General features: G+C 40.5%; 1 protein-coding gene across 1 annotated transcript; it reads right to left on the bottom strand.

The window, feature by feature from the left end:
• Positions 1-3,239: 3,239 nt before the first annotated feature.
• LOC132233832 (uncharacterized) lies at positions 3,240-99,078 on the bottom strand. The gene is made up of 3 exons (XM_059695082.1): positions 98,585-99,078; positions 36,386-36,633; positions 3,240-3,469 (listed from the first exon to the last, which is right to left on the bottom strand). Exons 1-3 carry the CDS (start codon positions 98,728-98,730, stop codon positions 3,240-3,242), a joined length of 624 nt encoding a protein of 207 aa, XP_059551065.1. The 5' UTR covers positions 98,731-99,078.
• Positions 99,079-119,996: the final 20,918 nt, after the last annotated feature.

The following is a 119,996-nucleotide window of genomic DNA, read 5'->3' as shown; positions in this document are numbered from 1 at the left end:
GTCCAAGCCCATGCCCGAGAAAGATGACATATTTACTGATGCTTGCCTAGTCTCCCGAGCAAGCAGGAAGGCAAGATTAGGATAGTTAATGGTTCTCCTTAAACTGAACAAGAATGCCCTTGAAGGGTGACCAAGTGACAAATAGTGCAATAACTACGGAGGCTTTTACAGATTGTATGAGACATAGTCATACCCTAGTAGTGATTGTGTGTGTGTGCGTGTTTTAAATACATTTTAAATTTTATCATAGCGTTAGATTTACAGAAAAGTTGCAAAAATAGGACAGAAAATTTTCATATACTTCACATCCAGTTTCCCCTACTAACATCTTACATTATTATTATTATTGTTAATCCTCATTGAGGATATTTTTTCCATTGATTTTTAGAGAGAGTAGAAGGGAGGGGTAGAGAAAAAGACAGAGGAACATCAGTGTAAGAGAAACACACCAACTGGTTGCCTCCTGCATGTGCTCTTGACTGGAATCAAACCCATGACCCTTTAGTCCAAGGGCTGACACTCTAACCACTGAGAAAACCTGCTAGGGAAGCATCTTACATTATTATGGTACTAGTGGCCCAGTGCACGAAATTCATGCACTCGGGGGTGGGGGACCCCGCCTAGCCTGTGCTCTGTCACAGTGCGGGAGACCCGCGATCCACTGCCCCAAAGAGTTAGGCCTCTGCAAGCCTCACGTCCCTGGGCCCGGTGCCGGGGGTGGGGACACGAGTTTCACGTCCCCAGGGCTGGCGCTGGGGGGAGGGACTCGAGCCTCACACAAGTCCCTGACGCTGCAAATCCCTGCCCACCCGCGCCTGCTGCACACACAGCCTCCTGCTGATCAGTCGTTATGTGTGAGGGTGTCACAACCATTTGTATATTAGCTCTTTATTATATAGACTAGAGGCCTGGTGCACAAAAATTTGTGCACTCGGGGAGGAGGGGGGGTCCCTCAGCCCGGCCTGTGCCCTCTCGCAGTCTGGGACCCCTCGGGAGATAACGAGCTGCTGGCTTAGGCCTGCTCCCAGGTGGCAGAGGGCAGGCCCAATCCCTAGGTGCAGCCCCTGGTCGGGCTCAGAGCAGGGCTTATTGGGGAGTTGGGGCGCCTTCCCCTGTCATGCACAGAGCAGGGTGGATTAGGAGGTTGTGATGCCACCCTCAGTCACGCTCAGGGTAGGGCCGATTGGGGGGTTGGGGCACCGTCCCCTGTCACACTCAAGGCAGGGTCGATGGGGAGGTTGCAGCGCCACCCTCGGTCACGCACAGAGCTGGGCCAATCAGGGGGTTGGGGCACTGCCCCCTGTCACTCACAGAGCAGGGCCCATCAGGGGGGTTGGGGCTCTTGTACCCTGTCACGCACAGAGCAGGGCCCGTGGGGGGGGGGTGGGGGTTGGGGAGCTCCCCCCTATCAGGCACAGAGCAGGGCTGATCAGGGGGTTGGGGCGCCTTCCCCTGTCACGAACAGAGCAGGGCAGATAGGGAGGTTGTGGCCCCACCCCCTGTCACACACAGAGCCACAGGGCGATCAGGGGGTTTGGGCGCTGCCCCCTGTCACGCTTATCCCGGTGCCGGGAGGCCTCATGGCTCCGCTGATCCCAGTGCTGGGAGGCATATTACCCTTTTACTATATAGGATAGAGGCCTGGTGCACGGGTGGGTTCCGGCTGGTTTGCCCTGAAGGGTGTCCTGGATCAGGGTGGGGGTCCCCACTGGGGTGCCTGGCCAGCCTGGGTGAAGGGATGATGGCTGTTTGCAGCTGGTCACACACCCTTCAGGGTGGGAGTCCCCACTGGGGTGCCTGGCCAGTCTGGGTGAGGGGCTGAGGGCTGTTTTCAGGCTGGGGGTGACTGAAGTTCCCAACCGCTCCTTTTTTTCTTTTATTCTGGGCCAGCTTTAGGTTGAGGCTTGGCTCCAGCTCTTAGGCCTCCGCGGCTGAAAGTAGCTTTCTGGCTTTTGCTTACAATGTTGCGAATCTGCTGGCTGAAGTCTGGCGATATTTGTTACAGAGTTTCTTAAACTGCCCGCTCAGGGGCCTGCAGCCGCAGTCGGGGAACGTTGGAGTCCTCCGTCACTGAGGCAAGCAAGCCTCATGTTAGTTTCAAGCTGCCTGGCTGCCGGCCGCCATCTTGGCTGACAGTTAATTTGCATATCTCGCTGATTAGCCAATGAAAAGGGTAGCGGTCGTACGCCAATTACCATGTTTCTCTTTTATTAGTGTAGATAATTGTCACAATTAATGAACCAATATAGATACATTATTAACTAAAGTCCACAATTTAGTCAGCTTTCCTTAGTTTGTACCTAATGTTCCCTTCCTAGGCTCCTCTTAGCTGTGACAGTTTCTCTTTCTCAGACTTTTCTTGCTTTGCGTGTCCTTGACAGTTTCAAGGAATACTGGTTCTTTAATTGGGATTTGTCTAATGATTGTACTTTAATTATTGCTGGAATATGTAAAATTGCTAGTTCCTTCAGACATGTCACCAAAAATGTCTGAATTAGAAAATGCTTCTCAAACACAAAACATCTGAAAACCACTGTTTACGTCAAAACAGACTGTAAGTATACACAAGATAAGAGAAGTTGTCAAGATCTTCCACCATTCAAACTTCAGTGTCAAGAAGCAAGGTAGGTTGGATAGCAATCTCAATTTGTGAACTGTCCACATGTCTCCCTAAATAGTCCAGGCCATCAGCCACCCACCCTCATTCCTCAGAACTAACTGAAAAGGAAGACAATAGCTTTTCACCCAGAGGTCATCATGATAATGATTCACCCTAAGATAAAAAGGAAGGTTAAACCAATTAAATTCTAAGTTGTATCATAGTTTTTTTACAGAAAATATTTTAAAATTACAAGCAGAAACAATAATCAAACTTACTGTCCTCCTTGTTTTTCAAATGAGTAAATACCAAGTTAGGGAACAGAAAGGATTATATCCTATTAATTTGTAATTTCTGGTAACACAGACATATTCTAGTTGTAGAAAAGCTGTTATTGATATTCTAGTAATTAAATCTGTACAAGTTACCAACCAAAAACACGTTAGGAGTCCATTCTGCTCTTAGTAATGAGTAAAGTCACTGAAGTAAGTGTTTGGAGCACTTAACATTATAGGCAATGCTGGAGCCTAAACAATGCTCATTAGGTAAATAAGAGAGACAATACCCAATATGTCCCCTGGAGTTCAACATTAAAATATTTGCACTGGAACACACACAGGCCTAAAGGTGTGTCTGTAAACTAGAAAGCACTCACTGTGTTGGCCAGTTCTAGGTAGCTTCCTCCCACAGAGTCGCTGACATGTGGGGCCTGTGCGAGCAGTCTGTGCAGAGCGGCGGCCTGCTGGTGCACAGAGCTGCCGCCGCACTCGAGAAGCTTCTGCAGGGCCGGCTGACTCTGCAGGTCCGGGCTCTGGAGGTCCCTGGCACCCGAGTCGTATTCCCAGCTCTCCCTGGCTGCTGACAAGGCACCTAGGAGAGGCAGGGAAAATAAAAAAAATGCTGCCTTCATTAGCCTGTGGGTGGCCAGTAGGCAATGAGTTGGAACCTCCTAACACTTCCATGTGCCAGCAAGTCAGAACACATGTGGCGCCCAGCCTACATGCTAAGCACTTTCCCTTTCAAAGGAACACATGGGGAGCCCGGAGACAAAAGCGGTTGTAGGCAAAGCATTCAGAAATAGCTACCCAATGAGTATGTGCCGCCACAAACAGAAATGCTTAGCAAAAAAGCACCAGAGGCCAAGAAAAGGGAATCCGGGTCCGAGCCACATCTGTCTGTGATGGACACAGGGTTACTGTATGAGGAGGCTTCTGACCGTGACTCTCTTTTCTAGCTGAGAAAGAAAGAAGCAAGTGAAAAGATAGAGAGTTAAGATATGGCACCTTATCATACTTTTCTGGTGTCTATGTCCTCTGACCTGGAAGAAGCTACAGCGAGCTAGACTGTATCTGCCCGTTAGGGGTAGCCATGTAGCTGAGCTCTGAGCGGTAGGATGTGAATAGAAGTGGTAAACATCAGTTCAGGGCTGTCACACCCCCTCGTGTGTGGTCCTCCATGCCCTTGCCTTCAGGCCTTGTTCAGATGGGCCTGGCACCCTGGGACGCCATGTACTACAGATGGGGAAGCCACAGGATGGAAGATGTCAGGGCCCCTGAATTATCTGCTTCATTAGCCTGTGCATGGCCAGTAGGCAACCCACAGGCACCCTCTTTTGACTTTACATGATTAGGAAAGGGAGGCTTCTTTTGTGTTTGGTTCACCATGTATTTTTGGTTTGTTTGTGAGAGCAGCAAGTATTACCTTAAATATTACATCAGATTGCAAACTAATAAAATATGCTACTAATTATAATACAATGGGAAAGTACAATACAAAAGTCAACCCACTTATATACATATATGCATAACCCATGGACACAGACAATAATACAGTGAAGGTCTGGGGAGGGCCAGGAGCGGGATGGAGGGAGGTTAATGGAGGAAAAAAGGGGACATCTGTAATACTTTCAACAATAAAGATAACTTTTTTAAAAAAGTAGACCTAGAGGAGAGGCATCTAACCCAGCCCCCTGGATAGGGGTGGGGAATATTCAGGAAAGCTTACTGAAGGAGAAAGCCTGATGCTTCAGTCCTCACTTCTGCAAAAAAAAAGAAGGAAAAAAAATTAGGTTTTGGGTAAGGCCTGCTTCCCTGTGATGCTCACTAGTGAATAGCAGTTTCTGTGGGCACAGCCAGACAGTGGAGCTTGGAGCACTTGCCCCTCAGCCACAAGAGAGGCTGGGAAATTTGTTTTCTGGCTCCTGCTTTAGGTAGCAGGATTTGTAAGGAGACCTTTCCTGAACACAGGGTCTAAAGGCCTGAGCAGCCGGAAGACATGACAAAGGTGTACACACAATCACCGTGCTCAGTACTGGGGGTGTAGTAGTGATAGAGTAAACTGTAGTCCCAGCCTGTGGCATTTTCATTTTAGAGGGTTTTTAAAACATGCTATTTAAAATATATATTTTTATTTTTTATTAGAGGACCAGTGCACAAAATTCATGCACAAGGGAGGGGGGGATCTCTCAGCCCACCCTGCATCTTCTCGCAATCCGGGAAGCCTCGGGGGATGTCCGACGGCCAGTGTAGGCCCAATCCCTGTGGATTGGGCCTACACTGGCCGTTGGACATCCCTCTCGCAATCCGGGACCGCTGGCTCCTAACAGCTCGCCTGCCTGCCTGCTTGATCCCCCCTAACCAGTCTGCCTGCCTGCCTGATGGCCCCTAACCCCTCTGCCTACCTGCCTGATTGCCTCTAACCACTCATCTGCCTGCCTGATCACCCCTAACTGTTCGCCTGCCTGCCTGATCACCCCTAACTGTTCGCCTGCCTGCCTGATCACCCCTAACTGTTCGCCTGCCTGCCTGATCACCCCTAACGGCCTCTGCCTCAGCCCCGCCGCCATGGCTTCATCCGGGAGGTCGTCTGGAAGGACATCCAGAGTGATATCTGGAAGGTCATTTGGCCGTCCAGACTAATAAGCATGTTACGCTTTTACTGGTATTATTATAGACTAGGGGCCCAGTGCACGAAATTCGTGCACTGGGTGTGTGTGTGTGTGTGGGGGGAGTGTCCCTCAGCCCAGCCTGCCCCCTCTCACATACTGGGAGCCCTCAGGCGTTGACCCCCATCACCCTCCAATCGCAGGATCGGCCCCTTGCCCAGGCCTGACGCCTCTGACAGAGGAGTTGACCCTCATCACCCTCCGATCACAAATCACCGGATCGGCCCCTTGACCAGGCCTGAGGCCTCCGGCAGAGGTGTTAGGCCTGGGCAGGGGACCCCCAGCTCCCTGCGGTTTCAGGCTCCGCCCCTGCCCAGGCCTAACGCCTCTGGCCTAGGCGTCCGGCCCAGGCAGCGGGGACCCGCAGCTGCAGCGGCCCCGCGATCGTGGGCTTCGCTTTAGGCCCAGGCAAGGGACCCCTAGCTCCTGGGACTGCCAGCTTCGACCGTGCCCAGCTCCCATTGCTGGCTCCACCCCTACTTCCTTCTATCACTGGCCAGGGCGGAAAAGGCACCTGATTCTCCGATCATGGCTGGGGGGCAGGGCCGCCTTTGCTCTGCCCCCCAGCTCTTAGCTCCCCTCTGGGTTTCCGATCACTGTCAGTGGCAGGGGGCTTCTTCCTGCTTTCCCTTTCGCCTCCCTGCATTGTGCCTACATACGCAAATTAACTGCCATCTTGTTGGCAGTTAACTGCCAATCTTAGTTGGCTGTTAATTTGCATATAGCCCTGATTAGCCAATGAAAAGGGTAGCTCGTACGCCAATTACCATTTTTCTCTTTTATTAGTGTAGATTATTTTATTTTATTTTTATAATCTTTATTGTTGAAAATATTATACATGTACCCCTTTTCCTCCCATTAACACATTCTAGTCAAGCCCCTGCCCCAGGCCTTCACCACACTATTGTCTGTGTCCATGGATTATGCTGGAAAAGATCTTTAAACTTTATTTTTCAATTACAGTTTACATTCAATAATGTTTTGTAATAGTTTCAGGTGTATAACATAGTGGTTAAACAATCATATACTTTACAAAGTGTCCCTAATAAATGACTTTCAATGACAAAAGAAAGTGACTCATTGAAAGGATTCAATTTTGATTATGGAAAATGAGAACATATACAGATTACCCTACCATTTACCTGAGTATAATTCCATAGAGCAAACTGCAAATTATGTACAGTAGGTTCTGATGTGAATTTCCTACCCCTCCACCCCTTGTTGGGTATTGATGAAGTGAATCAACTTGCTTTGGAAAAGGGTCTGTCTGGGACCACTTCCAATGGTTTCCCTCTACCGTCCATGTTTGGCTGATCTTCATCAGTCTGACCCAACACGCTTCCTGTACAGCACTGTATCGTGGGGGTGACATGTTTTCATATCAAAGTGGACAGTTTCATCCTCTGTGTGCAAATGCTCAAAGTTTATTTTAATACTAAAGTCTGCCAACTGTATAGCAAGGGCAGGCTGGCTTCCCTTCTGCAAAATGCCAGTCCTTGCTCCCCAGTTCTTTTGAGTGATCTCTGTCATCTGCCTAGCAGCCTGATGCTCCCTGTCCTGGTCCCCACAACACGTGGCAAGAAGACTGATTGAGGTCAGAGTTGAAAAATGGATTGAATCACAGATGGCTTTATATCTCACATGTTAGACAAATAAGCACAGGGTTGGGGCCTTGCCTATTATGTTTCACCACAGTATCCTCAGTACCTTGCACATGGCCTGTGACACATCAGGCATTTAATATGCATTAACTGAATGGATTTCTGAATTATCCATGGTTGTACTGTAGGGTTTCACTTCTTAACTGGGAAAAAGCAACAGAGATTAATTTTTAAAGTCAAAATAAATTGTACACCTGAACTTTTTCCTTACGCAAACAGGGAGCCTCATTTTCAAATAATAAAATGCCACAGTTCTGGAATAGACGAGCCAAGGAGCTTCATTTGAATTTAATACGCTGTAGTAACAGACCTAAACACAGTTTCTGGCAGAATCATGTAATCAGGTTAGCCAAGTTCCATGTTAATCAGCAAGATCAAAAGGCCCTCACACTATTACCCTCACAATTTTGGCTGAAATGATGCTGAGGAACTCAGATCTTCTACTTTGGAGCCAAGTCAACCCTATTAGCATTCATATAAAGCGACCCCAAAGAGGGAAGTGCATTTTTAAAAATACAGTAGACTATTCCCATTATTCTCTTTTAACCTGTCTTCATATCAAAATTTTCTGAATAAAAACCAACATTCCTGAGGCAAAAATTTGTCATTTAATTGGGATGATCTCACTGAAAAACATGAAAAATGTAGGTCTGGTAATCATCTTCCTTTTGCTTTTTGAAGCATGATGGGACCTGATATTTCTAGGCTCCTATTCAACCTCTTGTCAATCTCTCTTCGCTCCCTTGCTAACCTCAAAAAAGGTTAGGGAAATGACCTAGGGAAATGGCTGTGCTTTCTTTTCCACAAAATGGACAGCGTTACAGTTCTATTGTCCCCATGCTCACTAGGCTCTTCGGTGTCTCTTCGAATAAAGACACGAATCCCACCGTGAGGGCCCCATCATCGTGACCTCATCTAATCACCTCCCCATAGCTCCATCTCCAAATACTATCACAGTGGGGGCTAGCACTTCAACATACACATTTAAGGGGAGACACACACATTCCATCCATAACAACTGAGCAGTTATTTTGCAAGCCACTAAGGAAACTGACTGCATGGCATCCTTTAAATACCATAGGCCAAAGCACTCCCTGGGCCCCGAGGTCTCTGCACACACAGAAGCAAAATGGAAGCCATCACTTCTGCCACTATCATCCCACAGCGTGCTCTAAAGTAAGCGGTAAGGTGTATTCTTTTTCTTTTTTCAATCAAAATATTTAGTGTTTAAAGGTGACAGAGCACAGATTCTACATGTTTTGCTTATCAGAAAAGCATAGGGAACACGTGGCATTTTGACATGTTCATAAAACACATCGCTGGGAAAATACTGCTTTCAGAGAGATGCTGAAATAGAACATCTGCCAAACACTGCTCTGCTGGGTACTTGGCAGCTACATGCTAGTTTTAATTCCATCTTCAAAGTGCCACCCAGGTTTGGCCTCAAGGCTTATAATTACTGTGCTTATTCACCAAAGGCACTTTGCCACCTTTCCAGGGGGCAAGCCACCTATGAAAATGAGGCAAGCCAAAGCATAGAGAACACCTATACTTCACCTTAAAAATTGTAACAACAATCATGATACCCAACATCTTTCCAAGGGCACCAGGGAGCCAGGCACTGTTCTAAGCATCCCACACATCTTACTTAGTCCTACCTATGGCCTAGGAATGACTAAATCATTTTTTCCATTTTTATAAGAGGACATTTTCTCTCTTTCAGCTTCATTTTGTCGATATTATTCATTTGCCCAGAATGGTGGTTAAGAGCTGGGGTTTTGTAGTCACTCAGATCGCTTGGGGTCAAATCAAGAGTTAGCATGACCAGCTATGTGTCCTCAAGCAAGTTATCTTAATCTGAACTTCAGTTTTCTCATCTTTAAAATGGGGACAATAGCCGAAACCGGTTTGGCTCAGTGGATAGAGCGTCGGCCTGCGGACTGAAGGGTCCCGGGTTCGATTCCGGTCAAGGGCGTGTGCCTGGGTTGCGGGCATATCCGCAGTGGGGGATATGCAGGAGGCAGCTGATTGATGTTTCTCTCTCATCGATGTTTCTGGCTCTCTATCTCTCTCCCTTCCTCTCTGTAAAAAATCAATAAAATATATTTTAAAAAAATGGGGACAATAACATCTACTTCATAGAGGTGTTGTGAGAATTACATAAGAGTAAAATACATATAACACATTAGACAATGTCTGGCATATGATAAACTCACCAACACATGTTAATAGTTATCAGTAGTAGTTATTTGGAGTCAATTTTGGACAACTTAGTAGGGAAAAATATATGAGGGAAATGTATACTCTCTCCCAACTTCTGAAAGTTACCTGGTGGTAAAAGGGCTAATTCTTAAAAAACAAACTTTTGGCACTTAACCAGTTACTCTAATTTCATCAATAGTTTGTAATTAATATTGGTGTTAATGTAAAGGAAATGAAAACAGCCAATTAGGTCAGGACCAAAGTTATGTCTCTCTGAGTATGGAATATTCCACTAGTAAGTCAGTCTTTTCTTATTGGGTTTGATAGACTTTGCTTCCCTATTCGACTTGGCCAACTCTTATCTCCAGAGGACAAGTGGCCCTCCCTAAACTTGTGGCCAGCACCGTGCGGACACTGCACAGCCCAGCAGCAGCGGCGGCGGCGGGGGCTCCAGAGCAGAGCAGGTATGAAATCTTCATCAGGCCTGTGCTCTGGCCACCCTAGCCACCCCTCTGTTTTCTATATATTGTTTTTTCTTTTCCATCCTTCATGTGAATGCTGGGGTGTCTCATCATATCACAGGCAGATGATAATGCAGAGAGCTTAGGGGATCCTGAGACTTGGATTAATAGTATCTTATAATATTGTCTCTATGTAGCGGTCATTAATCTTTCATTTATGTGGATTGTTTAGATAACATTGCCAGATTTATTACCCTCAGTGGCAAGAGAGAAAATACTACTTCCAAAACACCAGAAGCAGCTACTGTTCTGAATTTAGAACTACCACACCAATAAAAAATAGCATGGGAGAATTTGAACAAATTGGCTGCCAGGTGTCAGCTTTCCCTGTCATAGCACATTTACTATTTCTAGATAATACTGACATCAACAGAAGCAGCAGCAATTCATTTAGTTCACAACAGAATCAGCATATGAGTCTTTAGTCATTTATTAATTTCAAGGCTTGGTACAAAATTCAGGAGCCTAACTCCCATGAGGACCTCTAGCTTCTTCCAGCATAAATTACATGGCAACCCTAGACCAACTGTCTTAAAACCTGTGTCTGTGGTCACAAAGAAAATTGTGAGCCTGCCTATCCTTTCCCGGGGGGTGGGGGGACCCTAAAGCAAAAGCAATTCAAAGCATGCATCCTACTAAGGGGAGGTAAATAATATTACCTCCCAAGTGATACAAGTCATTTTGTTGGCCTTTGGTAGCTATTTCAGAAAGTGAGCCTATTAGTGACCTATTCTGAATATATGTCATGTGTGTCCTATCTAATGTGTGTCCTATCTAGGGACAATGTACTGAATTTAATGAAACACTGAGAAGAGAGTGGAAGATGTATTTTGAAATGCAACTCCCTTTGCCCCCTCCACCCCCAGACTGTTGCTATGTGACAAGAAAGATGAAAAGAAAATGCATTTTTCTTACTGACGTGTGCTTATCAACATCATCATCATTAGTGGATGTTGCTTAATAGCCCTTCATAACAAGTAAGTTCACCAATCCTTGATGTATTTAAGTACGGGCTTGAGAACGCCCACTGAGAGACAGTTTAGAGACCACCAAAAGGACGGCTGGAATAACTAGCCTTTAAAATTCTTCCCCAGCTCGGCATTCTATTGTTCTGTTCGCCAAATTTAATATAAAAGGCAAAGTGCCCTTTGGCAGTTAATAATACAGTTATAAAAGCACAGCTGAGGCAAGCATTTTTTACTCAAAAAAGTAATTAAAAACAATATTTGGCAGCTATTCTCTTGGCTTGTCTAGACTAGATGTATAAAGGAGATAAGCAAGTGGTTTGACTTGGGGCTAAAGAATTCAAAGGCCAGTTTAGGGAAAGTGTTATAAAGAGGAGGCAGTAGAACAAGGATGGGTTAATTGAGTTTAACCTGAACCTGAGAGTGGTTTGAAGTTACGGGGATAATGTCCATGGTCCATAAGAGTTTAAAATGGGGGAAGAGAGAGAGAGAGAGAGAGAGAGAGGGGGGGGGGGGGGAGATATTTCTCTTGGTTAGAAAGGCAGAGACTGAATTTTGAATCAATTTATCTTTCCTTACAAGGCATATTAATGGGCCATGTATTCAGCAAATCCTGGGTAGTCCCTAATTTTTGCGTTCCATAAAGCCAGACTGATGGGGATAACACTGGTCTGGGCCTGCGCTCTGTGATGAGAAGCACCATACACATCCTTTGGGTGGCATGCCCATAGGGCTCGTCACATTTTTTGGCTGAAAATGAGCCTAATTAAAATGGAAAATGCCAAGTAGGAAAAATACAAACAGGAATACCAAATGGTTCTGATCCCAGCTTTTCAGCAAAAAGTAGAACTATATTATCCTTTATTCCTAGAAAGTTAGTATGTTTCATTTAGTTTTTTAAATGTGGTGGATTATTTTAATTTCTTTTTTAAAAAAATATATATTTTATTGATTTTTTACAGAGAGGAAGGGAGAGAGATAGAGAGTTAGAAACATCGATGAGAGAGAAACATCGATCAGCTGCCTCCTGCACATCTCCTACTGGGGATATGCCCGCAACCCAGGTACATGCCCTTGACCGGAATCGAACCTGGGACCCTTCAGTCCGCAGGCTGACGCTCTATCCACTGAGCCAAACCGGTTTTGGCTATTTTAATTTCTTAATGTTAAATCAAGCTTGCATTCAAAAGACAAACCCAACATGCTCAAACTATGTGATATTTTATTTATTTACTCTTGATTTGGGTTTGCAAAATTGTTTAGGATTTCTGCATCTCTGTTCAAAAGCAAAGTTGGCTTCTAAATTTTCTTTCTTATATTGTCCTTTTCATGTGTTGGTATTAAGGTTATGTGTGAGTCTATATAAAACTGGAATTATTTATTCTTTGACTATTAGGTAGACTTGCAAGTGAAGCTGTCTGAGCCTGATTGTTCTTTGTAGAAAGATTTTAAAAATTACTCTTTTAATTCCATTCTTAGTTACAGAACTATTCAGACTTTATATTCCTAATGAATCAGTTTTATTTTTTTATTTTTTTTATTTTAAAATATATTTTGTTGATTTTTTACAGAGAGGAAGGGAGAGGGAGAGAGAGTTAGAAATATCAATGAGAGAGAAACACTAGCTGCCTCCTGCACACCCCCCACTGGTATGTGCCCTTGACCGGAATCGAACCTGGAACTCTTCAGTCCGCAGGCCGACGCTCTGTCCACTGAGCCAAACCGGTCAGGGCCAGTTTTATTTTTTAAATTTATTTTTAAATTATTATTATGTTTTAATCCTCATTTTTAAATATGCTCACCTGAGGGTATTTTCCCATTGATTTTTCAGAGAGAGTGGGAGAGGGAAAGACAGGGAGAAACATGAATGTGAGAGAAACACAATAATTGGTTGCCTCCTGCATGAGCCCCGACCAGGGCCTGGGCAGGGGAGGATCCTGCAACCAAGGTATGTGCCCTCGACCAGAATCAAACCTGGGACCCTTCAGTCCACAGGCCAACGCTCTATCCACTGAGCTTAACTGGTTAGGGCTGAATCAGTTTTAGTAAGTTCTATTTTTCTGAAAACTTCCTTATTTCTTCTAAATTTGAAAATATATTGATAGAAAACTGCTCATAATATTTTCTTTTTATTTATGTCTGCAGCATCTGTAGGGATGTCTCCTTTCACTCCTGATATTAGTTATAACAAACCTTGACTTGGCCACCTACCCTGCCAACAACTGTGCAGACTGGCTTGACTCATTTGCTACATGTGCAAACCAGAGGCCCCTGGCTGGATGCCTTTTTCCTGATACATGCCATACCTCCACAGCATATGTGTTCCCAATCTGCTTTTTTGATTTTATTTTTTTAGCTTAGATTTTCTTTCTCAACACAGTAAGCCCAGTGTGTACCCAAGCAACAAACACAGATATTGCCAATCAACAGCGTCTAGGTACTCTGCATTAATACAGGGCTGAGACAGTTTGTGGTCTTTTCTCCCAAACCTCAACCTGGAGAACCTTTCTGGACTTGATGTTTGATTGAGTTGCCTGCATGGCATAGAATTTTCCCACTCAGCAATCAACCCTTGCTTTCTGATAATCTTTATTCATTTTTCTTTAACAATTATTTGTGCCTTCTCTGTTTTTACTTTAGCATTCTTGCCAGGAAGTCATCAATTTCATATATCTTTTAATTTAATTTTTATTTTTATTTATTTTTTGTCTTTTAAAGTAATAGGTTTTATTACATCTGAAGTCATACATATTCATTACATAATTAGTAGGGATTTCATTCAGGGATTATATCCTCTGCTGAAAACAGTTTTCAAAAAACCCATTAAGAGTGTTTGAACACTTCACTATAGGTTTTATACAATGCCTTTTATATGTCCATTATATCAAGCACAGGAACAGGAAGCAAAAACCAATATATATATTTTATTATATCACAAAAGCATTATTAAAAAATAGGACTTTTTAAAAATGGTAAGGATTAAAGTCACCAGAAATAACAATTTTAAATTTGTATATACCAATAAAAAACATCAAAACATATAGAGTAAAATTGACACCTAAGAGAAGAAGAGAAATATACCAATCCACAATCATATGAAAGATATTAGCATATTTCTCATTAATTATTAGAACAAGCAGGCCAAAAAAACAAGATTTGAACAACCCAATTTATAAGCTTGATATAATGGACATATAAAACTATTTCACTAATTCTTCATTTCTAACTCATTTGTTGTTCATTTTAATTGTTTTTATTTCAATTATTAGAGGCCTGGTGCACAGATTAGTGCACCAGTGGGGTCCCTCAGCCTGGCCTGCACCCTCTCACAATCTGGGACCCCTCGGGGGATGTCGGACTGCCGGGATCGGGCCGAAACCAGCAGTCCGATATCCCCTGAGGGATGTAGTAGTGTGTGAAGGAGGCAGGGCAGCTGGAGCCCAGGCCAGGCACCACTCCCGCTCAACCTGGCCCCACTGCACCTGACGCAGCTGTTGCTCAGTAGTGCTGCTGCGGAGGTGGGAGAGTTCCAGCCGCGGCAGCTGCACTTGCCAGCCATGAGCCCAACACCTGGTGCCCGTTGGTAAGCTGAGCGGCACTCCTGCTGTGGGAGCGCACTGACCACCAGGCGGTAGCTCCTGCATTGAGTGTCTGGTACCTGGTGGTCAGTGGGAATCACAGCGACTGGTGGACCAGTCATTCAGTCACTTAGGCTTTTATATAGAGAGGTAACAGTTCTCATTCCTCATTCCTAGATATTGATTTGGTTGTTTTTCACATATACTTTTTAAAAATTTTTTTTTGTTTAGATTTTTTTTCTGAACACAGTAAACATAATTACTTTATATTCTGAGTCTGATAATTCCAATAAATAAAATCTTCATGGGCTTGCTTTTTATGTTAATTCTTGCTTATGGTATTTACTGTCCTTATATACTTAGTAATGACAGATACTGAGTCATCCATAATCCCTGGAAATTATGTGTTGATATTCTTTTTAGAACTGCTTTACTCATCTCCAAAACAACTTGCTTTAGAATACTCTGAGGGTAGTATATGGGGTAATATACTTCTGGTTCAACCATACACAGAGGGTAGAGTCCTCTAACAGTCTAGCTTTTGAATAAAGGGCATATCTTATTAGATTCCCACTTGCACAGTCCTTGGAATTTGTCTTCTGTTCTCAGAGCCCACACAGTCATATAATCCAAAGTTCAATTTTACCAGGGTTAGACAATAATCTTAAAGTAAAAGTGGTGTGCTGCTCCAGAATTTCTCATTCATTTAGATTTTACATTCACAAATCTTTACTATTTTGCTGGAAATTCAGTCTCTTAAAATACAACTTAAAAATATAGTTATTTCAATTTTTAAAATTATTTTCAGACAGAAGATATGTCTTGATATCTAATTATGTTACTTGATATGGAAATCAATATTTTCCTTTAAATTGTGACTGTGAATTATGATGATGTAAACTATATATTCACAAGTGGGAAATGACTGCTCTTCTTTTCTAGACCAATTTTTAGTTTTTCCTGGGATTAACAGTGTTTCTCTTTTTTATTTTCATTTGTTTAGCTTTCTATATATCATGAATCCAGCCTTAAATTCTTAGCCAACTATCTAATCTTCTCTCAATAATTTAAGGTGCATAAATATCCCATCAAATTTAGTATGAAAATCTTCTCCTGGGACTTTTTTGACCTGCTTAGTCTAGACTGGTTCCAATGACCATTATGCTACACTTCTAACTTGTTTCACTCTTTGTTTCATGGCTCCAAGTTTTTCTCTTTCTAGGTTAACTCCTTTTGTTTTTTGAAGATCTAGTAGATTTCTAAGAAATTAGGCATGGAACCTTAACCGGTTTGGCTCAGTGGATAGAGAGTCGGCTCATGGACTGAAGATCCTGGGTTCGATCCCAGTCAAGGGCACGTACCCCGATGTTTCTCTCTCTATCTCTTGCCCTCCCTTCCACTCTCTCTAAAAATCAATGGAAAAATATCCTCAGGTGAGGATTAACAAACAGATGAACAAACAAAGAAAACCTGAGTTTAAAAAAAGAAAAGAAAAAGAAATTAGGCACGGAAATAAATTTTCTGAGTCTTTGCATGCATGAAAATACTTATTTCTATCCTTACACTTCATTAATAATTTGGTAAGGAATTCTAGTTGGAAACAATTTTTCTTCAGAATTTTGAAGATATTGTTCATTTAAATATCTGTCATTGTTAGAAATCAAAAGCCACAAATCTTTCATATTTGTCCTGTTTCGTTTTTTCTCTCTGAAAGTTTGAAGAACTTTTTCTTTGTTCCTAGTGTTGTAAAATTTCACAATGATGTGTGTTTTAATGTGAGTCAACTTTTACATTTTAAACCAGGTGATACTTAGTAGGCCCTTTCTATCAAGAAACTCACTGTCCTTCAGTTGGAAGGGAAATATCTTTGACCATTTGTTGATAATGTCTTACTCTCCATTTTCTTTGTTTGCTCTTTCTAGAATGCCTATTATTTAAATGGGAAACTTCCTGTACCGGCCCTCTAATTTTCTTATCTCTTTTCTCCTATCGTATATTTCTTTGTTTCTTTGCTCCTTTCTGGAATAAAGTACTATCTTTATTTTCCATTCTTTCTGCTGAGTTTATCATCTATAATATATTTTTTCAGAGTTAAAAATATTCCTTCTTATACTGTTCTTTTTTTGTGGTACAATATTTTCTTTGCTATTTCAGAGTATGTTAATAAGACATTTTGGGGGGAGCATTCTCCCTGAAGAGTTTCTGTTCCCTTTAAGCTATTTTCCTATTTGTTTTCATCTCTATCTTTCATTTTAGAGGAATTCTTCAGATGTCTGGTGCTCCTTGGTTGTTTGTTTTTCTAGGCAATATGACCTATGCCAGCCCTAAGACCTCAATTCACTATTTTCAAAACTATGGTGGCTTATCAAGCCAGTTCAGGAAACACTGACCTATCTCATAGTAGATGAATGAGAACTTTATCAGACCAGGCATAAGCAGAATTGAAACAGACACCGTGTTTTTCTCCTTCCTCCTCCTCCTTCTCCTTTCCTTAGGTTTCTTCTACAACTTTAATTCTCCCTCATTCCACCTGTCCTTCAGGATTTCTCCTTGGCTCCTCCTTCATTGGAACTAGTTCAAGTAAAAATTCTGATCATTTTATTAACACACAGTATGAATGTCTGAAAAGGCTAACTATATTCCCTCATATTTGGTTTTTTTTAAAACGTAAGTAAAATCATATGGTATTTGTCTTTCTTTGTCTGGCTTATTTTCATGCTGTTAAAAAAATGGTAAGATTTCCTTCTTTTTTATGGCTGAATAGTATTCCATTATGTAAATGTACCACAGAATTTTTATCTACTGATGGGCACTTGGGCTGCTTCCAGATCTTGGCTATTATAAATAGCATGGCAATGAACATAGGGGTGCATATATTCTTTTGAATCAGTCTTTTGGGTTTATTTGGATATATTCCCAGATGTGGAATCACTGGGTCATAAGGTAGTTCCATATTTTCCTGATATATCTCCTCGGGTAAGGGAAACTAAAGAAAAAATAAACAAATGGGACATCAAACTTAAAATCTTTTGCAAAGGAAATAATTAACAAAATGAAAAGACAACTCACTGAATCTATCATCAAGAAGTTAATATCCAAAATTTACAAAGAACTCATACAATTCAACACCAAAACAAACAAACAATCCAATTTAAAAAACGGGCCAAGGACCCGAACAGACGTTTCTCCAAAGAGCACATACAGATGGCCAATAAACATATGAAAAGATGCTCAGTGTCACTAAATATCCAATAAATGCAAATTAATACCCTAATGAGATATCACCTCATACCTGTCAGAATGACTATCATCAATAAGTCAACAACAAGTGTTGGTGAGGCTTGGAGAAAAGAGAACCCTTGTGCACTGTTGGTGGGAATGCAGACTGGTGCAGCCACTGTGGAAAACATATAGTTTCCAGTTAAAAATTATTTTTTAAAAATTTAGTCACCAGCACTGAAAATTTGGAGTGGTCAAATTTAATAAAAGCAAAAACATTTTCTGGCATTGAAAACATACATACTTAAACACACACACACACACACACACACACACACACACACGCATGAACATGCAAGATATAGAAACATGTGGCCCCTATTCCTACGTGGCAACATTTGGCTGTAGTTGAGCATTAGCTGCCCCTTTGTAAATGGGCACATGCCTTCCAGTTTGATGGAGCCTCCTTCTGGCCAACTTCACTTATTTTTGTTGTCTACCTGCCCTCAGCAAGCATTAGCAAACCTGCTGAGGTGCAGTGCTGTGTCTGAGCACCTCCTCTTCCCCAGATGATGGACTGGGAGGAAACATCAGCTATCACCTTCCCTTTCAGAGGACACCTTGCCCATCTCAGGGGTGTGGCCTTGTAGACCCAAGTACATGTCCTACTATAGCTCCAATAGTCATACAAGAGGTGTACATTTACCATGGGGTGCTTTTGTTATAAGGAGGGTTTTTTTGGGGGGTTTTTTTTCCCAAGAGCCAATACAACTAGAGGCAAGTTTGGAGATGACTGACATCAAACTAAGTACTATGTTGACATATACATGACCAAGTGAAAATGTTAATGTTCACATCCCTGAGATTCTGGGTCTAGTTACTGTTATCCGAATGAGATCATTGTGGGGAAAACCCACAGAAGAATGATATAACCTAAGTAAAAAAAGAAAAAGGATAAGGTGTAAAGTGCTAGGAAAATATAAGCATTTTGAGTGCTATGGTCTTGGCATTAAAGCAACTGAAATAAGTGAGATTGAAAACAAACTTACTTCAGAAGTCCAGGGTGGCATGTTCACACCTAAATCTCTACATAGAAATTCCTGACAACAACAAAAAAACATCTTAGAGATTGGTATTCTAAGTTTTTGTTAATATAGAAAGAGAAAAAGAGGAAAAAACATAGCAGTGTGAATTAGTAAAACAAACAATTAGACCAGGACCCAGGAGAGTTCCAGTCTAGTCTCGGTTATGTCACCAACTACTTCTGTGAACTGAGAATTATTATTTAACTCTCCATTCTCTCATTTATACTATTTAGAGGGTGAAACCAGATAACATTTAACAGACTCTCTGCACTGTAATCTTGTAATTCAAGGCAAAAATTTTATCAAAGAACTCTAAATATTAAGTCAGATAAATCAATGAAAACACTATAAATACCAAGAGAGAAGTCTGACATGGTAATTTTAAAAATATTTATCTAAAATTGACAGATATGCATCCATAAAATGAGAACTAAATAAATACACAAGGTAATAGATTAAATTCTGCTTCAATTAGAAGCAAAAATGTTTTTCTTGTAGATAGCAAACTTAAATGAATCATCTGGAAACCATATGAAATCTTTCCAAACAACCATAAAAGTTTAACTGATTTAAACAGTCATTTACTAATGCCCTTTCATTTATGTTCCCCAATGAACTTGCAGTAGTCTTAGAAGAAATAACAAGAAAGCAAAATAAGCCTTTCTGAGCCCTTTGTGATTGTAATGGTGAGTGACAGATTCTCTAGAATGAACAATGGACAATGAAATAGTCTGGCCAAAGTAAACCTTTATCTCAGCCAAGTAATCATTTTTATTCTATGAAAAAAAATACCTAAAATCATGCCAAGTTGTAGCACTGCCACTGAAATTGGAATGGTTTCAACATCCAATAAAAACAGTGACACTTAATGAATCGCTTCAGTTAAATCATGTGGGAGAGAAAATAGATGAACAATTTTATTGTGTTATATGTGGTTCAAAAGATACAATCAACACAGGTAATCACTGGCACCCTTCATGCCAGGATCACCACCTGAGATAAGCACACCTGGATTCACAGGAACTAAAACAAAGTGATTAATGCTGCAGGAAAATAGGCTAAAATAATATATTCAAAAGGAGCAGCACCAAGTAGCTTGAAACACCAGTGAGAGACAAAATCAGAAAGTAAGATGAAACCAATTTGTACTATTTGTGACATCATTTTACAAGAATTCAGACCATCACAGACCAGTGTATTGACTTATATGAGATACTAATCTACATATGAAACCTAAAATATTTAATATCTCAAAAAGTACCTGAGAATCCAGTGATTTTATACATGCTTGCTTAGGAGTTTAAGAAAAAGAAATATACCCTATTTTTTTCTTCTTACATCATACTTCAGTTTTTCCTTCTGTCTGCAGTGAGTGCATGATGGAGAGCTGATAGCCAATGTATCACAAATAGAATTTGACGTCTGAAGGGCAGAATTTAAAGCTCAGACTAAGAAAAACCATTTTCATTCTGATCAATAAATAACATACATCTGACTCCTTATGCTCACTGTCTCAGATTATGTCAAAATTATTTTTTATCTTTGGCTTTGTTGGCTGTTCATGCTTACATTTTAGTATGTGGGTTTAATGATCTGAAAACCCACAACACCTCAAATAATCAATGAGTACAAAACTTAGAGGGGCTGGGGGGTATGGAAGTGATATACAATATCCTACCCCATTCCCTTGTTCAGAAGATCTCTTTGCCTCTTCATGGCAAATAACATGACTTCTCAGGTTAAATCTAAACAATTTTTTTCTCTCTGTTGCAGTGTTTCCTATTTCCCTTAGGTTAAGAAAAATTTTGTTTTAATAGATGCTGCTGATCTGTAAATTACTAAATATGTTAGGTATATTAAGGACATTATCATGTTATATACTTAATTATGCTCATAATTTGAAAGAAGATTTACCACATAAAAGCTGCCGTTAAGTAATCAAGATTTTTCCGTGTTAATACACATTCACTGCAGGATTGCTACCCTTTACATGCTGAGTTGGGACTTCTTTTTTAAATATCAAAGCCATTACAATAAGCCATTCTAGAAGATGTCTTTGCTGGTGATCTTAACAATGTTTGGGCAGCCTTAGAGCCTCTTTACTCCTTGAGTTAGTTCTGTAAGTTACTATCTGGGACCAGAGCCATTATCAACTCAGATGTCAAGAGTCCTAAACAGCCTAAGAAGAAAAACTAGAAAAAAAAAAAAAAAGAAGTTCCAAGGTTTACACGAGTAAAGGGATTCAGTGCTTCTCGGTCTTTTCCACCAAAATACCCCAAATACAGAAGAGAGTCAAAGAGTCTGGGGGACAGGCTGAACGACCTCCATGCCAGAGATTTTGAAGTCTCATGTTTTATCTTGAAAATTCATATGAATTTCCTACACATATATTAGCATATGCTTTAATACAACTTAACATTTTTACTGTTATACAACTTCTCCTCCAAATAATCAATTAAATTTGTGCTTGAGAAATGCATCATATTTCTTTTGGGGCTTTTAGTAAACCGCCCCCCCCCAATCCTCCAATCACTTCCATGTGCTCCCCCAATGTTCACATAACTCAGCATGAGGCCTGGGACATTTAATTACAGTTAATTTGACCATAGGTAAAATACTTCCTAAAGAACTCTTCTCTAATGTATCCCCACCTAGGCATGTCTCCTTGTTTCTTCAACCCGCCAATTCTTCCCAGTTCTCCAAGACCAGCTTGGGCTTTATTTTTTTCTAAGCATTTTCTCTGGTCTTCCTTTCTCATCTGCCAATATCTTGTATGCCTCACATATTTTTCCCTTGATAAGATACAACACTGTGCTGGTTTACTTTATATCTTCTTGTCTTTTTTCCAGCTTTGCTGAGATGCTGACATAAAACATATGTAAGTATAAGGTGTGCAAAGTGATGATTTAATATATGTACAAATTGCAAAACGGGTACATTTAAGACTGATTCTCTTAAAAACTTTCAAGTCTATAATACAGTAGAGCTCATTATAATCACCAAGTCACCATGCTGTATATCAGATCCCCAGAACTTATTCATCTTATAGCTGAAGTTTATATCTGTTGACCAACATCTCCACATTTTCCCCACCCTCCAGTTCCTGGCAACCTTCATTCTACTCCATTTCATGGAGTTCAGCTTCTTTAGATTCCACATACAGTATCTGTCTTTCTCCGACTGACTCATTTCACTTAGTAAAATGCCCACAAGGTCCATCCATGTTATTGCAAATGGCAAGATTTCCTTTTTTTCTCATGGCTAAATAAATTCCCATTGTTCAATCTATAAAACATCTTCTCTATCCATTCATCCATTGGTAGAAACTTTGGTTGTTTCCATGTTTTGACTATTGTGAATAATGCTGCAATGAACATGGGAATGTAGAAACCTCTTTGAGATAGTAATTTCTTTCAAATGTATACTCAGAAGTGGAATTCCTGGATCATATGGTAATTCTATTTTTAATTTTTGAGGAACCTCCATATTGTTTTCCATAGTAGTTGCACCAACTTACACTCCCACCAAGAGTGCACAAGGGTTTCCTTTTTTCCACATCCTTGCCAATACTTATCTCATCTTTTTGATATATGCATATTCTAAAAGGTGTGAGGTGATATTTCAGTGTGGTTTTTTAAAAAAAAATATATTTTATTGATTTTTTACAGAGAGGAAGGGAGAGAGATAGAGAGTCAGAAACATCGATGAGAGAGAAACATCGATCAGCTGCCTCCTGCACATCTCCCACTGGAGATATGCCCGCAACCCAGGTACATGCCCCTGACCGGAATCGAACCTGGGACCCTCCAGTCCGCAGGCCGACGCTCTATCCACTGAGCCAAACCGGCTTCGGCTCAGTGTGGTTTTGATTTGAATCTTCCTAATGATTAGTGATGTTGAACATCTTTTCATGTACCTGTTGATCATTTGTATATGTTCTTTGGAAAAGTGTCTACCCAGGTCATCTGTCCATTTTTAATTGAAGTGTTTGGGTTTTTTTGTGTTTTTTTTGCTATTGAGTTTATGAGTTTCTTTTGTATATTAACCCCTAATCAGATACATGTTTACAAATATTTTCTGCCATTCCATTGGCTGTCTTTTCATTTTGGTGACTATTTCTCTTGCTGTGCAGAAGAAGATTTTTAGTTTGATGTAGTCCACTTATTTATTTTTGCTTTTGTTGCTTGTGCTTTTGATTTCATATCCAAAAATTTGTTGCCAAGAGCAATGTCAAGGATCCTTTTCCTATTTTTTTTCTAGTAATTTTACATTTCGGGTCTTACATTTAAGTCTTTAATCAGTTTCAATTTAATTTTTGTGAATGGTGTAAGATAAGGATCTAATTGTTCTCTTTACATGTGAATATCCAGTTTTCCCAGCAGCATTTATCAAAGAGACTATTCTTTCTCCATTGAGTATTCTTTACTCCCTTGTCAGATATTAGTTGACTGTATATGTGTGGGTTTATTTCTGGGCTCTTGATTCTGTTCCACTGGTGTATATGTTTGTTTTTATGCCAATATCATACTCTTTTCATTACTATTGCTTTATAAAATAGGTTGAAATCAGGAAATGTGAGGTTCCAGATTTGTTCTTTCTCAGAATTTCTTTGGCTATTTGGAATCTTCTGTGGTTCCATCTGACTTTTAGGATTGGTTTTTATATTTTTGTGAAAAATGCCATTTGAATTTTTTAATAGGGATTGCATTGAAATCTGTAGATGGTTATGGGTCTTTTGTCTTGATTCATATTCATAGTAATTTCACGAACTTCTTAAGGGTAATTCCTCATGTGTAATCACCTATCTACTGCTACATAACAAGAGATCACAAAACTTAGTAACTTAAAACAGAAATTGTTTCTTGTGATTCTGGGTTCAATACTTTTGGCTGCGCTCTCCTGGGAAATTCTCTGCTGTATCTCATTTAGAATCACCAGTGTGACCTGCATACCCTGGTAGCACAAGCAGGGTTGGAGGGACTAAGATGTGCACACTCGTGTCTGAGGCCTAGACGCTGGCTGTTGGCGAGGCCTCTCTATGTGGTCTCTTGTCATTTGTTAGTCTAGCCCAGACTTTCTTTCATTGTTACAAGAATGTTCCAAGAGGTAAAGCAAAAAACTGTAAGGCATTTTGAAGCCTAGACTCCAAAACTTGCACAATTCTACTTTCACCAGATTCTTTTGGTCAAAATAAATCACAAGGCCTCCCTAGATTCAAGGGGAAAAAACTCCACCGCTTGATAGGAAGAGCTGGAAAAATTGTGGCCATAATTTTAAGTCAAGCACACTATGCCTACTCCTTTTTTTGTCAGGTTAGCAGCAAGTATCACAGTGAAGGCATCTACTGGATATTAGCTGAAAGAAAATCAATGTTCTGGCACTTTTACTACATCCAGCTTGAGACTATAAACTCAGGATAAGAATAAACTTGAAGGGAAAAATTAATTTTGATCAGATTAATGTATAACTCATTACTTGGACTCATTTTCTTTTAAAAAATTGCCCAGATCCAAATGCACATGTCTTATTTCAAAGGAAAAGCTGTACCTCAAAGAAAGAAGCCTATGCTTTGGAGGTTGACAATAAATCAACGAACAGTTACAATAGAGGCTAGGGCACCAAAACGTTTTTGTTGAGTGTTTCCTTCCCACGTCCTGCGTGGGTCAGGGTTCAGGAACTGGAAGCAGAGCCGCACACAAATGAAAATGAAAAAACAAGAGATAATTTGGGAATATTGGGGGGCCAGGCGGGCAAGTCCAACTCAAGGGGAAGGACTTCCACCCGTGCTCAGGCCTCACCAAGCTTTTATTGATCTGGGATGCACCCATAGCATAGCCCTTAGGCATGCGACCCCTGGCAACAGGCAGACTAGCCCATCAGCAAGGATTTACATAATAATAAATGGGGGAGCAGTTTCAGCTACCACTGTCTGGACAAACACAGGTGGCACCTAGCTCCGACCTCTGCTAGGGCTTCAAAGGCACCCAGCCTTGGGGGTGGGGGGGGGGTTCTCTGTCTATGCTTATCAGATAGTGAAGGCAATAAACAGTTTCCCACAAATTTTGCTCACTAATACATTCATTAATTGATCAAGTATTCTTCCAGTGCTTGCCATGTGTCAGGCTCTGTGCTATTTGTCCAGGATGTATAATCTAGTAGAGTGGACAGACATACTAATGGGTAATTGTAACACAGGATAGTTCATATTTACAATGATAGTTATGCTCGTAAAATTCATTTAAAAATTTATAATTTGGTTGTGTGAGAAGACACACAAGTCGCTTAGTTGCTAAATATACTATGTATACATATCAATTTTATGTAGCATTATTTTTTTTTATTTTTTTAATATATTTTATTGATTTTTTACAGAGAGGAAGGGGGAGAGATAGAAAGTTAGAAACATCGATGAGAGAGAAACATCGATCAGCTGCCTTCTGCACATCTCCTACTGGGGATGTGCCCGCAACCCAGGTACATGCCCTTGACCGGAATCAAACCTGGGACCTTTCAGTCCGCAGGCCGACGCTCTATCCACTGAGCCAAACCGGTTTCGGCTTATGTAGCATTATTAAAGCCTTTTGAGGATTTTAAGGTTATATATACAAAGAAAAGAAAGAAGGCAAGATTTATAGTATAGGACCAGGTGGTAGACATCTGGTTTTTTTTTGTCTGTTTAGCAACCATTTGCTCTTCGTGTAGGGACAGCCCCTTGATTCTCTGTCCCCTTTCTTCAACTCTCAGTCTAGATGATAGGGACAGAGACAACTGTACCCCAGTCTTACAGGTGAAATGTGTTATCCAGGCCTGGCCAATCACACCACTGCATTTTTCTGGCCGAAGGGACTTTTTAGGGATAGTTATATGACCCAAGAAGACATAGTGAGAATGATTTCCAGGACTTTTGTGGAACTACTGTGAAGAGAAAATCACTCTTTTCTTTTGCATTTACTCAACAGAATGGGTAAGAAACCTGCAGCTGCTGGAGGCCACACAAGGAGCCTGAGAATAGAGCCACTTCTGAAGGAAGGGCTGAGACATGGAGGGAAGAAGATTGGCATTCGAGCCTCTGGATCCATCTATGCTAGATTCAACTGCCTAGACTTCAAAATATTCACATTCATGTTCTCTCTCTTTCTCCTCCCTTTTGTCAAAGTATTAGTGTTGCCCCCTTTCACCAAAAAAACTGTAACAGTAGAGAAGGAACAAAACTCAGGAAATAGGTTTGAGGAGTATGTATCAATAAGACCAGTGTTGTTGAAACTAAGGGTCCCTGTGGGGAAATAATGGGGAACAAATAAGGTAGGATGAGGCCACTAGATGGTAAGGTATCTTGACATCCAACAGAGTTCAGAGGTGATATAGTGGAGTCTATTAAGTAGACAGAAGAGAATCAATTAATTTTACCATGAGTACATATTTACTATTTTAGAAGTCATAGCATCATCAACTGAAATCAGTCAGAAAAAAGTTAGAAGGAAACTGTAGTAATTTGGAGGATGAGGAGGAGGACCCAGATATGGACAATTGAAGTGCCAATCTGAGAAGCATAAACAGATAAATAACGGGGATAGAGACTGCTCAAGGACAGGAAAGAAAAAGGTTCATAAAAAGAGATACAGGGAGACTAAGTTAATCAAAGAACTGACCAAGTCTACACAAACTAAATCTAAAGAACAGTCAATCTATAGAAAGTTGCTTGATGATATTCTCAGTACGCAATTAAAAAACATAAAATAGTACCTATTACTTACAGATTTTAGAAACCTATTCTAAGTCCCAATTAAGGAGTAGAATAAATTAAGTAAACATATTCATATTATTCACACTATGACACAGGGCTTAGAGTATGTAAAACAACAACAACAACAAAAAAACCCCAAACTTCCTGAAACCTTCAATTGGGGCTAAAAACTGTTGTGACTTTAGTTTGTATTTATGCTAGCTGGGCGGTATGTTTAACAATGACTCATGATGACTTTATTTAAAAGGCTCTGTGTTTATTATTAATTGCTCATTCCGGGCCCACAGGGGATTTAAGACACTTTTGCTTTCTTTATTCACCAGCCAGAACCCTACCTATTATGGCCAATCCAATTGGATTGGAAAATGCCTTCTTGTCTCACTTAATTTAACCTGTTTTAAGGGTTTAGAAAAAAATATTTACATACAGAGAAAAAAATTCCCAACAATATTTAAGAGTAACATTTATATTGGAAAATTGGAATGTGTCAGGACTAGGCAGATTTTTGTCTATTAAATAATTGTGGTTATAATTTTTTTAAAGCAAGATATTAAACCAATAGTCAGAGGGCTGCTTATTTGTTTCTTTAAATCTGCCAAGGAATCAGGATATCGCCTTACATTTCCTCCCTCAGGCTTGGAGGGTTTTGATCTAACTCCCTGCTTTAAGTTCCTGTTAAGGAAAACTCATGCTATTAGTGTCCTGGAGAAAGCCCAGTGCTTTTTATGTTCCTTCTGGACCACAGGGGTATTATCAGAGCAGTAATGAAGGCTGACACGTCAGGTGGGAATATATCTCAAGGAAAGGCCTATAAAGAGGCTTTGAAGATATAGGTTATTGGAAACTGTGCCCACTGTTCTAAACTTAGCATAAATTAAATTTAGTTGTATTAATTAGCAGGTTTTAATGTCTGCTGTCTTAAACGATGTTTTAAAACCATAGGGATTTGATTCAAATAAGTTCTTGGGCTCTCTGAGACCTGACCAAAGAAAGAAAAACAAGTGCCCCCAAAGATCTGAAAGGCACAGACTTGTAACAAGCTCATTAGGCGAGCTTGAAGGCGTACGTCAGTTCTCCTTGGGCAATCTGTGTTTTTCCTCAATGGTCATCACTCTGAAGCACTAGCTCTTTCATATAATTCATACATTTGACACACATATGTGGGAATCATGTGTAAAGTTTACAGCTTGGTTGAAGTAAAAACAAACAAAACCTGTTTATTTAAAAGGCATGTTTTAATAAGGCTCTGTTGGAACTGCTAACATATACATAAATACCTAATAGTGTAACTTTTTTAAAACTCTAGAGCAGTGGTTCTAAACCTTGGCTCCGGAATGAGGCCCAGAAATCAGGATTTTAAAAAGATTCCCAGGTGATTCTAATGTGCAGCCAAGGTTGAGAACCACTGCGCCAGAATCTTTCCTAATCACAATTTAAAAAAAATTTTACATCACAATTTTAAAACTGTAATTTAAAATTTTTAAATTAAAATATGTAAATTACAAATTTTAAAAATAAAAATTACAAATAATTACATTGAATCTAGATTATTTGTTTTCCACTGGGAATTTAGGCAGTATATGAAAAACCTTGTAACTATTTTGGTATACTGTCGCTTTGCTAACAAAGAAATGGGCTAATTCTAATAGGAATTGTCCTCTGACCCCTCCTCAAGACCCTGGGGACTATGTGTCTGCAATTCCCGTGAGTGGCCTCCGAGGGGCAGTGTTCTTTTTAGTTTGTGTCTTGATAATCAAGACAGTTTTTTTCTAAGTTACAGAGGACTCAAAGAATCATCTATTTCAATAAGGTATTTCTTAGTGGTTTCAACTCCTTAGTAGCTGTGTGGTTTAGAGCAAGTGACTTAACTTTTCTGAACCTCAGTGTTTTATATATATATATATATATATATATATATATATATATATATATATATATAGAGAGAGAGAGAGAGAGAGAGAGAGAGAGAGAGAGAGAGAGAGAGGATTCTATTCTAAACTTAGAAGGTAGTGGCAAGGATTAGATAATGTGCATAGGTACTTTGTAGGAACTTTCAAATGCTATCTCCCTAAGTCAGTGATGGCGAACCTATGACATGCGTGTCAGAGGTGACACCCAAACTCATTTTTTTTGGTTGATTTTTCGTTGCTAAATGGCATTTAAATATATAAAATAAATATCAAAAATATAAGTCTTTGTTTTACTATGGTTGCAAATATCAAAAATTTCTATATGTGACACGGCACCAGAGTTAAGTTAGGGTTTTTCAAAATGCTGACAGGCCGAGCTCAAAAGGTTCGCCATCACTGCCCTAAGTCCTTCCACTGCCCTGTAACGCAGGTTACTATTCTATCTTTAAGAGATAAAGAAACTGAAGCTCAGAATAATCAGGAATGCAGTTGAAGTCCCATGGCAACTCAGTGGTGAACCTGGGATTTGTGGTTTTAGCATATAAGACAAGTAAAATGCCTAATGAATTGCCTTGTGCATAGTAAATATTAGTAATTTTTAACCATTTTTATTATTGTTATTGATATAACTATTAAGTTTTATATAGCTGGTACCTGAAAGACACTGAAATTTTAAAATATTAATTCTATGATGAGTTAACATATGTAATACTTTCAACAATAAAGATATTTTTTAAAATTAAAAAGTAAAATAGGTATAAAAATCTATTATGACCTAGCTATTCAGATATTTTAATTTTTCCCCAATGTATATTTGAACAGAGAATTCAATGCCAAAGGAAATATTTTAAAATAAAAGTTATGGTCAATTAAATTTGGGAAATGCTATGTATTTTATTAATCTCCTGGAGACTGACAAGAAACAATAACATATAAAATCATCTGAGATGTCTCACAATAAAGAAAATTATTAATATAGTTTAAACCCAAAGTTTTCAATGTATTTGACAAAGGAATTCTTTCTTCATATAATATTTATGATCATCCCATGAAATTGGTATTCTGTAGAAAACATTTAGGAAAAAAGAATCTATTGAAATTCCTCTTCCAAGTTGAGCATATAATATTTTGTCAGGTCTTCTTTTTCTTCTGATTTAAATCCCTGCTGTGGATGTGCTGTTAAATGTCAGAGCTGACAATAAACACTGTTAAACCTAAGTTTTTCTCACAACAGTACAACATTTTTAAACACTTCCCTCCATAACTGCCGTCATAGCTAAAATATCAACCCTTTCCTGAAACTCCTGTTCATAGTAATTCTTAGAGCTCCTTATCTTTTGCACCATAATGGTTTCTCCAGTTTCACTGATGCTAATTCAAACTTTTTAATTTATTATGTGCTTATGACTCCACAATTAAATGGTGACTTCCTTAGAACCATGCATTGAACTTCTATGTATCCCTCCCTAACAAAGTGTGAACACGGAGCATTGCTCATTCATTCATTCAACAAATATGTGCCGGGGTCCAACCCCAGCGGGTCCAGGGGGTCCCCAAAGGTGTGGACGGAGTCAGCGAAGAATGAATGACACGGAGGCTGAGTTCAGTTGATCATCATAGCCGGGTTCTCTTGTCAGGGTCTCCAGGTAGGTTCTGTTCAGGTTCTCCAGTCAGGTTCAGTGTCCAGGTTCCAGTCAGGTTCTCCTGCCAATCTCTGTAGTCAGGTTCAGTCCAGGATCCCTTGCCATGTTCTCCCGCTAGGCTCTGTCTCTAGGCTCCGAGGCCAGTCCCTCTCCAGGATCCTCCGGCATGCTCTCGCCAGCGAAGTTCTTCTGTCTCTAGAGAATGTTCTGTGTAGGTTCTGTGCCTAGGCTCTGTCTCTCTTGGTCCTGTCTTCCAAACCCTGTGTCCTTAGTTCTGTTTTCTGAGTTCTGTGTGTTTCTGTCTTGTTACAACTGTATTTATACCAGTTGATTCAATCCTATCAATCTCTACTACAAAGGTTAGGGCGTTTCTTATCTCCATTCCAGGGAGAAAAGATTATGTAGTTTAAGCATGATTGTTCGTAGTTAAAGGGATTAATTACCCGCCTGGCACTTAGTTGAGGGGTTTTATTCCCTCCCTAACTTCAGGGGAAAATCCCTACCTGGGGAAAACAACCTTTCTCAGAGACCTTGGTTAAAACACATAGTGCCAAGAAGGTGAGCAAACATATTAAGAACTGTATGCCATATATGCCAGGTCCCTTGAAACAGCAAGCATGTACCGGCTCCCGGCAAATTCCCCCTTTTTTATTTTTTAAAAGCAAGCATTAAAAAGAAAAACCTGAAATGCTCTCTTGTATCCATTTTAAGAGTAGGATTGTCGCTTTCCGCTATTACCTGAGTCCTGATCTATCACCCCAGGGAGAGCTTGCCAATCCTGCACTTTCCCGGGGTGGAAAGGCTGCAGTGGGGTTAAGGATAAGGCTCCTTGGGCCTACCTTCTCCCATGCCTCTACATTTACCTTTCCGGCACCTTTCCTTCCTCAGAAAAGCATGGACGTATTTCTTGTATAAAATGTTCTGTCTGACTGGGAGTAACCTTAATTCCTCTGCTAACAAGCATATATGTTAAAAGATCAATACGGAGTCTTTTTTCTTTAGACTCAGTATGGCACATCTTCTTAATCTAAAGATCAATACAGAGTCTTCTTTCTTTGGACTCAGTATGGCACATCTTCTCAATCTAAGAATCAATACAGAGTCTTCTTTCTTTGGACTCAGTATGGCACATCTTCTCAATCTAAGTTCTGTACTATCCACCTTCTTACCCTACTTATCCTCTATAGGGGGGTCTGTAGCACCCTGGTGGAGTCCTATCCGTCCCGAGTGTTGGGGTTCTCAATGGGGGGGGGGCTTACCTAGGGGAATCCTTTTCCAGGGGTTCCCAAAGGTGTGGACGGAGTCGGCCAAGACTATCCACCCTCTTCCTATGGTGGAGTCCTATCCGTCCCGAGAGTGGGGCGCTTACCTAGGGGTCCCTGTTCGGGCGCCAGATGCCGGGGTCCAACCCCAGCGGGTCCAGGGGGTCCCCAAAGGTGTGGACGGAGTCAGCGAAGAATGAATGACACGGAGGCTGAGTTCAGTTGATCATCATAGCCGGGTTCTCTTGTCAGGGTCTCCAGGTAGGTTCTGTTCAGGTTCTCCAGTCAGGTTCAGTGTCCAGGTTCCAGTCAGGTTCTCCTGCCAATCTCTGTAGTCAGGTTCAGTCCAGGATCCCTTGCCATGTTCTCCCGCTAGGCTCTGTCTCTAGGCTCCGAGGCCAGTCCCTCTCCAGGATCCTCCGGCATGCTCTCGCCAGCGAAGTTCTTCTGTCTCTAGAGAATGTTCTGTGTAGGTTCTGTGCCTAGGCTCTGTCTCTCTTGGTCCTGTCTTCCAAACCCTGTGTCCTTAGTTCTGTTTTCTGAGTTCTGTGTGTTTCTGTCTTGTTACAACTGTATTTATACCAGTTGATTCAATCCTATCAATCTCTACTACAAAGGTTAGGGCGTTTCTTATCTCCATTCCAGGGAGAAAAGATTATGTAGTTTAAGCATGATTGTTCGTAGTTAAAGGGATTAATTACCCGCCTGGCACTTAGTTGAGGGGTTTTATTCCCTCCCTAACTTCAGGGGAAAATCCCTACCTGGGGAAAACAACCTTTCTCAGAGACCTTGGTTAAAACACATAGTGCCAAGAAGGTGAGCAAACATATTAAGAACTGTATGCCATATATGCCAGGTCCCTTGAAACAGCAAGCATGTACCGGCTCCCGGCAAATATGCACTGAGCATCCCCCGCGTGCCAGACACTAAGTGCTGGGGTATATCAGTACCCAAGCAAGGTCACTAGTACTCTAGTGGAACTTTTATTGTACTGGAGCAGAGAGATATATTACTTAAGTCTTTAAGTAATTATATCATGTAATGTCAGATAAGAGTAAGTGGCATGAAGCAATAAGGGCATGTGAAAGAGTGAATGAGAAGAGGTTACCTTGGAAAGGACTCTCTAAAGAGGGCATATGTAAGCTGAATCTGAGTAACAGAAAAGAACCAATCACGCCATAAGAAAGTCAGAAAGAAAAGTGTTCTAGACCAGAGCAAAGAGCCAGGGCAAAAACTAGAGGTCAGCTGAATTGTCTAAGAGGAAAAGCAGGAAGGCTAGGGTGGTTAGAGCATGCGTAATGGGTCAGAGGAATCGCTATGATATCAACTTAGAGTGGTGGGTATGAACCAGATTGCAATAGCAATCTGAACTTGATTTTAGGTGCTATGGAAGCCACCGAGTGTTATAGACATGGAAATGACCTAAGCATGTTTTCATCACGTAGAAAGACCACTCTGTCTGCAGGGTAAAGAATGAGCTGTAGTGGGTCAAAGGAGAAATCAGGGCCATTTATAGGCTGTTTTAGTAGTCAAGGCAAGATATGATGGTGATTTAGACAAGGGTGGTGGCAGGAGAGCAAAGGAAGTGGAGAAGTTCTGAATATACGTTGGCAAAAGAGGGAGTGGTGAAGGTTGAGAGGTCTATAGAATATCCAGAAATATGTGTCAATTTAACCTGATTCTGAAGCTCCTGGGAAAAGGCAGGGCTAGATACATACATTTGGGAGTCATTGGCACAAAAACAATATTAAAATCATGGGACCACATGAAATCATCTAGGTCAGCGGTTCTCAACCTGTAGGTCGCGACCCCTTTAGGGGTCGAATGATCCTTTCACAGGGGTCGCCTAAGACCATCGGAAAACACATATATAATTACATATTGTTTTTGTGATTAATCACTATGCTTTAATTATGTTCAATTTGTAACAATGAAATTGGGGGTCACCACAACATGAGGAACTGTATTAAATGGTCGCGGCATTAGGAAGGTTGAGAACCACTGATCTAGGTAGAGAATGTAATCCGAGGCACCTAAAAATTTAGAAGTGGTACAGGAGAAGAGTAGTGACAGAGGGAAGAAGGGAGGGAAAGGTGGAGGGAGGAAGAGAGGAAGGAGAGAGAGAGAGAGAGAGAGAGAGAGAGAGAGAGAGAGAGAGAGAGAGAGATATCAAAATGGTAGGCAGAAACCAGAGACTCAGGAGAATGTAGTGTTGAGAAGTCCAAGAGAATAAAGTATAGCTGAGTCAAATGCCAAAGATCTAGATGAGGACAGAAGAGGAAACCACCGGGTTGGCCAACATGGAGACAATAAGGGCATGATCAGTGGAGTGGTGATGACCGAAGATGAGAGTTGTAGTTGAAGCAAGAATGAGAGGTAAGGACTGATAAACATTCAATGTAGACAAGCTCTTCAAAAAATTTTCCTATGAAGAGAACCAGAGAAGTCTGGCAGTAGTTAGAAGGGACATGAACTCAAGAGAGGTCTTCTCCTACTCCCCACCCCCAAATGGGAGATACTAAAGTCTGTATAGAGTCAGAAGAAAAGATTAATAATGCAGAAAAGAGAGGGACTAATTTAACACATAAATCTTCAATTATGAAAATTTTGAATGTATTTGATTCATATTAGACTGAATAGGAGGTTATTTTCCAATATATGAGCTGCAATTGTGACAATCTCCAGGAAACAAAACTGGGTGGTAATAATAATAATAATAACAATATTAAGTAATATGTAGTGCTTATTTTGTGCTTTACAATATGTGTGTGTGTATACATATATATGCTTTATAAATCCATATAAATAGATGCTTTACATATATGTAAATATATATTTGCTTCTGTATTCTTCCAAATAACAATAATTGTTCTCATATTACACTTAATTAGGAAACTGAGATACAGAGAAGTCAAGTAACTTGTCTAGTGTCAGGTAGGCTGTAAAACCAGTATTCACGCACAACCTGACTCTGAAGCCTAAACTACAGGATAAACTGGTAAAAGATTTCACATCAACTGGCATTTCCTCAGTTCATGACGTATTTTATGATTCACCTCCTCTCAGTTACCTCTTCTTTTTCCAAGGGTATATAGTTATAGAAAAGGATAAAAAGGAACTGTTTTTAACCGTTTCTCTATTTGGGGCAATCTTATGAGATGGTCAAACCAATTAGGTGCGGTCAGCAAGTCTATCAAACCCGTTGTTTTTAGAATATTTATAAATATATACTGTATATTAAAATATAATTTTTTACATATAGTAGTTTTTTTCACAAAAGTATTCCTTCTATATATACATTCAATACACATTTATATATTACTATAATGGCTATATGGTATTCAATTGTTGAGATATACTACAGTTTACTTAACCCCTCAAATATACGTGTTTGTGTGCTTATGTATCTACATAAAAAGTCTATGATCTTGGCAGAAAACTTAGAAAATACATCTTAGCAAAAAGAATTCCACTCATTCTTTCATTTAATAAATGTCCATTTTATGTCATGCAGCCATTACAAACCATGCTTTCAAGTGCTATTTAAAAGCATGAGGAAAATGCAAAGGGCTATATAGAAAGTATGTCAAAAAATCAGATCAGTAAAAACAAATCACTCATGTATGAGCGAGAAAGAGAGAAAGGAGAGAAGGGAGGGAGAAATGTAAGCAGTAGTTATTTCTGGGTGATGAGATATTAAGGATGATTTTTATTTTCTTCTGCTTGCCTTTTCCTGATTTTCTATAATGAACATATATTACTTTAATACTCAGAAAAATGTTACTTAAAAATAAAATTTTTCTACATATTATGCTGAGAGCACATGCATCACCAGACATCTGATTTGAAGCTAAAATGGAACCCATTAAGATAGTAAGGCATAGGGGATAAGAGGACATTTTATTATTTCAATTACTCAAAAACAATCCTCTAAGTTATTCCACTGCCAGGAGCAGTGGACTGACTTCTCAGAAAGGCCCATTTCCTCGGGATGTGTGTGTGTGTGTGTGTGTGTGTGTGTGTGTGTGTGTGTGTGTTTAGGGCACTACATAGTTATCCATGCTAATTAGTATATATTCACAGATGATGTGTCCAATTCACAGATGATGTGACAATCAACATAGGGTTTGCTTCTTGCCACTAGATCGTCCCCAGGAATAGAGATTCAGGTGACATTTTCAAGGGAAAAAAGTCCATAAAGTATAGGTAGAAAATTCAGCCACTTTCCTCTGTCTTGTTCAGGCTATCCTTTAAGATGCCTTTTTTTTTATTCTTTTAAACTTTCTATTGTGATAAATTGCAAACATACTAGGAAATATCTATTTGATTGCTCAAAAATATGTACAATAAACTACATGTTCCTATCACCTAGGTTCAATAATTATCAACATTTTTAAGAACTTTCTTTCCCATTGCTTATCTTATATTAGTAGGAAACAATACTACTTAAGAACAGAAAAACCTGCCCTAACCGGTTTGGCTCAGTGGATAGAGCGTCAGCCTGCGGACTCAAGGGTCCCAGGTTCGATTCCGGTCAAGGGCATGTACCTTGGTTGCGGACACATCCCCAGTAGGGGGTGTGCAGGAGGCAGCTGATCGATGTTTCTCTCTCATCGATGTTTCTAACTCTCTATCCCTCTCGCTTTCTCTATTTTTTTAAAAAAGAACAGAAAAACTATACTTGTAGAAAAAAATTACAACATTAAATAAAAAAGAAATTTTTTTTAAAAAAACCTCACTTCACTAAGCTCTGAAGAAGTCCCCAGATAGTTTCTGAGGTCTGCTAATGCAGTATCACCTTTCCCACCCAATTTGCCCTTCTTCCCTAAGAGCTATATTTGAATACATTACTATGCTTGGAAAAGGGAAAAACTAAAATAAGAAAAGCAGTAAACTAGAAGCTGTGAAGCTACAGTACAGAACAGGGTGAAGTAGCCAAAACTCATCCAGGGAAGTGCAGCCAAGAACAGCCGAGGGACAAGCCGACAGCAGGCTGCAGGTCACTCTCATTTACAAGGAAGCAGAGCCAGTGGAGCACCCGGTTGTACCTACCCAAACTGTTGTCACTACTCGTGGGCCAGGAAGCAATTCTATCCCTCAGTTGCTTCTTTTTACAGGAGTTGTCTGACTTCTCAGAAAGGCCCACTTCCTCCTTCCTAATTTCTCGAACAAGCTGCATGCGGCATCTTATAAAATCCTGAAAGGAAATCTTCCCGTTTTCATCTGCGCCCAGTTGGTTCATGATCTCAGCCACAGACTCTTCCATGTTCAATTGGCGACAGACCATCAACAAGTCATTCCTACAAAAGGGGTTGAACCGAAGAAACATTGTTTAGGAGAGACATTTGAAGTGGTGAATGAAAAAAAAAAAAGTTTCTTGACTCTATTCACCCAGAGTAAACCTATTTCTAACCTCGTTGCTTCTAGAAACGTGGTAAGGGTGCAAAATGATCTGTTTCACCTGAGTTATTCTAGACAAGAACTCTATTATTATTTGGAAGAGTGAGGCAACTTTAAATCCTTTGTTCTCTTTTTTCTTCCTGTTTCCACACCCTTCCCTCCTTTTCACTCTTTTGAAATTGACGGAGCACCTGTAGAGTGTAGCACTGTAATCCCACTGTAAGATAAAGTTTCAGAACATAGAAAAGACATTGTTTCTACTCCTGGCAGAGTTTTAAATCTAGTCAAGTTGTAAGAACAAAGGTTTTAACAAGATCAGTTTTCAGCTTTCTGGACCAATCAGCTCATGTTAGCGCTTCTTTAAAATATTATTTAATCCTGACTTTCATGACTCAGTGCTCACCTGCCTCTGTTTTTTCCTGATTTTCTTTTAATATTTTTCATGCTCCCATAAGCAATTAGCAAGCCCTTAGACTTAGAGCAGGGATCAAATCCCAAGTGCCTTGCAGGACTGGGACGTAATGTAAATGTGTGAGGTAGGTAGATCCTAGACAAGAGGGATTGATGAAGTTTGTGGTTTGGTTAACTGGTATATTCAGCCTAGAGGTTTTCAAATTTTAAAAAATAAATAAAAAGAATAAAAAAGGAACAACAACAAAACACTATGCTGGCCAAGAACATATATCTGGAGGACATCATTGGAACCTGCCATATAAGTCTTGTGCTTTTTTTTTCTCTCTCACTGAACTCTTTGGGGAAACATTTTGTTCATATTTTTTCAACAGTAAGTCTCAATAAAGGTCAAAGGATTATGAATTTAAGAGCTGGAAGAGGCATTCGAAACTAGTCCATGGACACTCATGGTAGGTGTGTCTCTCCCATCCCTTAACTTTAGAATTGACATCTAACTTGCTTTGACCCTTGGGATTTTAGCAGGTATGTGTTTACATAGTTGGGCTTGCCAACCCCCCTGATTCTGCCATCATTATGAGAAGAACAAATAATGGTAGCTATTAACCCATAGCTTGAGCCCCAAAATGAGCCACCTTGACTGACCTGTTGACCTGTAGCCTAAGAAGAGTCACTCTAGCTGACCCCAAGATGTGTAATCAGGAATAAAATCTTATTGCTTATGCCAATAAAATGTTGTGATTGTTCCCCAGAAGCAGCTAACTGATACACAATAAAAAAAAAAAATACATTTTGCCCTAACCGGTTTGGCTCAGTGGATAGAGCGTCGGCCTGCGGACTCAAGGGTCCCAGGTTCGATTCCAGTCAAGGGCATGTACCTTGGTTTCGGGCACATCCCCAGTAGGAGGTGTGCAGGAGGCAGCTGATCGATGTTTCTCTCTCATCGATGTTTCCAACTCTCTATCTCTCTCCCTTCCTCTCTGTAAAAAATCAATAAAATATATTAAAAAATATTTATAAATGGGGTTTCCCCCAATCTAACTCTTAAAAAATAAATAAATAAAAAAATACATTTATATGCTGTTGTTTTTGCCCTTGCCTAGATACAACTTGTCTGATATTCAGCTGGATTTAGCCAAGATTTAGGGAAGATTAGGATTGCTAAAGTATGAACACGCACAGAAAGAAGGGGTTGATGTTCAGATTTTACATTCTAAAATAAGAATTTCTTTGTTATATTTTTAGATAAGTCTAAAAATTAAGCTTGATGAAAGATAAAGAAGTTTTCTGAATTCTAGAAGTTCACATAAAAAGATGTTAACACTAATATTTTCTGAATGGTAGGAATATGGTGTTTACATTCTTATTTTTGCCTATCTGTATTTTTGCAACTTTCTACAACATACTACACTACTTTCATAAATTACTAAGTCATTTTTTTTAGGTTTTAAGAATGAGGATAATAATAGGACCTCTCTCATGAGGTTGTTCTGAGGATAAATGACCTAACACATGTAAAGCACTGAGCATAATTCCTGGCATATATGACGTACTCCGTAAATAGTAGCTATTATTATGATTATTTAGTTGTGGTCTATAAACACATGGGATGAGAACATAATAAGCCATAAAGAAAAGAGAAAATTAATTGATGACATTATCTAAACAAACAAAACACCATATAACACGCATCCTAAAAATTAAGTGAAATCAGCTAGGATCTTACCACTATGGTTTTAACACACTAGGTGAGCCAAAGTAATACATGTCTGAGACTAGCTCAAAGTTGAGTCTAGGGGTTCATTCTCATTCTCTCTCTCTCTCTCTCTCTCTCTCTCTCTCTCTCTCTCTCTCTCTCTCTCTCACACACACACACACACACACATCTCTCTTTTCCCCATAAAATATACTACTAGAAATAGAAATAATAAAGCTTTTGGCATAATGCTTGTATCTGAAAACTGCTTTTGAGTAATGTTATCAACTTGTAACATATACAGTAAAAATAGCAAAGACAAAACAAAAGTCAAGATGTAAAGAAGGAACATTTTAAGTCATCTAATTTATATTACAAGATTCTTTTTGAAATCTCACACCTAATGGAATATTAAGATATTCCATTGTAAAACCAGAATTTCCAGTTGCCAACTTCCTCAATATTGTCTATGTGGGAACCTATTTTAACTCTTGTGAATTAATAATCACATTCTTGAATTTCACTGCCCAATATACATACACAGGTGGCTATTTAAATTCATTAAAATTAAATACAATTGAAAACTCATTCCTCAGTTGTACTAGCTCAATGGCCACAATAAAACGGTTCTTTTTTTATTTTTAAATTACAGTTGATGTACAATCTTGTATTAGTTTCAGGCCAATGGCCATATTTTGAGTGCTCAGTAGCAACATATGGCTGATGGCCACCACACTGCACAGCGCAGAGACAGAACAGTTCTATCATTGTAGAAAGTCCTACTGAATAGCACTGGGAAAATAAAATCGAGTACAGCATCCTCAAAAAGCTTCAGGGAATAGAGTCAGTCAAGCAAGGAAATTGTTACAAATGTCAGTTATTACTTCTAGGCAATAAAGGAATTACAAAACTGGAGGCATTTCCCTCCAAATATAGAAAAGCCATTGTGTCATAAATCTGTTAGTTTTCTTTGAACCTGATTTTCTAATATTGGGTGCATTTCCATCCTTAGGACGCACACAAAAAATGCCTACTTTTTAGATTAAGTAAATCTGATCAGATTTAAATTCATATCCAATACACTACCTGAGGATGAAAAAATTCTGGTTGAAAGATTTATCGGATTCAGGGGATAGGGGAAGGGTGTGCCTGTTTCCTAGAGGAAGCACTAGCTTTGTCTTCTTAGATTTGAGTTATTGTAATATTAATTCTTTCGGATGTTTAGCCTGAACTTCCTGAGAATTCACTGAAGTAATGAATAGCCAAGATCAGTCACTGACGTGATGGCTTCCCCTTCTCCAGGTGAAATGTCATGAGTGACTAAAAGCCAACATTCAAGAAGAAAGCATCTGCAAACAAGTACAATATTACTTTTACATATTCTTTAAAAGCTCTTCCATTTTATAACTGTTTCCTAATATTCTTACTCTTCATTCTTTTGGCAATCTCTCCATTTGGACTTTCCTATTAATATTTCAGTGGAAGAAAATATTTTAATGTATTTGACCCTTGGATTATTCTTTTTTAAATCAGTAAATTAACATTCTATATTAAGCAAGATTCAGCCTATCCTCACAGCCTCTGCCATTCCTAGGGAAAAATAATCAGAGCACCGATGTTTCAGGGGCTGTGCTAAGTGCTTTAGAAATATTATTTCACTTAATCCTCATAATAACTTTAAGAGATATTATCTCTACTAGAGGCCCGGTGCATAGGTTCATGCACCGGGTGGGGTCCCTCAGCCTGGCCTGCAGGGATCAGGCTGAAACCGGCTCTCTGTCTCCCCTGAGGGGTCCCGGATTGCGAGAGGGCAGTCCTTGGGTGATGCACCCCGGAATCGGGCTCCCTCTTCCCTGGTTCTGAGTGTGTCACCGGACAACCACGGCTGCCAAGTCACCACAGCTCAGCAGCTCCTGCATTGAGCATCTGCCCCCTGGTGGTCAGTGCGCATCATAGCTACTGGTCAGATGGTTGGTCACTTAGGCTTTTATATATAGAGACTAGGGGCCCGGTGCACGAAATTCGTGCACTGGGTGTGTGGGGGGAGAGTGTCCCTCAGCCCAGCCTGCCCCCTCTCACATACTGGGAGCCCTCAGGCGTTGACCCCCATCACCCTCCAATCGCAGGATCGGCCCTTTGCCCAGGCCTGACGCCTCTGGCCCAGGCATCAGGCCTGGGCAGGGGACCCCCAGACCTCTTCGATTGCTGGCTGTGCCCCTTGCCCATGCCTGATGCCTCAGCCAGAGGCGTAGACCCCCATCATCCTCCGATCGCCTGATCGGCCCCTTGCCCAGGCCTGATGCCTCCGCCAGAGGTGTCAGGCTTGGACAGGGCACCCCCATCTCCCCCCCAATCACTGGCTCTGGCCCCCGCCCAGGCCTGAGGCCTCTGGCCCAGGAATCATGCCTGGGCAGGGGACCCCCATCTCCCTCTGATCGCTTGCTCCACCCCCCGCCCAAGCCTGACGCCTCTGACCCAGGCTTCAGGCCTGGGCAAGGGGACCATCATATCCCCCCAATCCCCGGCTCCGCCCTCCACCCAGGCCTGATGCCTCGGCCAGAGGAGTTGACCCTCATCACCCTCTGATCACCAATCACCGGATCGGCCCCTTGACCAGGCCTGAGGCCTCCGGCAGAGGTGTCAGGCCTGGGCAGGGGACCCCCCAGCTCCCCGCGGTTGCAGGCTCTGCCCCTGCCCAGGCCTAACGCCTCTGGCTGAGGCGTCTGGCTCGGGCAGCGGGGACCCACAGCTGCAGCGGCCCCGCGATCGTGGGCTCCGCTTTAGGCCCAGGCAAGGGACCCCTAGCTCCCGGGACTGCCAGCTTCGACCGTGTCCAGCTCCCATCGCTGGCTCCACCCCTACTTCCTGCTATCACTGGCCAGGGCGGAAAAGACGCCTGATTCTCTGATCATGGCTGGGGGCTTCTTCCTGCTTTCCCTTTCGCCTCCCTGCATTGTGCCTACATATGCAAATTAACCGCCATCTTGTTGGCAGTTAACTGCCAATCTTAGTTGGCAGTTAATTTGCATATAGCCCTGATTAGCCAATGAAAAGGGTATCGTCGTACGCCAATTACCATTTTTCTCTTTTATTAGTGTAGATTATATAGGCTCTATCAGCTCCTTATAAGAGGGAACCTGTCCCAAGTTCCTGGCACCATGCTTAATCCATAGCAGGTACTTAAATAGGTTGGTGGCTAAATGAATGAACAAAGGTCACCTCTCATAACCCCAGACATAGAACCTTGCAGAGAGCACTCAGTAAATCCTTACTAATTGAATATACTAGCAATAACAGTCAGTATGACTAATGGCTAAGTTGTTATTAATATATAAATGTCCCTCCAAAACCCCACTAAGGCTAAGTAATTGACCCTAGTTCCAAAAAAATATGTCCAAGGCAATCACATCTGGAAGATGCAGAAAGAGAGGATACTTGGAAAAGGCTACTAAACATGAGTTTGGGGGCAATAAAAATTTTTGGAAAGGATGCCACTTTGTAAAAAGTTATATCTAAGTGTATTTTAACAAGCTTAGAGAATTTTAGGTCATACTTTATGGGAAAATTACATATAATGTCATTATTATAAAAAGATGAGTGCAATCAAATTTTCACATCAAGGCAAAAAGTTTTATATTACACCATGAATTTAACATATATAAGACTCACAACCTGCAGTGAATGATAAACTTGTAATTCCATTTATTTTTTCCATTGTCAAAGAGGAGTAGCTAAAGGTGGAAGTAGGAGATAAAACAAAATTTTTCATCAAGCGCTCTTCAACTGAATAACCAATGATAATACATTTTTTGCGCTAGGCTCCACCTGTGCACTTGATCTCTTGCCGGGAAATGGAAGTGGCCTACCCTCAGAGCCTGCCACTAGGAGCCTCCAGGCTCAGCCACCCTGGAAGCCTCCCGCCTATCCCCATTCTTTTCAACTCTGTCCCTTGGTTTCATTCTCTCTCTCACTTAACACTCCTTTCAGTTCTTCTTGCTTCACAAATCATTTGGATTTGTATGTCTGACCTTAATCTCCATTCATATCTGCTCAAAATAAGAGATATTCTCAATATTTATTCTGGCTCCTTGGGTCTTCCTTTGGCCTGGACAGAAACTCAAACCTCTCTCTGAGGCTGACACTGTGACCCTTGAAAATTTCCCCCAATTTTATTATTTTTATACTCTCCACCAGTGTTTAAAAACATTCAGCACACAGAGAATTTTTCCTAAGTGCAAAGCCATTATATAAACTTCTTCTAAATATCTTCTAAAGTACTTTAGTTTTAGAACATGGCACTAAAGGAAAAATAATATGCGAGGAAATGCTATGTTATTCTTTGAAGAATAAAAAATGCAATGTTCTTTTCACGAATAATTTTCTCTCTATGCCACTCAGTCTCTCAGATTCTAATTAAAATTAGAAAGGTAGATGAAAGGTAGATGAATCCTTATAGTCTGATCATAGAAATGAGAAGGGAAAGATTTAATCCCAATATATTCAGCACCTGATGCCAGAAATTTTGTCACTGTGTCTCATTTCCTCAAGTGTTACATGGGGATATCAAACATGTCATACTGTGAAAACAAGTGAAGGCAACAATTTTTAGAGCAATGCGCCTACCTTAAAATATATTTAAATTAAAATGAAGTTAAAATTAAATCCTTGAAAAAAATCCTTCAATGAAACACAGTATCTATATATATATAAAAACCTAAGCAACCAAACAACCAAACAACCGATTGATTGACCACTCTGACGAGAACTGACCACCAGCGGGCAGACACTCAATGCAGGAGCTGCCCCCTGATGCTCAGTGCGCCCCCACAGCCAGCCACCCTCCAAAGGTTCCTCCCCCAAGTCAGCTGGCCCCGATTGGTCCCAATCAGGACTAGGCGAGAAGGCCCCGATTGGCCCAGATCACCAGCCAGGCCAAGGGATCCACCCCCCGCCCCCCCCCTCCCTTATTGTGTATATAAGGGAGCACTGTGAGCGAGGTACAATGCATAATTGAACAAAAAGGGATCTTAATATTTTAGAAGTTTAGAATATAAACTATAGCCCAGACTATAAAATAGTAAGCCCAAGGAGGAAGATCTACAGGTGGAAAAATCAAAGGGAGCTCTGGTTTGTGCCTGGACCTGTTGTATTATGATAGGAGTTGAGGGAGAGGTGGTAAAGTTCCAAGAGGCGTCATAAAAGGTCGTTTGGATAAGTAGGGAAAGAGGACCTGAAGGTGAGGGACAAGAGGAAGCGGCAGAGCGAGAGGCTGCAGGCCGCGGAGGGAGAGCTGGCAGGAAGCCAGGCCGGCAGTGGCAGTGTGATATCAGCTTAGCAGAGAGAGTGGCTCAGTGGTGAAGTGATAACTATATGACACCACCAATATTCAGCTTTGAAGGTCAAAACTTCAGTTTGTTTACTTAAGGGTGGAAGACTCCCTCCTATGTTGACTTTCAAATCAATGCTTCCACGTCGCCAAAATCCAGGGACTGAAACATCAGCACCTCCTTCAGTGCCCGGGCTATGAGGAAACATATATAATATATAAAAGCCTATTGAAGCTGTAAGCCAGGCCCTCAAATGGCTGGAAGGGAAAATAGTGGCACGAAGTGCTGGAAAATGAGTCCTGATCACAGACAGAACGTCACCCATGTAACAAAGTGAGCCCAGAGGCTCTGAACTCTGGCCAAGTTCAGAAAAACACACCCTTCAGTGACAAAGCCCAGGTCTAGGATTTAAAAGCGCATGCCACTCTCAAACCCTGCTGGTGGGAGTATAACCTGTAAACCATCTTCTGCAGTTTGGCAATATTTGTCAAAATAAAAACTGCACAAACCATTTGACCCAGAAGTTCCATTTCTAGAAATATGCTGATGTATGCAAAACAATTAATATATGGGGTTATTCAATGCAGCACTGTTTGTTTTCGCAAAAGATTAGAAGTCATCTAAATATCCACCAGTGAGGTTATGGTTCACCTATACAATGCAATGAATATAAAACAGCCTTTAAAAGGAGTGAGGCCGCTCTATAAAATGGTGGCACAATCTCCAAAAATGGTTCAACTTCAAAAGGGCGGGTACAGGTCAGTGCATATATTATGTGACCAGATGTATAAAAGAAGAGGTAGAATATGTGTCCATATGTACTTGATGTACACAGATAATCTCTGGATGGATGCCTAAAGAACTGTTACCAGGGGCAGCCTCTGGGAGGGGACTGTATCTGGAGGACAGAAACTTACTCTGCCATCTACCCTTTTTGGCACATTGCGAATTTTGATTCATGTTCACATATAAGGCGTTTGAACAAAAGCTGTATGCCGGATCTCCAGTGGCAATCAGAATCCTGGTATCTAAAGAGCCGTGTTAGAGAAAAGTTAGCCATGGAGCTTAGCTTTGGCATCCGGAGCCCTGCCAAGAGGAAAGCCAGATGCCTCCTTGCAGTGTATCAGCTCACAGGTTCTTCCAGTTATTATCTTGTCAAGATTTTTTAGTCGCTTGCAATTCACACTTGGCCTTCAATTGTCCAAAATTCGTTAGTTAATCTTATGTAGGTGACTTACATAAATAGGCATCAGTAAATAAGACATTCAAAAAGGATTTAATTACTTGGTAATTACATAGAATTTGAATTCTTTTCCTTCTCCAAGCTTTGTAAGATTAAAAAGTGCTCAAAATCTACCAGGCCAGGTGATTTTTTGGGGAAAAGAGTCATACAAAATATGTTGTGTTTTTTGTGAAACCAAAAGATTGTCAATAATATTATGATTTCGAGTGTCTAGCTCAGTGATGGCGAACCTTTTGAGCTCGGCGTATCAGCATTTTGAAAAACCCTAACTTAACTCTGGTGCTGTGTCACATATAGAAATTTTTTGATATTTGCAACTATAGTAAAACAAAGACTTATCTTTTTGATATTTATTTTATACATTTAAATGCCATTTAACAAAGAAAAATCAACCAAAAAAAATTAGTTTGCGTGTCACCTCTGACACGCGTGTCATAGGTTCGCCATCACTGGTCTAGCGGCTAGCTAGACTCTAGCCCATGTCTACATATTTTTTTTAATGTAACAAGACCATGATTAGTGAACACCAAAGCTGGTGGTACAGGAAGGACTCTGGGGGCTCCGGGGAAGGAAAACTACTGTATAATTTTCAGTAAAGGGCATAATTTTTCCCTTGATGATTCAGAAAATCAAGATGCTCTTCATGGTCCATCCTCCTCTAAATAAGTATGTCTCAAAGGCTAGACAATTCAAGGGCTAATTACTCCAAATCGATGTATAAATTAAAAATTCATAGATTCATTTTAGAAATTACAACCAGGAAATAAATTTACACTTGTTAAAAGCCTTCCTTCTTGCCTTCCCTATCTAATGTACAATTTGCTCATCCTGAAAAATCATGGTAAAATTAAACACAAACAGTATTTTCTTAATTACAGACACAGCTTCCCTGCAATTTACATCTTAGAATCCAGCTGTATGCTGTTTTATTTCCTTCCAGCTGAAGGAAAGGAGTTGCTGCTTTAAGATAATCTTGCACGTGGATATCTGATTTTAATAAAAAATCAAGGCAGTCACAAATTCATTTATAACATTGGAGAATTTCTAAAATTACCCAGATTAGACCCATTCTATTGTGACATAATAGACTCTTGCCTATGTAAATGCTATGCAGAGTTCCTTCAAGCTGCAACTCTGTTGTGGTCCTCTGCCCTCTCCTCTGAACCAGCAATAAAAAGAATTCTCTACAATCTTGCTTGTAGTCTACATCTGGACCCACTAGTGAAAGCATAATTCAACCACATTTTTTCAAGTCAGTCTAAAAATATAGCTGACTATTCATTCAGAATAAGATTTAAAAAATAATTTTTACTTTATCAGGGGATCATTTTGTGAACTTATATACATGTCTAATTACTATGCTATATACCTGAAAACAATATAAAATAATATCGAATTTCAACTGTAATTAAAAAAATTTAAAAAGAGAATTGCATGCATAAAATTCCAATATGAATTAAAGTTTAACTGAAATCAATAAAAAATTAAAAATAAATAAATAAATAATAAATTTTAAAAAGACATGACTTTGCCACTTTCTATAAGTCTGAAATTATTTTAAGATGAATGGTTAATAAAATAAAAAATATAGTGTGAAATCTTGGATTGGATCCTAGACCAGAAAATTGGACCTTAGTGGGACATGGTGATATTTGAATACGGTCTATAGTCTAGTTGATGGTATTGTGCAGTGTTGATTTTCTATGTTGGTTATTGTACTTATTGTTCTATGGATTAGATGTAAACATTGGGGAAGGTGGGTTATAAGGGGATTCTTTGTGCCACTTTGCCACTTTCTATAAGTCTGAAATTATTTTAAGATGAATGGTTAATAAAATAAAAAATAATATTTAGGGGGTTTGAATTTTAAAAAAGAAAAATAATTTTTACTCACAGAAAAGCAAATAAAAAATAAACTAAGAACTAAAGAGTACTTTTAAGATTGCAGGCATGCATCTTAATGGAGATGTGTGTGTCGCTGCTATTCCACCAGCAGGTTCAAGCAGAGGTCCGCATGCAGAGAATCTCAGTGAGGTTTGCATAGATCCACAACAAGAGCTTCCAAAGACGGGAGCCAAAGCCATCATTAGGTCTGCCTTAAAGGTCCCAGACCTTGAGCCTTTCCCATGCATGTCTTGATAATGTATGATGTGCCTGGCGAAGTGTTACAAGTTTAATAGCTGTTGCTTGTCTTATTTAATTCTCAAAACAATGCTGCAAAATAAGTATTATTATTGTTATCAGAAAATTACTAAACCCAAACCAAATAGTGGTAGAATTAGAAATTTTTAACTCAGACATGTCTGACTTTTCAAATCTATGTCCATTCCACTGTGATAAAATAAGCAATAGGACCTAAATATTCAATCATAGCAGAATGGGTGAGTAAATACTATTTATCCACTTAGTGAAGACAGATGGAGAGCCTGGGCAACATAAGAAATGCTTATAATAAACTGTTCAAGAGTGAAAGGCAGAATACAAAAGTGTATCTACAGTGATTATAACCCCACAATAAGTTAATATAATTATTATTTATTGAGCACATACTTTGTGCTCAGAACTTGACATAATCCTTAAGATAAACATGTAAAGACGATATTATTAGCCTCTTTTTGAAGTTAAGGAGACTAAAGATCAGGCAGGTTGAGTAACTTGTTAGCTATAAAGAAGGTGAACTGAGATTTAGTCCAAAACCTACTTGATCTCAAAGGACCTACAGGAAATGTTAAAAAATAAAACATTTTAAGGGGAAGCTGAATGGTAAATATATTATGACAGTGGGCAAAGTGGAAAGCATTCTTTAGATGCAGAGATACAAATTTCATATGTGTAGTGTTGCCTGTGTCCCAATTTTTCTGAAATCCTACCTGTGCTATTTTCTACGTGTGTGAGCTGGTTAGTGAACCTCTTTCGATTTCTATAACCTCCTCTGCAAAAACTGGGGCCAATTTTTATTCAGGATAATCACAGAATGTGGTGAGCCCAGTGCCTCCCCTTCAGTAGGGCCCATATATTCGATCCATTCCACACCTTTCAGTTATTCACTCAGCCAAACATCTCCTGCAGGCTAAAGAATCTGAGCGCTGCCATCTCTGCCTTCATCTGGTCAAACCCCCTCAGTTTATAGATTACTAAACTGGTGACTAGTTCGAGGCAGAGCTGGGACTAGAGCTTAGGTCTCCTAACTCCCTGTCCAGTGTTCTTTCCAGCTCAAGAGGCAAGGTTGGGAGAGGGGAGCACAGGAAAACAAATGAATGCATATTAATACAAACTCCTCACATAACCCTAGCAAACAACCTCAAGTTCTCTTAGGGGCAGTGGCTTTCAAACTGCTCATCAGACCTGAAGAGAGCAAGGGAGCAGGAGACAAAAGATAAAAGGGCACTGGCTTGAGGGCAGGTCACGTACAGCATCCCCACCCTGCTTGTCTATTTTTACATATTGGGCTACAGATTCAGATTTTATGAAAATTTCCACAGCTTAAACAAGAGTTCGAAGCTCACAGTTAGGAAATTTTAAGGAGTTCAGGACCTGGATCCGTTAGGGTCCTTTGGTGGAATAGAAGCCCAGGAAGGCCCCAGAGTAAAACAGGGATTGAGATGCCAATTGCATGACCCTGTAGTTATCCTTCTCTTCTGCATCTGAGAGTGAAAAGCCTGTATTTGTACTTGTCGGGAATGTGGCTAACTAGAAAAGACATTTCTAAACCTGTGCTTTGATTGTCATGTCCGAACCTTCTTAAAGTAAGTTCTTTGACCAGTTCTTGGAGACAATGAAAATTTATCATGAAATCAAAATCACCTAAATCATTAGGATAATTCTTACCAATTGAGATTTGGCAGTTTTAAAGAATCATGTCCTACTTACTCATTCCTACCCCATTTCAATATTCATGACAATTTGTATATCAGAATGTGAGGACAGGGATATTTAATTGGTCTCTCTCCCTTCCCAACATGTAGATCAGAGGCTCACACATAGCAGGCACTTAGTAAATGTCACCTGAATAAATGACTCTTAACATACTTAACATTTTAGATTTGATGCAGTATGTATGTCTTCTCTCTTTTTCACAGCTATACCAACACTGAGTAGTCTCTTACTTAAAAACAACTTCCAAAACAATAGGAAAAAATAGTATTTTGGTTTTTCATCCATTTATAGTAGACAGCCACTCCCATACACAGTTAGTATACGTGTAAATTGCTACAATCTGTATGGGAAAAATTTGGCAATACCTAAAAATTTATAAATACACATACCACTAACCTAGCAACTTCACTCTTTGAAATTCTACTGATATATTCCCACATAGGCCAAATAACCTATGTATAAGGATTTTATTGCAGTGTTATTTCATAAAGGCAAATGATAGTAAATCATTGAAATATTTTTAATAGGGGACTAGTTAATGCACTATGGTATATCTACAGAATGAAATGTTATGCATTTGTTGAAAAGAATAAGGCCCCAACTTTTCTATATGTTTGAAAATTTTTGTTTAAAAAAATGTTAGGGGGATAAAGTACAAGGCAGCTATATATGTGTTGATATGAAAAATTTTACAAGAATAACTTACAGGGGGAAAAGCAAGTATATAATAGTTGCATAGTATTATATATGTATTTGTTTTATATATATTACACACATGTGTAAGTGTATATGTATATACATTCCCATGTTCATAGACAACCATTAAAGTGGTCCATAAAAAACTGGTAATGGTAGTTGCCTTTGGGAGGAGAATAGAGTGGCTGGAGTAGAGCATAGGAGGAGAGACATACTTTTTATTGCATAATTGTACATAATTTTGTATTCTAGAATGTTGTACCATGTGCATATACTTGTTCCATAATAACTAAACAACTATCTAAATAAATAACATTTACATTTCCTTTTAGTTTAAATATTTTGACAACTAGAGGTTGAACAGCTTTTTATTTAAATATTGGCCATTTCTATTTCTTATCTTGAGGATCATCTTTTCATATTCTTGCATAAAATATACATTTCTAAAACTATTGAAATCAAGGAGCATTTTTGGAAAACCTAGAATATTTCAAAAATAGAGCTGCATGTGTAACGGTGCTACCAGTGGCCATGCTTTCGTTTAAGAAAATGCTGTTATGGCTTATACCACTGTTGCCTAAGCAATCAGTGATTTCCCTTGGCATCAAATGCAGCAAGGAAAATCTATTGCGGCACAAAATAGTTTCCACATTTGAAAAGCTATGACCATGATGAATCTGGAGAAGAAGAACTTTTTATCTTGGGAATATAAAAGCCAATAATCATTTTTTTTAGGTTTATAATGCATATGTGTATGGGACAACATTAAATATCACAATAAAGTGAAATAAGAATCTTCCTAGTGCAACTTATAACAAATATTACACTTAAATATTAAATAGTTTAGAAGGTGATTGCATGCTGCTTTAGTGTTCATTTCCCCCCTCATATATTTTTAGGTGTAGAATTTGAAACTATGTGGTGGTTTTGTCTAAGGTCTTCTTCTTTTATCCTTTTTTTTTTTTAAATATAGGCATGATCTCGGTTTTCAAACACCAGGTTTGTCCAGTAGAACCACACTTGAGTAAACAGCTTCCTGCTGTCCTGTCAGCCTTCAGCAATGTGGAATGTCTTCACTGATTAAAACCTTGGTTTGGCCCAGCCAATGTGGCTCAGTGGTTGAACATTAACCCATGAACAAGGAGATCATGGTTCCATCCCTGGCCAGGGCACATACTTGGGTTGCGGGCTTGATCCCTAGTAGGAGGCTTGCAAAAGGCAGCCGATTGATGATTCTCTCTCATTACTGATGTTTCTAACTGTCCCTCTCCCTTCCTCTCTCTGGAATCAATAAAAATTACATACTTAAACAAATAAATAAATAAACCTTGGTCTGAACAAGTGAAAAGGGATTTAAAATATCCATTTCAGAAGTGTGTTGTGAGGATTAAATTGTGTAACATGTAAACCTCTTAGCATGGTGCCTTGCACTAAGAATGCACCTAACAAATTGTGATATCATCTCCACCACCACCATCATCATCATCATCAAGAACATGAATACATGAATGTGGCCATTTATCAAGCTGAAGGCAAAACAGACATGGAAACCACAAATGAATCTGCATACCACAATTCTGGGACTATGAGGGTCTTGAAATAAATATTTCCTGACAAGTTGCAGAAAACAGAACAAAACAAAAAGCAGCTATTTAGCATGCTACTTTAAGTAGCACCTCATTACAGAGATTGAACGTATCGCTTCCTCTTCCCAATTCTCACAGAACATCACACACCAACCAGAGAAGGATGAATATTTGTAGGAGAACTGAACAGTGAAGGACATAAGGGTAAGTGACTAACAAAAATGAATTCACTAGAAAACACTTTGGTGGTTTCTCAAAAAGTTAAGCATAGAGTTACCACATGACCGAGCACATCCACTGTAGGTGTACACCCATGAGAACCAAAAACATACCTTCTGATAGGTATGGAGTTTCTTTGTGGGGGTGATGAAAATGCCCTGAAATGAGATAGCAGTGATGGTGGCACAACATAGTGAATACATTAAAAACCACTGAATTTTACACTTTCGAATGGTAAATTATATGTTATGTGAATTCTATACTGATTTTAAAAAAAGAGCCCTAACCGGTTTGGCTCAGTGGATAGAGCGTCGGCCTGCGGACTCAAGGGTCCCAGGTTCGATTCCAGTCAAGGGCATGTACCTTGGTTGCGGGCACATCCCCAGTAGGGGGTGTGCAGGAGGCAGCTGATCGATGTTTCTAACTCTCTATTCCTCTCCCTTCCTCTCTGTAAAAAATCAATAAAATATATATTTTTTTAAAAAAGAAATGAATTCATTGATTGCTCCAAAGATTACCCATATTTAAGATTGGGCGATGTAATTTAGAAGAATGACTTGATGTTGTCTATGGAAGTAAAAAGCAGATGTAACAACAGCACCAAAGGCAAGTTAGACACAACTAGTAACAATTAAAATAAAGAAGAGGAAAAAATAAATTGGATAAGACTACTTATAAAATGTCTGTTATAGGAAGATTATACCAAACAGCTCAGGAAAAACATTTTTGCCTTATCTCTTGAGCAACTTTATGAAATCTTTCAATTTACTTCAAGGGATAACAGTTCACACAAGGATCACCTCTGTGAAGTAAACGTCAATATATAAACCTGACAGCCATTCTTCCCTCAGAGACATTACACTACAAGGTCCCGAAACCAGAGTTTGGAACGAAAACTAAGAATCAGTGTGACAGCGGGCCCAGAGGTGGGGTGCCTTCCCCTGCACCGATGAGCCTGTGCATGTGAAGCGGGAGGGATTGTTCTATTTTAAAAATATAAGCAGTCTCGTCATGACAGTGATAACCAGGGAGAACAGCGGCATAACTGGTCTCTATTTTTACCTCCTACATTGATTCCTCCTAACCCCCCCTAGTTGCCTTTCCAGGATATATCAGTCAATTAGCTCTTTTTTTGCTCTTTGGAATCAAAGATTCTAAGCACTCACGTTAAATCTAACACATTTACATCTTCTAAAAATACTTACTGACTTTACAGTAGAAGCCAGTCTCTTGAACTTCAGAAATATCTACACCTGGTAGAAATTTTGTATAAGAATTTTTCCTCCTGGAATTTCCTGGAACACTTCAACAAACTGCCCTAGTGTTACTGCTCAGGGAAAACCCAACTCTTTAATGTCACAACAATATTAACTGGTTAGAGAATAACATCTTTTATTCACGCATATCGTTTCCTAGGCAGCATGATTCTAACTATGCATCAATGAATTTTAATCCCTATCTGCCAGCTACAGAGGCTTCAGTCTTTCAAGTTGATATGTACAAGATCCTTTGGTTTAGCTGGGCCAGACGCTTTGTATGTATTGTAGAAATGGCCCAGATTCTTTTTCTGTGACCCTGTCCTACCATTCTTCATTTCATTTTCTTCTTTATTTCTGCTTAATAAACATTCAAGCAGCTAAAGAATATCTTTGTACTATCTTGCTACTGGCTCCTTTGCCATTGCCTTTGTTAGCTAATTTCTGTTATTATGCAATTCCATGTAATTTTCAGGCTATGGGGTATGCTAGTGAATTAACAATGGGCTGAGGGGGGGCACTCTCTGGGGAGAAAAAGCCCAGATTTGGAGAATTTGCTGATTTCCATGGTATAAATACTCCAGTCACTACCGATGTCAAATTCTCACTGCCATGTCACTGACTGTGAGCTTAGAAGAGATGTACAGCAGCACCCCATGATATACAAGAGATATAAATAACCTTAAGCATAGCTAATTATAAAGCAACTAGAGGCCCAGTGCACGAATTTGTGCACAGGTGGGGTATGGCAGGCCTGCCCCAATAGGGGCTGACCGGGCCAGGCCAGCTGAGGGGAGGGAACACGGGAGGTTGGCTGGCCCTGCCCTGGATTGGAGTGTGGGAGGCCGATTAGGGGTGGGGCCGACCTGGGGGAGGAGCCCTGGGTGGTTGGCAGGCTGGCCCTGTCCCCTGGTTGAACTCCTGTCAAACTCCTGGTCGAGGGGACAATTTGCATATTACCCTTTTATTATATAGGATGCATTTTGTGTGTGTGTTTTTTATTTATTTTTTTACAGAGTGGAAGGGAGAGGGATAAAGAGTTAGAAACATTGATGAGAGAGAAACATCGATCAGCTGCATCCTGCACACCCCCTACTGGGGATGTGCCCACAACCAAGGTACATGCCTTTGACTGGAATCGAACCTGGGACCCTGCAGTCCATAGGCCAACGCTCTATCCACTGAGCCAAACTGGTTAGGACTATAGGATGCATTTTGGCTATTTATTACCTTTGTTGTTAATATAATTTAATTGTTAGCTTATGTGCTTTAAATTTTTAATAATGGTTATGTTTAACATGGCTTCACAAAATTCCTGAAAATTGGCTTTTGTCAGCCAGTATGAGCCAGCTCCAGCACACCGACTGATTACATTACCAGTGTGTGGTGGCATGGCCAGGAATGGCCCTGCTTGTGGCAGAGGCCTGGGCCATCTGAGGAACATTGGGGTCTGGACCTGGATGAGCCCAGTGGGATACATGAGGTGGAAGAGGCAGACTGAGCTGGAAGAATTTGACATGTCAAGAAGCTTACCTGTTTCCCTTCAATCCCTCCTGAAATCACCCTAAAAAGAAAAAAGGAATAAAACTATATTCGGTCCTCATTCACAGATTCTGTATTTTTGAGCTTGCCTATTCTCTACACTCATTTCTAACCCCCAAATCAATACTCATGATGCTTTCATAGTCATTTGTGAACATGCTCAAAGTGGTGAAAAATTTGAGTCTCCTGATGTTCATGCTATCAACTGAGGTTGAGCAGAGTGACGCTGCCTTTTTGTTTCAGCTCTCACACTGCAAACAAGTATCCTTCTCGAAGTCTATGTAGTGGCATGTTTTTCTTACGTTTGGGTTGGAAAGACCTGACTGCCGATTAGTTGGTGATTTTGCTGTTTAATTACCTGCATCTGTAATACTGAGTGGGTCTAGTGTTCCTAAGCACAAGAAGGCTGTGAGGCACCTTATGAAGAAAATCCGTGTGTGGATAAGCCTCATTCAGGCATGAGTTACAGTGCTGTTGGCCATGAGTTCAATATTAGCGAATCAATAAAGTATAGTAAATAAGGTTTCTTTAAACAGAAACACACATAACATAAGGTTACGGATTGATTAGTCGATGAGGCTCACAGGTACCTGCCCCTATATTTCCCTTTGGAGAAATGGTTCAGTATCTACTAATTCAGGGTTTGGAGTGACTTTGTGGAAATAATGAGAATTGATTGTGTAATAGCAAGAAGAACAGAAGAGATCAGAACAATTAAATTTTGGCAGTTGCAAGGCAGATGGATGAGTGGATTTCGCTCACCAGAGAAAGGCAGAGTGAAGCAGGACCTTGGTTAGGCTCAGAAACAGGAGGACAGAAAATGCAGGCATAGTTCAAAACAAGAGGATACATGAAGCTGGATGTAAGAAGCTGTTAGATCGCATTTTGCATCCCCAACCCAGCAGACCAGTCTTTTCAACCCAGGCAGAAAACTAGAGATTGATTCTCTACAATAGTTGAACCCAAACTGATTCTGAATTTAGGCCACCACTCAGAGGATACGGCTACTATTCTGAAATTGGGGAATTAAGCGACACTCCACTTATTGAATGACAAGACTATCGGCCCCTTCCCCCCACTCAGCTCTGAGAACCCTTAGTAAAGTCGGAAGACTGAGGGATGACCCTCTGGGGATACTGCCAGGGCCAAAAAACACACACCTGTATATACGGAGCACAGGAGGGAGGTTTCGCCCAATGAAACAGCCCAGGTCTCTCAGATCATCCTACAGTGAAGCCCACTGACCAAAAGTCCCCCCTGCTAAATGCGCGGACACACACACACACACACACACACACACACACACACACACACACACCTTCCAATCACTTTTGTTGTGCCTTAGTCTAGATATTTGAACAAAACATCTCACATTAGACAGACAAAAACAAACAACCCTCACATGTAATTTTAAAAATTTTTCTGGAACTGAAAGATGTATGTTTCCAAAGGATTGGAAATCATAATAGCACCTGTTTTTCAATAGCAAGTCCAGGTGCTACGAGACACTGGACCAGTCTCTTCAAAATTCGAAGAGAAAATAACTTCCAACTTCAAACTCTACATCCAAAGGATCAAATAAAAGGGCAGAATTAAGATTTCTCGAAACATTTAGCTGTCATGTACCCTTTCTCAGGAAGCTAGAGGAGAAAATCCACCAAAAAGAGGGTGTTCAAAAGAAAGACAGAAACACAGTGTGTTGGATTTGGCTGCATAAAACTAATAACCAAGAAAAAGTGACACAAACATGAAAGTTTAATTTCTTTTATGTAACAAGAAATCCAAATATTGATTTAATCAAAAAATTATGATTAGGAGAATGGGTAAAGGGGGAGTGTGTGTGTATTTGGGGAGGGGCACTAAATTCACATATTCCTTTGTAGAAAAATGAATACATAATATCTCCATTTGAAATAAAATGGAAGAAACAGTGACACACGCATGTTATAAATTATGGAGGTGAACGAGAAGCAGCAGCTAAGTGTTATATTGCTACACAGAAAAGAATTGGATGAAGGGACGAGTAGACAGACTGTTTTTCATTATGAATCTTGAATATCTGATTTTTAAGAGCACATACAACAGTTCGCATGTGGTGGTGGTAGTGGACTGGTAGGTGGAGGCCAGGTCAGCGATCAGGTGTCATGGGAGCTGGTAATGCTCTGAAGCCAGAGGCATCATTCAGTGAGTCTGTCAGTAAATCCCAGCCATTAAGCAGAAGCTGAAAGATAGGATTTCCCTCCCTAGAGGGGAGCACATGAGAACTGAGGCAGGACAGGTCCTCCAGGGAGTGAGGGCTGGTAGGTTTCCAAGGCAGGGAGTCAGGCCCAGGAAACAATGCAATGAGGGGACTTGGGTATCAGAACTGGGACACCAGGTTGGAGCCTGTCTGGCAGCCAATGTGAGCAGATGCTGAGGCTCACAGTGCTTGGAGCTCACTCATTCTTTTCCTCCCTTTTACCTGATCTAAGCATTAAGATCAGTCTGAGCCTGGAAGATGAGGGCAACGAGGGAAGCAAAACTATAAACCTGGTCAGCCTGACAAACACGAAGTCAACACCAGCTACCAAATCTGAGAGCTGCAGGTCATTCTCTTCCAAGTTTCTTATTCCTCCAATGGGTGCCATAATAGCCCCAGAAAATCTACCCCAGAACTAGTTAAATTGTGCTACATCAATACAGTGAAATAATATGCAGCTAATCAAACAAATGTGGAAAGCTCCTGAGAAAGCCATTCTTCCTTGATATAGGTGCCACTATTTCCTACTTCTTTTTTCCAGCTTATCCATGCTTGGAACACGGTACCAGAAAATGCAGCAACACTGGCATGGGCTCACCATGTTGCAACCCTGAGCAACAAGCATCCTATGAATGGCAGAACATATAGATGGAAAAAAGAAACTTTTATTGTTGATACTATTACAGATGTCCTTATTTCCCCCTCCTTCGCCCACCTCCAGCCAGCCCAAAGGTCCCCATCCCTCTGGTCATCACCACATTGTTGTCTGTGTCTATGGCCTATGCATATGTTTTTTGTTTAATCCCTTCACCTTCTTTCATCCAGTACCCCCCGCATTCTCCCCTCTGACAGCTGTCAGTCTGTTCCATGCACCCATGCCTCTGTTCCTATTTTGTTCATTAGTTTATTTTATTCATTATATTCCACATATAAGTGAGATCATATGGTATTTATCTTTTCTGACTGGCTTATTTCATTGAGCATGATAATCTCCAGAATTCTTGATGCCTGAAATAAAATAACTAAACATATTCCTAACTAATGTGCTTTCCCCACGTGATGGGATGAGTTTTATCGGAAATCACAACTTCTAGGCTTTTAAAAAATATTTCAGAAACTCAAAAGTCATTCCTCTATAATCCACTGGGAGTGGAAAACGAGGTCATTCTTTCCCCCAGACTCCTGTTCGGAGTAATTACCTCTCCACAAACAAAATCCACAAAACTCATCCTCAGGTAGAATTGCCTTTGAGACTCGGGAGAACTCAATGTGTGCTTACTTAATCACATATTGCCTCGTCACATCCTAATTGGCATTGCTTCTACCCCTATTGTGCAGATGGGAAAACTGAGGGACACGCCTTCCCCAGGCCCAAACAATTCCTCAGGACAATTGATTACAAAAATATTCATTGTCCTAAAAAGTTTGTTAAAAATAATTTTGAATATATCACATAAAGAATATTTGCAACCAGATTAAACATTTTTAGCCAATTTAAATGAATTGCTTACTTTGAAAAAGCTTTAATAAGAGGTTTGTGCCGTTTCACTAAAATGCAATTAAAGCAATTAAAAACATTTCCCACCAAATGCTCATGTGGGCCACTGCTGCTACAAGCTGCTGCTGTTCAGGAGTTGATTGGAGAGTTCCCACTGATTGCTCAACATGGGAGAAACATATTGTTGACATTTTGTAAGAAATCAAGTTATTCAATTTAATGGATCAATACAGAAAACAAAACTCTGTTTGCCAAGCAGAATATTTTGCTGTGTTTGTGTTTCCCTGATGTAAATTTGCTAGCTTTGAATGCTGCTTTTAAACTAACACACACAAATGGCATTTGAGATGGCCTGCTTAATTCATTAAAACAAAGTGAATATCATTATGGAGTCACTTTGAAAGGTAGTTTGGGCTTTCTTATTTAATTAATCCATTACACTTAACCTTCTAGTATTTTACTGTCTGAAAGTCCTACAGCCATTATTAACACTCTACAAATATGTTTTGCATTATTAAATTTAAGAATTTAGTACCTAATAAAATTCTCAGCAGGAATATTGTTATTAAATGACTTCATTAAACCTAACCATACTAATAACAGTCAAGTGTTAAGGAACACATACAGCAGTGGTCCATATTCCATATTCATAATTCCTCTGCTAATTCTAACAAACAAATATAAACAATCTCAGAAAACAAAAGTCCAGGAAGGTTACAGCAAACTCACGTATCTGTGTATAAATCAGCTCCTCCAAAATAAATGTCCAGACTTGTCTCAACCTTACTTCTCATCACATCATCTATCAGTAATTTTAAATTAAGTGTACAACTGGTTCTAGCTTCTCTTTCCCTTATGCTTGTAATGACATGACTGGAAATATTGTGCATTGTAGTTTTACAATTAATTACTAGTCTTAACTGGTAACACCCAGAATTTTCAGAGGGCTCCTACATACAAAATATTTAGCCTCTAGCACAAGGATGATCTTGTAACCACAAGAAAACACACACGAATCCAAGTAAAGAAATGTCAACAGATTTTGATGTATAATTAATGTCTCCTTGGGCCCAGCCCTTATCCGGTGTAGTGGATGCAGTGATGTGGCACCAGACTCCCTTTTGTGGACTGAAGCTGTGAGAAGTACTACCTGCTGAAGGCTCATGACTGAGTCCCTTTCTGGGAATTACCCTTTGCATAACTGAGCCACCTTGCCCGAAGTTATGCCCCTTCCAGAGGCAGCCAATATCTAGTGACTGGTTAACATGAGGGTACAAAGGCTTGGCCTCCTTCCCTCAACTCTTGGATATGCTGAAGGGCCATCTTACTTCCAAAGCTTCTCATAAGATCAGCTGAGACTTCTCTTGGAAATGCATTACAGTTCAACTTCTCCATCTGTCTAATCCCAGTTCTTTCAACTCCTTCACAGGTGTTGACCCCTACAGTGCTCCCCAACAAACCTTCTGCACCCAAATCTCCATCTGAGTCTGTTTCCTGGGGAATCTGACCCAAGACATTCTCATCTGAACAACCCAAACTCAAGGAAGAATTTAAGGGGGACCCCATCTACATAGTTTGGCTTTCTGTAAAGAAGTAGATTAATTTAAACCAAACACAGTTGAACGTTGTAGCTTAAGGGTTCAATTCTTCATAGGTCAAAAGATATTAAATAAAAATTTAATTATCTTTGAAGCCCTTAGGTTTACTTATGTTAAAACAAGAAGATGGTATCAGACTGAATTGCTTGCCAGCCTAGCTAATAACCTAGACGTATTAGGTAGTTAGGTTGGGTCAGAACTTATTGTATTTATAATCAGAATTATACATAACTATTTCACTATTCAAAAGCTTTATGTATACTTTTTTCGAGAGGGAGCATGCTATAGACTGAATTGTGCCCCTCACTCCAATTAATATGCTGAAACCTTAATCCCCAATGTAAATTGTATCTGGAAATGGAGACCTTAGGAGGTCATGAAGGTTCAATAAAGTCATAAGGGTGGGAACCTCATCCGATAGGACACTGGCCTTCTAAGAAGAGGAAAAGAGAGACTTTTCTTTCTTTGTCATGTGAGGGCATAGCTAGAAGGTGGCCATCTTCAAGCCAGGAAGAGAACTCTCACCAGAAACCAAATCGGCTGGCACCCTGATGGACTTCCCAGCCTCCAGAACAGTCAGAAAATAAATCTCTGTTGTTTAAGCTACTCAGTCTCTAGTATTTTTTTTATGGTGAAGATCATTATTAGTCCGCCCAAGCTGCCTAATAAAGGAGTCAGGGGATATGTAATGTAAGTATACTAGAGCACAGTACTAGTCCTCACAAATGCATCACTTGCTTTTCTTTTTCGCTCTACTTGTCTGCTTTTCCTCAAGTTTTCTTCAGCTCCCTTTTCCCCCCTTCAGTGTCAGTGCTGTTAACTCACGAATAATGTACATTTTTATTTTCTGGCCCTGGATGGACCAGCTTGATGTTGTCCCGTTCAGGATTTCAGAGGCTGCTGAGATGTGTCCTAAAATCTATTCAGAGAAGTTCTGAGAGAGTTCCATATTGTAAGGAGCTCTAAGAATTTGGAGATAAGGCAGCTGAGAGATAAATTAGCAAACATATAAGCAAATGAATAAAGAAGCCAACACTGAATTACTACATACAGAAGTAATATAGCCTGTGGTTAGGGAAACACTAAAACCCAATTTAGGCCACATCTTTGTATACCCAGGTACGAAATGCAATCGTGACAGATGCTGTGTATTTCATGAATTTTGTTAACATGAATTTCAGCTGAGCCAGGTCACCTCTGACAGAATGATCTAGTTTCAGACCACAAAATGTCCACTAACTTAACCAAGTAAAGCTCTTCCTGTGTGGAGAATTGGTCTCCCTTAGTTATTTTAGGGGACAATATGGAGGTACGCTGGGGCTGTGTTAAAGAGGAGCCTTGAATGCCAAGGTTAAGATGGACCTTTATTGTGTGTGCAGCCAGGGTCCAGTACTGCTAAGGTAGTGACATGAACATAATTCTCTGTTGAGAAGATGACTCTGGCAGCATAGAAATAAGACTGAAAGCTAGAGAGAGTAGGATAGTAAAGCCACTGCAGTTGTTTGGGAGGGTTTGAAATGGTCTAGGGAAATTAGAAAGTATGCATGTAAGATGCCTGCAAAGAAAGAGTCAACATGCCTTTGTGACTTTGTTTGTAGGAGGGCATGGAAAAAAAGGAAAGTTTGGGGGTCTGGTTGACTGCCGGAAGAAGAGACAGAGAAGAAGCTGGTACAGAAGTCAGATGACTTGCTCAGTTTAGAGGGCAGTTGGGACAAAAGAGACAGCAGGAGGAATTGACCGTCAAGCAGTTGTAAATGAGGACCATGGGCTCTGGAAAGAAGTTGGGTTACAGGAATAAGCTTCAGGGTTAATGGCGCAGAGTTGACACTTGAAATTATGAAAATGAATATGAACACTGAGAGGAACACATGAAGACAGAAAAGGAGAAAGACCAGCCAAGCCTGTGGAAAGCTGAAATGTGCATGGTAGAAAGAGCAATGGTCTGAGGGAGAAAGGAGCCAGAGGTAAGAGGAGGATGAGGGGAACCAAAGGTATCATTAGAGGTACTGTGGGCTCAGTAGAGCAGGAGTGCAATTGTCTGCTGAGGGAGGAAGGGGAGGAGCTTGAGGCAGTGAAAGCCTTGGGGAAAGCAATCAGGGGATTAAGATGGAGAGTTGAGAAGAGGTGCAGAGAAGGGCGTAACTGGTTTAAGTTATATGGCTTGTGCTTGCTAGGATTGCCATAACAAAGTACCACAAACTGAGCTGCTGAAACAACAGAAATGTATTGTCTCAGTTCTGGAGGCTGGAAGTCTGAGATCAAGGACTCTGGCAGGACCATGCTACCTCTGAAGGCATTATGGCAGGACCATGCTACCTCTGAAGGCATTAGGAAGGATTGTTCCAGGCACTCTCTGAGCTTCTGGTACTTACTTGGCTTGTGGCAGCATAATTCTTATCTTCACATGGCAGTCTCCCTGTGTGCGTATCTGTGTCCAAATTTCCCTGTTTTAAGGACACCTGCCATATCGGCCCGGGAGCTTATTCGACTCCAGTATGATCTCATCTTAAATAATTATATCTGCAATGACCCTGTTTCCAAATAAGATAACATGCTGAGGTACTGAGTTAGGGCTTCAACAAATAAACTTGGGGGGAGGGGATATAACCAACATATAAACTTGGGGGAAGGGCTTTCTGAGGCACTAGGAAGCTGGAGGCAGAGGTGCTCTTCAAGGACACCCCAGCACTGATTCTGAATTCTTCCACCTACCCCCACCTGCAACAGGCCATGAGGATGTGGCCTTAAAGGTGTACACCTTGAAGCAACAACTTAGTAGTCGAGAATGTGGGCTCTGGAGCTCGAGTGCCTGGGCTCTAAGCTCAACGCTGGCACTTACTTAACATGTGATCAGAGGCAGGCAAGTCACTAAGACTGACTTTTCCTCAATATCCTATCCTATCTATAAAATGGGAATAAGAGAGATCTATTCCACTGGGTTATGAGACCTAAACACATTAATAAATAGCAAACTGAACAAGGTTGGTACTATTATTATTCTCATTTTATGGATGAAGAAACTGAGACTCACACCGGTTAACTAACTTGGCCAAAATCCTGCGTCCAGTAACAGAGTAAAAATCTGTCTATCGAAATCAAAAGTTAATGCTGAATAATTATGTTTTATTGCTTCTAGTATTAACTGATTAATTTGATATTAGCATTTAAGTAAAAAGTATACAAATAGAAAAGAAAAATAAAATGTTTCCTTTAATCTATCAAGTTTTATTCTGGGATAGGTGATAGAGCAAAATTAGCTACAATATAAATTACAGGGAGAAGGATCAAGAATACAGAAGAGTTAGAAGTAGAAATAAAATTTCCAAGCACTTATTTTCAAATACTACCAATATAGAATTTGAACAGGAGAGTGAAATGAGAACATCAAGACCGAATACACTTGAGGTTAAGTCAGCTCCTGTTTCTTCTTGTCTTTCCTCTCGTTTTCTCTAGTCTCTATGCTACTTCTGTCAGCTTACTGCTTTAACAATACTTGTCAAGTCTTCTTTAAAAGTTTATCTTTATTGCTGCCTATAATGACAAACATCCAGGATATGTTTACCCTTGGGAATCAAACAGCTACAACAATTTTATTTTGGTCCCAATATTGTTATCTTACAGAGGAAATAAGGAAAGACAAGCAGAGGCAAACACAAGAGAGAGTCAACGAAGACAGCTCCTTGCAAACTGGGCTTTCTCATCTGTGTGTCCCCTGGCTGCCCTCGGCACAGAGCCTCAACAGTCACGCACTGAACTGACTGTCTGTGGCACAGAAAGGAGGAGGGGGGAAACCGCTTTATTACTCCCTTATGCTTTCTGTGTTCTGTGTAGTCCAAGGATAAAGTCAGTGAGGTATGAGGCATTCACTCAGAAAGACAAATACTTACTGTGGGGTTATGTAGGAACATCACACCTAAATTCCTAAATTGATGGGGTGATTGAATATTTGCATTTGGCAAAAATCTGGACAACAGATGATACACACACACTCACACATAGACATTTACAAGACAAAACACTTGGAGATAAAGCCGAAATAGTGCAGCACTCAGATGGTATCTGTGTTTGTGCAAAATTCCCTGAGCCATAATTCTAAATTCAACTCTCTGCAGCCATCCCACTCCCGCCTTTTGTCCTCCTTTGAGTCTTCAGACGCTTTCAGGACAAAGAGCTCCTTATCAGCTTTGCAGGTAATAAAGCTATTCTAGAGCCCCAAGGCTTTTTATTATTGATTAGGTTGCTTCTTCACTCTGCATATAAGCTCCTTTAGTGATGTGTCCTAAAAGGAACGGCCAAACTATTAGCATCTCAGTCTTCAGGACAGACCAAGCTGAACTCTGAGGGGCTGGTAAGGACAACAGTGTTTCTAAGTAGTGTGTATGAAAGGAGACCTGACTTCTGGTGCCAGGGCTCTGACAGCTCATTTTGTGACGATAAGCAAGTGACTTGTGCCTCTCCTCTCTCCCCAAAATAAGTTTCTTTATTTGCAGGGGAGAAAAAAGTTTTCACCAGAGATTCTTAACATCTTTTCCACATCGAACACTTTGCAATTCTGTATCTTGTGTTCTCAAGGGCTCCATCTGCCATCTGGTGAGGCACAAGGGCTGAGGTTGGTTAAGAACACCAGATCTGGAGTAAATCTGGTTTTAAATCTCAGTAGCTCCCTCTTATTAGCAGTTGACTTTGTGAAAAGTAGCTTACTTTCTTTTCTGAATATCATCTGTGAGGTGGGGATGCATTTCACACAGTTATTGTGAAGACTGAATGTGGTAATTCCTGATATATCAACGGCATTATGGCATAATGGTCTAAAGCAGAGCCGTTCTACCACATTGAGTTCGGGTTATGTACCAAATGACATTCTACAAGGGGCCCTGTAAACAAATAAGCTTCAAGTATCCATTGAACACTTTTTCTCAACACTATGGAGAAACTAAAAAATTATATGCCCCATCTTTTAATAATGTTTTTATATTTAATTTGGGAAATCATTAGGATATACACGAGTATTCAAATAATAAAATACTAAACATAAGAAGATGAAGAAATGCTAATTTTGTGCTAAATGTCCTAAATCTTATAGGAGAAGAAAAAAACAGAGGCTAGGGATGCTCAGGAAGGTGGCAGAGCTTCCTCATACAGGCACCTGTGGCTGGGAGGTGACCCATGGCAGGGTGTGGGGGCAGTGTCTTCTAAGACCAGGTACCAAAGAACAGGTACCAAAAACATGATCTTTAAGGGCTCAGGATCATTCTAGGTAGACATTCCACAATCCTGGGCCAAGGTCTGAGCTAAGAAAATAAATAAAAACTACGTTAAAAAAACAAAAACAAAAAAAACCCACAAGGAATCAGATGGAAAAGTGGGAACCAAGGTTCAATTTGGAAAAGTCATAAGAGCCCAGGTGATCAATCGGTTAGGCAGGCTAAAGTGGGTGAGAGAGCAGAATTCATGGTCAATACCAGGCCCAGAGTAAAGTTTCAGTCAAGTCCTAGATCTGCTTTAAGCTAACCAGAGACAGAAAGGGGGATTCATAAAGGTGACCAGACATATGGGGCTTTGAAATAAGGGTAGGAGTTATACAGGTAGATGTAGATAGGTTAGGTAGGAAAGGAAAAGAGCACCTGAATAAATAACAGAGCTGAATGGCAAAGAACAAGCCTTTATAATATGATAAATGCTGTGGGTGAGATAGGGATGAATACAACGTGGCAGTTGCTCTCAGAAGGTCGCTCAGTGCCCTGGGCTATCACACAACTGACGCGAACAGGAAGCAAAACCCAATGGCCAGTCAGACATTTTCCACTAAAGACCCATGCCACTGATGACAACCGAAGAAGCAAATCCTAGGCATGGGCCACAACTGATCCAATCTCATGTTTCTGTACACTTAAACATACAAAAACCATTTTACCTTGAAAACTATACAAAAATAGGTTACAGGCCGAATTCGGCTGGCGGGGCAGAGTTCGCCAATCCCTGGGTAGGAGGTTGGGAGGCGGGGAGAAAGAACAAAAGAGCCTGAAAGCCTGGAAAGAGTTTTAGTTGAAAGTGAGGGAAGAGAAGGGAGATCTTGGGTAGTTACAAGGTAAAAGATATAGAGACATTGGGATTATTAAAACTATAGTTGCAGGTTACTCATTGAATCTCCTGTGATGTCTTTCAAGAGTTACTGGATTGAGTTTCTTCGACGGAATAAAAAAGGAAACAAGACTGGGTCACATGGACCCCAGATTAGTTTGGGTTACAATTGGAGAGTCCACATCTAGATCATACAAGGTTGAGGACAATCAAGGGAAGGCTGGTGTTCGGCCTTCAAAACAATGCCTGGTTTCATCACCAGTACTCAAAGGCCACCTATCTTCTTCTTTTCTTATTGTTACTATGGATTCTTGACTCTTTTACTTATACAAATAAAAAAAAGCTTCTCTTGTTCATCAGTTAATGGCTCACTTGGTATTATAATTCTCTAGACTGAAGGCCTTAAATCAGTTTCAATGACAATAGCAACAAAAATAATAATGTAAAGTGGGATTTATACTGTTTAATGTCATTTATCCACACAATAGCCCTACAAAGAAAGTATTGCTATAGGTAAGGAAACTGAGGTTCAAAGCAACTTATCCCAGGTCAGAGCTAGTGAAAGGCAGAGCTGTATGCTTAACTTACATGGTATAATCAGTTAAGTCCTTCAATCTCTCTGAATGATTACAAATCAGTATCTCGGGTACCGCCCACGTGCTTTAACTCTCTTCACCATGGAGTATGGTCCCTAGTCCCCCTCTCCGCCCCCAATTTCCAGGAAGGCGCAGGCAAGCTTCTTTGTCTCTCTGAATCCTGAACCGAGTTGCAGGTATTGGGTCTAGGGAGTTATGGGAACATGACACACTGATCATGTGTAATAACTGGTCCAGTCCTCCCCTCACCTTCCTTGCTTCAACTCTGCATACACCTCTCTCTCTCTGAGGGTTTGCTGGTATCTGTGTGTATTACGATACCGCTTTGATTTTTCTGCAGCTGAATTTACAGCTGGAAGAGGTCTTAGAAATATCTAGTCCAACCACCTTCTTTGACACATGAGGAAGTCCACATGTTCAATATGGATACATTTTGACATTCTCTTATAGTCGGCTTATTCCCCAAGGATTTTTTTTTTTTTTAAGATATGTCTTTAAAAAGAAAAAACTTGCGATACTATTAAATTGGCTAGAATTCAAATGAACACATCCTCCCCACATTCTCTCTCTCCAGATCAGCTCTCTCAGGGATGGAAGAGGCTGCCTCTGAGACTGTCAACACATGGGGCCTCTGTGCTGGTGCCAGGAGTCCAGCCGCGCCGGGAACTGCCACGGGCGGCCCATCGAGGAGAGCATTGAGGGGGAGCGTTCTGAGACAGAGGGCCAGCTGCCTCATTCTGGGGCAACCGCTGGAAGAGAGCCAGCAAATAGCTGCGGCTTTGTTGACCTTCTTCAGCAGGCCTATGGGGCTGGCATCTGGCCATTATTTGGGGAGAGTGGAAAAGGGAACAGGAGGAGGAAGGGAAATGACGACTACCTTGAACACAACGGAATTGAAATGTGGATTTTTACCATCGCTGTAAACAAAATAAGAAACACATATCACATCTTGCAATAGCCGGTTTCTATCATTTGCCTACTTGCAGCTTCCAAACGCTTTAAATTAATCTGAGGCTTACAGCCCCTTCTTTGCGAGATGGAGTGCCCTTCGCGTGGGCGGGTGCTGCACTATCAGTGGTGTCAGTCAGTCTTGCCTCTCCTTTCTCCTCCTTTCTGGTGCATAACCTTTGAGAGAAGAACATATGTGCGAGAGCTGTGAGTCTTGTAAGGACACATAGCTCGTGAAAATATCATGATTCCAGGCACAACTGGCTTCACATCAGAAAAACCCTTCCAGGGTAAACATTTTATTTAAATATTAAACTTAACTAAAGCCAGACACAAGAGTACAGTCTAAATAGCAAAGAAAGGCAGCAATGACCTCAAATGAAAGGGAATTAATAAATGCTCCCCAGACAGACAGACACTACTGACACAGAAGGACGGCTGTAGGTCCAAGGACCTCTAGTCGTTTATTTTTCAGATTTGCTCCACCGCCCTCAGCTGCGATGCATACAGACCCCAGCTTTCTAAAAATGTGGCCTTTGTACTGATGGGAATAAGTACCCTGTTTTTCCATATTAAGGATTTCTTCTTTAATTTTTCCCCCTGGCATTATAAAGTTGTCACTTTAAAAATCGGTACTCTAACGTCCTTCGATTTCAATGCTAACAGTGAAGGAGGAAGTGTCTAAAAACAAGGGGAGCCCCGGCTGCTTTGGCTCAGTGGATAGAGCGTCGGCCTGTGGACTGAAGAGTCCCAGGTTCGATTCTGACCAAGGGCATGTGTCTTGGTTGCGGGCACATCCCCAGTGGGAGGTGTGCAGGAGGCAGCTGATCGATGTTTCTCTCTCATCGATGTTTCTCACTCTCTATCCCTCTCCTTTCCTCTCTGTAAAAAAAAAAAAAAAAAAAAAAAATCAATAAAATATATTAAAAAAATAAAATAAAATAAAAACAAGGGGAGGGGGGAGTCTTTAAAGAAGCCTCCAAAGCAACTACACAAATGAAGGCATGTTTTATTCTGACCTTGTCAATCCTGTATATGATTTATTCCTAAATAAAGAAATTAATTCCTAATAAAGAAGCCTTGCAATATTGATTCACTTTTTAAATTAATCCATTTTGTGACACATATATTGCATGTTACAGGTAATATTAACACTGTTTGTTTGTCTGCTGCTATGATTTACTATTAACATTCAACCACTCATCAGTGCTGGCCCAATCTCTAATGGCCACCAGGAAAATCCTACAGAGGGTCTGCTCGCCTGTTTACTGAGAAAAAAATAGCACAAATGGCTCATGAACTAATCAACTGTGTAATTATTCTCAGGTCAGGGTAGATCCTTACTGGAAGACAATTTGATTTTCCTCAGCACCAGGGATTTAAGTGAGAGGAAATCGGCTAATTGTAAAAGCTTGAGAATAGGACCTATGAGAAAAGCTAAAATAAATTACTTAACCTGGAAAAGACAAGGCTAAAGATTGTTCTAATAAAGACCCTCCTGTTTTAAGTGAAAAGCAGAAACGATGGTTGGAGCAAGGAAGAAAGAACAAGAATAAAATGAGACAAATATGGTGAAGTCAGGGATTCAACATTATAACTGAGAACCGAGAGAAGGTCATTTCATTCATTCATCCATTCATTCAACAGTGTCTCAGCAAAACACTGGCTGGGTGCTGTCTCAGCAGCGGCCAGTCACCCACTTTCTTGTGATGATGATTTCTGTGGGGTCTCATCTAAAGACAAAGGGATAAACTGAGTTTGTTCTTTTTTGAGGGAAGCAAGCAAGGTAGAGTGAAATAGAAAAGAGCAGTGACTGGGATTGGGACAGTCTGAGCTGAGGTGAGACTGCCCATGAGTGCCCAGCCCCAGGACAATCTGTATGTGGGTTTGGAAGATGGAAGAAGGCAGAAACTAGGCATGAATTTATCTCTTTGGTAACAGTTGTCTAAAATGATCCTAGCAGTATCTTTAAATCAAGACAAATAAATAATGATTTTAAAAACATATGTATTGACAGATTAGAGACTTACAAAAATTTAGCCCTCCTGGGATGAAGAAAGGAACACTTTTGTTTAGACAAATACACCTGGGTGGTCGCACATGTAGGTAGAATATATGGCTGCATTTGAAGCATGACTTTTTCTATTTTAAAATGTTTAGCCCGGCCAGCATGGCTCAGTGGTTGAGCTTCAACCTGTGAACCAGGAGGTCACAGTTCGATTCCTGGTCAGGGCACATGCCCGGGTTACAGGCTCCATCCCCAGTGGGCGGTATGCAGAAGGCAGCAGATCAATGATACTCTCTCATCATTGATGTTTCTATATCTCTCTCCCTCTCCCTTCCTCTCTGAAATCAATAAAAATATATTTTAAAAAGTTTATTCTTTCCTTATAAGTTCATTATGTGCAATTTGAAGAATACACTGTCAATATCTTAGTGAATTTTTTAAAAATATGATCTTATGGACTTTGAAAGGGCCTTTCTCTATATACACCCTCCCCCAAGTCCCTAAGAATAAAATTCCTTCATTAGACTCTTTCCTTGAGCTACAGTAGAAGTTCACAGTTAAAATCAAATATTGGGTGAGAAGAGGTAATATTAAATGTGACCTTGTTGTTACCATGTGACCTTGAATTTGTTTATTAATTTATCCCTAGAGAACTGCCTCTAGGTGCCTGAGGGGCAGTTAGCGGCTCAGGCTGCTGAGTGTCTGGCAGGAGATGAAGATGACTCCGTGGCTGCTGTGGGTTTAGCTGTGGGCCTGGCCCTGCTGGGGACCTGAAGCTTGAGACAGTTCTTCTGGCAGATATAACCGTCTTTGACTGATGTGGTGCCCCTTAAACCTGGCAGAGTCATGAACAGAGATGTGTGTGAACCCCAGGAGATAAAGCATTTGGGCCAGAACCATTTGCTTATCATAACCCTTATGGGACCCAGCACGCTTTGGAAGCCATTTAACAGATGTTCTCGCAGCATATGCTACATTAAGAAATGCTTGTAAGGTAGTTCCGAGCTCCCACGACCCTCTCTACAGCTGATTTTGTGTTTCTTTTCATAAGCATTTTAGAACCTGTTCCCCTTAAACTGCCTCTCCCCTCCGCCCCCGCCCATGCGCACATACGTGCCCAAGGAACTCGTTCTCGAGAGGGAGCACTTCTGTGATGCAGCATCAGCATCTCTGAGAACATCCGCACACTCAAATTCCTGAAATGCTTTTATAAAGACTTACCTTTCTATTCTAAAAGAGGATGATTAGCCTTGGTTCTTTACTATTAAAACGTATTTACAGAAGCGCCTTATAAGTTGAAATTCATCCTTTCTGAGGATAGCATCTACCCTCTTTTCTTGTCTTTTCCCTCCCCATCCTCTCTCTGACCCAGACCCCTTTTGCCTTTTTTATTCTCACGCATCTTTCCTTTTCCACAGTTGTATGTTTTTCTTTCCTACCTATGGCGTAGGCCAGCACACACCACTGCACAGTTCGCTCCCCGTAAGTGGAACTGAGGGGAGGTAAAGTAAGAGTTTCTGCCCGGTGGCATGCTCCTGACCACACCTGATGAGATACTTTACCCCAAGACCCCTCATTGCTTTTTCAGGCCCCGGGGATGAAACCAATTGCCGGTGAAAAGCTAGGAGTAGGTGATAGTGGGGAGCGGAGAGATTATAGAAAGGGGATATGTCTTTATTATAATAACAACAGCTAATACTTATTAAGTACTTACTGTGTTCCAAACACTGTTCTACGTGCCTTACGCGTATGGAATAATAATTTTCAACTCCATACTTAAAAGCAGAGGAGGGAAGATATTCCATGTCCAAACTCTTTCATTTTTATGACCTACATAAAGTAATTTAGAGGAGAACTTCGTCTCAACCAAACACTGAAATATTTCTGTACTTGGAAGTAATTCAACACATACATACATGTGTACATGTCAGACTGTCAAAGAAGGGGCTGAATGTAGAGAAAAATAACACCAAGAAAAATGTTTTAAATGCCCTGATTGAGGGGCATTTCTTTGCATGTATCCTTCCACAGGAGCCTTCTTCTGCTCTGCACTAAAACAAAAAACCCTAAGATGAAACAAGTGATTCTTTGGGAGGATATAAAGAAAGAATAACAAAATAACAATTCAGCAACTAGCATTTTAAGTTCAATGTACAATGTATCCAGTACATTTACTTATATTTATCTTACTGGTCACCATGACAAACCTGTGAAGCAGGTATCATTTGTATAATTCCCATTTTACAGATTAAGAAAAGTGAGGTTGGGAATAGTCAAATAATTTGCCCAAGCCACACCAAGCATTTCAGTTATCTACTGCTGTGAAACAAACTACCCCAAAATTTAGTGGCTTTAAATTCAATTTATAATTACGCATGATTCTGTGGGTTGGCTGGGCAGTTCGCCTATTCCACAAAGTGTCAGCTGGGACCTTGGCTGGGCATGAGATAACAATGATGGCCTAATGCTCATGTTTGGCTGCAGGTGCTGGCCATTGGCAGGGTACCTTGGTTCCCCTCCACATGGCCTCTAATCCTCTAAGGCCTCTCTTCTCATGGTCTCTCTAGTAGGATAGCCTAGACTTCTTTATTTTTATTTTTTAAAATTTATCTTTATTGTAGAAAATATTATTGATGTCCCCATTTCTCCCTCCTCTCCCCTCTCATGCCCCATCCTAAGGCCTTCACCAGACTATTGTCTCAGTCCATGGCTAATGCATATATGCATATAAACTATTTGATTAATTTCTTTCCCTACTCTCCTTCCCTTTGAGATTCATCAGTCTGTGGCATGCTTCCATGTCTCCAGATCTATTTTGTCCATGAGTTTATTTTGTTCATTAGATTCCACATACAAGTGAGATAATGTGATATTTGTCTTTCTCTACTGGCTTATTTTGTTTAGCATAAGAATCCCCAAACTGCCGAACCGGTTTGGCTCAGTGGATAGAGCATTGGCCTGTGGACTGAGGGGTCCCAGGTTCGATTCCGGTCGGGGGCGTGTACCTTGGTTGCGGGCACATCCCCACTGGGGGGGTGTGCAGAAGGCAGCTGATTGATCTCTCTCATTGATGTTTCTAACTCTCTGTCCCTCTCCCTTCCTCTCTGTAAAAAATCAATAAAATATATTTAAAAATTAAAAAAAAAGAATCCCAAAACACCAACCAGAAAGAATATATGCATCCCTATGTTCATAGCAGCATTATTTACAATAGCTAAGATCTAGAAACAGCCCAAGTGCCCATCAGTAGGTGAGTGGATAAAAAAGCTGCAGTACATTTACATGGTGGAATACTATGCTGCTATGAAAAAGAAGGATCTATTACCCTTTGAGACAACATGGAGGGACCTGGAGGATAGCCTAGACATCTTTACATGGCAATATTTCCACGAGGACAAAAATGGAAACTTCCAGGTCACTTCCATTGCATTCTACTGGTCAAAGAAAGCCATGGCCAACCAGATTCAAGGGGAAAGAAATAGATTCAACATGTTGATGGATGAGCCACATGCATGTACAGTAACGGGAAGAACTGTAGGCAGATATATTTGGAGACAATCTACTACACTAAGAAGGGCCTATTGGAACTCAGGAAGATCACTGAGAATGCCACTATTCCACTCATTCTTTAATGTTCAAGTTTAGGGTACGGTTTCAGTACAGACACATACAAAGTGCAGGAAAATAATTCCCCACTGGCCCTCAGGTGATGCTGACATCATCGCAACTTTGTATTTATGTGTTATTTATTTGGAAGGCAGAGATTAATCTAGGCCCTTATATAAATGTGTGTTAATTTGACTTAATGTGTCTAATGTCAATGTTCTCAATAAGGACTTTAAGAACAAAGTATACGGTGACAAAAAATTGGCTGAATAATGGGTACTTGCTGGTGAAGTTAATGGCAAAGATCCACTGTGGAAGCAGAAATCATGGGCAGAAGGTTGTTTATATGACTTTCCAGCTTGAAGACACATTTAGTGGTCATCCAATTAAACCCTCTCCTTAGACAGACATTTTAACATTAAAGGCCTCCCATACCTTACTCACCTAACACATCTACTTCTCTTGTCCCAAGAATGTGTGCACGTGCACGCGCGCACACACACACACACACACACACACACACACACACAGAGTCCCACCATTAAAAAATGTTATAGGACAGCCATTTAACATAAGTAAAAATTAAAGTTGACACCCCCACCCCAAGATTTTCTCAAATCTTTTGAAGTAACAAGAACCCCCATGGAGTGTCACAGTCTAAGCTGTCATCGCTAGTGCATCACAAGCAGTCACCAGGTAGCAGTGGCTGCGACTCTCCCACCTTGCTCAGCCTAGGGCAGGTATGATGATTCCCTTTCTGGTTTTGAAACATCATAAATGTATACCCACCTCAGTGAAAGCAGGTCTGGTATAAGGGGCTTTATAGCTGCCTTTCAGTTGCTTTCTGTGTGCCCACAATTAGACGGGATGGGATAACAAGAAGAAGGTCACAGAAGAGATCCCTGGGGCAAGGATGTAGGGATTAATTTAAAAATTATTGAAGTAATAAATATATAATAAAGAGTATTCTATAAAGAACCCCCTAGTGGTGGACATACAATACAATACACAGCTGCTATATTATAGAACTGTATACCTGAAACCTATATAATTTTACGAGAGGCCCAGTGCACAAAATTTGCGCACAGGTAGGGTCCCTAGGCCTTGCCGGTGATCAGGGCTGATCAGATTCCCCGCTTCCCTGCCGCCTCCTTCCCTCACCGCCCATGCGCTGCCACCATGCAGTTCCCTGCCTCCCCGCCTCCTCCTTCCCTAGCTGCCCATGCCCACCGCCACCCACCCCTGGTTCCCCGTTCTGGGGCCCGGCCATGATTGGGCGATCAGAGCCTGCTGAACTGGGGGAGGGACGGGGGGAAGGACCTGGGAGGTTGGCCACCGGCCCAGAGGAGGGAGCTGGCCCTCAACCCCCCAGGAAAGGGGCTGCATCTACTGCCACCCACCCTTGGTACCCCGTCCCAGTCCGGGGGCCCAGTCCTGATCGGGCAATCAGAGCCTGCCAGCCAGAGGGAGAGACCGGGAGGTTGGCCAGCAGGCTCCATCGGCGATTGGGGCCTGTGGGCTGGGGGCAGCTCCTATGTTGAGCATCTGCCCTCTGGTGGTCAGTGCATGTCATAGCGTTCTAGTCATTCTGTAGTAACAGTTGCTTAGGCTTTTATATATATATATATATATATAGATTAACCAATGTCATCCAATAAATTCAATAAAAAATAAAAAGAACCTCCTAAAACAGTGGTTCTCAACCTGTGATTCATGACCCCTTTGGCGGTCAAACGACCCTTTCACAGGGGTCGCCTAAGACCATCCTGCATATTAGATATTTACATTACGATTCATAACAGTAACAATATTACAATTATGAAGTAGCAATGAAAATAATTTTATGGTTGGGTCACAACATGAGGAACTGTATTTAAAGGGCCAGAAGGTTGAGAACCACTGTCCTAAAATCATTCTGATTCCTCCCTATTATAAATGGCTTGCTTTTTTTTTCTTCATATAATTCAGTAAATTTTGTAGCAGAATCAAGGGCCCGAGGCAGATGGGTTAGTTCCTCAATAAGGTGTCATTCGTCTAGTTAAATATCGTCATGATAAAACCTAAGTAAGACTAATGGGCTAACATTTTTAAACAATTTAACCTGGTCAAATGATTTCAAAGAAAGAAGCATCAGCAAGAATTAACAGAGTATGTAAATTCAAAGGATGTTCATACATCATCAGCACTCACTGAAAGTGCTTCATATTTTTTTCCAAAAGTACAAATTCAAAGAATTCTATTACCTATAAAATTTATCAGTTGAAAACTCAAGTATACTAGTATATGGTGGGGGGACAATGAACATATATTATACATTTTGGTAGTTATTTAAGTATTTCATCTATTTTGTTACACAAAATATACTAGAAAATATTAATCTGGGAGAGGAAATATATACATGTATACATGGAGTTATAGACTGAATAATATTAAACAAATAGTAACTGATATAAATAATTACATCTTGGGGACGGACACACATACATCCTCAAAGATGTCACTCTCATCCTTAGCTATGTGTCCATAGCCTCTAGGGTAAAATTCAACTTCTTTCACTAGATACACCAAGCATTTCAGGTTGCACTCCCTTCCCACCTGTTTGCCTTTTCTTCTGGCCCTGCCACGGATCAGTTCTACATGACTTCTTACAGCCCTCCAAAGCACAGCATTCCCACACTCTTGCATTCTTTATCTGCTACTTGGAAAACGTGTTTGCATGCCTGTCACCGGGCTCAGCTGGTGCCCAATGCCAGCAGGCTCCAGGTTCCTCTTTGGGGAGCCATGCCTACAAGGCTACCCGCCTCTCACCCAGCTTTCCTCACCCTGCATGTCCATCATTCACTAGACCAGGGCTCTTTTGGCTTGCCTTCCCACCACCATCTCTCTCCACTCACTTTGGCACACGGTAGGAATTCAATAAATACTATTTAATGAATGAGGTCATATTTCAGGGGCTGTAACAACCAACGGTTTATAATCAGCCCTCCATATCTGCAGGTTCTCCATCTGCGGATTCAACCAACAGGGAATTAAAAATATTCAGAGAAAAATTATGTTGTTGTTGATGCTAATGTGTACTATGTAGGTAGGTCTAAGATGGGTTGTGTCTGTACTGAATGCACACAAACTTGTCATTACTTCCTAAACAATTATATAACAACTATTTGCATAAAATTTACATTGTATTAGGTATTCTAAGTAATCTAGAGATGATTTAAAGTATATAGGAGAATCTGGATAGGTTGTATGCAAATACTATGCCATCTATATATATAAAAGCCTAAGCAACCATTATATCTGAACAACTTGAATGACCGATCAATCAGTGGCTAAGATGTGCACTGACCACCAGGGGGCAGACATTCAATGCAGGAGCTGCCCCCTGGTGGTCAGTGCGCTCCCACAGCCAACCTCCTGTGACTGGCCAACCGCCAGCAGTCCCTCCCTCCAGCCGGCCCCCATCTGCCCCTGGTGCTAAACCATTCATAGACGACCTGCTTCTGGCTTGGGGTTTCGTTCGTAGCAGAGCAACTCCCTCACTGATCTATTGAAAGTCAGCCCTCAACACAAGAGTTTGTCTTGCTCCCTCCCATCCTCTCCCTTGCCTGGGAATGCTAGCCTGCTGTGGTGGCGGTGGCAGTGGGGCAGTGAGGGAAGGAGGAGAGGGGGAGACTGGGAACCACACGGTGGTGGGGTGCTGACAGCAGCATCGGCGTCCAACATCCATTCCTTCTGTGTCTGGCCTGGCGACCATCGCCTCCTCTCCCGATCCCGCTGGGGCCTTCAGGCCCCGGGCTGGGACAGGGAACTGGGGGTGGGTACAGTGGATGCGGCCCCTTTCCCAGGGGGGCCAAGGGCCAGCTCCCTCCTGGGACTGGCGGCCAACCTCCCATGATCCCTCCCCCTGTCCCTCCCCCGAGGTCAGCAGGCCCCAATTGGCCCAGCCCTGATTGGCCCTAATCACCGGCCAGGCCTAGGGACCCCTCCCTTGCACAAATTTGTGCACCAGGCCCCTAGCTTTATATAAGGGTCTTGAGCATCCTCAGATTTTGGTATCCCCAGGGGTCCTATTCCCCCTTGTATACCTAAGATGATTGTACATGAGAGGCACTTGCAATAGATTACCACCTTCAATCCTCATAGCACCTCTCTGAAGTGGAAAGTACAGGTTCGAAGGCCTTTTTCCAAATCTCCTGGAGTTAGATACGGTTTGAATTTCAGAAATCTTTATATTTTAGAAAGGTGATATGCTGTATTAGAGAATATATATAACATTCCAAAAGGAATTTGGGGCAACACTGATAATCATACACATACAATCACCAACAATTACACATAACCAGCAACACATATGAATAATAACACTAAGTGGAATAAAGACTATAAATAGGCTCTGGTCTGTTCAGGTCCAGTTTTGCTTCCTATTGAGTTTGCAGCAATCTTATGAAAAAGCTGTGAGTTTTAGAGCTTTTTGGATTTCAGAAATGCAAATAAAAGAGTACAGACCTGCACAATTATCCTTATGTACTTTAGAAATGAAGGGGCACAGAAAGATTAAGTAACTTGCTCCAAATCATACAGCTAATAAACTAGAATTTAATGTCTGACTCCAGAACTTTACTCTTAAAATGAAAAAGATTAAATGATGTCATTTTCGATATACACAAAATAATATGTGACATACATAAATTAATGAATAATAATTAAAATGATAAATTAAAAATTAACCTGCCACCCAACTTAAAGACGAATCCCAATTTTAACCCCTGGCACAGTACCCCAAGGTTGGCTATGGCTAAGTTATTTGGGGATGTGTTGCACAGGCTGGGTTGTAATGGCTTTGAATGCCAACATCGTGGATGGGACCCAGGAGATCACACCAGAGGAAATTAAGTGCCCTGTGAATTGGGAAGGGGACTAAGTCATATTGATTTCAAGATATAAAAATTATGTAATTTGAGGTATAAATGAATGAGGGCTCTTTCACAGGCACGTTGGGTAAAAAAACACAATGGTGTGTGAGACCAGAACATACTTGCTGGTGTGTGTTGCTTGTGGAGGCCAGCATAACAAGACCTCAGGCTATTCCTGGACCTGAGTTGCTAAGCCAATTAGGAGGAATTAGAAAAGAAGGCTTGAGGGGTTACACAAAGAGAGAGTGCCCCAGGCCCTGACCAGCAAGTATCTGGTGGGCTTATTCACAGATAATGGCAAAACCCAAAGCAGCCTGGTTTGTTTAATAAGATCTCATTTTCAGAGGCTTCAGGCACAGGAATTGACTGGAGGGATCTTCAACTCACCTAGATCAAAGGTTCAGAAGGATGAAAAGGTTTTCACATCAGCTAAGTGGAACTGACTTTGTGGGAGAGTTATCGATTAATGGACCTTCATCTTGAGAACAAATATCCCAAAATTGCCAGATACCAGCCTCTCCCAGACAGCTTGCTCAAGAAGATTTGGGTGCCCAGCTGGTGTGGCTCAGTGGTTTAGCATTGATTCCGCGTCAGGGCACATGCCTGGGTTGAGGGCTCAATCCCCAGTGTGGAGTGTGCAGGAGGCAGCCAATCGATGATTCTCTCTCATCATTGATGTTTCTATTTTTCTCTCCCTCTCCTTTCCTCTATGAAATCAATAAAAATATATGTAGGGAAAAAAAGAGAAAGATTTGGGCAAGCTCAAAGATCCAGCACCAAGGCTGAGGGCTCAGTGAGTGTGAGTGTGTGTGTGTGTGTGTGTGTGTGTGTGTGTGTGTGTGAAGGCCCCAGAAAAATAAAACTGTTGGGGGGAAAAAATCAGAATTCTATGTTCAAAGAATCTTATCTGAGCTATAAACATGCTGTTATTGACTGACAGGTTGGGGTGGAGGAGCAGTCCGGCTACCTCAGGAACCTGTGTTGCTGCTAAACTTTCCAACTTTAGCCCAAGGTAATTACTATTTTGAAAGTGCAGTTTCAAATAGAACTGGATGGGGGGGAAACACACGCAGAATCGCTATGGAAAACACATGCATGGACCCACGTGTGCACCCACGCCTTGGTTGTATTCTGTGGTACAGATACATCCTAGCGTTGGGAACTGAGTTATAAACATTGGCTCCATTCACATGATATTCAGGAAAGTTCAGAAAAAAGAAAAGTAACTGAAACACTAGAGAATAAATAGGTTGCCTAAGAGTCCCTTGCTTGAAAACAGATATAGTTTTTCATATAAACCATTAAAAAAAATGTTGAAAAAAAAACCTCCCGAGATTTTGTAGATAAGTTATTTCTAGCTTTTCTTTCTTTTTTCTTTTTTCTTTTTTTTAGAGAGAGTGGAAGGGAGAGGGAGAGACAGAGAGAAACATTTATGTGAGAGATACACATCAATTGGTTGCTCCTGCACATACTTGACCAGGGCCAGGGAACCTGCAACCAAGGTACGTGCCCTTGACCGGAATCGAACCCGGGACCCTTCAGTCCACCGGCCGATGCTCTATCCACTGAGCCAAATCGGCTAGGGCTAGCTTTTCTTTATTGCTACAGGTGAACTTTTAGTATATCTTATATGAAAAGAACCCTCTTTCCATTAGAAATCCTGACAGCCTGTGTGGGCAGGAAAGAGAGTCAAGCCTGAGGCATCTGACAAATCCTCTGAGGCATCTTGTCAGTCCTGATACTTCAGTGGAAGAGGCACAGAAAGTCTCTATTTGACTGTGACCATTTGTTCTTTTATCCAACTAATATTTGGATTAACATCATTTCCTGTTAATTTTCTCATCAGCATTCCCTCCTCTTTTCCTTTTCTTTCCCCTGAAACACACAGCAGACATACTGTGTCAGTACTTCACACCTAGTTGAACAGAAAACTAATTAGATCTAATTCCCAACAATAAGGATTATGGTTTCTCCCCATTAAAAGCTGTGGAAAAGGATACAAGACCAATATACAGAAATTTGTTGAATTTCTATACACTTATAATAAACAACCAGAAAGAGAAATTAAAAAAAATTCATTTACAATTGAATCAAAAAGAATAAAACACTTACAAATAAATTTAACCAACAAGCTGAAAACTATAAGACAATAATGAAAAAAATTGAATAAGATACAAATAAATAGAAAGATATTCTATGCTCATAGATTGGGAAAATTAATATTGTTAAAATATCCATATCACCCAAATCAATCCATTGATTCAATGCAATCTCCATCAAAATTCCAATGGCATTTTTCACAAAAAGAGAACAAACAATTTTAAAATTTGTATGAAACCATGAAAGACACTAAAGACATTATGCTCCCTGATTTCAAACTATATTAGAAAGCTATAGTAATCAAACACTATGGTGCTGGTATAAAAACAGAAACATAAATCAATGGAACAGAATAGACAGCCCAGAAATAAATTCATGCATATATATATGGTCAAATAATTTAAGATAAAGGAACCAAAAATATATAGTGGGGGGAAAGGACAGTCTCTTCAATAAATGGTGTTGTGGAAAACTGGACAGCCACATGCAAAAGAATGAAACTGGGCCACTATCTTACACCATACACAAAAATTAACGCAAACTGGATTTAAGACTTAAATGTAATACCTGAAACCATAAAACTCCCAGAAGAAAACATAGGCAGTAAGCTCCTTGACATTGGTCTTGGCAATAATTTTTTGGGTTTGACATCAGAAGGCAACAAAAGCAAAAATTAACAAGTGGGACTCCATCAAACTAAAAAGCTTCTGCAGAGCACAGTAAACCATCAAGAAAATGAAAAGGCAACTTACTGAATGGGAGAAAATATTGCAAATCATATATTTGATAAGGGAGTAATATTCAAAATATATAAAGAACTCATACAACTTAAAAGTAACAAAACCCCTAAACCAATTTAAAAATGGGCAGAGGATCTGAATAGACATTTTTCTAAAAACATACAAATGGTCAACAGCTATATGAAAAGATGCTCAACATCACTAATCATTAGGGAAATGCAAACCAAAACCACAATGAGATATGACACATCATATCTCATATCATTAGAATGGCTACTATAAAAAAGACAAGAAATAACAAGTGTTGGAAAGGATATGGAGAAAAGGGAACCCTGTGCACAGTTAGACATGTAAATGGTGGAGTCACTATGGAAAATAATATGAAGGTTGCTCAAAAAATTATAAATAAAACTACCACATGACTACCGCATAATTCCACTTCTGGGTATTTATTCACAGAAAATGAAAGCACTACCTCAAAAAGATATCTGTACACCCATGTTCATTACAGCATTATTCACAATAGCCAAGATATAGAAACCACCTAAGCATCCATCAATAGACAAATGGATAAGGAAAATGTGATGTATAAATGGCAAGAATGAAATCTTGCCATTTTTGACAACATAGATGGACCATGAGGGCATTATGCTAAGTGAAATGAGTCAGATAAAGACTTCTACCATATGATCTCACTTTTAGGTGGAATCTAAAAACAAACAAACAAACAAACAAACAAACAAAAAACACACTTAAAAACCCCACTAAGCTCAGAGACACAGAGATGGGTGGTTGCCAGAGGTGGGGATGGGGGGATGGGCAAAATGAGTCAAGGAAGTCATGGAGATTTAATGTACAGCATGGCGACTACAGTTAATAATATCGTACTGCATATTTGAAATTTGCTAAGAGAGTACATCTTTAACGTTCTCATTACAAGGAAACAAAAATCTGTAATTCTGTGTGGTAACAGATGTTAATTAGACTTACTGTGCTGATCTAACAGTCCTGTGTTGTACATTGTCTGCATTGAGCCACGGAGCTGCAGAAGAGCGGATCATTTTAAAGACCCGGCTTCTAAATGCAGCCTGTCGTGCCAGAGCAGAATTTTGGAGATAGATGTAGTTTGCTGCCTGATGTTTGGAGGCTGCTCTCCAAGTGTGGTCTGTGGACTTGCAGTTTCTGCAACACCTGATAACTTATAAGAAATACACTCAGGTTTGATACCCGAACTGCAGAGTCAGCATCTGCAGTTTAAGAATATCCCTAAATCGTTTCAATGCACATTGAAATCTGTGAAGTTTATGGAACTATATAGGGTTACCTTTTAAGAAACACTCACAGTAATTACTACAAACCAAGCACTCTTTTAAAAATCCTTGAAACAGTAACTAATCTTCTCCTCAAAACAACCCCATTTCTAGTAGTATAGTAGATAGATACTTTTATACCCCCATTTCACAGATGAGTAAACCAAGATATTAAAGTATTAAGATCTGGCCTAAGGTCACAGAGTGAGTATGTAATGAAGTTGGAATTAGAACTCCAGAATCCATTCCCTATGTCACAACTCTTGGAGACATATAATAAATAATTAGTATAGATATTAAAAGATGGGCACTTTGCACGATTAAAAAATACCCAAAGGTGTTTAAAGCAACAACTATTCTGGAAGCTACAGATTATACTAGAATGCCCAGAGGGATCCTCTGCTGCAAAAGTAGCATTAGTTCAGGAAGGACCACAAAAAGCCATATGCTATCAGGCAGCAAAGATAAGCAGGAGTGACAATTTACTAAATAGAGGGCATACTACTAAATAAACAAAAATTGTTACACATTATTGATGAACTTAAAAACACTGCTAGAAATGAAAGGCAGCCCTGACCAGGTAGCTCAGTTGGTTAGAGCGTTGTCATGATATATCAAGGTTGCGGGTTTGATCCCTGGTCAGGGAGCAACCAGTGAATGCATAAATAAATGGAACAACAAATCAATGTCTGTTTTCCCTCCCCTCCCCTCCCCTCCCCTCCCCTCCCCTCCCCTCCCCTCCCCTTCCCTTCCCTTCCCTTCCCTTTGCTTCTCTCTCTCTCTCTCTCTCTCTCTCTCTCTCTCTCTCTCTCCCCCCCCGCCTCCCTCCCTCCCTCCCTCCTTCCCTTCCTCCCCCAAATCATTAAATAAATAAATAGAAAGAAATGAAAGGCAGTCTGATGGTAAAGTAAAAAGGTTTAACCAACATGCCCAAGAACCTTACCTGTTAATGCCCATGCAATACATTAGAAACTGAGAGAAATAAATAAGATTTAAAAATTGGTACTTTTCTTGCTTGACTTGGCAAGTCAGGTCAAAATACTTTAAAGTAGCTGCAACCACCCACAGAGCTGGGCCCCTGGCCTTTTGGAACTGTCCTTGTGGTGATAAAACTTCAACTGAACCAACCACTTACCAACTTTCTACTTTCTCTCTGGGTCTTGAATCCTTTTAAAACACCTCATAGCTCTGATCTCAAATTTGCCCACAGACTTGGGTTTTCCTGGCTGCCTATTTCACAGTCGCCAAGACAGTGTTCGACAGAATCACTGGAAAATAGCGCCTCAGGCTGCAATATTTTCCTGAGGCCTCCAGAAAGCGGACTTCACCCCAGTCAAAACGACACCTTTAACACATCTGGAAATGTCATGCACAATGCTGAATAGCCAAGAACCTGTGCATTACTCAATCCTCGGTCCAGGAGACATGCACCAAGGACAGAGGACAGTTATATCAGATCTTGATAAATTGAGAAGCACCCCACAGCAATTTCTTCTCTAGCAATTCCAGAAAAACCTCGAAATATCTCAGAAAGAGTACTTTTTATGTTTATGGAAATAAATTGCTTATGCAAATGAAAATAAATATACCAGTGTGCCAATTATGCAAAAATGCAACTTTTTGGTTTAATTCTAAGAAGCAAAAAGGACTTCATTGATTCTGTCCACAGATATTTACTAAGTACCTACAATGTGCCAGGTTGCTGTGCTAGGCCTGTGGACTTAATGGCGAATAAAACAGTCATTGAATATAAACTGTAATTTAAAATTTTTTTAAAAAATTTAAAAACCCACATAATCCCTGTTTCACGGAGCTCATGGTTGAGTGGACAAGAAAGACATTAACAAAGAAATTCCCACAAATGAACATGTCATTACAAACTCAAATAAATGCTCTGAAGGCCAGGAAGGTGGGAGGGCCAAGGAAGGTTGGAAAACTCAGCAGTTTGAGAACAGCTGGAGATACCCAGTTGCATGGGAATTGGATGGGAACTGACAGCAGAACACATTGGATAGTGAAATTGAAAGAAGGCTAGAGGGATTAGTGGACAGAGATCCAGGAGGAGTGAGAATAAAATGAGTCAGGAGAGGAAGGAGGAGGTGAAACCATGCAGGGCCTTTGTTGGCCAAGTTATGGATTTTGACTCAACTGAAGGGTTTTAAGCAGGGGCCATATGAGCAGATTAGCATTTCAGAAAGATCTCTCTGGCTGGAGTAGAAGACTGGACTTGAGGAGGGCCAGAAGAGACACAGGAGAGTCAGTTAGGAGTATTTGCAGTGGTAGAAAAGAGATGAAAAGTAGTGGGCAGATTTGAGAGAGATCTATTAGGTAAGATAATAGGACTTGGCAATTAAACCAACATAGGAATTGATGGAAAATGGGGTGTCAGGATGAGGCCAAGATTTCTTATGGCTTGTGTAAGTGGGTGTATAGTGGTCACATTCATTGATACAGCAAGACTATAAGATTACATTTTGTGGTTCAAGATGTTTTAGAAATATCTGATGGAAGAAGGTTTATAGGCAATTGAATTAATTGGTTATGCAGGTCTGAGGCTCAGAAGAGAAGTCTGAGCTGGACACTTACTGTGGGAGTCACTGGCATCTACAAAGATAATTGAAGCGAAAACATAAATGCCTAGAAAGAAGGTATGCAGTTAAAGGAGGAATGGGCAACGTTGGTGCCTTGAGAAATTCTGACACCCAATAGCTAGGTAGCCGAGATGAACCTGCAAGTGAGATAAAAAAAGGAGGAGCCAGCCAGGTGGGAGAAAAGCAAAAAGACTGTGCGATCATAGGAGCCAGGGAAACAGGAGGTTGTGAGAGGTAGGCAATGGTCAACACAATGGATTGCTGAGTGGCAATACAGGCGAGGACTGAAAATATCCCTTTTATTAACTGACAAAGAGGTCTCTAGTGACAAGCACTGTTCGAATGGAGTGATAGCTGGATTGATCTGAGTGACACATGCCAGAATTGAGTTTCTGAGATGAAAATGGAGAGAGTAAGTACAGACAGAATCAAGCAGAAACCTCTCACTCAGGCTAAAAGCCAAGGTCCTTGTGATAATCTACAAGATCATAAAATCTGCCCCCTCCTACTTCATCTGCTTCCCTTTCCTTTCTCACTCCAGGCACAGTGATCTCCTTATTCTTTGAATGCACCAGCTTCTGCCTCATGACTTTTGCTCTTGTTGTTCCTTCAATCAGGAATCTGTTCCTCCATATAAATAAATGGTTGCTCCTGAACTCTTCAGGTGTTTGCACAAAAATTATTTTCTCAGTGAGCTCTCTCATAACGATCCTATTTAGTATTAAAATTAACCTGTCACACCTGCACTCACTATTCCACTCCCTGCTTTATTTGCTGTCTCACCATCTGACAGATCGTATTTTGTTTTTGTGCTTAACAATGCATCTCACACCACCCTCCTCTAAAGAATATCTTGAGACAAAGAATTTTGTTGATTTTGTTCACTGCTATATTATCAGTGCTTAGAAGAGAGTCTATTATATAATAAGCCTTCAATAAATGTCTTAAGAAATAAAATATTTCAACAAATATAATAAATAATCTAATATATACAATCAATGAATTGTATGAATTATAAAAAAGAGGTTTTTTTAAAAAGCTCTATTCATGATAGCAAGAAAATTTGGAGAAAAAGTTAAAACAAAACAAAAAATAAAGCATAAACACGAGGAAAACCACTGTGTAACAACAACAACAAAAAAGACTTAAATAAATGTAGAAATATACAATCCTTCTTGATAAAAAAAACCTGCCTTGAAGAGATATCAATTCTTTCTATATTAATTTAGAAATGTATCACAATTCCAATTAAAATTCAATGGAATTGCTAAAGTTCTTTTAGGAGAAAAAAATTCCTGAAAATAGCCAAGATGGGCTTTTGTGGTTAAGAAGAGCCAATGAGGGAAGCCAATTCATATGAAATATTTAACCCTAATATAAAGTAACAACAGTATTAATAATACAAGAAGTGATACATCGATAAAAAAAATGTAGGATCTATAAACAGATGCATTTATATACACATAGTTAAAGTTAGCATACAATAAAGTATGTATTTTCAGATCAGTAGGGAAAGGATAAATTTATTAAATGGGAGTAGAACAACTGACAAATCATTTGAGGGAAAATGATGTTTCCTATCATGTAAATCATATACACATAAACTCCAGAAATATTAGATACTTAATTAGAAAATGAACTTATAAGATAGTTAACAGGAAATAATGTCAATATTTATCTATTGCGTTCAATAGCTAGAGTCTTATTAACATGTGTAACAGTAAAAGGAGAAAAGTGACAGATGTGGCTACATACAAATTTAAAACTTATATTTTTGTGAAAGATATCGCAAACAAATTTAAAATTAAAGCAAAAATTTTGGACAAACATTTGCCACCTGCAAAAAAATTGCTATATTCATAAAACTTATAATCTGATAGAGGAAAGAAGTTAAATAGAAATGACTATAATACAAGTTAGGATTGGGTAAATTTGCTTGTTTTATTTTATTATTACTTTAAACTGTTAGTTTACTGTGAATACTCAGGGACCACAGAGGAACAGCCTAAAAAAAAGTGGACTATAAAATATTATTTTGAAAATCTTCTTTTTCTAAATCTTTATATACCATGAAAGAGTTAGGATAGAAGCTTGTGGGCAACTGCCCATCAACTTTTTAGTAACAACTAGGATATAAAATTAAGAGTAGTTTTTAAGTTCATCTCATAACTGACAAAAAACACTTAACGAACAGGTCCATGCTTTTGAAAATACTACTAACTAGATAGTATTGAAGGCTACTGGAAAATACTACTAACTAGATAGTATTGAATGCTACTGAATAGATATTATGAACTCATCAGGGTTAGTTCATAAACAAATACCAAAGAATTACCCAGTAGAGACTAATTTAAACATCATGCCTTCCCATAGAACAGTGATGGCGAACCTTTTGAGCTTGGCGTGTCAGCATTTTGAAAAACCCTAACTTAACTCTGGTGCTGTGTCACATATACAAATTTTTTGATATTTGCAACCATAGTAAAACAAAGACTTATATTTTTGATATTTATTTTATATATTTAAATGCCATTTAACAAAGAAAAACCAACCAAAAAAATGAGTTCGCCATCACTGCCATAGAATATGCTACCATCAAAATTCTGTCCATAAAATCAAAATTTTTCAGTCCTGAAAAAGTGGTTAAAATTATTTTTCAAAAGAAGAATCTTACTAGAGAGGTTTGTGTGACTCTTGCCTAAATTCACATGACTAGCTAGTAGCAGGAGCACTCAACACCCGTCACATTGGTATTTTAGATTAGGTAAAATGGACATGATATGTATCTTCAAATATAAATTCCTCAGCTTCTTATAAGTTGGACAAAACCTGATAAATCTTTTTTCCTAAAACTTCTAAAGTATTTTAAATTACCTTTACATAATGAACGAGTTTAATTATTTGATCAATATTTAGTAAGTTTCTATTACCTATAAGTTGGGCACTGAGAGTTATGAAGACAAAAGACAAGAAGAATATAGTCTCTGCCTTGAGTGTGGGGAGAAAGAAATGTAAACAGAGAGTATCAAACGTGAGCATTGCTGGCCTCCCAGTGTGTGTAAGGTACCGAGACATCCGGACACTCTCCAGAGAGAGCTGCATGAGAACTAAGTCTAGAAAAATGAGAAGGCGCTTACCAAGAAGACAAGAGAGAGGGGGACACTTATACAAGGCAAAGCACTGATGTTTAGTACAGCACAGCAGGCTGGAGGATGAAGTGTGAGAAATGATGCTGGAGAGGGGTAGTCTGTGCAGATGAGTAAGGACCCTAAATTAAATGCCCCAGAAGGAGTCTGAATTTACATGTAAAACACAGACAACTGTTGAAGGGTTTTAAAAAGAGCCGCTTGCTCAGTTTTGTGTTATAGAAAAATGACTTTGATGTCCATAGAGAGTGGCCTGGATGGGGCAGGCCCACAGATTAGACACTAGGAGAATAATTCTGGTTAGAGATGAAGGAATTTAGAAAATCAAGAAGAGGGAGGGAGATGACCAGCCTTGTCTCCACCCTTTTCTTATAATAAATAGAATACTGTCAACACGTTTAGAAGAGTAAATACTTTCCCAATTATATTCTCTCAGTGATTTTTATCCTGTTTATTATAAAACTAGGGGCCCGGTGCACGAAATTCGTGCACTGGGTGTGGGGAGTGGGGGAGTGTCCCTCAGCCCAGCCTGCCCCCTCTCACATACTGGGAGCCCTCAGGCGTTGACCCCCATCACCCTCCAATCGCAGGATCTGCCCCTTGCCCAGGCCTGATGCCTCTGGCCTAGGCGTTCGGCCCGGGCAGCGGGGACCCACAGCTGCAGCGGCCCCGCGATCGTGGGCTTCGCTTTAGGCCCAGGCAAGGGGCCCCTAGCTCCTGGGACTGCCAGCTTCGACTGTGCCCAGCTCCCATCGCTGGCTCCACCCCTACTTCCTGCTATCACTGGCCAGGGCGGCAAAGGCGCCTGATTCTCCGATCATGGCTGGGGGGCAGGGCAAAGGCGGCCCCAGGGCCGCCTTTGCCCTGCCCCCCAGTTCTTAGCTCCCCCCTGGGTTTCCAATCACTGTCAGTGGCAGGGGGCTTCTTCCTGCTTTCCCTTTCGCCTCCCTGCATTGTGCCTACATATGCAAATTAACCGCCATCTTGTTGGCAGTTAACTGCCAATCTTAGTTGGCAGTTAATTTGCATATAGCCCTGATTAGCCAATGAAAAGGATATCGTCGTACGCCAATTACCATTTTTCTCTTTTATTAGTGTAGATATGTTCAGATTAAGACTCTAGAATACATAAAATTATTGAAGTAAAATCCTTGCCTAAAAGCACTAACCTCTAATGTAGAATATTCTATTAGGTTTGTTATTTCTCAGAAAGAAATTCTGAATTTTTGTAAGTAGGTAAAAATTTCTGACATTTAAAGGAAATATAGCCACATTTCTATAAAAATGCCCTCCTTACTCCCATTTAATTTCTTCATCTCTACCAAAAATTTGTACATGCTGAACTTTTAAACAATAGGCAATAGGTGTCTTAACCAACAGCACTTGCCATAATGTCTAATAAGATGCCCAGGGACTCTCAGGCTGAAACCCCACTCTTAGCTCCTGAGCTGGGGCGGGGGGCAGTTCACAGGCCCTTCTCTCCTGCCCCGGGTGGGTGGGCTGGCGCTGCACTACCCAGTGCAGGAGGCTAAAGCAGGTAGAGTCATTGGTGGTGGGCGGGGGGGGGGGGGGGGGGGGGGCCGCACCATGCTGCCCATCCGCTGGACCGCAAGTTCACCACCGAGAGCGACGTGTGGAGCTTCGGCGTGTTGCTCTGGGAGATCTTCACCGACGGCAAGCAGCCCTGGTACCAGCTCTCCAACAATGCGGCGATTGAGTGCATCACTCAGGGATGGGAGCTGGAGCGGCCACGGGCCTGCCCACCGGAGGTCTATGCCATCATGCAGGGCTGCTGGCGGCGGGAGCCCCAGCAATGCCACAGCATCAAAGACGTGCACGCCAGGCTGCAAGCCCTGGTCCAGGCGCCTGCCGTCTACCTGGACGTCCTGGGCTAGAGGGCTGGCCAGGGTCTGGGGCTGAGTAGCCAGAATACTGGCAACTGCCCTCAGCAACCCGATTCCCAGCAGCCCCAGGGTGATCTCAACGCATCTAACTCTCCCTCAGCATGCGGGAGGGGCCGGTGGGGTCTGGGAGGGTGGGATGTGCCCCCTCTCTAGGTAGACTTCTGTCACAGCAATTATATTTATTATCCCTTAAAAAAAAAAAAAAGATGCCCAGTTAACACCAACATCAAGTTTAAGATGTGTTTTCAAGTATCTTATACATCATTGATGTAAATGTTTAAAAACGTCAACAACACAAAGCTTATCTATCTAGCATTATCCAAGGAAACAGTTTCATGACTAAATATTCCACTGAGGGCTACACTTAAACTCAGCCAACAACTGTCATATAAGAGAAAAATATTAACGGTTATTGGTCAATCCAGAAATTTGTTCCATTTACATTTTTACTCTGTTAGGTAACAGGGATCCAAATGTTTGAACAATGGTCCAGACAGTCCTGCTGCTTACCCAACTTTTTTTCTTCCATCATTTAGAGTCATCAATAATCTATGTCATGAATTTGGTAATTATTTATTTACATATTTAAACTGATATTTTGGAATGACAATGAGAAGCTGACAATTAACTGTTCTCAAAGGAAATGCCCTTTCTTGCCATATGGTTTCTATTCTGAGACCAACACTTAAAGAGATTTTCAATTTGCTGAACAACAGAGCGTCTCCCCAGCTGAGACTTCATTTAGAATACAAATGCCTCACCTTCTGTACCAATAATTTAAATATCAATCCCAATGATGTTAAGAAGCCAGTTATAAAATCAAAATTCATCCCCACTATAGACCTTGGGTAAGTTAAACAGTAAAGAGCTTTAAGGCTTTTGAAAAACATGTTTTCTGTGTCAGCTTGGAAGCATGTATGGCGGAAAGATCCTCAAGTAAGGGCCCTTAGAGACTATCTTATCTTGATTTCTTGGCTTAACATAGAGATATTAATTCCTGTTGCAAGCATTACATGAGATAATGTATGGACTAATTGTAAACTCTAAAGCTTCTATAAACATATGCCATTATAACTTTGGACATCCACTAATATGCTAACTCAAAGTAAAAAGACTGCAAAATAAAGATATCGGCTGGGGAAAAAACAAAAATACCCTGAAAAATACAGCTACTAAGAATACATGTGAACAAACTGCTCTATAGATTCAACACAATCTCTATCCAAAATCTCATTTGCCTGTTTTGAAGAAATTGACAAGTTTATCTTAGAAGTTGTATGGGAACACAAGGGTCTAAGAATAGCCAAACAATCTTTAAAAAAGAACAAAATCATAAAATTCACATTTCCTAATTTCAAAACTTCCAACAAGGCAATAATAATCAAGACAGTGTGGTACTGGTATAAGAATAGGCATATATCTCAATGGAAAAGAATTGAAAGTCCAGAAATAAACTCTCATATTTATGGTCAATTGATTTTTTACAAGTGTCAAGAAAATGAAAAAATAATGTTGCTGGGACAACTGAATATCTACATGCGAAAGAATAAACTTGGACCCGTTCTTTACACCATTCACAAAAATTTAACTCAAAATGGGTCATAGACCTAAATTTAAGAAAAAAACTATAAAACTCTTAAAAAAAATAAATCTATAACCTTGGGTTAGGCAAAGTCTTCTTGGATATGCCACCAAAAAACTATCTATGGAATCTTAAACGTAATGCAATTCCAAAAGCACATTATTGGAAACAACCTAGATGTCCAATAATAGGAGAATAATTACAAATCACATCTTCCAATCTTTTTCTGTGTGTGTGACAGCTTTATTGAGCTATAACCCATATGCCATAAAATTCACCCATTTAAGGTGTACAATCCAATGGTTTTTAGTATATTCATAGAGTTGTGCAACTATCACTACAATGAATTTTGAAAGATTGTCCTCATCTCAAAAATAAATCCCCTACTCTTTAACTACCATCCTTCATACCCCACCCCCTCATCCCATTACCTCCAGTCCTAAGCAACCACTAATCTACTTTTATTATCTCCATAATTCATATATTCTAGACATTTCATATAAATGAAATCATATAGTATGTGCTATTTTGTGACTGGCTCTTTTCACTTAGCATAATGCTTTCAAAGTTCATCCATGTGGTTTTAGTACTTCATTCATTTTTATGACTGCTTAATATTCCATTATGTAGATATACCACATCCTGTTTATTCATTCATCAGTTGATAGACATTTGGGTTGTTTACATCTTTTGACTATTACGAATAATGCTGCTATGAACATTCATGTACAAGTTTGGGTGAGGACATATGTTTCAATTCTTTTGCATATATACCTAGGAGTAGAATTGCTGGGTCATAATGGTAATTCTGTTTAAGTGATGAGAAAATGCTAGGCTATTTTCTAAAGTGGCTGCGCCATTTCACATTTCTACTAGGAATATAAGAGGGTTCTGATTTCTCCACATCCTTGTCAACACTTGTTATTATCTAACTTTTTATTATAGCCATCTTAGTGGATGTAAAGTGCTGTCTCATTATAGTTTTGATTTGTATTTCCCTAATATCCAATATGTTAAACTCTTTTCAGATCCTTTGTCCTTTTTAAGTTGGGTTACTTATCAAGTTGCAGCAGCAGAAACCTTTTTTGTGGGGGAGGGAGAGTGGGGGGCGGGCGGGATGCTTAACCCCTGTGAAAATGCTCATCAGAGAAGAGCTGGCATTTGTCAGCCTCTGGTCCCAGAAACGGCAAATCATTCTGCAACAGTTTCTATCAGGTGAGGACACTGTGTATTCATTTCTTTTTTGCTACTGAGCCCAGAGGCTAGAAAACAACAACGAGTCAGAGGAGGCTAGGTGGGTTTTCCCTGCAGCCCAGCACCAAAGACCATGGAGCTACCAAATGAGAATGACAAAGGTGTTTTGTTTTGTTTTTTCCAATTGGGCAAGTTTCAGGCCTACATGAGTAATCGCCTGCTGAGCACATTTTTAAAGAGGCAACAGAAAAGTAAACTAAAGTTGCACTTGAGTTATATAAAAAACTTAATTGGGTTACTTATCTTTTTATTGACTTACACAATCTAGATACAAGTCTCTTATCAAATATATGATTTGCAAATATTTTCTCCCATTCTTTGAGTTACCTTTTACTGTTTAGATAACATCTTTTAAAGTACAAGTTTAAAAATTTTTTGATGAGACCCAGTTTACCTATTTTTTTCTTTTACAAGCCTCTGTTTTGATGTCATATATAATAATCCACTGCCATATCCAAAGTGACAAAGATTTTAGCTCTTACATCTACATTTTTGATCCATTTTGAATTAATTTTTGTACAGGAAGAATGTGAGGAATATACTTTTTTTAAAAATATATTTTATTGATTTTTTACAGAGAGGAAGGGAGAGAGATAGAGAGTTAGAAACATCGATGAGAGAGAAACATCGATCAGCTGCCTCCTACACATCTCCTACTGGGGATATGCCCACAACCCAGGTACATGCCCTTGACCAGAATCGAACCTGGGACCTTTCAGTCCGCAGGCCGACGCTCTATCCACTGAGCCAAACCGGTTTCGGCAGGAATATACATTTTTGTATGTGAGGAACATGTTCAACTTCATTCTTTTATATGTGTCTATCCAGTTGTCCCAGTACCATTTGCCAAAATGTCTATTCTTTCCTCATTTCACCCTTGATTCTGACATTCTTGTCTTGGCACTCTGTTGAAAATTGATTCACCATAGACACATGGGTTTGTCTCTGGACTCTCAGTTCTATTTCATGGATCTATATATCTATCTTTGCCAGTGCTACACTGTCTTAATTACTGTTGCTTTGTAGTAAGTTTTGAAATTGGGAAGTGTGAATCCTCCAACTTTGTTCTTCAAATATTTTCAAGATTGTTTTGACTATTTTGGGTCCCTTCAATTTCCATATGAATTTTAGGATCAGATTGTCAATTGCTGCAAAAAATGGCAGCTGGGATTTTGAGAAAAGCTGTGTTGAATCTGTAAAACAATTTTTGAGAGTATTGCCATCAAAACAATATTAAGTCTTCCTATACATAAGTACGAGATGTCTTTCCTTTTGTCCAATCATTTCTAATATACTAGAGGAATGATATTGTGCAGGTACGTCACCAGAAAACAAATGACATTTCTTGATTATGGGATAATGGATAATTTTTATTTTATTTTTGTATATTTCTATATTTTCCAAATTTTCAACATATTCTTAAAAGATGTTTAAAAGATTTTTCCATTTCCATGAATATACTACTCTTTATTTTGGTAATTTATTCATTAGAATTTACTAATTTATTGCTAGATGGCAAATACTGTGCTAGATACTGAATGTACTGTTTTAATAAAACAGACATGATTCCTGCCCTCATGAAGGCTACATCTAGTGGGAGAATGACAATAAACAGGAAAATAAAGTAGAAAATAGAAATGCAATTACAAGTTGTAAAGAGCGCCTGGGAAGAAAGCCACTGGCAGTATAATGGAGAATAATGGTGGGGTAGAGCGAACCCACTTTGACACAGTGGTTAGGGAAACTCTTCCTAACATTGAGCTGAGGCTTGGGAACTAGATATAAATATAAGTGTTGGTTTTACATATTTGTCAAGATGTTCAAGATAGTTTCTTAAACTGGAGGGTAAAATAAGAACCAGAGCTTTAAAATACCAGAGGGAAGTTAATTTTAACAAATAGAGTAACCCCACCATCTCCTATAGCATCATAAATAGGGTCCAGCCCTAGCCGGTTTGGCTCAGTGGATGGAGCATCGGCCTGCGGACCGAAGGGTCCCAGGTTCGATTCCGGTCAAGGGCATGTACCTTGGTTGCAGGCACATCCCCAGTAGGGGGTGTGCAGGAGGCAGCTGATCGATGTTTCTCTCTCATCAATGTTTCTAACTCTCTATCCCTCTCCCTTCCTCTCTGTAAAAAATCAATAAAATATATATTTTAAATATCCATAGGATGATTCTAGGTCCCTCTGGCAGGCTGGGAGTTCCTTGGCAGAAGCAGCTATTCCCAGAATTTCCAGTTAGCAGATGCCTTTTTTTGTCAGCCTGCTGGGGAAGGTTGGGCCAAGAGAACATTGATGATTCAAATCCCTACCTTTGACTTGTCTCTTCCTGAGATGGTACACCCTTAACATTTTCCCTCTGGGACTCAGTCTTTCACTTATCCTTTCTCCAAACATAGGATCTCTAGCCCACTCCTGCTTGAGAATGAGGACTAGGCAAGGAACCAGGGTCAATATAGTTGAATGCGGGTTATTTATTACAGTGTATGTTTTGGTTGATGCTTGCTTATCCAATATTCCCTGCTTTTAGTAACAGACCTCTGATTTTGTTTAGGAGGCAATGTGACCAACTGAATTACATGCTTCCTTGAACTCTATTGGAAGAAGGCATGGTAAGGTAATGTTGTTTGACCAATAAGATGTCAATTAAGAGATTTGGGAAAGCTCTGTTTTAATGATATAGCAACTCTCATTTCAGCTTCCTTTTATACCTTCCTCCCTAGAAGTTGGAGATGAGAGTGGAAATAGAGCAATCATTTGAAGACTATGAGATAACCATGAGGATGAATGCTTTCTGTGAAGATTGGCAATGCATTAAGATAGAAGGAAGCTGGGCACTGACACCATAGGGAAACGACTGTCCCAGCCTGGATGGATCTCCTCCAGATTTCTAGATGAGAAAGTAAACTCGGTTTTTTTTTTTAATTGTGGTTAGGCTTCTATCATATATAACCAACTAAAAACCTAACCAATACAGCTGTATACCATGAGTGTAAAGATTGACATCTTTTGAGGAACCTGCAGGTTTTAAGGTTTTAATGTAGAAAGTGCAACTCTCATTTAATAAAAGAGAATATTCATAGCATTTTACACCTTTACACCTACTCTAGGGTGGTGAGTAAAGGTCACTAAACAGGGTTAGCACAAAGATGCAGCTTTGCAGAGGGAGTTATTTAATGCCACTTATCTTCATTTACCCTATTCCCCAAGCCATCTTACCTAATAATAGACAAACATGTAAATTGACTGTACCTTCGCTATGCTAACCAGCCAATCAGGAGAGTATGCAAATTAACCCAACAAAAATGGCGGTTAATTTGCATACGTAGGCTCCAAGTGGCGGAGTGAAGACTGAAGGCGATCCGGAGCAGCGAAGACAGAAGACTGAAGACGGAAGGCGGCTCCAGCCAGAGTGAAGGCCTGGGTCCTGGGTGCTGGAGGAAAACCAATGCCTGCAGCCAGGAAAAGGGAAGGCCTATTGCACGAATCTCTTCGTGCAACAGGCCTCTAGTCTATATAATAAAAGGCTAATATGCAAATTGACCAAACGGCAGAACGACTGGTCGCTATGACACGCACTGACCACCAGGGGGCAGATGCTCAATGCAGGAGCTGCTCCCTGGTGGTCATGTGCTCCCACAGGGGGAGCACTGCTCAGCCAGAAGCCAGGCTCACAGCTGGCGAGTGCAGCAGCCTCCACAGCAGAGCTAAGGACCCCTTGGCGATGTCCAACTGCCAGGGAGCAGGCCTAAGCCAGGAGTCGAACATCCCCCCAAGGGGTCCCGGACTGTGAGAGGGTGCAGGCCGGGCTGAGGGACCCATGCCCCCCAGTGCATGAATGTCGTGCACTGGGCCTCTAGTACCAAATAAACATACATCCCAGTACTTGCTGTGTAAACATACTTCTAGAGAAGTTCCTTGGTGCTCCCTTTCAATGAAATTACATCCTTGAAATCCTCCTATATGGGAATCCTGTCACAGCACAACTTCCAGGGCAACTCTGCCACAGTTAAAATTTAGGGTTCATTACTTAAAGTGTAGGGCATACTAGTAAACCTTTTAACTTTGAAGTAGATATATTAAAGTTATGTGCTTCAAGGAATGATACAGTGTTCCCCGCCCCCCACTTTTGCTCCAGCAGGTTTCTACTCTAAATCCCCTTTACCACCACCACCTTACACACAATGCCTTACCCTCCAACACAAAGCCCTCAAATTTTGCTCACAGAATTAATTATCCTTCAGGGTAGATGTAGCCACCATTCAAAATAATATAAGCATTTGCATAGAAAGTCTGGATTGGATAAAGCAACATATTAATATGCTAAGATCAGAAGAAGGGGAGGAGAAAATTCTACTAGTTTTCTATATGCACTCTTGCTTCTGTGAATTATTCTTTTTGCTTCCTAACATGAAGAATCTAGAGTGTTTTTATTATTGAAAAATGAGATAATAATGATCTTTCAAGTAGGAACACCACCATGACAAATCTAAATTATATGACCACTATTATTACTATTATCCCAGAATCAAAACAGGAACAGACTTCCAGATAAAAATCTATGTGGGGTCAACCAGAGTTACATATATTTTTTCATTTCAAAACAGAATTACTCCATAAAGTTTTCTGATATCTTTTTAATGTTTCCCAATGAAGCTTTAGAAAAAATAATAAAACTTAGCTAAAATGATCATAATCCAGTCAAAAGTTCAAAGTAAATTATTGTGTTTTTTTAAAGTGTTAAATTCTTACATGTCAAATTACCTGTTTCAGAGATCTTTTAAAAATGTTAATTCCCCACTCTTTTTCTTTACGTAGGCAAGGACAATCAGCAGGAGGCAGCCTGGAATTTTCCGAGCTCTTTAGCATCACCAAGACACGGGTGTAATACACAAAAATGTTAATTAATACACAGGTGCAATACACAACTTAGGCTGCCTACCTCCTGGAAGGCAATTCAAATTTCGGCTAGTAAGGTCTTCAGCACCCGGTTTCAACCTTTCATAGAAACATACGGTGAAACATTACGGTTGCCTCCTTTACCATCAGTGTCTGACAAGTGATGTAAATCTGAACAGAAGTAATTATTTTGCCAAGCCCTGCGGCTTGAAGCGGCAACACCGCCCCTGTAGGGGATCTGGAGGCAACCAGGGCAGGGTTATGCGTGGTGGTGAGGAAGCCCGAGACCCCTCTGGGCGCTCACCTGGGTAGCGCGCGGAGGCGGGTAGGGAATAGGGTCTCTAGATCCCAGACTCGCCTCTGAGTTCTCCAGTTTGCGCCTGAGCGCTTCGTTTCCCTCGCGCTAATAGGTTTAATCAGGACAGGTGGCAAGCTCTGGGTTCCGAAGTTTGGAATGTAGAGACCCCGTGGCACATGAAAGTTCTCCACAGCTTGCTTGCCTGTCCAACTCTGTCCCCTGAGCGCATCCCCAACCAGGTCCGCCCCCGGGGCTGTCCACCGAGCTGCTGGTGCCTCGGCATCGTGACAGCCAGGATCCTGCCGGAGGCTGCAGATCCGCCCCTCCTACCCGGGACAGGCGGCCAGAACCCGTCCCCTACCCCAACCCCCCTTACCCCCCACCCCACCCGCCAGGCAGGGGCCCTCCGAGACTCAGGGGAAGACTCGCATCCTACGGAGATGTCTCCCGGTGCCCAGACAAAGACGGGGCTGGGAAAAGTTGGACCAACTGGCTTCTCCAGAAGGCGAGTCAAACGGCCCCTCGGCCTCAGTGCCCGGGCCGGCGACGCGCTCTCAGGGTCGCAGCCAACTTTTCCCGGGAGCTTCGGGGCAACTTGCCGCAAGTTGGGGCGAGAGGGCAGCGGCGGGGTCAAGGGCAGCGCCAGAGGCTGGTCTCGCGCCGCCGCGGGCGCGCACCTCCCCGAGTACCTGCTAATGTATCCGTCCCCGTCGCCGTCGCACGTCTGGAAGAGGCGCCGCATCCGCTCCTCCTCGCCGGTGCTGGACGTGTCGCTGCTGCTGCTGCCGGCGCCGCCGCTGCTGCGGCCGCTGGCGCTCCCCGCCGCCGCCATCATGCGCCCGCTCCTGCTCGCGAGGAGGACGCGCTGCGGCTGGAGGATCCGCGCGGCTCCGAAGCGGGTCGCCGCCGCCGGGAACCTGCCTGACGACGGAGCATGCCCAGTGGCCGCCGGGCGCTCCGGGCGCGGGAGTCCACCTCTCCGGGTTTTGCCGGGGCTGTGAAGATGGGCGTTTTGGATCGTGGGAGCAGGCACCTTAGGGGAGAGGGAGGAGAGGAGAGTGTTCCCGAGTCTGGGAGCCCAGGGTGGCGACGGGGACGCGAGGGGAGAGGATACGCAGGAGGCGCCCTGGAAAGGTGTCAGCTCCGCGACGCGGCCCCGGACACTTGGGGGCGATTAGGGCAGAAGGCGGGTGTTCTCCCCGCAGAGCGCTTCCGACAGCCTGTAGTCACGAATTCCCTTTTCAGGAACAAAATAAACACTGCCTTTTTTTGCAAACTCAAAGCGGTGCTCCTGGTCCCACTCTGCAAACTGCGCGGGGTTCTGCACCCCATAGTCTCAAATGAGACTTAGACTGGTTGGTCTTTTCATGCGTTTTTAACACCTGTCAAAAAAAAAAAAAAAATCTGACCCCGCTTAACCCAGACTGGTCTTCCATCTCTAGTGAGAAAAATCTGCGCTCCTGGGTGGCATTGTGCACGGTTGGCCGATTTCGAGAATCGGCTTGCTCTCCTGACCTGGCATCAGTAGAATTTGCCCCAACAGCTTTAGCGAACATAATAGGTAGTCCCATTTGATCCACACAATAGACCTGAAAGATAGCTCTATCATTATTAACTTTATGTCTTAGGAAGTAGAGTTGCGTTGGTTATAAAAGATAGTATATAATGCACTTGGGACAATGTCTGGCACCTACTAAATGCTCAATAAATGTTAACTCTCATTATCCCAATTTATAGATAAGAAACGGAGGCACTGAGATTTGCTTATGGCCGCAGACTCAGTAAGTGTCAAGACAGAGGCAAGCCCAGGTAGACAGTACCCTTCCACCTCTGCAGAAAGCTTCCGACAGCCTGTAGTCGTGAGCCATTTGTGGTTTTGTGAATGACTCATTATTCTGTCCCAGACTTTCTGCCAGAGGTCTGTGAAATCCTGTTTTGGTTTGAAAACACACCTGCAGATTCTTTGGTGCACCTCTCTTCAAGAGGTGGGGCCTGTCGCCTCCCCTGGAAACCCAGTGGGCCTTTGTGACTGTGTTGACTTGGAGGCCATGTTAGAAAACACAGTGCAGATTCCACCTGGCTTTCTCCCGGGGGACACAGGCCTCTGAAGTCCAGAACTGCCTTGAAAGAAGTTCACCCACCCTGACGCTGCTGTGCTGGAGAACCAGGCGTACAGACAGAAAGAGATGCCCAAGGAGCCTCAGCTGTTTGAGCCTTCCCAAGAGCTAGATGAGTGAATGAGTCTTCAGAAGCTGTTAGCTCTGGATGCTGCAACTGCATGAAAGACACCGAGCAAAAATTGTCCAGCTGAGCCCAGCCAACCCCCAAAGATATGATAATAATGAAAGGATTATTGTTGTTTTAAGTCACTACGTTTTGAGGTGTTTTGACATGCAACAACAGATAACTGGAACGTGCCCATATGTCTTGGGACCCTCTCCCAGGTCATAAAGAAGGTTTCTCTGCCCTATTGTCTCTCTCCATCCCATCCACCCATTCCTACTTCAGTTTTTTTCATTCTGTAAGTTCTCAGTATTTCAGGACACATATAGGATGTCATCTTAGAAAAACTCCGTCAGTGTAGTCTACATTTGCTTAATAGATGCTACTAGCAACACAAATATTCTTGTCTATAAGGGAAGGACCAGTGACCAAGTTCCTAAAAGTAAATAAATATTTTAAAGTCTTATTTTTCTAATTTTTTATAGAATAAAACTTATTGTCTGAGAATACAGCCAGATAGGCGCTGTCATCCCTCAAATCCTCCTAGAGCATCAATGGTTGGGGGGCGGGGGGGCGGGGCGCGGACGAAAGAAAAAAAAACATTTTTCTAAATACAACATGAATGGAGGGCCTGGAAACCCAAAGGATTGTCTAGGATTTGAGTAGATCTCTTCATAACCACACTAGGTATATACATAAAGTGGAGTATAAACCAAAGCAAAGAATGCTTTTCCCCTGAGAGAATATGTGCATGATGGCTCCGAGCGGAGGTTTAAATTGAAACCATCTTGAATTAAATCTGAACACACAAAAGTGGATCTTGACAAATTTCCTAAATAACACTAGCTAATGCTTGGGTAACTCAGAAATGACTGAGCAGATAGGTTCAACCTTCCAGAAAAGAATTTGTTTCTGAGCTGATACGAAGCATATGAAATTTCACCAGAAAAGGTTACTAGGAGAGGGAGAAATTGGTAAGACATTGAAAATAGAGGTGCCATATGAATATAAAGATGATAAATAGAAAGTAGGAGCTTGAAATGAAAACTACACCCATGGCCATAAATCTAACTACTGGTTATATCATAATTTCAAAGGTTTTATCTATTGATCTGAGACTAGCACATAGCTAAACATTGTTGTCCTTATCCTTTTTCTTCTTCTCAGATTCCTCCTGGTTTTAATAACACGTCATATTTTTGCAATACATTTAAAAATCCACTGTATACATTACAAGATATACTGTCCTATTGGTCTAAAGCTATTAGTTAAAACAAAACAATTTCAGGGTTGTGCAGACTTGATTATTTGGTGCTTGCCCCTCCAAATTTTGTTTATCTGAACTAGGACTACATGCTAGAATTGGAGCAAGGACATCTCTGGTGCTCCCTGCCCACTTTTCTCTCTCTTGGTGTTTTTATGAGCTCAGCTAAGTTCCCATATCCCTCAAGGAGTCTTTCTTCACCTTCCCAGGTCACTCTGATCTCCCAGAGCTCTCAGCTTGAAGCACACATTTTGAGAGCAGAATCACATAACAATGCTGATTTGCCACCGCCCCCCCCCCACCCCAACTATAGCCATTATTTATTATTAAATGAGATTATTTCTATTACTGAAAGAAAGCAATGAGGAAGAGTTGAGTAACTCGACTAACTTCTATTAAGCCATTATTGCAAGACAATGAACACTGATTTACATGTTTAAATATTTTACCTTAATACCATCTAGCAGAAGAGCTGATGTTCATGAGCCCATTCCTAAACTTCTGTGATGTGGGTTACCTGATTTGACACATTCTTATGTGGGATCCCATGTCAATAGAGGAAATACACTGCAAGGAATACTGGCTGATACCCTGCAAGTAAGAAAGACAAACCCATACTAGGAATAAATTTCTAGCGTGAGCATGAATCACTGGCCCTTTCAAAATAGAAGTGGCCCAATGTAGTCAACTTGCCATCAGATGGTCAGTCGGGTTCCTCAGAGAATGGTGCCATATTGGGTGCCCAGCATTAGTCTCTGTTAATAGCAGGTTGGACATTTGATAGCAGTAACAGCTAATTGTTAAGTGGTGCCCATGATGTCGGGCCCATACACAGCTCCCATTTGTGGGGTGACTAGTAACAGGGGCTGGCTGGCATCATCTACTCGAGTCATTTTGTCTACCTGGTTGCTTAATGTTTCTTCATTGGTGGATGCTCTTTGGTGTAATTTAATATGTGATAGAAAGGTCTTCCCAGTTTTCATCTACTGCTCTGTGTCTGTTTACATGACTACCCAGTCTTTCTTGTCCTCCTGTTCTTCCAATCTTCCTCCTTCCAGCTGGCTAGGCCATTTGTTACTACCTATGAGTCTCTATATATTCTAACTCAAGTCCATTTTTCTCTATACAAAGTGCTTGATCACTTGAAGCTCTGCCCATTGGGAGATTTTTCCCTTGCTATAGTTTTGGTTCTCGGGGAAGAATACACAGAGACACAATTTGGTGTGTCGGATAACTATCAAGGAGTGTGCTGGAAAAGACTGTGGAAAAAAGAAAAAGAAAGCAAGATTGGGCAGAAGGGAAGTATAGCTTGGTATAAACCTGCTGGGAATCTTAGCTGGCCTGATAGGAAGCTCTAGAACTAAAATGATCTTTCAGAGTTGTCCTGCCATGGCTGGGCCTTATATCTCCACTTCAGTCAGTCGCTGGGTAAAGTCTACTTTGAGAAGGTTGTGACTCTGGTCTTTGAGGCTGAGCCAATCCCTGCACATTTTGACAGCTGAAGGCTGATACTGAGGACATTCCAAGCAACTGGAGCAACAAGGCCTTTTTGAAGGGGGATTGGGTGGCACATCTTTGTGTCTACACACAATTAGATAGCCTGAGGTCAAGTCTTGTCTATGTTGATTACTTTCTGGGTAATCTTGGATAAATTACTTAACCTCTCTGAGTTTTGGTTTCCTCATCTATAAAATGCAAGTTATAATATTAGTTATTTCATAGGAATTTGTGAAATTCCAGGACATAATTCATTTAAAGGACATTATTTGGATCACTAAGAAGAGCCCCGTGAAACTTCGCTATTATGATATTTTATTATAAAACCGGATCAGGATATACATCATGATATGCCCCAGCCCTTTATTGTTGGATATCTGATATCATCAGCCCTTTCTTTTAAAATGTTCTATATTTTTCTTTCTGGGTTCAGATATAGGAAGTTGACTATACAGTAGTTAGATTAAAATCTCTAGTGAAAGGATCTGCATTTTGTTTATATACCCAGCACCTCTTCCAGAAAAGGCTTGCCTTTCTTCTTGCACCTGATGGGTATGGAAACCTTGGGACGTGATTGTGTGCATGGCTGAGTGTGTACACGCTCATGCATCATCATCATCACTCTCTCATTACCTCAGCTGATGACTGGCTCTCCAGTTACCTCCACTTCAGCTATAGTGCATTTGGGGGGCTGTGATGAGAAGCCTTCCACCTGGCAGATGATCAGTGTTGGTTGGTTTTGAATAATTTCTAGCTAAATACCATCTTTTGTAAGGAGCCTGGGTATCTTGGATTTAAGCTGAACAACCATATTCTGTGAAGAATAAAACTGTCTTCCAGTGAGGGAAATGATGAGGCCAAGAGCCCCTGAGAGAAGCGCTCCAACCCAACATTTTAGGCAATGCCCTGAGGGCAGTGGTTTTCAGATTTCAGGTTGCAATACATCAGTAGGTTGCAAAATCATTTTAGTGGATGGTGACTAGCTTTTTTTTTTTTAATGAGCTAGAGAAATATAAAATAAACATATCTGGATGCATTTAACCTTACACATTGTTTCAGAAAACTTTTCCATTTCTGCATGTATGTTTTTGTTCTGGAATACAATATTAAAAAAAGTATGTATGCGCCTGAAATACACTGCCTTAGGGGGAAGATACTTATAGCAAGAACAATTATCATGACACTCAGCCCAAATGATCTACTTACCCCCCCCCCTTTTTTTTAAATGAGGAGTGGCTTGAGGCATTTCTCTAATCCTCTCCTCTTCATTTTGGGTGATCAGGGTAGAATATATTTTATTTCTCTTTCTCCTATGACCCTTCTCAGTTCTCAATGGTGCCCAGAAGACTTGTCTGCTCCATTTCTTTCTCTTATCAGGCAAAGCAGTCAAGAGAGAGTTAGGCTGCTGAGTTCTGGGAAGGGGTTGGAGCAGACTTCTTATCTTAGATGAACAGATCCAATAAAGAAATTACTGGAAATACCATTTGGATCCTCAAATCTAAATTGCTAGACAGAAATCTGGAGCCGATGTGCAGAGGCAAACAGTGTCAGAAACAAAGTGGGAGGAAAGGTTGATCTTGTAGGGTAGAAATGGGAGGAGGGAAGGCTAAAGGGAAGAAATTTCAAAATAAGGAACATTCACAGCAATGCTTCATGAGTTCCTTATTTACCAATTTACCTATTTTAAGTGTGCTCAAAAGAGATGATAGGGGTGTGGGTTATACAGGTATATCCATATTCAAATTATATAGCTAAAAACCATGCATTTCAATATGTATATTTTATTTAAAAAATGATAGGCCTCTTCTACCATGTGAGAATGCAGCGAGAAGGCACATGCTATGAACCAGGAAGAGTCTCTCACCAGAGAGACCATGCTGATGCCTTGCTATTGGACTTCCAGTCTTCATAATTCTGAGAAATAAATTCATGTTTTTGTGTTGTGGTTTTTAAAATATAATTTAAAGTAAGAATGGAAGTGTGTGGAGGTACAGAGGAATGAGGAATGGCAGATTGTCGAGGCTGGGTGATGGGTACATGGGGATTCATTATACTGTTCTGTTTATGTTGTATTTGAAAATATCCACAATGTTTTAAAATGCCTTTAACAATCTTCTTTGTTATTAATCCGCCCAAAGGGTGACATTATCTTTTTCTCCATAACCTCAAACCAACATGGAAGCAATGAATGGGCTACATGGTCTCCACATTCTTGGCTGCTCCCAACAACCAGGACCTGAAGTTGGGATAAAGGGCACTTTCCAGGAGAGACAATCTCCCATAGTTACACAGACAATCAGAAGGGATCTAAGAGAGATGGTGGATTTGTGTCTCAAACAGTTATTAAATCCCACATTTATCCATTGATTTAACAGGTTTCTCTAGGAAATCTGTCAAAATGTCCCTGGACCCCATGAAGGTAATATAAGGCTTGTGCTTGCTAGTTCAGTTTTGCATTGATAATTAAAGAGGCAATAAGACCTGTACCTACCTGGAAATTGCCTGATGTGAATTATGAATAGAGAAGTTGGGGTAGCAACAGCTGGCATTTCAACATGTGTGGTTTTCTTTAACAGGAAGCCACAAACTAATCTCTGAGGCCCAACACAACATGAAACCTGTAGAATTGCTTGCTCAGGGCTAAGAATTTAAAGGCTTGATGGTGAGGAAATGGTTCCCCTCATCCACCTCCTCATTAACAGGTCCAGAGTGAGGGTGTGTGGCCAGAGGCTGATCTTGATGTCTAATGATAGGAGGCAGAACTGCAGCATTGACATAAAATACTATGGTGGAAAGGTATTCTAATCTTGAATCTTTAAGTGACTATACAGTATTGGACAATCCACCCAGCTAAGCTATACTTTCATTTCCTCACCTGTAAAATGATCTGGTTGAATTCTAAAGATTCCTTTCATTTCTAAAATTTCATGATTTATTTGCCATAAAGTTTCACTCACTCATTACATTGGCTAATTATTAATAAGACAGAATTTTTGCCCTTGCATTACCTAATCCTCGGCAAGAGTCAGTCTCACAAACAGAGAGAGTAGTAACTACTTCTTTGTGGTGACTTAGAGCATAATGAGATGGAATCTCAAGTTTGCTACCTTCTTACTAGCTATAGCATTTCCTGAAATTAGAGATCTGCGTCTTTGCATTTTGGAGGTTAAGACTCCCTTATTAAAATCTAAATATCCCTGGAAGGCTACTCAGTATTTAATACTAATTTAAAACTTTATGAAAATAGTCTATTAGACAGGGCTTGTGGGCAGAGAGGAAAGGGCTGAAGAAGAGTACAAAAGCACCTATCTGAATCCAGGGCACTTCTTGGATTCAACTGCCTTGAGTGATGGAGCACATGAGTTTTAACACATAACTCTGAAGTCCCTGTTATGAGCTGAATGCTTGTATCCCCTTCCCAGATTCACATGTTGAAGCCCTCGCCTCCAATGTGGTGGTATTTGGAGATGGGACCTATGGGAGGTAATTAGGGTTAGATGAGGCTATGAGGTGGGGCCCTCATGATGGGATTAGTGCCCTCATAAGAGGATACATAGAAGAGACATGAAAGAGCTTGCTCATCTCTTTCTGTACTCACCTACAAAAAAAGTGGGGTGGGGGGTGGGTGTGAGCACACAGAAAGAAAGTGGCTATCTGAAACAAGGAAGAGAGCTCTCACCAGAACCAGTTCCTGCTGGATGTTGATTTAGGGCTTTTCCACCCCCAGCACTGTGAGAAAACAAATTTCCAGTTTAAGCTACCTGGTCTGTAGTATTGGGTCATGGCAGCTCGAGCTGACTAATACAATATTTTTAAATCCCTCCTGGTGTTAGCCAAGAGACAATTTGTCAAAATGGACATAAAAGAAATGTCCCCAAAACATCTGGCAAGGGATTATTCTCAGAGGTCACCAGGCTGGCCTTTCTTCTGGTGCTGCTCAGGTTCACTACTTTTGGATGAACTTGACTACTTTTGGATGTTGCATCCAAACAAGGTGATTGCAGTTTCTAAAAAAACAAAAGCAAAAAAAAGCACGACCACTTCTCTCTTAATCTGTCCTGCATGTGAAGTAGGTTTGCTAACTTGATATATGTTAGAACTAAAAGGCTTTTAATGATTAAAAACAAAAAACAAAAAACAACCCAGTAAACTTTTTCAAACATGCTCCAAAGTAAAGAGAATGATACAAAGAAAACTTATATATTCATCATCCAAATTCAGTGATTTCCAGGATTTTGCTTGTGAAGATTTTAAAGAAAATTTCAGCAAGAGACAAAGTATATTTACAAAGAACTAAGCATGCCATGGGGAAAATAAACTCACTGTTTTGTGGGATGTACATAAACTATCAAGCTATTAAAAAAATGTACCTAGTCCTTTTTCAACTACATGTAAAGGTAAATTTGGCCTAAGCTTTAAAAACTGGATTCTTTAATAAAGTGAAAACATGAAATATTCCATGGTAAACCTTTTTTCTTTCAGTAGGTTTTTGATGTTTCCTTCTCTCTGGAGTGGCCCAAGAAGGGGTTCCCAGAAGAGGGCTCCGTGAATAGACAGACTCTCCCTCTTCATATCCAACTTCTTTGTAACAGTCTCCTGAGGGAGAAGCCTAGGGACATTTAATCTCCCAACTCTACTGCATCTTCTCGGAGATTCTCATCTGGTTCCTTTTACAATCACAGTTACATCCTTAAAGTGTCATCATTTCTACACTTGATTTTTACAGCCTACTTTTGACTGACATTCTAACAGCATCATTTCCTTTCGATCTACAAGGACATATGCCTGCTGACATATTTATATCACTCCTATCTTTAAAACTATGTAGTGGCTCTACATCCCAGAAAAGTAAATTTCCTCTGCTACTAGACCATAGACTAGACTCACCTTGATCATCTCAGGGCACTGATTTTTTTCCTTGTGTCCTTCAACCTGCCTCTCCATGTTCCCAGGGTGGTCCTCAGGGTCGGACATGGTACTTCTCTCCTACACCACCTCTTTACTTAGAAAGTTCTCTGTAAGTTCTTTTTCAAATCTCTTCTTCCCCTTTTATTGTATCTCTTTAAAATTACATCTACTTAAAACACACACACACACACACACACACACACACACACACACACACACACACACAGCAAGACTGCCTGGAAGAGATGATTTTCTTCTCCTCAGCAGGAGAACAAGTGCTCCAGAAGATACATAATGCATTTGCTGACCTATTGTGTTCACATTTTGGGGGCTAAGATTTAGTGTTTAGGAAATGGTTTAAGGGGTTCCAGGTGCTTTTGAGGCACATCCTATAAAAATATTCCTTTAAATTTTAAATTCTGCCGAAACCGGTTTGGCTCAGTGGATAGAGCGTCGGCCTGCGGACTGAAAGGTCCCAGGTTCGATTCCGGTCAAGGGCATGTACCTGGGTTGCGGGCATATCCCCAGTAGGAGATGTGCAGGAGGCAGCTGATCGATGTTTCTCTCTCATCGATGTTTCTAACTCTCTATCTCTCTCCCTTCCTCTCTGTAAAAAATCAATAAAATATATTTTAAAAAAAAAATAAATAAATAAATTTTAAATTCTAAGACTTATGAGACCATGTCTATTCACATTTTTCTCTATAAGTGCTGAATGTATTTAGGGTTTGATGTTGGGGGTAATGGTTAGAATATGCTATGATGACATGATAGTGGGTAAGAAAAAGAGGAAGAATATGAACTAGTTCATAGCATCTCTAGAGAGAGTCTATTTTTATAATTTTTAAGTATAAGCCCTGCCTCACATGAGCCCAATTGCTGCTGTCTCAACCATTAGTATGATTTATGCTGTTATTCAGTAGTTCACAGCTGTATGTTAAAATCAATGACCTTCATGATGTAGGACCTAAAGCAAAAAAGATAGCTTTTTAGTACCACCTTGTGGCTAACCTCTTAATATACATTTTAAGCTGATTACTATGTAGATAGGTAAATAGAGACATATATGTATGTATATATATATATATATATATATATATATATATATATATATATATATATACAGAGCATTAGCAAAATATGCATTTCTGATGTATATATAATTATATAGGTAACAAATAGTAGAGTGAGAAGAAATTTTACAATTACTTACACTTCAGGTGTGTGTGGGGGGGGAATCATTTCACAGATTCAGAAATTAAGGACTTAATTTTTCTGTAATTAACTTAATCTCATTCAGGGACCCCCTAGCCCACCCCTAGCTTGTTTCTAAATTCAAGGCAGTGTGGGAAGGGGCTTCCAACATCAGTCACCTTTGAGTCCTTCATTACTTTTTCCCAGCTGCACAACACCTTCAGATCTGGTGTATATCTCTGCCACTTCTAGACCCTTCTTAGGCACCAGGAATTCTCTGCTTCTCTACACTGCACTGAGCCACCTGCCCAGACATAGCACAGCACCATTCTTCCCTGGGCTGCCCTCTGGTGCTCCACCTGGGAAAGCAGCACATGTCATGCTGTTCTAGGATCTCCCAAATCATCTGGAGGTTTTGTTAGTCCTCTTCTAGGAGCACAGGCCTCAGGATCTTTTTTAGCAATTCACTCCGTGTTAGTACATGACTTCTTCCTCTGCTAAGTCTCCTTATTTCTCCTGTCCCCCAGCCACTGGTAACCATTTTTCTACTCTCTGCTTCAATAAGTTTGATATATATATATATATTTTTTTTTTCACATATAACTGATTCCATGTAGTATTTGTTTTCTTGGTCTGGCTTATTTCATTCAGTATAATGCTCTCTAGGTTCATCTATGTTGTTGCAAATGACAGGATTTCCTTCTTTTTGTAAGGCTGAATAATATTCCATTGCATATATATATTATTTTCTTTATTAATTTATTTGTCAACAGACTTCGGTCATTTTCAAATGTTGACTATATTGAATAATGCTGCAATAAACATGGAAGTACAGATATTTCTTCAAGATAATGGTTTTGTTTCCTTTGGATATACACTGAGTGGCCAGATTATTATGACTACCCCATCAGTATTTCGTTGGGCCACCTTTGGCCTTCAATACTGCAGCGATTCTTCTTGGCATTGACTCCACGAGATGTTGAAAGGTGATGCGAGGAATCTGACACCATGCCTGATGAATAGCACTGTCCAGTTCTGTGAGATTTGATGGTTGTGGAATCTTTTAACTTCATCCCACAAATGCTCAATTGGATTGAGATCTGGTGATTGTGGGGGCCACCTAAGCAAGGTAAAGTCTCCCTCATGTTCTTGAAACCACTCCTGCACAATACGAGCACTGTGGCATGGCGCATTGTCTTGTTGGAAGAAGCCACCTCCATTGGGATACACCATCAACAGGGTAGGATGAACTTGATCAGCAACGATACTTAGGTATGTTGTGCTATTCAGACGTTGTTCCACATGAATTAAAGGGCCAAAATCATGCCAGGAAAACATGCCCCAAACCATAACACTGCCCCCACCAGCTTGAAGGGTTGTACTCATGCATGTGGGGTGCATGCTTTCATGCTGTTTCTGCCAAATTCTCTGCCATCTCATCTGCCATCTGCATGATGCAACTGGAAACGTGATTTATCGGACCACATGACTTTTTTCCAATGCTCAACTGTCCAATCCTTGTGTTCCTGTGCGAATTGGAGACATTTTATTTTGGTAACTGCAGACAGCAAAGGTGTTCGAACAGGCCTTCAGCTTCCATATCCCATATGATGCAGTGTATGGCTAATTTGCCTACAAACGTCGGGTGGTCATAATAATCTGGCCACTCGGCGTATACACAGAAGTGGGATTGCTGGATCATATGGTAGTTCCGTTTTTAATTTCTTGACAAACCTCCATACTGTTGTTCTTAGTGGCTGAACCAATTTACATTCCATTATTCATGTGCCTGTGGGCCATTTGTATGTCTCTTTTGGAAAAATGTCTATTTAGGTTCTTTGCTCATTTTTAAAAAATGTTTGTTGTTGACACTATTGCAGATGTCTCCCATCCCTCTCTCCCCACCTTTATCCACCTCCACCCATTCCCTGCCCCCCCCCCCACACTATTGTCTATGTCCATGGGCTATTCGTATATGTTCTTTAGCTAATCCCTTCACCTTCCTTTATCCAGTCCCTTCCACGCCCCCTCCCCTCTTATATTTGTCAGTCTGTTCCATGTATCCATGTCTCTGGTTCTATTTTGTTCATCAGTTTATTTTGTTCATTAGATTCCACATATTAGTGAGATCATGTGTTATTTGTCTTTCTATGATTTCTTTGCACATTTTAAAGCTGGGTTATTTGTCTTATTGAGTTGTATGAGTGTCATATATTTTGGATATGACTCCTTCCTTATGGGATAATGTGACTTGCAAATATTTTCTTCCATTTCATAGGTTGTCTTTTCATTGTTTCCTTTGCAGAGCAGAAGTTTTAGTTTGAAGTGGTCCTTCTTATTTTTGTTGTCTTTGTTTTGTGTGTCAAATCCAAAAAAATCATTGCCAAAACCAATGTCAAGCAGCTTATTCCCTAGACTTTATTCTATAGGTTTTACAGTTTCAGGTCTTATGGTAAAGTCTTTTTTGTGTATGGTATAAGATAAAGTTCATTTCATTCTTTTGAATGTGGCTGTCCAGTTCTCCTAGCACCATTTATAATTAGAATCCTTCTGTAAGGAAGAGCTGTCTTTTCTCTCTCATTTATTTATTAATTTAATTATTTATTATATTACTGTGGGCTCATAGCTATTTATGTTATTCTTTGAGTTATAAATCAATACTTTTTTAATTTTATTATTCAAATTGTGCCAGCATTAGCCCTTAGGAAGGAGTTCCTTAAGGTTGGCTCCTGTGTTCTTTTGATAAGCTTATATCCTTTTTTGAGCAATTCTTTATTTTCTGATACATCAAGATGTTTCATGCTTATCTTGGTTTTGTCCTGTCCCAGCCCTGGGGACAACCTTTGCTTTAGAGAGCCCTGGTTTCTTTTATCGGAGAATGGTACTGAGAAAGTAGGATTTGGGGACTGGGTATACTCAATGGTTGGGATGTCATTTCTTCTAGGGCCTAGAATCTAGGACTTCGCAGTATTTATACTCATGCATACATACTCATACATTTATATATATATATATATATATATATATTAAAAGCTATGATGTCATACTGATACTGCTAATTCCAATCCAACACCACAGAGCTCGCTCTCGATTTCCCTCTTTCTTTATTTGTAATTCTTTCCCCGAACATATGGCTAAAGACCAGAGAAGACAAAGACTCACAGGAGGGTAGCGTAAATCACCACTATTCACATGCCAGACTTAGCCATATGGCTTCACAATTTCAATGCAAAAATAAGGGCAGAAATGTGGGGGAATATGAGTGTTACACTCAGGAAGAAGAAGAGAAACATGAACATTGATGAGCACTCACATTCTTTGCCATACTCAGCATGCCATGCAAATATTATAATTTTTTAATGTGCCATGAGGTGAAAAAATTTGGGAAGTGCTGATCTAGAGATACTAAATGACTTGTAAAAAATTAAGGGGCAGCTAGATTTCTTTCAATTAAAGCATAGTATCTAATTAGAGCTAAACACAATTTTAAAATTATTATTAGGAGATATTTTCCTATGTCAATAATGAAGTCAATGGGAAAACATCAAAATTTAAATGTAATAAGTAGATTTAAATTTAAGTTTCTAATTCAGAACAAATTTTTTTCACTTCTATCTCTAAGACAAATAACTATCTGAGTATTTATGTATTTATGCCTGTTTGTTGGGTTGGGTTTTTGGTTTCTAAATTATCATTATTTATAACTCTATGACATTCTTTTCAGCACGGTAAGAAGGTGACTAACTAACGTGATGGGGGTGACAGTTACCCTAACAGATATTAAGTTCTATATGGATGAGGTTGTATGTTCTTTTCAGTTTCAGTGAAGAGGACAATTGTTCTCTGGAGCTTACTTTCTGAAACCTTATGAAGTTTGTAACGCATCTTCTAGGAATTAGGATAGTTTATTCTCAAAGATGAATATTCTTCCCCTTTCAGCATAACTATCACTGATGTTTTCCTGTGAAAAATTAAACATATTTACTTTAGATAAATTAATTATCTGAGCTAAACAAATTTGAGAATTAGCACCTGTATAACACAACATTTAATTAATACAGAATATTTGATCAAAATATTCCAAACTGTGCTGGAATTACCTTTCAATTTAAAACATCGAAGATCACTGTGCATCTCTGTCTATTCAGAGGTCCCAGAATAAATTTCATAAATGGGGGAAAAGGGTATCTGTACCTTATTATATTATGTAGAAAAAATACTCTAGACTCAAAGTCTTATAGATTTAAAAAACAAATGTATTAAGGTACACTCGACATACAATAGCACATACTGTACAATTTGAAAAGTTTTTATTCCGTACACATATCTGAAACCATCACCAAAATAAGGTAATGAACATATCCATCATCCTGCCCCCACCAAAAAAAAACCTTTCCTCATGCCCCTTTGAAATCCATTTCTTTCCAGTCTATTTCCATATAACTACTGATTTGGTTTTTGTCACTACAGATTAGTTTGCACTTTCTAGAGTTTTACATAAATGGAATTATTTGGTGTACACTTTTTTGTCTGATGTCTTTTATTTAGCACAATTATCTTGAGTTTCATCCATGTTGCTGTCTGTAACAACAGTTCATTCTTTTTATATTTGAGTAGTATTCCATTGTGTGCACGGATCACCATTTGTTTATCCATTCACCTGCTGATGGACATTTGGATTCTTTCTAGTATTTGGCTGTTATGAACATCAGTGTTCTAGTCTTTGTATGGACACATGTTTCATTTTCCTTGGATAAATAGCTAGGAATAGAATGGCAAATTTTACAGAAACTGTGTTTTAACTTTTTAAAGAAACTGCCAAATTGTTTTCCAAAGTGCTTTCTTTCCTTCAATTGTGTATGAAAATTTCAGTTCCTCTACTTCCGCTCCAATACTTGGTAAAAATCAGTTAATTTTAGACATTCTAATAAGTATGTGTATTTAATTTGATTTTTCTACTGACTAATGATAGCTACTAGCATTTATTTGCCATTTGTACACCTTCTTTGAAAAAGTGCTCCTTCAAACTTTGGCCAATTTAAAAAATTGGGTTGTTTTCCTATTAGGGTGGTTTTGAGAATTATTTCTATATTTTGACATGTGTTTTATCAGATATATGATTTGCAAATATATTCACCCAGTCTGTGCTTTATCTTTTCATTCTTTTAACGTCTTTCAAAAAAGAAAAGTTTTTAACTTTGATAAAATCCAATTTATCTATTCTTTTTTATGTTTTTGCTTTTTGTGTTATAGCTAAACAGCCTTTATCTAACTCAAGGTCACAGAGCTTTTCTCTTATGTTTTCTTCTAGAATTTTATAGTTTTAGCTCTTATAAACCCTATACTTCATTTTGAGATAATATTTGTATATGGGGTGAAGTAGGGTTTGGGATTATTTTTACATTTTTATTTGCATTTGGCCATTCAATTATTCAAGCATTATTTGTTGGAAAGGCTATCCTTTCTCAGCTGAATTTTCTTTTTAACTTTGTTGAAAGTCAGTTTTCCAAATATATGTGTACCTACTGAAGAAAGAAATTGAAGAAGATAAAAATAAGTGGAAGCGTACACCATGTTCATGGATAGACAGAATTAGCATTATTAAAAAGTCCATACTACCCACAGCAATCTATAGATTGAGTGCAATTCCTATCAAGGTATCATTGCTGTCTTTCACACAACTAGAACAAATATTCCAAAAATTTAAATGGAACCAAAAAGACTCCAAACAGCCACAGCAATCTTGAGAAAGAAGAACAAAATTCATACTACCTGATATCAAACTATACTGTAAGACCATAGTAATCAAAACAGCATGGTACTGGCATAAAAACAGACATATAGATCAATGGAGCAGAATAGAGAGCCCATGAATAAATCCACACCTATATGGTCAAATAATATTTAATAAAGGAGGCAAAAACATACAATGAGGTAAAGATAGTCTATTCAATAAATAATGTTGGAAAAATTAGACAGATATGTGCAAAAGAGTGAAACCAGACTACCTTCTTACACTATACACAAGAATAAATTTTGTGCAGCAAAGAAAACCATCAACAAAATGAAAAGACAACTTGTTGAAGGAAAGAACATATTCATCAATGATACATCTGATAAGGGCTTAATATCCAAGATTTATAAAGAACTTAGCTCAACATCAGAAAAAAACAAACAATCCAATAAAAATATGGGCAAAGGCTCTAAATAGACACTTCTCCAAAAAGGATATACACAAGGTCAATAGACATATGAAGAGATGCTCAACATCACTAATCATCAGAAAAATGCAAATTAAAAACCACAATGAGATGTCACCCCATTCCTGTCAGAAAGGCTATCATCAATAAATCAACAAACAACCAACTGTTGTTGAGGATGTGGAGCAAAGCCTCATGCACTGTTGGTGGGAATGCAGGTTGATGCAGCCACTGTGGAAAACAGTGTAGAGTTTCCTCAAAAAATTAAAAATGGAGCTGTATTATGACCTAAGTACTCCACTTCTAGAAATATATTTGAGGAAACCAGAAACACAAATTCAAAAGAATATATGCTCCCCTGTGTTCATTGTGGCATTAGTATTTATAATAGCCAAGATTTGGAAGCAGCCCAAGTGCTCATCAGAAAATGAGTGGCTAAAAAAGCTGTGGTACATACACAATGGAATACTTAAACAAAGGAAAGAAATCTTACCTTTTGTGACAGCATGGATAGACCTGGAGAGTGTTATGCTAAGTGAAATATGCCAGTCAGAGAAAGACAAATATCATATGATTTCACTTATATGTGGACTCTAATGAACAACAAACAAACAAACAAAACAGAGTTATAGATATAGAAAACATACTGACAGTTGTCAGATGGCAGGGGATTTGGGGGGCTGAGTGAAAAAGGTGAAGGGATTAAGCAAAAAATAAAAATTAAACCTCATAGATACAGAAAACAGTATGGTAATTACAAGAGGGAAAGGGGTGTGGGGGAAGTGGAAAAAGGTAAATGGGGATAAATGATGATGGAAAGAGACTTCATGTTGGATGATGAACACAGATACAATATACAAATGATGTATTATAGAATAGTATACCTGAAACCTATGTAACTTTATTATCCAATGTCACCCAAGTAAAGAAACAAATATATGTGTCTATTAATGTAGTATTTATACCAATGATCTATTGTCTATCTTTATGTGAATACCACAGTGTTCTTGAATATCTACACTAATAAAAGAGAAACATGGTAATTGGCGTACGACCGCTACCCTTCCCATTGGCTAATCCCCCTGTCACTCACAGAGTAGGGCCGAGATATGCAAATTAACTGGCAGCCAAGATGGCGGCCGGCAGCCAGGCAGCTGATGCAAACAGGGAGGCTTGCTTGCTTCAGTGACGGAGAACTCCAATGTTCCCCGCCTGACTTGCCGGCCTCTCAGCTGCAACTTTAAGCAACTATGTTGCGAATAAAGAAGCTAAAAAAAAATCCCAGAAACCTGCTTTACTCAGCGGAGCTTCAGCCAGCCATACCGCAACATTGTATCAAATACAGACGGTAAACAAAGGCCAGAAACCTGTTTTCAGCAGCCGAGGCCTCAGAGCTAAAGCTGGCCCAGAATAAAAAAAGAAAAAAAAGAAAAAAAGGAGCAGTTGGGAGCTTCAGTCCCAGCCTGAAAACAGCCCTCAGCCCCTCAGCCAGACTGGCCAGGCACCCCAGTGGGGACTCCCACCCTGAAGGGTGTGTGACCAGCTGCAAACAGCCATCATCCCCTCATCCAGGCTGGCCAGGCACCCCAGTGGGGACCCCCACCCTGATCCAGGACACCCTTCAGGGCAAACCAGCCAGCCCCACCCATGCACCAGGCCTCTACCCTATATAGTAAAAGGGTAATATGCCTCCCAGCACCGGGATCAGCGTGACAGGGGGCAGCGCCCAAACCCCCTGATCGCCCTGCAGCTCTGTGTGTGACAGGGGGCGGGGCCCCAACGCCCCCACCCCCCACGGGCCCTGCTCTGTATGTGACAGGGTAGAGCCATAACCTCGCCCATTGGCCCTGCCCTGAGTATGAGAGTGGTGGCGCCCCAACCACCTGATCGGCCCTGCTCTGTGGGTGATAGAGGGCAGCGCCCCAACCCCCTGATCCGCCCTGCCCTGAGTGTGACAGGGGGCGGTGCCCCAACTCCCCTATCGGCCCTACTCTGTGATTGACAGGGGGGAGCTCCTCAACCCCCTGATCGGCCCTGCTCTGTGCATGACAGGGAGGAGCTCCCCAACCCCGATTGACCCTGCTCTGTGCATGACAGAGGGTGGCGCCACAACCTCCCCATGGACCCTGCCTTGAGTGTGACATGGGGCGGTGCCCCAACCCCCCAATCGGCCCTACCCTGAGCATGACTGAGGGTGGCATCGCAACCTCCCAATCTGCCCTGCTCTGTGCATGACAGGGGAAGGCGCCCCAACTCCCCAATCGGCCCTGCTCTGAGCCCGACCAGGGGCTGCACCTAGGGATTGGGCTTGCCCTCTGCCACCCGGGAGCAGGCCTAAGCCAGCAGGTCGTTATCTCCCGGGGGGTCCCAGACTGCAAGAGGGCACAGGCCGGTCTGAGGGACCCCCCATTCCCCCGAGTGCACAAATTTTTGTGCACCGGGCCTCTAGTAGCATTATAATAAGTCTTTAGACCAGTAGTTTAGTCCTCAACCTTTTTTTTCTATTTCAAAGTTGTTTTGGCTATTCTAGTGCATTTTCATATGAAGCATCATCTTGTTTGTTTTTAAGAAAAAATTGTACTGGGATATTTTTAAATTTGGATTGTGTTGAATTTATAGACCAATATGAGGAGAATTGATATCTTAACTCTTTTCAGTCTTCTGATCCCTGAACACAGTATATCTTTTTATTTATTTATGTCTTTCATTTTTCTCAGCCATGTTGTAGTTTTTGGCTTTAAAAAATTAATTGTAGCCCTAACTGGTTTGGCTCAGTGGATAAAGCGTCGGCCTGCGGACTGAAGGGTCCCAGGTTCGATTCCGGTCAAGGGCATGTACCTTGGTTGCGGGCACATCCCCAGGAGGGGGTGTGCAAGAGGCAGCTGATCGATGTTTCTCTCTCATGGATATTTCTAACTCTCTAGCCCTCTCCCTTCCTCTCTGTAAAAAATCAATAAAATATACTTAAAAAAATTAATTGTAATAAGATAATTCACTTTCTTTCTTATACATGTTTTTCTAATTATTTGCAGTTAATTACAGTGAAAAATAAGGTAAGCATAAAGGTGACATATCACTTTAGCTAATTACTCATTAGCCAGAAGTAAATATATGTTCCCACCCAACTGTAAGGGGGCCAGAAAGGACAATTCTGTTACATACCTGGAAAGGAAGAAAACCGGAAATATTCAGTGAGCAGGATTGTTGACTGACATAATATTCTTGGTTGCTTAGCCAACAGCATTTCAGCATCCCTTATTACTTGCTAAGAGAACACCAATTTTGTCCAATCTTTTCTAGGTGACGATCTACTTTAGGAAAGACCAGACCTTTCATGATAATTCCATTCCCCTTTGCTGGTTATTGGGTTAGCCATGTTCTGGTTAGGATATATAAGGATGTCTATTTTTGGGATTTCTGGGAAAGTTTTTCTCTTTTAAAAAGAGACATCAGACAAGACACTTATCTTTCTTGCCTTTATCTGGTGCTGTGTGATGATGTGCTGACATGGAGCTGCAACCAAGAGGAGTAGCAAACACTCAAAGAATGGCAAAGTGGTAAGCTGGAGAAATTCTGAGTGATTGAGGGTATTGGTGTACAATGTTGAAATAATAAACTCTGGAACTACCCTACTCCTAGACTTCTTGCTACATAAGATGATAAATGGCCTTATTTTGGGCATTTTTTGCTTGGTTTTCTGTCATTTGACGTCAAAAGCATCTAATTAGTACTGAATGCTAAGGATGAGAGATAGTAAAAACATCTAATTAGTACTGAATGCTAAGGATGAGACAGTAAAAGCATCTAATTAGTAGGGAATGCTAAGTGCTTCATCTGCATAAAGGTAATATAATCTAATTTAATCCCCATAATAAAGCTATAATATAATATTTTGTCATATAGATGCAGAAATGAAAGCATAGGGAGGCTAAATTCTTGCACAAGGTCACAGAACTATAAAGATTAAAACTTTAGGTCTATTTGACACTAAAGATAACTTGAAATCATTTAAAAATATTCCATATCTTCCTTATTTTAATTTTTCTCTGAAACACTTGTAGAAAGTAGAATTGCAGTGTTTCACCCTAAGGACCCAGATATTTCCAGGCATATGCCAAAATATTAGATAATGTATAATCTGACTAATCTTATTACTTACTTTTATGTAACTTTAGGCAGGTCTTCTCTCTTTTTTTGTGATTTTATTTTATTTTAAATTCTTTATTAGTTAAGGAATTACAAATGTGTCCTCATCTCCCCCATGAACCCCCAACTCCCCCCCCCCCCCCCCCGCACTCATGCTCTCATCCCCCTGTTGTCCATGTCCATTGGTTTGGCTTATATGCGTGCATACAACCCCTTTGGTTTATCTCTTCCCCTTACCCCCTTCCTCCCCTACTTTCCTTCTGGGGATTGATAGTCTGATCGCTGTTTCTCTGTCTTTGGATCTGTCCCTGTTCATCAGTCTATGTTGTTCTCTATAATCAGGTCTTCTCTTTTTTTAAAAAAATATATTTTATTGATTTTTTTACAGAGAGGAAGGGAGAGAGATAAAGAGCTAGAAACATCGATGAGAGAGAAACATTGATCAGCTGCCTCCTGCACACCTATTGGGGATGTGCCCGCAACCAAAGTACATGCCCCTGACCAGAATCGAACCCGGGACCCTTCAGTCTGCAGGCCGATGCTCCATCCACTGAGCCAAAATGGCCAGGGCCAGGTCTTCTTTTTTATTTCAACAAACATGTTCCATATCCTTACTGGGCACTAGGAATACAAATATTTAGAGCATTTATCCAAAAAGAAAGGAAAGAA

Source organism: Myotis daubentonii, chromosome 4, assembly GCF_963259705.1.
Source record: "Myotis daubentonii chromosome 4, mMyoDau2.1, whole genome shotgun sequence".
Taxonomy (NCBI): domain Eukaryota; kingdom Metazoa; phylum Chordata; class Mammalia; order Chiroptera; family Vespertilionidae; genus Myotis; species Myotis daubentonii.
Note: the sequence above shows the minus strand (reverse complement) of the source record. Positions and strands in the feature narration are given on the sequence as shown.

Bases quoted from the DNA above. Each gene is read 5' to 3' on its own strand.
- LOC132233832 (XM_059695082.1), bottom strand. From the start codon at position 98,730: ATGATGGCGGCGGCGGGGAGCGCCAGCGGCCGCAGCAGCGGCGGCGCC. The intron at 36,634-98,584 runs GTACTCGGGGAG...CCCCTTTTGTAG, and splicing joins GGGGACGGATACATTAGCAG to GAATGACTTGTTGATGGTCT. The intron at 3,470-36,385 runs GTAGGTACAACC...TGCCTCTCCTAG, and splicing joins GAGTAGTGACAACAGTTTGG to GTGCCTTGTCAGCAGCCAGG.